This window comes from Glycine soja, chromosome 19 (assembly GCF_004193775.1).
Source record: "Glycine soja cultivar W05 chromosome 19, ASM419377v2, whole genome shotgun sequence".
NCBI classification, from domain to species: domain Eukaryota; kingdom Viridiplantae; phylum Streptophyta; class Magnoliopsida; order Fabales; family Fabaceae; genus Glycine; species Glycine soja.
Window position 1 is genome coordinate 11,391,817 of NC_041020.1, and position 115,852 is coordinate 11,507,668.

At 34.9% G+C, this 115,852-nt stretch overlaps 3 protein-coding genes and 8 long non-coding RNA genes across 13 annotated transcripts; 8 read left to right on the forward strand and 3 right to left on the reverse strand.

Moving 5' to 3' along the window:
* The first annotated feature begins 12,700 nt into the window (after positions 1 to 12,700).
* LOC114398465 lies at positions 12,701 to 14,478 on the forward strand. Its single transcript, XR_003663603.1, has 5 exons — positions 12,701 to 12,911; positions 13,267 to 13,402; positions 13,580 to 13,715; positions 13,935 to 13,975; positions 14,065 to 14,478. It is a non-coding gene; the product is annotated as an uncharacterized LOC114398465 (long non-coding RNA).
* A 14,004-nt stretch (positions 14,479 to 28,482) lies between these two features.
* Positions 28,483 to 49,031, forward strand: LOC114399757. Of its 2 annotated transcripts, XR_003663815.1 has the most exons (5): positions 28,483 to 28,550; positions 28,671 to 28,710; positions 29,021 to 29,157; positions 48,555 to 48,642; positions 48,867 to 49,031. It is a non-coding gene; the product is annotated as an uncharacterized LOC114399757 (long non-coding RNA). The 2 variants fall into 2 exon arrangements; XR_003663816.1 differs by lacking the exons at positions 28,483 to 28,550; positions 28,671 to 28,710; positions 29,021 to 29,157 and adding an exon at positions 48,305 to 48,405 and having other exon boundaries at positions 48,867 to 49,019.
* LOC114399758 lies at positions 35,595 to 37,959 on the forward strand. Its single transcript, XR_003663817.1, has 5 exons — positions 35,595 to 36,260; positions 36,615 to 36,750; positions 36,928 to 37,063; positions 37,283 to 37,323; positions 37,413 to 37,959. It is a non-coding gene; the product is annotated as an uncharacterized LOC114399758 (long non-coding RNA).
* Positions 41,246 to 43,294, reverse strand: LOC114399756 (BTB/POZ and MATH domain-containing protein 4-like). Its single transcript, XM_028361974.1, has 4 exons — positions 42,821 to 43,294; positions 42,090 to 42,435; positions 41,662 to 41,941; positions 41,246 to 41,501 (listed from the first exon to the last, which is right to left on the reverse strand). The coding sequence occupies exons 1-4, from the start codon at positions 43,225 to 43,227 to the stop codon at positions 41,398 to 41,400; spliced, it is 1,137 nt and encodes a 378-aa protein (XP_028217775.1). The 5' UTR covers positions 43,228 to 43,294; the 3' UTR covers positions 41,246 to 41,397.
* Positions 46,038 to 47,276, forward strand: LOC114399759. Its single transcript, XR_003663818.1, has 2 exons — positions 46,038 to 46,266; positions 46,420 to 47,276. It is a non-coding gene; the product is annotated as an uncharacterized LOC114399759 (long non-coding RNA).
* Positions 49,032 to 58,010: 8,979 nt separating the features above from the next.
* On the forward strand, positions 58,011 to 60,175 carry LOC114398949. Its single transcript, XR_003663617.1, has 3 exons — positions 58,011 to 58,385; positions 59,115 to 59,674; positions 59,852 to 60,175. It is a non-coding gene; the product is annotated as an uncharacterized LOC114398949 (long non-coding RNA).
* A 2,521-nt stretch (positions 60,176 to 62,696) lies between these two features.
* LOC114398203 (BTB/POZ and MATH domain-containing protein 4-like) lies at positions 62,697 to 64,676 on the reverse strand. Its single transcript, XM_028360370.1, has 4 exons — positions 64,203 to 64,676; positions 63,472 to 63,817; positions 63,044 to 63,323; positions 62,697 to 62,883 (listed from the first exon to the last, which is right to left on the reverse strand). The coding sequence occupies exons 1-4, from the start codon at positions 64,607 to 64,609 to the stop codon at positions 62,780 to 62,782; spliced, it is 1,137 nt and encodes a 378-aa protein (XP_028216171.1). The 5' UTR covers positions 64,610 to 64,676; the 3' UTR covers positions 62,697 to 62,779.
* A 5,887-nt stretch (positions 64,677 to 70,563) lies between these two features.
* Positions 70,564 to 71,257, forward strand: LOC114399906. Its single transcript, XR_003663860.1, has 3 exons — positions 70,564 to 70,649; positions 70,770 to 70,809; positions 71,120 to 71,257. It is a non-coding gene; the product is annotated as an uncharacterized LOC114399906 (long non-coding RNA).
* Positions 71,258 to 71,411: 154 nt separating this feature from the next.
* On the forward strand, positions 71,412 to 71,897 carry LOC114399855. The gene is made up of 2 exons (XR_003663848.1): positions 71,412 to 71,500; positions 71,725 to 71,897. It is a non-coding gene; the product is annotated as an uncharacterized LOC114399855 (long non-coding RNA).
* Positions 71,898 to 94,487: 22,590 nt separating this feature from the next.
* Positions 94,488 to 96,137, reverse strand: LOC114398299 (BTB/POZ and MATH domain-containing protein 4-like). Its single transcript, XM_028360481.1, has 3 exons — positions 95,664 to 96,137; positions 94,934 to 95,279; positions 94,488 to 94,785 (listed from the first exon to the last, which is right to left on the reverse strand). Exons 1-2 carry the CDS (start codon positions 96,068 to 96,070, stop codon positions 94,973 to 94,975), a joined length of 714 nt encoding a protein of 237 aa, XP_028216282.1. The 5' UTR covers positions 96,071 to 96,137; the 3' UTR covers positions 94,488 to 94,785; positions 94,934 to 94,972.
* Positions 96,138 to 99,470: 3,333 nt separating this feature from the next.
* Positions 99,471 to 102,436, forward strand: LOC114398279. Of its 2 annotated transcripts, XR_003663566.1 has the most exons (3): positions 99,471 to 99,567; positions 100,012 to 100,313; positions 101,941 to 102,436. It is a non-coding gene; the product is annotated as an uncharacterized LOC114398279 (long non-coding RNA). The 2 variants fall into 2 exon arrangements; XR_003663565.1 differs by lacking the exon at positions 101,941 to 102,436 and having other exon boundaries at positions 99,473 to 99,567; positions 100,012 to 100,400.
* The last annotated feature ends 13,416 nt before the right edge of the window (positions 102,437 to 115,852 follow it).

Sequence of the window (115,852 nt, forward strand, 5' to 3'; positions counted from 1 at the left end):
CCGTTGGGATTTGCGAGATAATATACGTGGAGGGAGAAAAAGGAATCGCATGAAGACAGTATAAGTGGAGGTTTCAATCTCTTCTCCGTCTCTCTGACGTTTGGGAATTCTATCGGAGCAGTCGGAGGAATAACTGAAAGAATTTCAGGGAACCGCTAGAGATGTTGCTATCCCTGGCTGAAGACACGTGAGTCTGCTCAGAGGTAAGGGATGAGTTATTCACAGTTGGGGATTAGTGAGAACATGTGTAGGGATCCTTAGAGGATTAAATTGGGGTTTTATTTTGAGATGTTTATTAAATTGCAATTTTTCCTTTATGATTATAAATAAAATATTGATGTCCTAATGAAAATTGCTTGATAAATTGTGCTCTTGATATTTGTATATTTCGACCTATGATTTTGATATAATTGTGTAATATTAGTTAAGGGGTTTTAGTCCTAATGTTGTGATAGTGTTTTATATAAATTGTTATATTGAGGATATGAAATGATGATTCAAATTGTGAGTATGTGATGAATTGTAGAAGAATATGTTGCTTTGAGATTATAATATTGTTATTGAGATTGAGTATAAGTGTAAAGTTGAACATGTGTTAATTTGTGAGATACGTGTAAACATGTGATGGTGGATTGTCACACTATGAGAAGTGAAATTGTGAATGAGTTCTAGTTGTGGATAAGTGTGTAGTTAACACTTGATGTGAAATTACTTGTGTTGTAAGCTATGAATTATACAATAACCCGACCAGTGTTATCTTGAGAAAAGCGTTGATGCGCAGTGTTGAAGAGAAAATGTAGGTTTCCTATTTAGGAGCCAGTGTTAAATCATAGTGCGATTGTGTTGAACGTGTTTAAAACACGAGTGTAAGGTCGTGGGTATTGTATAATTCATGAGCAGTGTCTGCATGCAAAAATTATTTTAGGGGTTGGACCTGAATCAGGAGGGAGAGGCCCTGACGGACTCTTCGGAGTGTAGGCCTTGGGGGTCACCGGGTTTGAGTGCTCCTTTAATCCTATGCTGATCTCATATGGTTGGAGCATTCTCGCAAAACATCGTGACCCTGACTGGTCTCCCTATGATCTTACTTAGTGAGAGTGACCTGACAAACTCATTGTGTGGTGTCTTGTTATGTACTCCTAAGCGCCCCAGGGTGGTTTTTCACTGACATGGTACCACATTGCATATAGGATTGAGTCTTAGCATAACTGTTGCATATGCTTGCTAATTGATGTGTTATTATATCTTGATCAGAGTGTGGAATTCTTGTGTAATGTGATTGATGATTGAAAAGTGAATTTTGAATGACGAAGTGGTGAAGTTACGTGAGCTATGTTTAAACAAGTGGTATCTCATTTATATAACATGTATATTTAATTGTCTTGTTTCTCTATTAGCTAGGAATGTGATAACTCACTCCCTGTGTGTGGTTGTATTTGGATCCTGTGATGATCTTGAACTTGTGTTCGGGGGAGCAGAAAATAGGTGGATGACTATGAAGAATCTCATGCTAGAGGACACGGGAACACAACGCTCTGATAGAATGTGACATTAGGATATAGGTTCTATATTAATTGTATGAAGCTTAGACGACCTTGTTGAGTCGAGAATACTTTATTATTTATTTGAACAAGTTTGAATATGATGTAAAAGAAAAATGAATGTGAACCTTTTTCCCCTTGAAAGACTTGTAAAAAAAAATGTTTTAAAATACTTTTAATTAATATTTGAATTTTTTTTTATTCCTTATTAGTATATATGTGAGGGGTAGAGGGTGTCACAATTTGAACCAACGACTTATAAGGAAGCAATTTCCTATTCTAAAACCAAGGAGTTGATAGTGGCTATGAATAAAGAGATGGAATCCTTCCAGAAGAACCAAACTTGGAGATTTAGTTGAGCTACCTTGAGTAGCGGGTGCAAGTGGATCTTCAAGAAGAAATTTGGATCATCCACTGAAGAAGTCGTCTGTTATAACGTACGTCTGGTAGCTAAAGGTTCCAGTTAGAAGGAAGGAGTAGACTACAACAAGATATTCTCTCCAATAATTTGATACACCTCCAAACATGTTTTGTTGGCCCTTGTGGAAGCTCTGGACATGGAGTTAGAGCAACTTTATGTCAAAAATTTATTTCTCCATGGAAAACTGGAGGAAGACATTCTAATGCAACAACCTGAAGGTTTTGAGGTGGAAGGAAAGAAAAATTTTGTTTGTAGATAGAAGAGGTCTCTTTATTGGTTAAAGCAATCACCAAGTTAGTGGTATAAGAGATACGATGAGTTTATTGTCTCTCAAGAATGCATCCAAAGTACTTATGGGAATTTGAGATGAAGGACATGGGAGTTGCTGAAAAAATTATGAGCATGGAGATCAAGAACTATCGAGTCGAGAAGAAGCTATTTATGTGTCAAAAGGAATACATTCAGAAAGTAGTGAATCATTTTGGGATGACATCCACAAAAATAATATATACTCCTTTTATAACGTCCATTCGTCTATGTGAATTCTATATTACTTAGTCAGAGTCAAAGAAGAAATACATGTCCTATGTTACTTATGCAAGTGTTGTAGGAAGTCTCATGTACTCTATGGTGTGCACTAGACTGGACCTAGCCCAAACAGTCAATATTGTTGTGAGTAGTTATATGGGTAATCCTGAGATGGAACATTGGCAAGCTGTGAAAAATATATTGAGGTACCTTAAGGGTACAACTAATATTGGAATCATCTTCCATGGAGACATGTCTTGTGCTTTCCCGTTGGTTACTCAAATTCTAACTAAGTTGCAGATTTAGTTGCAAGTAGATCTATGATTGGGTGTGCATTCACCATTGGCATCTCTCTTGTTAGATGGAAGACCATACTTCAGGACACAATGGATTTATCCACTACAAAGGAAGAGTACATGGCTAAGGTAGAAGTAGTAAAGGAAGGCATTTGATTCAAGGGTCTAATTAGCAATCTTGGGGGTCCACAACAAAAGGTTATAATTTCTGTAACAGTGTGAGTGCAATTGATTTAGCCAAGAAAAGGTTATAATTTCTTGTGCGATATCTTTCTTCTCCTTCTATCGTTTACGCTTCCCTATCTGAATAGAATTTCTCAAATCATCCCAACATTGTGCAATATAATATTACAATTCTTATTTGTTGTGTTTTGATATTCAATAAAAGCATATCAACAAATAATAAATTCTTTCTAGGGAGGCCTATTTTGGCTTATTTATTTGGAACTATTTAACTCTTGGAGTATGTGATGTTTCATTGTTGTTCCATAATGACCTCTTTGTATAACCTTTTATTAATTGGAATTATTTTTTCTCTTAAAAATCAAATATTATTTTGAAATGTTGCATTTGCCTATTGCAATGAAAATTTGTTTATTGAATATTTTATAGAAACATATTGCTATCATGACTATAACTAACTCATAATCAACAATGCATTCTCCTAGCCCAGGCACAATCCCACATCTATCACAGGTTGGGAATGGAGGTGTAGTGACGGGGACTTGAGCTTGAGCTCCCATGAGTGTTTCAATCTTCAGTGTTAGAGCTTGCATGTGCTTTCCCAATTCAATTTGGGGATCATTTTTCTCCACCTAGTTGATGCCTCTCTTTATAATCCTCTTATCCCTTGAGTTGTTATATGTGCAAAGAGCACTAATCTTTGGTCCAAATTTCAAGCAAAACAAATGATATATTGATCACAAACCATAAGATTTTTCTTTAAATAGTTTACAGGTTTGCTATTTGATAATTGTATAAGCCATGAATTCCACATAGATCAGTTTGCATTTACAGGCACCAAACATAAACTAGTTAACTAACCAAATCAATTATATATCACAAATAATTAAATATAAACATGCTTAAACATAAGAGAAAAAAGTCAAGCAAAATCAAGGGAAAGGGCTGCTCAAAGTGTGCGAGAATAACAAGTGAAAAAGGGAAATCTGCAAAAAGACAGCCAAAAGGCATGCAGTATATAAAAAGGACAAAAGCAATCTCTCAAAAATAATAAACAGCATTGAGGAAAATCCTAATAATCCAGAAGGGTATAATGTTCAGATAATAGATAAAATTGTCAAAAAACAAGCACCAAGGGGAAAGCAATTACACACTCAGTCAAATTTTCTAGTATGTGTATGACCAGGTTGAAAAAGAAAAGGCTTTAGCCGGAAAAAAAAAAAACTTAACCTTTTCTGGAGTAATTTCAATGGCTAGAAACCCCTTTCAACTATAGATTAGAATATTCCTTACTGTGTTAAGGGACATCCAAGACTGACAAATTCCAGCATTTGAATCAATTCAAAACATCATTTTAACTACAAAACCAGAATAAAACCCAAGCAATCAAGAAACACCCATTTGAATAAACATAAAAAAGACTCCAAATTCATGGTCCTAGAAACAAGAAACTGAAAAACAAAAAAACCCATTTGTTGTTTTACCCAAAGTTCCTGAAATTGCTTAAAAAGGTGAAAAGCACATATTGTTGAGGTGTCGAGAAGAGAAGTTAGCTGTCACTGTTGAGTGTCGAGAAGTTAGGTTTTCTCTTCTACTATGGGACTTGCGATTTCCACGCGCGTGCAGAAAGAGCTTGGTGAGAACAGGGGTTGATGCACCGTTCTTTGCCACAATGGTGAGGTTCTACGCAGTGGCAGCATTGTCCTTCGCTGCCTGATGGGATTCTCCACAGTGGTGGTATTGTTCTTCGTCGTCGTGATGGGGTTCTCTGCGGTGGTAGCGTTGTTCTTTGCCTCTGTGATGGGGTTTTCCGTGGTGGTGGTGCTGTTCTTTGTTGCCGTGATGGGGCTCTCCTCAGTGGTTTTTGCATTAGTGTAGCAGAAGTGCAGAACAGCAAAAGCCAAGATCCAATAGAGGTAAACGAAAATGACAAATGAGTGAAGTAGGTTATTTTAAAATGCCAGTCTTTAAAATAAGTTAACTTTACAACTATTTTTATGTAAAAATCAAGTTATTGAAAATACCTATAACTACAAAACTAGTTATATTTATATAACTACTTTTAAATAACCAGATATTATATACCTGGTTATTAGTAACTATGGGAATTTTTTCAAAACCCCGGTTAATTTTTAGAATCTATAGTTATTAAATACAAAGACAATCTTTTTTATTCAAATTATAATAAAGTATTTCTTGTTTTTTATCATGTGTGAGAACTAAGAGAAAATTAAATGTGTTAACAGTAGTGTAAATATGTTTTATAGAATCATCAAATCACAAATATATATATATATATATATATATATATGATAAGTTTGTTTGTTTTGATGATAACTACCTTGAAAGTCATGCAAAAGAATATTTTTAATTGATCATTGACAATGTAAAAACTTTTAAACTGGCAGTCTATGCTATCCACATATTAAATTTGTTAGTAAGATGTAATATTTTATCTCAAATCAATAACTAATAATTTAAATATATTAAATAAAAGTAATGCATTAAATGACTTAGCTTAGTTGTTCTTATCCACATCTGGACCGAATTTAAAATTAAAAGAATGTACACCAAATAAAAAGTGGGTAATGTACTAAATGTATAATGATGTCCCCATTGGCTGCTTTGGAAAGACACGGATTACAAAACACACAATCCTGCTAGTCTCGCTGATAACATCAAATAGAAAAACTTATTTCCACCATAATAGCTTTCAAAGCTTTATAATGAGTAATTGTGCCAATGCACCCTGAATATACATCTTACCATCCCTCTCACACTTCTAATTATTTCCACCGCACGAAATCTGCACTATAAAGTCCATCACCACCTCTTGTATTCACCAAATAGACTATTAGACCCAGAGGTCCAAGACTGACCCTAATCACACTTTATAATTATTTTTTTTTTCGTGTTGGCATATTTCCTTTTTCTAAACTTTTTGTGCTCTTTTTGTTTGTGGTAGATCCATGAGCCAGAAAACAAAATCCCATTTGTGGGCCTTCGTTGCAGATCTACTTGGTTGGAATTCATTGACATGTCTTATATTTCTTTGCCCTCTCTTTTATGCTTTGTCTTACCCTTTGCGGTAACCATGGCCAATAAACATCTTCAACGATCATGATTTCATTGATTAATTAAATAAGGTAAAAGTTCTAATTCTTTCGTTATTCTAAATTGAGTTATTTAATTGTCACAATTACATGATTAATTTGTATTCTCCTTAAAAGTCATGGTCGATACCCACACGAATTGATTTATTGCATATCTACACCAATGTCTTTGTTAGTTCAAGGAAGAACCCACACAAATAAGATCTTTTTAGGAACATTTTGAGAGAGAAGTAGATTAGTTAGGCAATTCATGTTTGGTAAACAAGGTACAAAATGTATCACCAATTTTTCCAAATCATTTAATACTTTACAAAGCAACCACAGTTGTTAGAGTACTCATAATTTCTTTCAAGCCACTCACCATAATTATTGTTGGTACCAACAAATGGTTTATCCAAGTGGTACTAGACAGAGATTCCTTAAGCATGTGGTCAAAGATTTGAGTCTTCACGGATGCGTGTGGAGAAAATCTTGTTGAGAGGGGCATCCCACGTATGTTTTCCAACAGGTCCCTTGGACGAGATTAAAATCCTCTTGGTTGGCTGATATCCTTCTTTGTTATCATATACAACAAAAAATAATTGTCTAGAAAACTTATTTCCCATCCCCTGTTAGTAGTAGTAAAAGTAGGTAGTGTTTCTGGTACAGGAATAAACATGCAATATACTTTATCTTTATTCCAACTGCTCTTCTCATAATTGGTGTGGCTATACTAATAATATCTCGTATGTAATCTAAAAGGCTAAACTATCATATTTGTTTAAAATATATGCTAGTAGCAGATTTTATTAACATCCAAATTAAGTTGTGAATTTATTGGCATTATTTTGAGATTGTGTGGAACAATTAGAAACTCGAATTGAAATACTTAATCTTTCTAGCTAGACCAAACTCATGATTTTTGTTAGATGGGTCTAGCTTCTGGTTCTACATCCATACCAGAAAGTATTCGCACAGAGAGTCTTGAGGTGTATTTCGGCAATTACACAATGATAAAGATGGAAAAAAGTTCAGGGTTTCCGGTGTTATTTGGTGGTGAAAATTCAAACCCTCCTGATGATGGTGGCAAAGACAAGATTCTGGGGCTGCAACTTAGTGCAAGACTTCAAAACAATGGTCTCAAAGATAAGATATTTCTAGGGTTGGAACTTATTGCAAGACTTCAACACCGCACCAGAGGTTTAAGACATTTAACTAGGATACATGGTGTGTTTAATTTTTCAAAACTATTTTGTAGAATAATTTTCAAAACTAATTTTTTGTAGGGAGTGAATAAAAGAGTAAGTGGGAAAAGATGGGGCAGCACAATCAAGAACATATCAGAGTAATAAAAAACTGAAAGTAAAAAAATCAAAACAGTCTAGAAATGTTTTTTTTTTTATTTTATAAACTGAAAAGATGTATTACTTTTTAAAATAGTTTTCAAATACTACTCTTATCAAACATCTTCTTGGTTTTCAAAAACAGAAAATAGTTTTCAAAAACAACAAATAAAAGATGTCAATTTATTTAAATATAAACAACTTCTAATTCTCTTTAAGTAATGTCAATTTATTTAAATAAAAATTATATGTTTAAATGTAAATTATCTTTTATTTATGAAAAATATTTCATATTGTGATATAAATTATTTTAATTATTAATAACTTATTTAAAAATATATTTAAATGTAATTTAGAAATAAAATGCTAATAACATATTAAAGAAGATAAGAAGTTGAGAAAATCTCTAAAAACACGTAAAAGAAAAATAGTTAAAAACACTCTTGCACCAGATAAAATATTTTTTAAAAATTATTTTTTATATTTTTATTTTTAAAAAAAATTTCCTGTTCTGACACCAAGGAGTTGATAGTGGCTATGAATAAAGAGATGGAATCCTTCCAGAAGAACCAGACTTGGAGATTTAGTTGAGCTACCTGAAGGCAAATGAGTAGTGGGGTGCAAATGGATCTTCAAGAAAAAATCTGGATCATTCACTGAAGAAGTCGTCTGTTATAACGTACGTTTGGTAGCTAAAGGTTCCGGTTAGAAGGAAAGAGTATACTACAACAAGATATTCTCTCCAATAGTTCGATACACCTCCACACATATTTTGTTGGCCTTTTTGGAAGCTCTGGACATGGAGTTAGAGCAACTTTATGTCAAAAATTTATTTCTCCATGGAAGACTGGAGGAAGACATTTTAATGCAACAACCTGAAGGTTTTGAGCTGAAAGGAAAGGAAAATTTTGTTTGTAGATAGAAGAGGTCTCTTTATTGGTTAAAGCAATCACCAAGTTAGTGGTATAAGAGATACGATGAGTTCATTGTCTCTCAAGAATGCATCCAAAGTACTAATGGGAATTTGAGATGAAGGACATGGGAGTTGCTGAAAAGATTATGAGCATGAAGATCAAGAACTATCGAGTCTAGAAGAAGCTATTTATGTGTCAAAAGGAATACATTCAGAAAGTAGTGAATCATTTTGGAATGACATCCACAAAAATAGTATATACTCCTCTTATAACGTCCATTCATCTATCTGAATTCTATATTACTTAGTCAGAGTCAAAGAAGAAATACATGTCCTATGTTACTGATGCAAGTGTTGTAGGAAGTCTCATGTACTCTATGGTGTGCACTAGACCAGACCTAGCACAAACAGTCAATATTGTTGTGAGTAGTTATATGGATAATCCTGAGATGGAACATTGGTAAGCTGTGAAACATATATTCAGGTACCTTAAGGGTACAACTAATATTGGAATCATCTTCCATGGAGACATGTCTTGTGCTTTCCCGTTGGTTACTCAAATTCTAACTAAGTAGCAGATTTAGTTGCAAGTAGATCTATAACTGGTTGTGCATTCACCATTGGCATCTCTCTTGTTAGATGGAAGACCATACTTCCGGACACCATTGGCATCTCTCTGATTGACTCGAATTGAAATACTTAATCTTTCTAGCTAGACCAAACTCATGATTTTTGTTAGATGGGTCTAGCTTCTGGTTCTAAATCCATACCAGAAAGTATTCGCACAGAGAGTCTTGAGGTGTATTTCGGCAATTGCACTATGATAAAGATGGAAGAAAGTTCAGGGTTTCCTGTGTTATTTGGTGGTGAAAATTCAAACCCTCCTGATGATGGTGGCAAAGACAAGATTCTGGGGCTGCAACTTAGTGCAAGACTTCAAAACAATGGTCTCAAAGATAAGATATTTCAAGGGTTGGAACCTATTGCAAGACTTCAACACCGCACCAGAGGTTTAAGACATTTAACTAGGATACATGGTGTGGATTTGACGAACGAAACTCAGGATACATGCCCCAAGAGATCTATAAAGAAAGAAATATATGAAGAGGTGCTGGGAATTTCTTATTCCACGGTGAGTCAATCAGAGAAGGTTGTGGCCCATGATCTGAAAAAGAGCCACATTCTGGTGCAATAAAGACCATGTCAGCTAGCAGGAAGCTGAACACAGGAAAAAAAACTGTGCTTTCGTGGATGATTGAAACTGGAACAATACTACAACATGAGAAGGTTCATGCGAAAATGACACAACAGTATTAACGAATGATGGTTATCTGTTATAGATTGCATATATAAAATGGAGAATATTGACGAGTACTGCTATGCTCCTTGTTTCGTTTGCATCAGTCGTGGCTATTGTCCTTGCTTTCATATCAGTTTATCATTTGAATAACGATTCTTCATTTGTGGGAAAGGAAATGAGATGTGTGTGTAGAAGAGAGGGATAGAAAAGAAAATAATATTTCCATATTATAATAATTGAAATTATGACAATATATATATATATATATATATATATATATATATATATATATATATATATATATATAACTTCTTTTTCATAAAATTTGTTTTCATCTGTAGGAGGATTATGAAGATGGAGATGAATTGTGAAGCTGGATTTATGTGCGCACAAGTCTCACGTACAGTGCATCAAACGGGTGGTTCATGCACAGGAACCAATACCCAGGCTGCAAACAAAAAACAAATTATGCTGACTATGAAAATTTTGAAAATGAAGATTATCTTATTTGTAATTTCAGTCTTTAGGCTTCCATTATTTCAGTTCAGTTCAATATACATACCTATATTTGTTTCATTCCCCTCTATGTCAGTTTCCTTCCCACACCAACACACCTACTCTCAATTCACTATCCTTTATCTATCACAATCTCAAAAACTCACTCTATATCTCTTTAACATTTAGCACCAAAAATTCATTCTGTTTCATATAATATTTTTAAGGTTTTCTTTTAAATAAATATTGCTCAACTCGAACATATGTGAAGAATTATGAACATAATTTCGAGTTGATAAACATAAAAGACACTATGATGTTTCGAAAGTGTCAAGAATAAAGGAATTTGGTAGGGAACTTTGCTGAATCATTTTAGAATTTTATAAGGCCCAATGAAACACATAGTAAGTTTGCAAGACTTGAGGGTCCTACCAACTTCAGTCCATGCCCAGAAACACATAATAGCCCATTTGAATATTATGCAAAATGTACCAATATCAAGATTATCAATCCTAGGAATCATGTTGTCAACACATCAAAATAAATGGATTTAGTATGTTTTTAATACATTAATTAATCAATTTAATTTGAAATTTGTGATATATGTACATTTATATGGTATTCAAACACAGAAAATATTTTTAATTCAAATTATAATAAAATATTTCTTTTTTTTTGTTATACATAACAGTGAATGCTAAATACACTCAAGAATTAATTCATATCAATTTTGGATATTATTTAATGTCTTAAATATATTTTATATCCCTAATAAATTTTTTCTTTGCATTGATTTCCTAATAAAATCATAATTTTATTTTTGGTCCTTGATAATTTGTTTTACCACTTTTAAATTAGCAAATTTTTTGTTTGCTCCCTGCTAAATTACTGAATTTTTTAGTCTTAACTAAGAAAACAGAAAAAAATACAAGAAAATAAACACAAAATTTGTTAATTTATCAGGGACTATAAAAAGTTCTAAGGACAAAATTAAAATTTTTGTTTAATTAAGGACTCAACGAAAAAGAAAATTTTATTAAAGAACAAACACAAAAATTAGATATTTATTAGGAATCAAAAATAAATTTATACCTTTTTATTTAATTGAAAAATACAATATACTTTTAGAAACTCATTAAATAGAATACTATATCTCAAATTAAGAACTGATAATTTAAACACATTAAATAAATGGAGTGCATTACATGGGTGAGTTTAGTTGTTGGTTTTCTCTAGATCTCAACCCAATTTCAAATTGAAAGAGCATACATCGAATAAAAAGTGGGTCATGTACCTATAATGACATTCCATTGGCTAGTTCGAAAAGACGAGGATTGCCAAAAAAAATTATTCTGAGTTGTTGATAACATCAAATCAAACGATTTATATTTCTTTGTGCTAGTCCCGTTGGATCGCCGTGTAGGTTTCTAAAGCTTTATAATACACACCTTCCATCTACATCTTAGTATCACTCTAACACCTGCAATATTCCTACCACATGAAATCTACACTATAAAGTACATCATCTCCTCTTGTTCTCACCAAATAGGTTATTAGACCCAGAGGTCTAAGACTGACTTTGTCCACACTTTATAATTATTTTTTATCGTGTTTGTATCTTTTTGTGTATGCTAGATCCATGAGCCAAGAAACAAAACCCCATTCATGGACCTCCATTGCAGATCTACTCAGATGGAATTTGTTGACCATGTCTCATATTTCTTTGCCCTCTCTTTTATGCTTTGCCGTATCGTTTGTTCTAACCATGACCAATAAACATCTTCAACGACCATGATTTCTTTGATTAACTATATAAGGTAAAATTTCTACCTCTTTTGTTATTGTAAATTAACTCATTTATTAATAACAATTACATGATTAATTTGTATCGTCACTAAAAGACATGGTGAATACCCACACTAATCGATTTGATGTAGATCTAGTCATCTCTTTGCTAAATAGTTGGGGGAAGAATCCATACGTATTAGATATTTTGAGAAACTTATCAAGATAGAATTATATTTAGGTAGACAATAAATTGTTGGTAAATGAGAATCAATTTTTTATCAAGGTACAAAATGTGTCACCAAATTTCCAAATCATCTAATACTTTACAAAGTAACCATCATTTTTATAGTACCCACGATTTCTTTCAAGCTGCTCACCATAATTATTGTTGGTACCAAGAAATGGTTTATCCAAGTGGTACTAGACACGAATCCCTTAAGCATGTAGTAAAGGGTTTGAATCCTGACGAATGCATATATGGAGAAAATCTTGTTGAGAGGGAGATCCCACTTATGAGTGCCAACAGGTCCCTTGGAGGATATTAAAATCCCCTTGGCCAGAAGCAGATATACTTATTTGCAATCGTATGCAACAACAACAATTATTGTTGAGAAGTCTTACAGTCATTGCGAATAGCCAATTAGCCGCCAACAAAATGATGTTATTTTAAGAGTTTATTCTTCTGTGAAATCATTTTAAGATTTGTCATATATGCTATTGTTTTGCCATTATTTTCATTTCATTTTTACCTTCTGCAGACAAGATTTTGCAAGAAATTGATGTTGTATCCTATAGAGTGCTTGGCTAACTTCTTTTTGGCACTATCAGAATATTCTATAAAAAGGTTGAATATGTGCTTGAAGATTGTAACGAGGTTCTCGTCAAAATCAACAAATTTTTCGTCAACAAAGAAGGCTTAGTATGTGTGGAAACGTTGTGTATGCCTGTTACTAAACCAGAAAGATTTGAGTTGGATGCTTTTGTGTTAGATGAACCTGAAGATGCTGGCAGGTATGCTTTTATTAGGTTAGACTTCAGAAGCTTAATGATTATGTAATTTTCTTCATACTGCTTCTCTGGAAGAAATTATGCTTAGAGACAAAGATATTAGAATTGTTTCACTATTTTACTTTTATAGTAAATGTAATCTTATTCTATTGTTTGAGTAATACACTTTTAAGTGAAACAAAATTTGTGTGTAAAACTGAGGGATTTGGGCTGTTTTCTAAGGAGAAGGTATGCATTCCATAATAATTATAAGTGGTACAAGAATAATGTTTCTTCCATTTTATCTATGCAAGTATTTTTTTTTTATTGTTTATCTTCAGCTCTTTACTAATACTAGTATATGCTGTTTAATTTCAAGGTATATAGTTAGAAAGAGCATAAAGAGTGCAAAAGACATAGTTCGTTTCCCTTTCCAACAGAATGCCACCATACTTTACTTATTGCACACTGTGTACAGAGGCAGAGAGAATCTCCCATTACTTACTGTGCACTATGTAAGTTTGATTTGATCACCTTTCTTTTTCTTTTTGTTTATAAGCTCTTCTATCTTTACTAACATTGTTTTTCTCCATGTTCTTCCTCTGACCTTCAACTCCTATTCTCAAAATAAAATGAAAATGCGTAATTCCCTTAAGCTGTTGGCACTCCCCTAATCCCTTCTCAATCCTCAGGTTGCCTTGAAATTGTGGAAACTCCAAGGATGTTTGATGTACCTGAATCTCAGGATTTTGACATTCCAATTTTTATTGAGATAAAATCCTTTTGGAATCTCCCGAAACAAATGAAGTGCCTCATTTGATGGATGAGGTAAAGAATAACTAAATGATGAAAATACTCTTTGACATTCTAACAGGCACACTATGAGTGGTTAGCAATACATTCATAATTGTCTCCACGCAAACTCGCATAAAGAAAAACCATATTGTTGTTTGATCTAGGAACTTTGAATTGGTATGAAAATTTAGATTCTAAGATAGAGGAAACTTATCCTAGTACTAACCCTTTGTTTCATTATGTCTGTCTCAGGAAACAAATTCATGTGGAACTATATAACCAATCAGAATTATGTAAGAACCCTTGCAAATCTCCAGTTAAGTTTTATTAAATTCTATGTTTTGCTTAATAGTGCATGATTTCTTTATTTTTTTCTCTTTAGTAGCTGGCTTTGGAAAGTTGTCAGTTTGATTATTGCTTACAAGATTGGCTTATGATGGTCTTCTTTAATGATGTACCGGAAAGTTGCAAGTTGCCTACTTCAGAGTTTTCTGTGTGCAAGAAAACAAAGAGAGGAGGACATTGTAAACTTTTCACAAGTTTTTGTAGGCCAGGCACGGAAAGAATCTGCACTGCTATTTAAAGAAAAGTTTGGTGACTAATTTTCTTATGGCAGTGATGCAGAAACTTGAGTTATGTTTTCTTGTCTTACTACTCTGCTTTTTCTGTAGATGACATACTTTGTTAAAGGATGAAAAATTGTTCTTCGTAACTATCAATTCTACTTTTATCTGAGTGATGATAACAGCAAAATGTGGAATTGTAATTGTCCAGTCGGTTTGTTTGTCAAACAATAATGATGTACTTCTATAACATTTTTTAGGGTGATCGATGCCCTTTCAGTTAATGGATCAACTTTGTCTGATTGGAATATAAGTATATCAATCTCCAATGCAACGTGGAACTTATGTTAGTCCTTTTGCTCTTTCTTAGCAATCATATTTTGTAGCAGCAGAATAATTCAAGCATGCTTAATTATGAACTTCTTATGTGATAGCCTACCAAAAAGTATATTCATCTTAATGCTATAATTTGTATCAATTAATTCCTTTTAAGTTATCCTTAACTGTATATTCTCATACCTGTACAGCCTCAGGATTTTTCTTGTTCCGGTGTGATTCACTTGAGGTATTACAGACATCAAGAAAATAAGAAAATAAGCAGGGAATGAAGGAAGACAAAAAGAAAGAGTGTATAATGGAAAAAGACAGGGACATCATGATAAAAAAAAAAAGTAGTCATTGATATTTAAATGAAATTAATTTATCTGACAGACACAATATCCTTTCCCATGATGGGAGACATATTACACTCTTCCACGATAGCCTTGATGTACCCATGGACCAAACTCATTAAATCTGTGAGTTAGCCAGATTAGGCTAGGAAAAAAACCACATTGAATGCTCTACTTGTTTTAAGGCTTGTGGCACATCCTGATTATTGGTTAAACCAATGGTGCACAAGCTATGACCCTTACGTACATACCTATGGTTATTATATTTGGTATCTAGACATTTAAAAATATCATGATATCGGTCCTTTAATTTCTTTCCCCTCTTTAGTCACTCAATAATTTAATTTTCTAGTAAATTATTTTGTCAATATTTTAAAAAGGAATTCTTGTTCATATTTATCCTATTTGACTCAAATACGATTGTTTTAGGTGAGAGATACAAGGGATATTGAAAAAGAAAGTTAAAAAGTAAAAGAAGACTAATAACAAAAAAGTAAGAGGCTTATTTAGTAACAAATTAAAATTTTGAAAACTTCTTTAAAAGATAAATAGTTTAAAACATCTTTCTAGAAATAGTTTAAACTTCTTTGAATAGATTCTCAAGTCTACTTTAGGCCTAAATATGCTTTTGGTCCCTGTAAATTAATTTTTTTTTGGTTCCTGTAAGTTCATTTTTCTAATTTTAGTCCTTGTTCGCTCTTTTTCAATTTTTGTTTCTGTAAGATATTGTGCTCATTTTTTGTTCCTACTGTAATATATTTTGTTCATTTTGGAAAAACATAAACTTACAAGGATTAAAAATGAGCAAAAAACTTATAGGAACAAAAATTGGAAAAGCATAAACTTATTATAAGGACTAAAATTAGAAAAATGAACACAATGACCAAATATCAAAAAACACAAACTTAAAAGGACCAAGAACATATTTAGGCCTCTACTTATTATATGAATTTTCCATAAGGAACAAATTTTGAGCCAAAACAACAAGCACACTTCCATTCTCGCTTCTTTTTATTTTTCCTGTCAACTTGTATGATTTTTCTTATTTTTTTATTTTATCCAAATCACTTGGTTCTTTTTATATAATTTTTGTCTAGATGCCAAGAAAATTCAGTAAAAAGTTTAGCTCAAAATTCAAAGTGACAAATTCCCTGTAATTTTTATAAGTTTGTATGTTCAAGCTGCCAGCACCAGCGATTTCAGACTTTGAATTTTTTAAGCATGATATATTGATTTCCTTTGGTTTACTTTCAACTTTCCTATGTATGTTAAATTCACTAAGCCTATTTACGACAGCTTTAGGAGTTCAACATTCACTTAGGATCAAAATTTCAGCCAGCAATTCAATCACCAAAACTCAAATTCACAATAGACACAATCATAAGGAAACCTAAAAGTTCAAGAAAAGGTTCACAATCAAAGACTCTCTAAGAATTATGCATGAACATGTTAAGGACTAATTAACATGCAAGATTTGACTCAAATCAAATTATAGGCTAAAAAAATTTCATACACTCATGAACAAATGAGTTAGACAAAGAAACAAGAAAAATAAAATTCAACACAGCATAAGGAATCTTATGTGACAAGTTTCATGACTAGACATGACTTTTATGACAAAACTACAATAGGTGAATATGTCATTCTAGATTTTTGAGGTTTTCTTCTACTTTAATGTTTTTGTAAGAATTTTATGGTTTAGGTTTTAGCCAAAAAAATTGACAATATAAAACTCAAAGGAACCTAAACTCAACACAATTTATGGTTCAAGAATAAGAACAAGGAATTTGAACCATAGAAAATCTAATCTAGCTTCTATAGCAAGCTTAATCGGTGGAACTTCTAAAAAATTATGTTAACAACATTCAGCACAAGACACGTGAGGAGATACATGGAGAGAAACGAAGAAACAACAATGGAGGAGAAATTAATGCTGAAAATTAGTGGAGGTTTAAGGAGCACCTACTTGAAGCTCTTGTGCTCTAATACCACTTGTTGGAAGCTTGCTTATGAAGCTTCTAAGGAGGCTGGATCTTTGAGCTTCAATAAGGTCCTTCAATGGTGATTTTTAGCCATGGAATTGCAGCGAAAGATAAAGCAGAAGAGGTTAGAGGAGACGTCATCCCCTAGAGAATAAGTCATGGAAGGAGAAGCTTCACCACCAAAGTTACGACAAATGTTACTTTGAAGATGTTATATAGGTTTTTTCAATGCCACCTGGTTAATAGGAACAAATAAAGATTCAAAACAACAAAGAAGGTTGAAAAGGAAAAAAGAAAACAAGATGGAAATTACGAAAACATAGGAAGAGGATATGATGTAAGTTAACAAGATTCAATGATGGTGGGAATAGATGTGATTCGGGAACCTACCAGCCAAGGAGAGATTTTGTTTAGAATTTGTAAAACGGATGGTACAGAAGAAGGGCTTAGATTCCTCAACATTTTGAGGCCATGTAGGGTGTAAAACATATGTTCCCTTCACAATGCAAACATATCAGGATATACTCGTGAAGATGCTGATGAGTTCATTTTTTGTAGCTACAATGGACACAACTGGGTATCTTCCAAGGTAGAATGGTTTCATCAGTAAAGAACACTCCAAAGTGAATCTGAAGTTATTCCTTTCTTGAAAGCATCAATAAGTGACAGTTTTTTAAATCTTGAAATCAGATTTTACCTTTTATTTTAATTTTGTATTTTTTAAACTTTTAGATAACAAATAATTATGAAAACAATCTTAGTATTGTACACCAAAATATTTAGGACAAAAAATCTATTTTTTTAAATGTAAATTAATTATTTCAGGGTATTAAAGAAATTTTATACATTTAATTAAAATAAAATCTCAATTTTCTCTCCTCCATAATTCATGTATCCTATTTCTCTCTCCTTAGTGATCACGTTCTCGGTTCCCGTATATCCTTTCTCTCTTCTCTGTATCTCACGTTGTCGTACATATCCCATTTCTCCCACCTTGCCACCATGGACGTGCCACTGGCGGCAGCATCATCAACTTAAAGTCCACTATGTGGTCTGCCTGCATCAGTATCATCTCCGTCATGTCCTTGAACATTAATTCTCTGTTGCTGCTCATCAGCTGACAGATTGATGCCGCACTGGGCATTGTGAGTCACAACGATGACTTTCAATGCGGTGTTGGACTCAATGAAAAGAACTTTTTGCCCCCTCCTTTTGGTATCTTTCGCATTCCTGATCTAAACATTGAACAATCCTTCATTTTATGCGGTAGCTGGTGTCGAACAACACAGTTTGGCTAGCGAGAATCAATGAATGACAGTCCCCTGACGAAATTAGGATATAACACTTCAGATGAACATTTCTCTCCTATTTATGAGAGTTATGGGCAAAAGGCTTAAGATGGGTTCTATTTGGCTGACGGGTATTTGTTCAAAGAGGGAAAGCTTTGCATACCCCAAGGATCCATCAGGAAATTATTTGTGAAACAGAGCCATGAGGGTGGCCTCATGGGCCATTTTGGGATAGACAAGACCCTTGTCTTACTCAAAGAAAAGTTTAAATTGGCCCCATATGAAGAAAGATGTCCATAAGCACCACTACAAGAAAAATGACCTAAGCCTACGAACGCCTTTTTCCTACAGACATTAATTAGTGTAGGTAAATCTCAAAAATACTTCTACCTACAAGTGACTAATGTAGGTAAAACTCAACCATTTGTACCAACCATTATTTGGTGTAAGTAAATTCATTAAAACTGAAAAAAGACTTCTACCTACAATTACATTGTGTAGGTAAAACTCTAAAAAACTTGTGCCTATGGTTGATTAGTGTAGGTAAAACTCAAAAGGATTACTACCTACAAAAGCACAGTGTAGGCAAAATTCTAAAAAACTTATACCTACAACTACGTGATGTAGATAAAACTTCATAAAACATGTGCCTATAATTGGTTGATGTAGGTATAACGTCAAAAGTCTTATACCTACGATTGTTGGCGTAGGTAAAACTCTTTAAGACTGTTTAAATTTGAATATTAATCTCTTGTTTTTTTAGTAAATACTCAATCTCAAAAAATAACCATTCAATTTAAATTAATTTTTAGTTAATAATTGTTCAAAATTTTAAAGATAAAATATATTAATTAGTAATATTAAATTTTAATTTAGATTAACATTATTTTTATGGATTAATTTAGATTAACATTATTTTTATGGATTAATTTAGATTAACATTATTTTTTATGGCAATTTCTTGTTAGTTTCAACAATGATATTCATTTTATCTTGAAATCAAACTCCAAAATGGCCACAAGCCTTTGGATTATGGACCGGGCCTTTGAATTGATGCAGAGAAGGTACTAGTTTAGTTTCACCAAAATAACCCGCAGACGCAAATGTTGGAAACACATCCGTCTGCCCCAACATTACAAGGTAGATCCCTTCTCTCTTTTCTTCCTTTCCCCGTTTGTTTCCCTTCTTCTCTCAGGCAATTCCTCAATCACACTTTTCCTTTTTTTTTTTTCTTTTTTGCAATTCCTTCACAATTTCCCTTTTCTTTTTCATTTTCCCCTCTTTTTTTCTTCTTCTTACGTGTTTTACACAGCGAAGAATAATTTGATTGATTGATTAACGCATCAGGAGAAATTTCAGTTACATTGCAAACTTATCTGAACTTGATTCAGTTTTCTATATGCTTCAGCTTTTGTATATTATTATATTATTATTTGTTTTTATTTATACTTTGCCTGACTTGTTGCATATATAATGTAATAGTTCGATTTCCATGCCCTTGGTTTGCGTGTTTATCTGTTCGTGTTTGGGTAAAGAGAGTGTGTAGCCATATGATACATCATCATCTTCTTCTTCTTCGTTCTGGACACGCGACAATTAACATAGGGTTTGGGATTGATGCGCAGGTTACATGGCATGTTGCCGTTACTTGCTGAGTTTTATTTTGAAATTTGAATTGAAATAAGAATGTTGATTGTGAATGGTTTAACTGAACCCCTACTTTCTAGTTCATTCTCTTTTATTTTTTTCCTTTTTGTTTTGTTTTGAGTAGTGGTGATTGCTACACAACTAGATACAATTAGCTATGAGTTTTAAAATGAGTCAGTTAGATTCAAAAGGAGTTGTAGGGACCACTCATTTATTGAAAGGTCAATTAATATTTGTATTGTGTGTGTGTGGAATGGGTGTGTTTGTGATTTGGAGACAAATTTTAGAGAGAGAAATGCTGATTGAAAGAGTTAGGGTTAGGATGTATGTGTTTTTTGTCAAAACTAAACAAGGTTGATTAGACAGTTGGTGGATTAATCTTTATTCACAGTATTTTCTTTTATTCTTATTGTCCCCTATCTCTGCAGTGACATTATAATTCAAGGGCTGACCATCCTTCCTCCAGTTGACTCTCCAAACACTGATGGAATAGATCCAGGTAAATTATTATTATTATTTCCACTGGCTTTCAGAGGAAAACATTAGATAAAAAGAAAAAAGGGAAAAAGCTATGTGGGATTAACAATATACTGGTACTTAGTTGTTTATTAGATGCTATATGTGAGCTAAATCTCTGTTCAAATATTAGGCGACTCATGTTTAAGAAAGAATTTGACACAAGCTATGTGGGATTCAATTCTGGATCAGAGCTTCTCTCTCGTCAGAATTTATGTAATGCGTACCTTGACTTCAAAATACATGTCATCTTGCTACCCTCTATATGGCTGCTCTGTGCCACTATATGGAATTGACTCCTATGCTTTTGACATTAGTTTGTAAATATTGCAATTCAACTTGTTTATTTATGGAAGAATTCATTCAGCCTTATTTTGGTTGCTAAAGAAAAAAATAATTCTTATATTTTTTGTTTGAGTGCAGCCAAATTGCTATTCCAGAGTTATAAGTGTTAATGGCGATGAACATATTATAATATTTGCGAAGAGGGACATTAAACAGTGGGAAGAGCTTACATATGATTACAGGTTTACCTCTTCTCCAAATGAGGCAGAGGGAGCAATTACTGTTATTATTATTAGGAGTGTTTGGAAAGCATCCTTGAATATCTTGCTGATCAGAAGGACCCTACTACTTTATGCCAGAAATTTATTGATGAGTTTGATCGATGCATCCTCAGTTATTTCGCATTTAATTGGAACCAAGCTTCTTATATGATTAGTCAGGTCCAGTATATATAATTTAGAACAAAACTTTGCATGCAGTATACTTCAAGCAGATTTTGGTACTAGTAAGTGTCCTAACATTTGTTACTTTTGGGGATGATAATGTTAGATATTAATTAGAAAAATAATAATAATAAGTTTTATGAGCCTTAAATTGTGGAAGATGAAAGTTGTAAGGTTGTAAGTTTCAAAGTCTTGAATAAGCAATTATGTGATCATTTAGTATTCTTGAATAAGCAAATTATGTGAGTGGTCTCTCTGTTTTAGCATAAATAGGGGATCATACTCTTGTATTTGGTGTGCCAAATGAAATAAAATCTTCTTCTTCTTCCAACAAAGTGGCATCAGAGCTTGAGTTCTAGAGTGTTGAGAGAGAAACACTTTGTGAGTTGAGAGAGAAACACTTTGTGAGTTGAGAGATGACAAGCAATGGCTTGAGTATGTTTCAATTCCTTCGTCTTACCAAAGAGAATTATGATAATTGGTGTCGTCGCATGAAAGCCTTGTTAGGTTCTCAAGATGCATGGGAGATTGTAGAGAAAGGTTATACCCAACCTCAAAATGAGGCTATTTTGTCACCAAATGAGAAGGAGACTTTGTTGAAGTCGAAGAAGAAGGATCAACAAGCACTTACATTCATTCATCAAGGTTTGGATGAAGCTATGTTCGAGTTGGAGTCAAATGCAACCACATCCAAAGAAGCATGGGAGATTTTGAAAACCTCCCTTGAAGGTGTTGATAAGGTAAAAAAGGTGCGCCTACAAACTCTACGTAGAGAGTTTGAATCATTGCATATGAAGGAATTTGAATCTATCTCAGATTTTGGCAACAAGGTGTTGGCTATTGTGAACCAAATGAAGCGTTATGGAGAAAATATGGAAGATGTTCGTGTGGTGGAAAAGATCCTTCGCTCCTTAATCGTTAAATTTGATTATGTGGTTTGTGCTATTGAAGAGTCTAAGGATTTAGACTCAATGACCGTAGACCAATTGATGGGTTCTCTTCAAGCCTATGAAGAAAGGTTCAATAGAAGACATGATGAGCCATTGGAGCAAGTCCTCAAAGCCAAAGCTTCTTTGAAAGAAAATGGAGGAGAAAGTAGTCAAAAAACATGTGGACGTGGAAGAGGACATGGTCGTGGACGTGGTCATGGCCAAGGAAGAGGAGGAAGAGGAGATCGTGATAATTTTGACAATAATGAATGGAGGAGCCATCAATCCACTAGAAGTCGTGGAAGAGGAAGAGGAAGAGGTAGAAACAATTATGAAAAAGCATATGAAAGGAGGTATGATAAACCTAATGTTGAATGTTTTAATTGTCATAAATATGGCCATTACTCTTGGGAGTGTAGAACAAATGTTGAAGAGAAGGTCAATCTTGTTGATGATAAAGAAGATAAAGAAGTTGAAGAGTCAACACTACTACTATCACTTAATAATGGTGAGAAGGAAGACAAATGCTTATGGTATCTTGACAATGGAGCAAGCAATCACATGTGTGGATGCAAAGAGAAATTTGTGGAACTTGATGAGAAGGTGAAAGGAAATGTTTCTTTTGGAGATTCTTCCAAGGTGAAAATCCAAGGAAAAGGTACCATTTTAATTTCTTTAAAAGATGGTGCTCACAAATTAATCACGGATGTTTACTATGTTCCTAAACTAAAAAGCAATATTTTGAGTTTGGGACAACTTGTTGAAAAGGGGTATGAAATTCATATGAAAGATTGTTGTTTATGGCTTCGAGATCAAAATTCTAATTTGATTGCCAAGGTGTTTATGTCAAGAAATAGAATGTTCACTTTGAACATTAAAACCAATGAAGCAAAATGTTTGACGGCTAGCATAAAAGATGAATCATGGTGTTAGCATATGAGATTTGGGCACTTGAATTTTGGAACACTAAAATCCTTAGGAGAGGAGAAGATGGTGAAAGGGATGCCTCAAATCAACCATCCTAATCAATTGTGTGAAGCATGTCTCCTTGGAAAACATGCAAGAAGGAGTTTTCCAAAAGAAGCTAATTCAAGAGCAAATGAGCCTCTCCAACTTGTTTACACCGATGTGTGTGGCCCAATCAATCCTCCTTCATGTGGTAACAATAAATATTTCTTGCTTTTTATTGATGATTATAGTAGAAAGACTTGGGTTTATTTTCTAAAGCAAAAATCTGAGGCATTTGTAGCTTTTAAAATTTTTAAAGCTCTTGTGGAAAAGAAGAGTGGTTATGTAATCAAAGCTCTAAGATCCGATAGAGGTGGCGAATTCACATCAAAAGAATTTAATGAATTTTGTGAAAAATATGGGATTCGTCACCCTCTAACGGTTCCTAGATCTCCACAACAAAATGCGGTAGCGGAGAGAAAAAATAGAAATATTCTTAATATGACTAGATGTATGTTGAAGGCTAAAAATATGCCAAAGGAATTTTGGGCCAAAGCTGTTGCATGTGCCGTTTATTTGTCCAATCGTTCCCCAACAAAGAATGTCAAAGATCAAACACCATAAGAAGCATGGAGTGGAGTGAAGCCAAGAGTTGATCACTTGAGAGTATTTGGGAGCATTGCAGATGCTCATGTACCCGACCAAGGAAGATTCAAGCTTGATGATCGGAGTGAGAAACATGTGTTCATTGGCTATGATGCAAGCTCAAAAGGCTACAAATTGTACAATCCAAACAATGGAAAGACAATTGTGAGCCGAGATGTCGAGTTCTATGAAGAAGGCACATGGAATTGGGAGGAGAAAGAAGACACTTATGATTTTTTCCCGTACTTTGAAGAAATAGATGAAAAAGCCTTGACTCCAAATGATTCAACTCCAGCACTTTCACCAACTCCTTCAACCAATGAAGCCTCATCATCTTCCGAAGGGAGTTCAAGTGAAAGGCCAAGAAGAATGAGAAATATTCAAGAATTATATGATGAAACTGAAGTTATAAATGATTTGTTTTGTCTTTTTGTTGACAGTGAATCCTTAAACTTTGATGAAGCAATGAAAGACAAAAGGTGGAGACAAGCCATGGAAGAAGAAATCAAAGCCATTGAGAAGAGAAACACTTGGGAGTTATCAAGCCTTCCCAAAGGTCATGAAGCAATTGGAGTCAAATGGGTGTTCAAAATCAAGAAAAATGCAAAAGGAGAGGTTGAGAGACACAAAGCAAGACTTCTAGCTAAAGGTTATAAGCAACAATATGGAGTTGATTATAATGAAGTGTTTGCACCAGTTGCCCACATGGAAACCATTCGTCTTCTTATTTCCTTGGCAGCTCAAATGAAGTGGAGAATTTTTCAGCTTTATGTAAAATCGGCATTTCTAAATGGCTATCTTGAAGAAGATGTCTATGTTGAACAACCAATGGGTTTTGTTATCGAAGGTCAAGAAGGAAAAGTCTTGAAATTGAACAAGGCGTTGTATGGTCTAAAGCAAGCATCGAGGGCATGGAATACTCGCATTGACAAGTACTTCCAAGACAATGGGTTTGTTCGTTGTCAAAATGAGTATGCTCTTTATGTTAAAACTTTTAATAATGGTGATGTCTTATTTATTTGTCTTTATGTGGATGACCTTATCTTTACCGGCAATAACCCAAATTTGTTTGAAGACTTCAAGGAGTCCATGTCTCGTGAATTTCATATGACAGATATGGGACTCATGTCATATTACTTGGGAATGGAAGTGAAGCAAACGGAGAATGCTATCTTTGTCTCACAAGAAAGCTACACAAAAGAAGTGTTGAAGAAATTTAATTTGCTTGATTGCAATCCCGTGAACACACCTATGGAAGGTGGCTTGAAGTTATCAAAGTTTGATGAAGGAGAGAAGGTAGACTCCACGGTCTTCAAGAGTCTTGTGGGGAGTTTAAGGTATCTAACCAATACAAGGCCCGATATTCTATATGCGGTGGGAGTTGTGTGTCGCTTTACGGAGGCTCCTACCTCTCCTCATCTAAAAGCCGCAAAAAGAATTCTTCGTTACTTGAAAGGTACAATTGATTTTGGATTGTTTTATTCTCCCTCCAATAACTATAAGCTTGTGGGATTTTGTGATAGTGATTTTGCCAGAGATGTTGATGATAGAAAAAGTACTACCGGATTTGTATTTTTTATGGGTGATTGTGTTTTTACATGGAGTTCTAAGAAGCAAGGCATTGTGACACTTTCTACTTGTGAAGCCGAGTATGTAGCTGCAACTTCTTGCACATGTCATGCCATTTGGCTAAGAAGATTGTTGGAGGAACTTCAGTTGTTGCAAAAGGAAAGCACAAAGATCTATGTTGATAATAGATCTGCACAAGAGCTTGCCAAGAATCCGGTGTTCCATGAACGAAGTAAGCATATAGATACAAGGTATCATTTCATTAGAGAGTGTATTACCAAGAAAGAAGTAGAATTGACTCATGTGAAAACTCAAGATCAAGTTGCGGATATTTTCACCAAGCCTCTCAAATTTGAAGATTTTCGAAGATTGCGAGCAAGACTTGGTGTGCAGAAGAATTTTCCAATTAAGGGAGGATGTTAGATATTAATTAGAAAAATAATAATAACAAGTTTTATGAGCCTTAAATTATGGAAGATGAAAGTTGTAAGGTTGTAAGTTACAAAGTCTTGAATAAGCAATTATCTGAGCATTTATTATTCTTGAATAAGCAAATTGTGTGAGTGGTCACTCTATTTTAGTATAAATAGGGGATCATACTCTTGTATTTGGTGTGCCAAATGAAATAAAATCTTCTTCTTCTTCCAACATATAATAATAGGCAATGTATAAGTAGAGTATTAGAGTATTTGTATCATCCTCGTATTTATTGAACAGATTTGGCTATATTATTTGGGGATGTTTTAAAAAAATGTATATATGAGATGCTTGTAATACTTCTTACAAAGTAATAAAATTAAAAAATATATATTTAATATTTTTTCATTTAATAATAAGATTATTAGTATTATATTACAGGAGATTTATTCAAACATAAATATGCAAGGTTATTATTAGGAATTGGAATTTGTGTCCCCCGAGAATGTCTCCTAGTGTATCCAATTGATTGATGAGGTCCGGCTGCTTCCTGAAGACCATAAAGCAAAAGTAGAAAAGCTGGAGGTAGACTTCATACTAATAATAATTAAAAATTGTTCAAAAAGAAATAAGAGAAAATCACGTGAGATTGAAAAATAGAGTAGGAAATTAATTTAAATTAGAAAAGAGATGAGGAAATCAAGAAAGACATATAAGAAAGAAGAAGAGAAATCTGATAAAAAGAAAATTTTCAAAACGAAAAGGTGTAATTCACCTTTTATACATAAAACTATCAATTAAAATATCATATTTCACACAAAATTACAAATTTATTTTAAAAAAATTATCGATCTATGAAACTTTAATCTCACTTGCCATAAAATCTTTCACATTTGCAGATTTGCTTGCTACCTTTGAACCTTTAAAATCATTTTGCATTCCGAATTTGTCACAAGCCTCTAATTATTTAAATAAAAAAATCTAAGAAATTTTCATAAAAAAAGAAGAAGAAGAATTGAACAAGAGAGTTAATGAAGAACGAGAAACGCTCCATGAAAGCTAAGGAAAAGGAGAGACATAAAATTTAAGTGGAACTGAAAATACGAAATTTAAAAAGCAAGAAAATTTTCTTGTTTGTGCGGTGACACAAAGCAAGTAAAGAACGTAACCATGCTTTAGCATAGTAATAGTAATCAATCACACTTTGGACATGAGGAAGTAAGAGTAGAAGGTGACGACATGACCCTTAACGCCTACGGCAGGGTTAGTATCGTTGGTCCAACAATTGCGGTCGTTAAGTGATATATCATATGTTTCATGTTACATAATACTCCATATAATTAAGACATGCAGCATCTGATTACCTTTGGATTCGACAACGAAGCAACTCCGGCGTCCTCCACCTCTGGCTCTGGGGAAACATGGTTCCTCACCTCAATCGCTGCGTCATCATCTTCCATCATTCCCAGGCTTATTTTCCCTCTGCTGCGTCACCCTTCAGATTTATATATATACATGCACTTCAGGTTTTATAACAGGTACGAATACTTAATTATTGGAGTATTATCTAATGATTATTGATTTTTAATAATTATTTTAAAACTTGTATATGATTTTTTATTTTTCATTTATGAAAAATTAAAATGAAACACTTAATTAGAAGTTAAAACTTTTAGTATACTTACAACATACTCAATTGTTTTACTTATGTTGAATAATATTCAGTTCATGTTAGTATAATATATTTGTATTGATAATATAAAATAATTTTACCCATTCATTTAATATTTAATTAAAAAGGTTATATTGAATGAAAACTCATTTACAACTATAAATGTAAATCGTTTCCTCAAATTTAAATATTGCCATTTAAATGTCCATAGTTTCATTAGTTTGACTTAAGAGTTGAGACTTATTACCCGGTACATGATAAAGGGATGGGGTTGGAATGCAGTGGAAGTAGTTTAACCGGAGGAGGACTAGTTAAATGAGACATATGACATATTTTAAACAATTCTGTTTCAATAGGATAGGAGGCAGATAGCTATTTCGTTCAAAATAGAACCATGGTAATGTGAGACATATGACCATATGTTCTTGGTAATGTGGCTATCTGCATGTGCATGAATAGCTCAAGAGTGAATCAGAACCATGGTCATGTGAGTTCAAGTGCTTGGTTCTTTGACATGGATATCCTTATTTTATATGATTTTGATATTTCATATTTGCATATGATTATATTTATAGTTTCTAGCAATTTGTTCATTTCAGCTTAATTCAGATATTGCTGATTTGCAGGGTGTAAAATGTGGTATTTATGGTGCCAATTCTGCAGAATGGATTATGAGCATGCAGGTACATTTTATTTTTGAATTTGCTTCCCTTGTTTTCTGGTGAGTTTTTTCCATCTTGATTTTTCTGCTCACTCTATATGTTGGAGGTTTCTATTGTATTATTTAGATGTTGATATGTTGATTTTTGTTTCTTTTTTGTGCTGAGTATCTATTGTTATTTCTATTTCTACTGTATTGTTTCTTTGGTAGTTGGATTTTTGTAGTCCTTATTGAGCTTAATGGAGAATAAGGTATTTCTAGATTGAAGCTTTGTTTCTTATATTGAATATCTACTCTTTGCAGAGAGTTCCACTTATTTACGAACAAAGTCCTTTTAAAATAATGCAAGTAAAGAACTTACACTGAAACTTGTCCGGTACCTAAAATTGTGATATATAACTTTTCTAATAATGATATGTTTTTTGAAGTTTACTGCATGCAGTAAATTCAAATGGTGCATGGTACTGGGAGAATATCTCATTGTACAAATATTCATTTTTCAAATTAAACTTATAATTTTCAGTTGCTTTGACACTCTCATTCATATGACACAGGTGTTGGGACTATAGAGTTTATTATATGCCATTCAGAGGTCTCAATTGCACTTGCAGAAGAGAAGAAGATACCTGAGGTTCTCCTATCTAAACCCTCTGTTTTATAGCAGTTTAATTGTTAGGAAGGATTTGAGAGTTGTGTACAATCTTTTGTAAACAGTTAGTCTCACCCAAATATTTGTTTTGAAACTTTTCAGCTATTCAAGACATTTCCAAATGCAACAAAGTATCTCAAGAGTAAGTTTTGTTGATTCTCTCCTTTCTTTCCTAAAATGCTTGTGCTTTAGAAAGAAGCATTCATTTTTATGTCTTTGTTACAGCAATTAATGAATATAACTTTTTTGTGCAATGGAAATGAAAATATAAGGATATCTTGTAAATGGAAACTTGGGGATTGTTTGGTTTGACCAATTTATACAGAATCATATACATTGGAATTTATTTTTCTGAGGTTAATTTCAGTCATGACCTCAAGGAATTAATTATGTCTTTTGCTTTGAATATTTTGTGTTTCCCATTCCTAATTCAATTTTTAATACTGCCACAGGATCAAACTCAGAGCTTTGAACTTCCTATTAAGAAAAGGATGTATACATATCATACCTTCCACTCGCACATACTTTTTTTAGGACCATTGAGGAGATATTCATATGGCATGGTGCTTCAATTGGTTTCTGGCGTGGGGTAAGTATATGTAGTATATGTATATATGTGCACCCCCTTTCTGTTTTTACTAAATACATTCCTTTTGTGTTGTTTTTGCTGATTCCTTTTCGAAACTTTATGGATTTCGTAATGATACACATTTTCTTTTCGGAATGTTGAGAAACTTGACGGATTACCTAACGACGGGTGTTAAGTACCTCGAGGTGGTCAAGCGAAGGTTGCATGCCACCAAACAATGGTCCCCGGATGAAATTAGGGTATGACAGTTGCCCCTCTTTACTTATCTTTTATTGGAGATAAAAGCGAAGTAAAGATAAGACACTAATTTCGTTCGAGCGGAACATCATTCGACCGGTCAATATCCCAACCAACGGAACCTGTCATTTAGAAAGAAAGAAAAGGCATCAGAAGCGTCAACAAAACTTTAGTGTCTTGAAAGCGATAAAATGGGATAACCACGACGTTTCCACGCGCTATCAAACTTGATCGTCACCGCCCAGCAGAGAAGAATCTCGTGCGTCGTTGGGCTTGAATATCTTCGGATGACTAAAGTAAACCTGCAAAATTTTTGAAAATAATCAGAATCGAACGACCAACATCATCCTGATACCGTCGAATTCGTTTGCCTCGGTTGACGAAAGGTGCAGATAACCATACGGTACCCCTGCATGTCACCTGACTTCATGGGTCAGGATGACAGAAGGTGCAGAAGACGACGTTAGTCTCTGCGCGTCAACGGGCTCGTTTGCCCCTGGTTGATGAAAGGTGCGGATGACCATATGGTACTCGCGCTTGTCAGCTGACTTCATGGGTCAGGATGAGAGAAACCGTTTGTACGGATAACCTCTTGGGTATCTCCGCATGTCACCTGACTTCACGGGTCAGGATGACAGAAACCGTTTGTACAAATAATCGCTTGGGTATCTCCGTATGTCACCTGACTTCACGGGTCAGGATGATAGAAACCGTTTGTACGGAAAGCCGCTTGGGTATCTCTGTACGTCACCTGACTTCACGGGTCAGGATGACAGAAAGTGCGGAAGACGATGTAAGTCTCCGCGTGTTAACGAGTTCATTGGCCCCTGATTGACAAACGGTGCAGAAGATGACGTTAGTCTCTACATGGTACTGGACTCTGAGTCTGACAGACAGCGAAAGAGTGTTTATACGGATAACCAATTGGGTATCTCCGCCTGCCACCTAACTTCACGGGTTAGGATTAACGGAAATCGTTTGTGCGGATAACCACTTGGGTATCTCCGCATGTCATCGGACTTCACGGGTCACGATAGCAAAAAGTGGGGTGGTCGACAAAAGCAAGGCTTTTGCTCCTACGTATCCTCAATTTGCGATGAGGAACTCAGACCTACGTAGTTCTTCATTTTGTGATGTGCGAGACTAAAATAGTCTCTATCGGGAGATGCTGACATCTTCGAAAAGGGTGCAAATGACCACATTGGCCTCTGCTTGTCAATCGAACTTGGGGTCTCCGAATGACGAGGTGCAGATAACCGAAAGGTGTCTCCGCATGCTACCAGACTCTTGGGTCATGATAGCAAAAGGTGGGGTGGTCGACAAAAGCGAGGCTTTTGCTCCTACGTATCCTCCATTTGTGATGAAGAACTCAGACCTACGTAGTTCTTTCTTTTGTGAGACTAAATAGTCTCAGTGTTCTTTCACTAAAATGCGAACATGCTTTAGTAAACAAACAAAACCTCCAATTGATCAGAGCAACATATATGATTTTTTTGATGAAAAACAATGTGCCTATTGGGGAAGGAGAGTATGCTGATGAAATTTTCTCATAACCATAAATGAGATTTCGGATGTTAGCGTTCATTCCTAAACGACCATTTAGAGGAAACACTGGGCCCGACAGAATAGAAGAATATCACTCGAAGTGTACCAATCTCACACAGGTAAGTGTTTTATCCTAATTCCTCCGATCTTTGATCAGGAACTCTCTTCTATTTTTTTTGTTTTCTTCCGAGGGCAGGGTTTGTGGTAAGTTGGGATTTTGGCTCAAGGCTTGTAGAACGGCTGGACATGATATATGTCAGGATGTTGGTTTGGCCAGCGGCTCAGGGAAAAAGGAGAAGTCCCACATTATTTCCATGATACACATGCAACACTGATGATTAGGAAATTTTATGCAAAACTGGTAATACATGCACCCATGTGGACACTCAAGCATTAAGTTTTTTATGGTCACGTGACATTAGGGCTCAGGATTTATTTCCTATTTTAGTCAACCCAGTGCTCCCAAAACATGTTCTTTTATCAATTCACGCATTCATCCGAGTCCATTAGGGGCGTTCGGGAAAATTTTCACAGCATTCACCCTTCAGGTGTATACACATTTTCCAACAAAAAACCCTTCGTTTTGATCGGTGAATTTTTGTTCAAAGAAAAGCTGGAAGTTATTTTCTCATCAAAAGCATGTTGGCTTTTTAGCTAACCAAATTTATTTTTATTTATTTTTCATCTATTAAGTTATTATTACTTATTTAATTTCTCTTTCTGAAAAGGTCATGCGGATGAGGGCACACACGGCCTACCTATGTCAAATAACAAAGCAAACAGAGAAGAATGCAATGGTAAGTCACAACAAAAAATAGTGACAAAATAACTGAGAGCCGTAATGCCAGATCATAGCGGAAACAGAAACAATAATTGAAAGCAGTAATGTTAGATGACAACAAAAACAATAACTGAAAGCAGTAATGTTAATCACAAAAAAAGTGCAGCGACCTTGGTCATGTGGCTCCGCTCCCTCGCAAGAAACCGAGCAGGTCATTCATATCCTCATCCATACGGGATTCATCCGCCTCACCCGGGGATCCAGTAGGGTCCTCCCCTGCCTGGGCATCGGGCTAGTCACCAGGCCATGCGACCTCAGCCCCAAACTGCTCTGGGGTACGACATACAAAAGGGGCGGAACCCTGGCCCTACTGACTGAGGCTGAACCGGTAGAGACACTCATGTATCTGCACCTGTCCATGGTGTTTGGCCGCCTGCTGGCGAACCAAATGATATATATACCGCTCCACGTGCAGTGGCCCAACCGAATCGGCTTGCCGAGGTGGCGGCGGTGCGCCCGCGTCCTGATGTGCGTTGCCCTGCGCCTACCAAGGTGTGCAGTACTTCTCGATGAAGGCTCGAGTGATCAGTGGTCGGATTACCTTGCTGGGGGTGATAGGAACTCCGTAGGACTGGCAGAGGCCCGTGATCAGAGTCGGAAACCCCAAGGCCCTGTTGGACTTCTCTGGGTCCAGAGGGTGCCTAGTAGGCGCCATTCCAGCAAACAAATAAATGGCATCAGCAATCACATGGACTTCTCTGTGTCAGGATGGCATGCACCAACTGACACTTAGGCAGAGGGAGGTCAGAGTTGTGGTCGCTAGGCAAGACATTGCTATGCAGCAGTGTCATCCATATCTGGGTCAAGGTAGTCATGTTGGTGCGCATGATCCGTACCTGCCTCCCTGCAACGGTCCGGGCGAAATCCTGTCCTGGTATGCACAGTAGTTGGGCGATGGCTTCCTCATCGAAATCGTCTGCCTGGCTCCTCCTCTGGCTGAATTCGCATGTGGTCAAAGATTTGAGTCTTCACCGATGCGTGTTGAGAAAATCTTGTTGAGAGGGGCATTCCACGTATGTTTTCCAACAGGTCCCTTGGACGAGATTAAAATCCTCTTGGTTGGCTGATATCCTTCTTTGTTATCATATACAACAAAAAATAATTGTCTAGAAACCTTATTTCCCATCCCCTGTTAGTAGTAGTAAAAGTAGGTAGTGTTTCTGGTACAGGAATAAACATGCAATATACTTTATCTTTATTCCAACTGCTCTTCTCATAATTGGTGTGGCTATATTAATAATATCTCGTATGTAATCTAAAAGGCTAAACTATCATATTTGTTTAAAATATATGCTAGTAGCAGATTTTATTAACATCCAAATTAAGTTGTGAATTTATTGACATTATTTTGAGATTGTGTGGAACAATTAGAAACTCGAATTGAAATACTTAATCTTTCTAGCTAGACCAAACTCATGATTTTTGTTAGATGGGTCTAGCTTCTGGTTCTACATCCATACCTGAAAGTATTCGCACAGAGAGTCTTGAGGTGGAATTCGGCAATTACACAATGATAAAGATGGAAGAAAGTTCAGGGTTTCCTGTGTTATTTGGTGGTGAAAATTCAAACCCTCCTGATGATGGTGGCAAAGACAAGATTCTGGGGCTGCAACTTAGTGCAAGACTTCAAAACAATGGTCTCAAAGATAAGATATTTCTAGGGTTGGAACTTATTGCAAGACTTCAACACCGCACCAGAGGTTTAAGACATTTAACTAGGATACATGGTGTGGATTTGACGAACGAAACTCAGGATACATACCTATATTTGTTTCATTCCCCTCTATGTCAGTTTCCCTCCCACACCAACACACCTACTTTCAATTCACTATCCTTTATCTATCACAATCTCAAAAACTCACTCTATATCTCTTTAACATTTAGCACTGAATTCATTCTGTTTCATATAATTTTTTTAAGGTTTTCTTTTAAATGAATATTGCTCAACTCGAACATATGTGAAAAATTATGAACATATTTTCGAGTTGATAGACATAAAAGACACTATGAAGTTTCGAAAGTGTCAAGAATAAAGCAATTTGGTAGGGAACTTTGCTGAATCATTTTAGAATTTTATAAGGCCCAATGAAACACATAGTAAGTTTGCAAGACTTGAGGGCCCTACCAACTTCAGTCCATGCCCAAAAACACATAATAGCCCATTTGAATATTATGCAAAATGTATCAATATCAAGATTATCAATTCTAGGAATCATGTTGTCAACAGGTCAAAATAAATGGATTTAGTATGTTTTTAATACATTAATTAATCAATTTAATTTGAAATTTTTGATATATGTACATTTATATCGTATTCAAACACAGAAAATATTTTTAATTCAAATTTTAATAACGTATTTCTTTTTTTTTTTGTTATACATAACAGTGAATGCTAAATACACTCAAGAATTAATTCATATCAATTTTGGATATTATTTAATGTCTTAAATATATTTTTTATCCCTAATAAATTTTTTCTTTGCATTGATTTCCTAATAAAATAATAATTTTATTTTTGGTCCTTGATAATTTGTTTTACCATTTTTAAATTAGCAAATTTTTTGTTTGCTCCCTGCTAAATTACTGAATTTTTTAGTCTTAACTAAGAAAACTGAAAAAAAATTACAAGGAAATAAACACAAAATTTGCTAATTTTTCAGGGACTATAAAAAGTTCTAAGGACAAAATTAAAATTTTTGTTTAATTAAGGACTCAACGAAAAAGAAAAGTTTATTAAAGAGCAAACACAAAAATTAGATATTTATTAGGAATCAAAAATAAATTTATAGCTTTTTATTTAATTGAAAAATACAATATACTTTTAGAAAATCATTAAATAGAATACTATATCTCAAATTAAGAACTGATAATTTAAACACATTAAATAAATGGAGTGCATTACATGGGTGAGTTTAGTTTCTCAACCCAATTTCAAATTGAAAGAACATACATCGAATAAAAAGTGGGTCATGTACCTATAATGACATTCCATTGGCTAGTTCGAAAAGACGAGGATTGCCAAAAAAAATTATTCTGAGTTGTTGATAACATCAAATCAAACGATTTATATTTCTTTGTGCTAGTCCTGTTGGATCGCCGTGTAGGTTTCTAAAGCTTTATAATGCACACCTTCCATCTACATCTTAGTATCACTCTATCACCTGCAATATTCCTACCACATGAAATCTACACTATAAAGTGCATCATCTCCTCTTGTTCTCACCAAATAGGTTATTAGACCCAGAGGTCTAAGACTGACTTTGTCCACACTTTATAATTATTTTTTATCATGTTTGTATCTTTTTGTGTATGCTAGATCCATGAGCCAAGGAACAAAGCCCCATTCATGGACCTCCATTGCAGATCTACTCAGATGGAATTCGTTGACCATGTCTCATATTTCTTTGCCCTCTCTTTTATGCTTTGCCGTATCGTTTGTTCTAACCATGGCCAATAAACATCTTCAACGACCATGATTTCTTTGATTAACTATATAAGGTAAAATTTCTACCTCTTTTGTTATTGTAAATTAACTCATTTATCAATAACAATTACATGATTAATTTGTATCCTCACTAAAAGACATGGTGAATACCCACACTAATCGATTTGATGTAGATCTAGTCATCTCTTTGCTAAATAGTTGGGGGAAGAATCCATACGTATTAGATATTTTGAGAAACTTATCAAGATAGAATTAGATTTAGGTAGACAATATATTGTTGGTAAATGAGAATAAATTTTTTAGCAAGGTACAAAATGTGTCACAAAATTTCCAAATCATCTAATACTTTACAAAGTAACCATCATTGTTATAGTACCCATGATTTCTTTCAAGCTGCTCACCATAATTATTGTTGGTACCAAGAAATGGTTTATCCAAGTGGTACTAGACACGAATCCCTTAAGCATGTAGTAAAGGGTTTGAATCCTGACGAATGCATATATGGAGAAAATCTTGTTGAGAGGGAGATCCCACTTATGAGTGCCAACAGGTCCCTTGGAGGATATTAAAATCCCCTTGGCCGGAAGCAGATATACTTATTTGCAATCGTATGCAACAACAACAATTATTGTTGAGAAGTCTTACAGTCATTGCGAATAGCCAATTAGCCGCCAACAAAATGATGTTATTTTAAGAGTTTATTCTTCTGTGAAATCATTTTAAGATTTGTGATATATGCTATTGTTTTGCCATTATTTTCATTTCATTTTTACCTTCTGCAGACAAGATTTTGCAAGAAATTGATGCTGTATCCTACAGATTGCTTGGCTAACTTCTTTTTGGCACTATCAGAATATTCTATAAAAAGGTTGAATATGTGCTTGAAGATTGTAATGAGGTTCTCGTCAAAATCAACAAATTTGTGGTCAACAAAGAAGGCTTAGTATGTGTGGAAACGTTGTGTATGCCTGTTACTAAACCAGAAAGATTTGAGTTGGATGCTTTTGAGTTAGATGAACCTGAAGATGCTGGCAGGTATGCTTTTATTAGGTTAGACTTTAGAAGCTTAATGATTATGTAATTTTCTTCATACTGCTTCTCTGGAAGAAATTATGCTTAGAGACAAAGATATTAGAATTGTTTCACTATTTTACTTTTATAGTAAATGTAATCTTATTCTATTGTTTGAGTAATACACTTTTAAGTGAAACAAAATTTGTGTGTAAAACTGAGGGATTTGGGCTGTTTTCTAAGGAGAAGGTATGCATTCCATAATAATTATAAGTGGTACAAGAATAATGTTTCTTCCATTTTATCTATGCAAGTATTTTTTGTTTATTGTTTATCTTCAGCTCTTTACTAATACTAGTATATGCTGTTTATTTCAAGGTATATAGTTAGAAAGAGCATAAAGAGTGCAAAAGACATAGTTCGTTTCCCTTTCCAACAGGATGCCACCATACTTTACTTATTGCACACTGTGTACAGAGGCAGAGAGAATCTCCCATTACTTACTGTGCACTATGTAAGTTTGATTTGATCACCTTTCTTTTTCTTTTTGTTTATAAGCTCTTCTATCTTTACTAACATTGTTTTTCTCCATGTTCTTCCTCTGACCTTCAACTCCTATTCTCAAAATAAAATGAAAATGCGTAATTCCCTTAAGCTGTTGGCACTCCCCTAATCCCTTCTCAATCCTCAGGTTGCCTTGAAATTGTGGAAACTCCAAGGATGTTTGATGTACCTGAATCTCAGGATTTTGACATTCCAATTTTTATTGAGATAAAATCCTTTTGGAATCTCCCGAAACAAATGAAGTGCCTCATTTGATGGATGAGGTAAAGAATAACTAAATGATGAAAATACTCTTTGACATTCTAACAGGCACACTATGAGTGGTTAGCAATACATTCATAATTGTCTCCACGCAAACTCGCATAAAGAAAAACCATATTGTTGTTTGATCTAGGAACTTTGAATTGGTATGAAACTTTAGATTCTAAGATAGAGGAAACTTATCCTAGTACTAACCCTTTGTTTCATTATGTCTGTCTCAGGAAACAAATTCATGTGGAACTATATAACCAATCAGAATTATGTAAGAACCCTTGCAAATCTCCAGTTAAGTTTTATTAAATTCTATGTTTTGCTTAATAGTGCATGATTTCTTTATTTTTTTCTCTTTAGTAGCTGGCTTTGGAAAGTTGTCAGTTTGATTATTGCTTACAAGATTGGCTTATGATGGTCTTCTTTAATGATGTACCGGAAAGTTGCAAGTTGCCTACTTCAGAGTTTTCTGTGTGCAAGAAAACAAAGAGAGGAGGACATTGTAAACTTTTCACAAGTTTTTGTAGGCCAGGCACGGAAAGAATCTGCACTGCTATTTAATGAAAAGATTGGTGACTTCTGTAAAAAAAAAAAAGTTTGGTGACTAATTTTCTTATGGCAGTGATGCAGAAACTTGAGTTATGTTTTCTTGTCTTACTACTCTGCTTTTTCTGTAGATGACATACTTTGTTAAAGGATGAAAATTTGTTCTTCGTAACTATCAATTCTACTTTTATCTGAGTGATGATAACAGGAAAATGTGGAATTGTCGTTGTCCAGTCGGTTTGTTTGTCAAACAATAGTGATGTACTTCTATAACTTTTTTTAGGGTGATCGATGCCCTTTCAGTTAATGGATCAACTTTGTCTGATTGGAATATAAGTATATCAATCTCCAATGCAACGTGGAACTTATGTTAGTCCTTTTGCTCTTTCTTAGCAATCATATTTTGTAGCAGCAGAATAATTCAAGCATGCTTAATTATGAACTTCTTATGCGATAGCCTACCAAAAAGTATATTCATCTTGATGCTATAATTTGTATCAATTAATTTCTTTTAAGTTATCCTTAACTGTATATTCTCATACCTGTACAGCCTCAGGATTTTTCTCGTTCCGGTGTGATTCACATGAGGTATTATAGACATCAAGAAAATAAGAAAATAAGCAGGGAATGAAGGAAGACAAAAAGAAAGAGTGTATAATGGAAAAAGACAGGGACATCATGATAAAACAAAAAAAAAGTAGTTGTTGATATTTAAATGAAGTTAATTTATCTGACAGACACAATATCCTTTCCCATGATGGGAGACATATTACACTCTTCCACGATAGCCTTGATGTACCCATGGACCAAACTCATTAAATCTGTGAGTTAGCCAGATTAGGCTTGGAAAAAAACCACATTGAATGCTCTACTTGTTTTAAGGCTTGTGGCACATCCTGATTATTGGTTAAACCAATGGTGTACAAGCTATGACCCTTACGTACATACCTATGGTTATTATATTTGGTATCTAGACATTTAAAAATATCATGATATCGGTCCCTTAATTTCTTTCCCCTCGTTAGTCACTCAATAATTTAATTTTCTAGTAAATTATTTTGTCAATATTTTAAAAAGGAATTCTTGTTCATATTTATCCTATTTGACTCAAATACGATTGTTTTAGGTGAGAGATACAAGGGATATTGAAAAAGAAAGTTAAAAAGTAAAAGAAGACTAATATTTATCCTATTTGACTCAAATACGATTGTTTTAAGGACTAACTAACATGCAAGATTTGACTCAAATCAAATTATAGGCTAAAAAAATTTCATACACTCATGAACAAATGAGTTAGACAAAGAAACAAGAAAAATAAAATTCAACACAACATAAGGAATCTTACGTGACAAGTTTCATGACTAGACATGACTTTTATGACAAAACTACAATAGGTGAATATGTCATTCTAGATTTTTGAGGTTTTCTTCTACTTTAATGTTTTTGTAAGAATTTTATGGTTTAGGTTTCAGCCAAAAAAATTGACAATATAAAACTCAAAGGAACCTAAACTCAACACAATTCATGGGTCAAGAACAAGAACAAGGAATTTGAACCATAGAAAATCAAATCTAGCTTCTATAGCAAGCTTAATCGGTGGAACTTCTAAAAAATTATGTTAACAACATTCAGCATAAGACACGTGAGGAGATACATGGAGAGAAACGAAGAAACAACAATGGAGGAGAAAGTAAAGCTGAAAATTAGTGGAGGTTTAAGGAGCACCTACTTGAAGCTCTTGTGCTCTGATACCACTTGTTGGAAGCTTGCTTATGAAGCTTCTATGGAGGCTGGATCTTTGAGCTTCAATAAGGTCCTTCAATGGTGATTTTTAGCCATGGAATTGCAGCGAAAGATAAAGGAGAAGAGGTTAGAGGAGACATCATCCACTAGAGAATAAATCATGGAAGGAGAAGCTTCACCACCAAGAGAGTGGCTTGGATAAGAAGCTTAAAGAGAAAGCTTCAATGGAGGAAGAGAATACCAGAGAGAGAGGGGGAGGAGGGGGGGGGGCGAGGTGTGGGAATTGAAGGAGATTAGAGAGAGAAGTTGAACTTTGAAGTGTTTCTCACAAGTTTATCATTCATCAAAGTTACGACAAGTGTTACTTTGAAGATGTTATATAGGTTTTTTCAATGCCACCTGGTTAATAGGAACAAATATAGATTCAAAACAACAAAGAAGGTTGACAAGGAAAAAAGAAAACAAGATGGAAATTACGAAAACATAGGAAGAGGATATGATGTAAGTTAACAAGATTCAATGATGGTGGGAATAGATGTGATTCGGGAACCTACCAGCCAAGGTGAGATTTTGTTTAGAATTTGTAAAACAGACGGTACAAAAGAAGGGCTTAGATTCCTCAACATTTTGAGGCCATGTAGGGTGTAAAACATATGTTCCCTTCACAATGCAAACATATCAGGATATACTCGTGAAGATGCTGATGAGTTCATTTTTTGTAGCTACAATGGACACAACTGGGTATCTTCCAAGGTAGAATGGTTTCATGAGTAAAGAACACTCCAAAGTGAATCTGAAGTTATTCCTTTCTTGAAAGCATCAATAAGTGACAGTTTTTTCAATCTTGAAATCAGATTTTACCTTTTATTTTAATTTTGAATTTTTTAAACTTTTAGATAACAAATAATTACGAAAACAATCTTAGTATTGTACACCAAAATATTTAGGACAAAAAATCTATTTTTTTAAATGTAAATTAATTATTTCAGGGTATTAAAGAAATTTTATACATTTAATTAAAATAAAATCTCAATTTTCTCTCCTCCATAATTCATGTATCCTATTTCTCTCTCCTTAGTGATCACATTCTCGGTTCCCGTATATCCTTTCTCTCTTCTCTGTATCTCATCAGCTCACAGATTGATGCCGCACTGGGCATTGTGAGTCACAACGATGACTTTCAATGCGGTGTTGGACCCAAATTCAGAGTCTCTCTGGTGGAGCACGCTGTTGCAGCGTGAAAATTTGGTGAAGAGAGGATGGAGGGCATATCCAATGTGCAGTGGGAAAGGATATGAAAAAAAAAAACTAAGAGGGGGTAGAAGTTTCTGACTGTTCAGAGTTGGAAACTGCACAAACTGAGCAATGCCGGTGTGACGAAAAATGGTTATGACCAGCGATTGTACCCGCTGGTTGCGGTGGTAAAACCTGTGGGTGAGAGTAGAGAGAGAGTGCAAGTAAAGCAGAGTAGAAAAATAGATAGATGAAAGAAGCAAGAATACTCATGGTGAGTGCAAAATTTTGCTGCTGAATTGCAAAGATAGTCACGAACTGATGGTGGATGGAGCTTGAATAGTTTACTAGGTGAGGGAGACAAAGAAATTTGGAAATTTTGGATGAAACTTGAAGATGTGGTAACATACGAGAGAGAAAGATACCTTTGGCCTAATTATAGAGAAAGTGTGTGAAATGTATTTCCAAAAGAAAGGACAAAGGGTTGAGAATCTCTATCACATGCATGCTGATTTGTAATAGTGAGCCACAAATTCATTAACATGAATTTTAAATGTAACACAGGGAAAAAAAAACTAAGAAAATACTCTTTATAATCACATACCACATTTTAATTTAGACATATAAAATAGAGACATTATAGAAGAATGTAATTTCAATTCATTTATAAAGTAACATAATATAATATATAAAAAGATTACTGCAAAACTATATATATAATCTTCTTTTATATTTTTCTGGTCTCTTCCAACCTTGGATCTTAGGTCGTCACTCCTCTAAACTAGACCTTGGATTAAGAACATACAATTTAGTATTTTCCCTCTCAACTAAATTCTTTCTCGCATCCTACTCCAGTCTTTAGCAGTTCTGATTGCAGTAATGGGCAATTTTTCTTAAGATACTCAAAACCATCAGAATGCATCACGGCTGCAATAGACATAATAATGAAAGAAATGATATGAGAATCAACTGTCAACTAACAAATAATGTAGACACCAAAATGATGAAAATATATTACAAGCTAAGAAGTAATTGGCTATGAACTCAAATGTAGAGTTGGGTTTGAAAGTTAAGCATGGAAACTCACCATCAAAGTTTTCAGCAGAAAATTTTTGACAGATGGACTTCAAGTGGGTAGCACAATAACGATCAGCAAGAGCAAAAATATAGGCAACAGAATCTACAGATATGTCTTTACAAAGTATAGATTCACACATCAACATTAGTCTTGGCAAACCATACTTTTCTCCAGCAGCTAACAACTTTGCTATAAATGATTCAGACAACGAAGGAAAGAATGACGAATCCAACATAAAGAGCTCTTCATCTTCCAAAAGAGTGTCTCTATAAACAAAATGAAGTAAAGCCTGCTCAACATAGAACACGATTAAAATTAGATAACCAACCAAACGATAGGCCCGATTTTAACTGAATTAAATAGCATATATCTTGTGTGGAACAAAAAACAGCTACAAAGGTATAGAGAAAAAGAGGAACTTTTAATGAATGTGACACCTTGAAAACCTTAGGTTCCATGTCAATAACAACTATCTCCTGATCATCCTTCTTCATAGCATTAAAAAATTGAGTTTCAAACATGGTTGATCGAGCTGCCAAAACAAGCTTATGAGCATGAAACCTTTCTCCACCAACCGAGAAAGTAACATCAAATGATTCCTCATCCTCTAACAACATCCCAAAATGTTCACCAATATCAGATTCAGGAACCTGTATTGTGTTTAACTGAGAAGAATCTATGGACGACACTAAAACCGCAATAGTGCAATTTATCTTCAAGCAATCATCCTTGAGAAAATTTGACGTCTCAAGGTGTCTCCGTTTGAAAAACCGCGTATAGCCCCTATTACACAACAAGTGCATCATTGATCACTACGTAATGTACACCACAAAAAATGGATACAAGAGCTAATAAATCATGATGATATCCAAATCATATCACCAAAATCACAAGGTTCTCTAGTTCCTTTGAAAATTTAATTTTTATGTCTTATATTCTAATAAAAGAGCTATCTCTTTAACCCCTGACAATAGTGAAAAAAGATTAAAAGAAAAATCAATAACACTTTGCTTTATTTTAAAGACTATATTGTTTACATAAATGTTGGACATACGAATATAATAAGTTTGTATAGAGACTAAAACTAAATTTTAAAATATTAAAAAGCTAAGATACATTTCAATATTTATTTTCTAAAAATAAAAATAAAGAAAACACTAACACTAACCACATGCTGCCATGGTTTATGAGAGTGTAAGGCCCAATCGTGAGGGAGTGACTGAAGTGGCTATGAACCTTGTGCTCTCCTTTCTTGCATAGGTCGAGCAAAGTGAGATCGAACAACGCACGAACGTTGGTGGTCTTGGAATGGAGTGCAACAAAGACAGAGACATAAGCGGCATTATCTTTGGGGTCCCTACCATCAGGGAAAAAGTATATGGCCCATTGGAACCCTCCCACTATGAAAGTCTCACTCACGATGTATTTCCCAATGCCCATTCCTTTCGTTAGTGAGTAACCCTTGATCACAAACTCGTGGGAACCACTCATTGTCTCTGTCACCGATTTTGAACTCGTTTGGGACCCTAGAACACTCCTACTCACCATTGCTGGGTTGCACATCGCACGCGACATTTTCTAAGGAAGTAAATTTTTCTCGAAAAGTAAAGGAACACGGATTTGCACTGAATCAGATCTTATGTTTTTGGCTTCAATCCAAATAAGTTATGGATTTCATTAAATTTTACATTAAATAAATAATAAATGGCAAGTGAATAAAAGAACGATGGCATTTAATGATTTAAAGATTTTTCTTTTATACTTTAATCTGATCTTTATTCTTGAAGCTTTTGTGCGCATGAGACAACCAGGTTTTCATCTCAAATATCATCAATGACTTACACATTATAAAAAAAATTTGTGGTTTACTGTCTTTTTAGTCTCTAAACTTTTTAGGATTTCTATTTGTAATACCTGTACTTTTTCTTACTAGTCAATGTTCCTTAATTTTTTATTAGGGACTAGAATAAAAAATCCTAAAAATTTTAGTGATTAAAAATATAATATGTGCCCATTTTGTCCTATTCGATGAAAACGTTAGAAAAACCAAAAAGGGCGTCTGTGAATTTTGAAAAGAAGGGTTCGGGAGTTGTTTTTGCACGGGGAAGGTATACACGCCCGTCACAATGAACGACAGCCTTTAATCGAGTGTACATAATGTAACTTCAAAATTATGTTGTTTTCTTTTTTATGTTTCTTTATTTTTTTTTGAGTTAACAAGGGTGTTGCCCTTGCTCCTACGTATCCTCAGGTGCGATGAGGAATTCAGACCTGTTCTTTAAGTCCGAATGTTTTGTGTGTTAAGTTGGTTTTATGTTTTTTGAAAGATTCATTTTAATTGTGAACAAAAAGGTCGTTTAAAGTGTTGGACCTTGAAATGATGTTTTAACTTTTGAAAAGAGGAGAGAACCGTTAAGGAGTTGGACCTTGAAATGATCTCAAGTGATATTTGATAAAAAGTAGTTAGTTATGAGTTGATTTTATCTTGGTTTCGTTCGTTAACTTCCAACCTCTTTAAAGATAACTTTACAACATTAGTGATCAGTTAAGATTGAACTTTACAAAGAAAATGAGATCACCGATGATAGATGGAGGAAATGAATATGCACAAAACACAAGGGGGACCCATAAGGGTGCATAGATCACATTCAAATATCAAAAACAAAACTAATCGACGGCCACACGAAGAACACTGAACAAGGAACAATGTAGGGGTCGATCACGGTCGTGATTCAGTAGCACCTCGGCTTCATTTTCTCTTCTTTCTTCTTCTTCTCTCTCAATTCTCTCAATGTCCTTCAATGCTGAACCTTGGAACCCTTTACTCAGCCCCCTTCACGCCTATTTATATCCAAAAATGGCATTTGGTGGACCTGCAGCTCACCCAGGCAAGCTGAGACTTAGCCATGAAGCAATTGGCTCACCTAGGCGAGCCAGAGACTGGTGTCGAAAAACACAGTTTGGCTAGCGAGAATCAATGAATGACAGTCCCCTGACGAAATTAGGGTATAACACTTCAGATGAACATTTCTCTCCTATTTATGAGAGTTATGGGCAAAAGGCTTAAGATGGGTTCTATTTGGCTGACGGGTATTTGTTCAAAAAGGGAAAGCTTTGCATATCCCAAGGATCCATCAGGAAATTATTTGTGAAACAGAGCCATGAGGGTGGCCTCATGAGCCATTTTGGGATAGACAAGACCCTTGTCTTACTGAAAGAAAACTTTTATTGGCCCCATATGAAGAAAGATGTCCATAAGCATTCACTACAAGAAAAATGACCTAAGCCTACGGACGCCTTTTTCCTACAGACATTAATTAGTGTAGGTAAATCTCAAAAATACTTCTACCTACAAGTGACTAATGTAGGTAAAACTCAACCATTTGTACCAACCATTATTTGGTGTAAGTAAATTCATTAAAACTGAAAAAAGACTTCTACCTACAATTACATTGTGTAGGTAAAACTTCAAAAAACTTGTGCCTATGGTTGATTAGTGTAGGTAAAACTCAAAAGGATTACTACCTACAAAAGCACAGTGTAGGCAAAATTCTAAAAAACTTATACCTACAACTACGTAATGTAGATAAAACTTCATAAAACATGTGCCTATAATTGGTTGATGTAGGTATACCCTCAAAAGTCTTATACCTACAATTGTTGGCGTAGGTAAAACTCTTTAAGACTGTTTAAATTTGAATATTAATCTCTTGTTTTTTTTAGTAAATACTCAATCTCAAAAAATAACCATTCAATTTAAATCAATTTTTAGTTAATAATTGTTCAAAATTTTAAAGATAAAATATATTAATTAGTAATATTAAATTTTAATTTAGATTATTATTTTTATGGATTAATTTAGATTAACATTATTTTTTATGGCAATTTCTTGTTAGTTTCAATAATGATATTCATTTTATCTTGAAATCAAACTCCAAAATGGTCACAAGCCTTTGGATTATGGACCGGGCCTTTGAATTGATGCAGAGAAGGTACTAGTTTAGTTTCACCAAAATAACCCGCAGACGCAAACGTTGAAAACACATCCGTCTGCCCCAACATTACAAGCTAGATCCCTTCTCTCTTTTCTTCCTTTCCCCGTTTGTTTCCCTTCTTCTCTCAGGCAATTCCTCAATCACGCTTTTCCTTTTTTTTTCTTTTTTGCAATTCCTTCACAATTTCCCTTTTCTTTTTCATTTTCCCATCTTTTTTTCTTCTTCTTACGTGTTTTACACCGCGAAGAATAATTTGATTGATTGATTAACGCATCAGGAGAAATTTCTGTTACATTGCAAACTTATCTGAACTTGATTCAATTTTCTATATGCTTCAGCTTTTGTATATTATTATATTATTAGTTGTTTTTATTTATACTTTGCCTGACTTGTTGCATATATAATGTAATAGTTCGATTTCCATGCCCTTGGTTTGCGTGTTTATCTGTTCGTGTTTGGGTAAAGAGAGTGTGTAGCCATATGATACATCATCATCTTCTTCTTCTTCGTTCTGGACACGCGACAATTAACATAGGGTTTGGGATTGATGCGCAGGTTACATGGCATGTTGCCGTTACTTGCTGAGTTGACTCTCCAAACACTGATGGAATAGATCCAGGTAAATTATTATTATTATTATTTCCACTGGCTTTCAGAGGAAAACATTAGATAAAAAGAAAAAAGGGAAAAAGCTATGTGGGATTAACAATATACTGGTACTTAGTTGTTTATTAGATGCTATATGTGAGCTAAATCTCTGTTCAAATATTAGGCGACTCATGTTTAAGAAAGAATTTGACACAAGCTATGTGGGATTCAATTCTGGATCAGAGCTTCTCTCTCGTCAGAATTTATGTAATGCGTACCTTGACTTCTAAATACATGTCATCTTGCTACCTTCTATATGGCTGCTCTGTGCCACTATATGGAATTGACTCCTATGCTTTTGACATTAGTTTGTAAATATTGCAATTCAACTTGTTTATTTATGGAAGAATTCATTCAGCCTTATTTTGGTTGCTAAAGAAAAAAAATAATTGCTTATAATTTTTGTTTGAGTGCAGCCAAATTGCTATTCCAGAGTTATAAGTGTTAATGGCGATGAACATATTATAATATTTGCGCAGAGGGACATTAAACAGTGGGAAGAGCTTACATATGATTACAGGTTTACCTCTTCTCCAAATGAGGCAGAGGGAGCAATTGCTGTTATTATTATTAGGAGTGTTTGGAAAGCATCCTTGAATATCTTGCTGATCAGAAGGACCCTACTACTTTATGCCAGAAATTTATTGATGAGTTTGATCGATGCATCCTCAGTTATTTCGCATTTAATTGGAACCAAGCTTCTTATATGATTAGTCAGGTACAGTATATATAATTTAGAACAAAACTTTGCATGCAGTATACTTCAAGCAGATTTTGGTACTAATAAGTGTCCTAACATTTGTTACTTTTGGGGATGATAATAATAGGCAATTTATAAGTAGAGTATTAGAGTATTTGTATCATCCTCGTATTTATTGAACAGATTTGGCTATATTATTTGGGGATGTTTTAAAAAAATGTATATATGAGATGCTTGTAATACTTCTTACAAAGTAATAAAATTAAAAAATATATATTTAATATTTTTTCATTTAATAATAAGATTATTAGTAATATATTACAGGAGATTTATTCAAACATAAATATGCAAGGTTATTATTAGGAATTGGAATTTGTGTCCACTGAGAATGTCTCCTAGTGTATCCAATTGATTGATGAGGTCCGGCTGCTTCCTGAAGAACATAAAGCAAAAGTAGAAAAGCTGGAGGTAGACTTCATACTAATAATAATTAAAAAATGTTTAAAAAGAAATAAGAGAAAATCACGTGAGATTGAAAAATAGAGTAGGAAATTAATTTAAATTAGAAAAAAGATGAGGAAATCAAGAAAGACATATAAGAAAGAAGAAGAGAAATCTGATAAAAAGAAAATTTTCAAAACGAAAAGGTGTAATTCACCTTTTATACATAAAACTATCAATTAAAATATCATATTTCACACAAAATTACAAATTTATTTTAAAAAAATTATCGATCTATGAAACTTTAATCTCACTTGCCATAAAATCTTTCACATTTACTCACATTTTCAGATTTGCTTGCTACCTTTGAACCTTTAAAATCATTTTGCATTCCGAATTTGTCACAAGCCTCTAATTATTTAAATAAAAAAATCTAAGAAATTTTCATAAAAAAAGAAGAAGAAGAATTGAACAAGAGAGTTAATGAAGAACTAGAAACGCTCCATGAAAGCTAAGGAAAAGGAGAGACATACAATTTAAGTGGAACTGAAAATACGAAATTTAAAAAGCAAGAAAATTTTCTTGTTTGTGCGGTGACACAAAGCAAGTAAAGAACGTAACCATGCTTTAGCATAGTAATAGTAATCAGTCACACTTTGGACATGAGGAAGTAAGAGTAGAAGGTGACGACATGACCCTTAACGCCTACGGCAGGGTTAGTATCGTTGGTCCAACAATTGCGGTCGTTAAGTGATATATCATATGTTTCATGTTACATAATACTCCATATAATTAAGACATGCAGCATCTGATTACCTTTGGATTCGCCAACGAAGCAACTCAGAGCTTTCAACTTCCTATTAAGAAAAGGATGTATACATATCTTACCTTCCACTCGCACATACTTTTTTTAGGACCATTGAGGAGATATTCATATGGCATGGTGCTTCAAATGGTTTCTGGCGTGGGGTAAGTATATGTAGTATATGTATATCTGTCATTATGAAATGAACATTTGATGTAATAATTAAACTTTGGATTTGTTTGATCCCCCCCCCCCCACACAAAAGTTGAACTTCGGATTTGGAATATGACCATCATTTACTCAATGGCTGTAGGATGTCAAATTGTTAATTGATGATGTTGGGGAACTAAAACCAACTATTTTCTGTGTTGTTCCCCGTGTGCTTGATAGAGTGTACTCAGGTAAACTCTAGAAAATTCTCATGATTGTTGACAGTTTGATGATCTTTCCATAATCATATAATCTTGATGGTAAAATTATTATTTCAATAGGACAAAACTACTCTGCAAATTATTTCTTGATCATTGGAGTAGCATTTTTCTTACTTTTCTTTTTCATTTTTCTTCCTTCCCCTTCCCAATTGGGAAAAAAATGCATTGACTCTCAACCCCTATCTGATACACAGGTTTGACACAGAAGATTTCTTCTGGGGGCTTCTTGAGGAAGACATTAAAGAAAGACAACAGAATCTCCTTTTATGTTTATTATTATTTTCAAAACTCAAAAAGAAAGACAGATTTGAACTATAATTATGTTTATGTATGAACATGCGCACACAGTAGAATCTCCTTTTATGTTTATGTAGTCTAATTTTGGATTTTGAATGCTAATTATATGGGTCTAAAATTGTTCTTGATTAATTTGATTAGGGAAATGACGATTAGCTAATACTTCTAGATTTAAATTTATTTCTTATAAATATAAATCAATAAAATTAAGAGCACAACTATAAAATTATGTCTAACTGAAATATATGTGGAAGTTATTCTGATGTCTTGTCACTCTAACTTTGTGTATATATGCAAAAGATATTGTAGACATCTTTATGGTCCTTGTACTAGATTAGGGTCTTGATGTCTTGTCACTCTAATAGTGGAGGGTCAGCTCTAGCCAAGGCCTAGGTAATTATGAACTTGGCAAAGCTAGTTGGAGTTGGAGCTGGAAGGATCGTTGGATTGCTGCACTGCCCACATTCAATTATGTATGTTATAAGCTCTCTCTAAGATCCAAACATTTACCTACAGTTGAAGATGATAGGTACATGTTAAAGACTTTTACCTACAGTTAAGAGATGTAAGTAGAAGTTAATGACTTTTACCTACACATTATACATAGTAGGTAAAACCTATAGTGACAGACAATTAGCTGTCATTATATGCCCCCTCAAAGTTGACAGAAGAAATGTCTGTAGGACAAAGTTTATTATACATTTACCTACGGATTTTTTACTTATAGTGACAGTTTTTGTCTGTAGGTATAGGTCATTTTTATTGTAGTGATTGCACTAGGTGTGTGGCTTGTTTACAAGCCTAGTCTAGGGTGATACCTCATAGGCTATACACACCCTTACTCATCCCATTTGCACCCTCGGTAGACATTAGTATGGACTTTGTTCTTGGGCTTCCTTGAACCCAAAGACGTGTAGACTCTATCTTTGTGGTGGTGGATAGGTTTAGCAAGATGGCACACTTTATACCATGGCATAAGGTAGATGATGTTTCTCACATCTCAAAACTCTTCTTTGGGGAAATTATGAGACTCCATGGTTTGCGTAGGATTATTGTGTTAGATAGAGATGCTAAGTTCCTTAGCGTTTTCTAGAAAACCTTATGGGCTAAGCAAGGAACTAAGCTTCTTTTCTCTACCACTTGTCATCCATAAATTGATGGGCAAACAAAGGTAGTGAATGGGTCTCTATCCACCCTTTTAAGGGCTTTTCTGAAAGGAACCCATAAGTCTTAGGATTAGTATCTTCCTCATGTAGAATTTTCCTACAACATGGGGATTCATAGAACCACCAAGAAATCCCCTTTTGAGGTTATCTATGGGTTCAATCCTCTAACACCCTAAGACCTAATTCCCCTCCCACTTGACACTTCTTTTATACATAAAGAAGGGGAATCAAGGTTAGATTTTGTAAAGAAGTTGCATGAGAGGGTTAGGAACCAACCAAAGGTGTATGCTACTAAAGGAAGTAGAGGAAGAAATGAGCTAGTTCTTAATGAAGGGGACTGGGTTTGGCTCCATCTTAGGAAGGATAAATTCCCTACTAAGAGGAAATCCAAGCTTAGTCCTAGAGGATGGACCTTTTCAGGTCTTGGAGAGGATCAATAAAATGCCTATAGGTTGGACCTCCCAGAAGAGTATGGAGTCAGCACCACTTTTAACATTTCTGATTTAATTCCTTTTGCAGGTGGAGCCAATAATGAGTAGGAGGAACCAACAGATTTGAGGTCAAATCCCCTTCAAGGGGGAGGGGATGATACAATCCTCCCTAGGAAAGGATCAGTCACCAGAGCCATGAGCAAAAGACTCCAAGAGGATTGGGCTAGAGCTGCTAAAGAAGGTCCTAGGGTTCTCATGAACCTTAGGATAAATTTCTGAGCCCATGGGCCAAGGTTGGGTCCACTTTTCTTTGTAAATATTAGAATAGGTTTTCCCACTTTTAGGCCTTGTATTTTGGCCATTTTAGGTTTGTAGGGAACCCTACAAATTAAGGGTACAAGTTAAGGGTACCCTAGTAGTATAAGGTTTTAGCCTTGTATTTCAGGGCATTTTGAGTAGTCTTTGTAGTAGGGACTTTAATTTTTGTATTTTCATGTATTTTGGCATGGGGTGAGCTTAGCTATTGAAGAGGTGTGAGTAGCCCCCCTCTAGCTTCTCAAGGAAGGTTTCTTCCTTACTTCCCAAGGAAGCAACCTTCCTCGCTTCTCAAGGTAGCTTCCCATGTGCTAGGCTATAAATAGAAACATGTGTAACACTTGTCATAACTTTGATGATTGAGAAACTTGTGAGACACACCTCAAAGTTCAACTTCTCTCCCTAATCTCCTTCAACTCCCATGCCCCCCTCCCCCCACCCTCTATGATGCAATCCTACCCCCTAAGAGCATTGAATAGAAGACTCAAAGATGATTGGGCCAGAGATGCAAGAGAAGGCCCTAGGATTCTCATGAGCCTTAGGGTAGATTTCGGGCCCATGTCATGGGCTAAGTATGAGCCCACTAATCTTTGTACATATTAGATTAAGGTTTCATTATTTTTGGCCTTGTATTTAGGGCTCCATATTATAGGTATGGTACCCTAGAAATATAGGATTTTTCAGCCCTTGTATTTTAGGGCATCTGGACTAGTTTTTGTATTAGGAATAGTTTTGTAATTTTCACATGCATTAGTCTCACTTTGTAATTTGCTTGCTACTCCCCATTGCCACATCATATAGTCTCACTTTGTGCATGTCCTTCATGCTTTACATGCCTCATAACACCTAAGCATACTTAGTGGAGAATCCTAAACTTGATCTTGGATTAGTGGACTGAACCATAGCTGAAATTCACTAATCATAATTAGTGAAATTTTGGCTCCAAAATTTGGTTCCACAAATTCAATTTCAAATTCAAATTGAAATTTGAGTAGCAAGTAAATGCTCACCCCCCCCCTCTGAAATTTACAAAACTACCCCTAATACAAAAACTAGTCTAGGTGCCCTAAAATACAAGGACTGAAAAATCTTACATTTCCAGGGTACCCTACCTATATTATGGAGCCCTAAATACAAGGGCCAAAAATAATGAAACCTTAATCTAATATACAAAGATAAGTGAGTTCATACTTAGCCCATGTCATGGGCCTGAAATCTACCTTAAGGCTCATAAGAACCGTAGGGCCTTCTCTTGCATCTCTGCCCCAATCTTCTTGGAGTCTTCTATCCAATGCCCTTAGGGGGTAGGATTGCATCACTCTATCTCTCTCATTCTCTTCCTTCATTGAAGCTTCCTCTGTAAGCTTCTTATCCAAGGCACTCTTTTGGTGGTGAAGCTTCTCCTTCCATGGCTTATCCTCTAGTAGATGGCGCGTCCTCTCACCTCTTATCCTTTATCTTTCGCTGCAACTCCATGGCCGAAAATCACCATTGAATGACCTTATTGAAGCTCAAAGACCCAACCTCCATAGAAGCTTCACAAGAAAGCTTCCATCAATATTATACTTAGACTATCCTAAAAAATGATAGCTTTTTCAATTGGAAACCCAAGATTGCTAACCAGACCTTTAAGTCAGATCCCATCCTTTATTGCTTCTATTAGAGCATGCACTCTACCTTTGTAGTGGATAAAACCACAATGGGCTAAAGAGTTTCCTTCCAACTATCAAGAGAGTTGCCAATCATGAATGCGTACCTTGTCATAGTTCTCCTTGCATCCAAATCTACAACATAGTCAAAATCTAAATAACCAGCAAGAGCACTAGACGTGTCTCCATGGTAGACAAGTCCAATATCAGTTGTACCCATTAGTACCCAAATATACATATCACAACTTACCAATTGTCACAACCTACCCTTCGGTGGGAAGGCGACACGGGGCTCACGGGTGTGTCATCCAAGAAAGGAAAATGCGCGGAGTCGCCACCAACGTTTATTCGAGGAAAACGTTGGAAAACCTGAAAAGGTGTGGTCTACGAACTTTAAGCGTGAAAGGTTCAGGAGATATCCCCCGAAAAGGTGTGGTCTCCGGGTCAAATTTAGCCATAGGGGTCACTAGTCGTGCCCAATGTCTGCAAGAGATATCTCCCTGGAAGTCAGGATACTTGTCTCTCCCTGTGGAAAGACCATCCCATGATGGCCTCGAAGCACTATTGGTGCTCGACACACCGAAAACGGTGACTATCAAACTCCAAGGCGGCACTGGAGCCTTATGCATAAATTCTGAAATAAGAATAAAATAAAATTACTATAACCGTTGAAGAAATAGTAAACCATACAAGATTTATTAGAGGAAAGTTACCCATTTTAGTAAGACAAAATGACTCAAGTATAGCAAAGGAGCACAAAAGAATTTGTCAAAGGGGGTACCAGTTAGTACAACTTGGTGGGTAACATTTATCCCCACTGCAAGTACATCTACCCCACTTGTAAATACAACGTCTGCAGCCTCTGAATAACCAAATATCTGGAACAAATCCAACCAAAGAGTTAGACAGATTGAATTGTGAATGATATAATATTTATATGGAAGATTAGGAATTTGAATACATGATGGAAATACTCACGTTGACTTCAACAGTTGGATTCACATTGCCATTTACTACAAAAGCACCACCAAGAATCACTCTCTAAGTTCTTTTTATGAAATTATTTTATTTATATTCATTCGGGTGATGCACGAATGTTTATTATAGGTACAAATTTTTAGAACTTTCTATAATGTTTGGGTAATAAGTATGTAACATGATAACTCTAGATTACATATACCAGAATAATCTAATGTTTCTGGAAGCAATAATTTTAGATTGAACTAAATATTAAATATTTGTAAATTGTCTTACTATAGTCGGTGCAGCAACTCTATACATATCCAAAGAACACCATATTTTATTAAGCTAGTAAAAGTTGGAAGATATTGTCTTAATAACATGTCAAAATATTGTCTTAATGTCAACATAGTTGGAAGATATTGTCTTAACTCTGGAGGTAATATAGCTGCATCTTCTAAGATATTGTCTCCACGGTGGTGGTATTGTTCTTCGTCGTCGTGATGGGGTTCTCTGCGGTGGTAGTGTTGTTCTTTGCCTCTATGATGGGGATTTACGTGGTGGTGGTGCTGTTCTTCGTTGCCGTGATGGGGCTCTCCTCAGTGGTTTTTGCGTTAGTGTAGCAGAAGTGCAGAACAGCAAAAGCCAAGATCGAATAAAGGTAAACGAAAATGACAAATGAGTGAAGTAGGTTATTTTAAAATGCCAGTCTTTAAAATAAGTTAACTTTACAACTTTTTTTATGTAAAAATCAAGTTATTGAAAATACCTATAACTACAAAACTAGTTATATTTATATAACTACTTTTAAATAACCAGATATTATATACCTGGTTATTAGTAACTATGGGAATTTTTTCAAAAGCCCGGTTATTTTTTAGAATCTATAGTTATTAAATACAAAGATAATCTTTTTTATTCAAATTATAATAAAGTATTTCTTATTTTTTATCATGTGTAAGAACTAAGAGAAAATTAAATATGTATTAACAGTAGTGTAAATATGTTTTATAGAGTCATCAAATCACAAATATATATATATATATATATATATATATATATATATATATATATATATATATATATATATATATATATATATATGATAAGTTTGTTTGTTTTGATGATAACTACCTTGAAAGTCATGCAAAAGAATATTTTTAATTGATCATTGACAATGTAAAAACTTTTAAACTGGCAGTCTATGCTATCCACATATTAAATTTGTTAGTAAGATATAATATTTTTTCTCAAATCAATAACTAATAATTTAAATACATTAAATAAAAGCAATACATTAAATGACTTAGTTTAGTTGTTCTTATCCACATCTGGACCCAATTTAAAATTAAAAGAATGTACACCAAATAAAAAGTGGGTAATGTACTAAATGTATAATGATGTCCCCATTGGCTACTTTGGAAAGACACGGATTACAAAACACACAATCCTGCTAGTCTCGCTGATAACATCAAATAGAAAAACTTATTTCCACCGTAATAGCTTTCAAAGCTTTATAATGAGTAATTGTGCCAAAGCACCCTGAATATACATCTTACCATCCCTCTCACACCTCTAATTATTTCCACCGCACAAAATCTGCACTATAAAGTCCATCACCTCCTCTTGTATTCACCAAATAGACTATTAGCCCCAGAGGTCCAAGACTGACCCTAATCACACTTTATAATTATTTTTTTTTCGTGTTGGCATATTTCCTTTTTCTAAACATTTTGTGCTCTTTTTGTTTGTGGTAGATCCATGAGCCAGAAAACAAAATCCCATTCATGGGCCTTCGTTGCAGATCTACTTGGTTGGAATTCATTGACCGTGTCTTATATTTCTTTGCCCTCTCTTTTATGCTTTGTCTTACCCTTTGCGGTAACCATGGCCAATAAACATCTTCAACGACCATGATTTCATTGATTAATTAAATATGGTAAAAGTTCTAATTTTTTCGTTATTCTAAATTGAGTTATTTAATAGTCACAATTACATGATTAATTTGTATTCTCCTTAAAAGTCATGGTCGATACCCACACGAATTGATTTGTTGCATATCTACACCAATGTCTTTGTTAGTTCAAGGAGGAACCCACACAAATAAGATCTTTTTAGGAACATTTTGAAAGAGAAGTAGATTAGTTAGGCAATTCATGTTTGGTAAACAAGGTACAAAAAGTATCACCAATTTTTCCAAATCATTTAATACTTTACAAAGCAACCACAGTTGTTAGAGTACTCATAATTTCTTTCAAGCCACTCACCATAATTATTGTTGGTACCAACAAATGGTTTATCCAAGTGGTACTAGACAGAGATTCCTTAAGCATGTGGTCAAAGATTTGAGTCTTCACCGATGCGTGTGGAGAAAATCTTGTTGAGAGGGGCATCCCACGTATGTTTTCCAACAGGTCCCTTGGACGAGATTAAAATCCTCTTGGTTGGCTGATATCCTTCTTTGTTATCATATACAACAAAAAATAATTGCCTAGAAACCTTATTTCCCATCCCCTGTTAGTAGTAGTAAAAGTAGGTAGTGTTTCTGGTACAGGAATAAACATGCAATATACTTTATCTTTATTCCAACTGCTCTTCTCATAATTGGTGTGGCTATATTAATAATATCTCGTATGTAATCTAAAAGGCTAAACTATCATATTTGTTTAAAATATATGCTAGTAGCAGATTTTATTAACATCCAAATTAAGTTGTGAATTTATTGGCATTATTTTGAGATTGTGTGGAACAATTAGAAACTCGAATTGAAATACTTAATCTTTCTAGCTAGACCAAACTCATGATTTTTGTTAGATGGGTCTAGCTTCTGGTTCTACATCCATACCAGAAAGTATTCGCACAGAGAGTCTTGAGGTGTAATTCGGCAATTACACAATGATAAAGATGGAAGAAAGTTCAGGGTTTCCTGTGTTATTTGGTGGTGAAAATTCAAACCCTCCTGATGATGGTGGCAAAGGCAAGATTCTGGGGCTGCAACTTAGTGCAAGACTTCAAAACAATGGTCTCAAAGATAAGATATTTCTAGGGTTGGAACTTATTGCAAGACTTCAACACCGCACCAGAGGTTTAAGACATTTAACTAGGATACATGGTGTGGATTTGACGAACGAAACTCAGGATACATACCTATATTTGTTTCATTCCCCTCTATGTCAGTTTCCCTCCCACACCAACACACCTACTTTCAATTCACTATCCTTTATCTATCACAATCTCAAAAACTCACTCTATATCTCTTTAACATTTAGCACTGAATTCATTCTGTTTCATATAATTTTTTTAAGGTTTTCTTTTAAATGAATATTGCTCAACTCGAACATATGTGAAAAATTATGAACATATTTTCGAGTTGATAGACATAAAAGACACTATGAAGTTTCGAAAGTGTCAAGAATAAAGCAATTTGGTAGGGAACTTTGCTGAATCATTTTAGAATTTTATAAGGCCCAATGAAACACATAGTAAGTTTGCAAGACTTGAGAGCCCTACCAACTTCAGTCCATGCCCAAAAATACATAATAGCCCATTTGAATATTATGCAAAATGTACCAATATCAAGATTATCAATTCTAGGAATCATGTTGTCAACAGGTCAAAATAAATGGATTTAGTATGTTTTTAATACATTAATTAATCAATTTAATTTGAAATTTGTGATATATGTACATTTATATCGTATTCAAACACAGAAAATATTTTTAATTCAAATTTTAATAACATATTTCTTTTTTTTTGTTATACATAACAGTGAATGCTAAATACACTCAAGAATTAATTCATATCAATTTTGGATATTATTTAATGTCTTAAATATATTTTTTATCCCTAATAAATTTTTTCTTTGCATTGATTTCCTAATAAAATAATAATTTTATTTTTGGGCCTTGATAATTTGTTTTACCATTTTTAAATTAGCAAATTTTTTGTTTGCTCCCTGCTAAATTACTGAATTTTTTAGTCTTAACTAAGAAAACTGAAAAAAAATTACAAGGAAATAAACACAAAATTTGCTAATTTTTCAGGGACTATAAAAAGTTCTAAGGACAAAATTAAAATTTTTGTTTAATTAAGGACTCAACGAAAAAGAAAAGTTTATTAAAGAGCAAACACAAAAATTAGATATTGATTAGGAATCAAAAATAAATTTATAGCTTTTTATTTAATTGAAAAATACAATATACTTTTAGAAAATCATTAAATAGAATACTATATCTCAAATTAAGAACTGATAATTTAAACACATTAAATAAATGGAGTACATTACATGGGTGAGTTTAGTTGTTGGTTTTCTCTAGATCTCAACCAAATTTCAAATTGAAAGAACATACATCGAATAAAAAGTGGGTCATGTACCTATAATGACATTCCATTGGCTAGTTCGAAAAGACGAGGATTGCCAAAAAAAATTATTCTGAGTTGTTGATAACATCAAATCAAACGATTTATATTTCTTTGTGCTAGTTCTGTTGGATCGCCGTGTAGGTTTCTAAAGCTTTATAATGCACACCTTCCATCTACATCTTAGTATCACTCTATCACCTGCAATATTCCTACCACATGAAATCTACACTATAAAGTGCATCATCTCCTCTTGTTCTCACCAAATAGGTTATTAGACCCAGAGGTCTAAGACTGACTTTGTCCACACTTTATAATTATTTTTTATCATGTTTGTATCTTTTTGTGTATGCTAGATCCATGAGCCAAGGAACAAAGCCCCATTCATGGACCTCCATTGCAGATCTACTCAGATGGAATTCGTTGACCATGTCTCATTTCTTTGCCCTCTCTTTTATGCTTTGCCGTATCGTTTGTTCTAACCATGGCCCATAAACATCTTCAATGACCATGATTTCTTTGATTAACTATATAAGGTAAAATTTCTACCTCTTTTGTTATTGTAAATTAACTCATTCATTAATAACAATTACATGATTAATTTGTATCCTCACTAAAAGACATGGTGAATACCCACACTAATCGATTTGATGTAGATCTAGTCATCTCTTTGCTAAAGAGTTGGGGGAAGAATCCATACGTATTAGATATTTTGAGAAACTTATCAAGATAGAATTAGATTTAGGTAGACAATATATTGTTGGTAAATGAGAATAAATTTTTTACCAAGGTACAAAATGTGTCACAAAATTTCCAAATCATCTAATACTTTACAAAGTAACCATCATTGTTATAGTACCCATGATTTCTTTCAAGCTGCTCACCATAATTATTGTTGGTACCAAGAAATGGTTTATCCAAGTGGTACTAGACACGAATCCCTTAAGCATGTAGTAAAGGGTTTGAATCCTGACGAATGCATATATGGAGAAAATCTTGTTGAGAGGGAGATCCCACTTATGAGTGCCAACAGGTCCCTTGGAGGATATTAAAATCCCCTTGGCCGGAAGCAGATATACTTATTTGCAATCGTATGCAACAACAACAATTATTGTTGAGAAGTCTTACAGTCATTGCGAATAGCCAATTAGCCGCCAACAAAATGATGTTATTTTAAGAGTTTATTCTTCTGTGAAATCATTTTAAGATTTGTGATATATGCTATTGTTTTGCCATTATTTTCATTTCATTTTTACCTTCTGCAGACAAGATTTTGCAAGAAATTGATGCTGTATCCTACAGATTGCTTGGCTAACTTCTTTTTGGCACTATCAGAATATTCTATAGAAAGGTTGAATATGTGCTTGAAGATTGTAATGAGGTTCTCGTCAAAATCAACAAATTTGTCGTCAACAAACAAGGCTTAGTATGTGTGGAAACGTTGTGTATGCCTGTTACTAAACCAGAAAGATTTGAGTTGGATGCTTTTGAGTTAGATGAACCTGAAGATGCTGGCAGGTATGCTTTTATTAGGTTAGACTTTAGAAGCTTAATGATTATGTAATTTTCTTCATACTGCTTCTCTGGAAGAAATTATGCTTAGAGACAAAGATATTAGAATTGTTTCACTATTTTACTTTTATAGTAAATGTAATCTTATTCTATTGTTTGAGTAATACACTATTTTACTTTTATAGTAAATGTAATCTTATTCTATGCAAAAGACATAGTTCGTTTCCCTTTCCAACAGAATGCCACCATACTTTACTTATTGCACACTGTGTACAGAGGCAGAGAGAATCTCCCATTACTTACTGTGCACTATGTAAGTTTGATTTGATCACCTTTCTTTTTCTTTTTGTTTATAAGCTCTTCTATCTTTATTAACATTGTTTTTCTCCATGTTCTTCCTCTGACCTTCAACTCCTATTCTCAAAATAAAATGAAAATGCGTAATTCCCTTAAGCTGTTGGCACTCCCCTAATCCCTTCTCAATCCTCAGGTTGCCTTGAAATTGTGGAAACTCCAAGGATGTTAGATGTACCTGAATCTCAGGATTTTGACATTCCAATTTTTATTGAGATAAAATCCTTTTGGAATCTCCCGAAACAAATGAAGTGCCTCATTTGATGGATGAGGTAAAGAATAACTAAATGATGAAAATACTCTTTGACATTCTAACAGGCACACTATGAGTGGTTTGCAATACATTCATAATTGTCTCCACGCAAACTCGCATAAAGAAAAACCATATTGTTGTTTGATCTAGGAACTTTGAATTGGTATGAAACTTTAGATTCTAAGATAGAGGAAACTTATCCTAGTACTAACCCTTTGTTTCCTTAACTGGATATTCTCATACCTGTACAGTCTCAGGATTTTTCTCGTTCCGGTGTGATTCACATGAGGTATTATAGACATCAAGAAAATAAGAAAATAAGCAGGGAATGAAGGAAGACAAAAAGAAAGAGTGTATAATGGAAAAAGACAGGGACATCATGATAAAACAAAAAAAAAGTAGTTGTTGATATTTAAATGAAGTTAATTTATCTGACAGGCACAATATCCTTTCCCATGATGGGAGACATATTACACTCTTCCACGATAGCCTTGATGTACCCATGGACCAAACTCATTAAATCTGTGAGTTAGCCAGATTAGGCTTGGAAAAAAACCACATTGAATGCTCTACTTGTTTTAAGGCTTGTGGCACATCCTGATTATTGGTTAAACCAATGGTGTACAAGCTATGACCCTTACGTACATACCTATGGTTATTATATTTGGTATCTAGACATTTAAAAATATCATGATATCGGTCCTTTAATTTCTTTCCCCTCGTTAGTCACTCAATAATTTAATTTTCTAGTAAATTATTTTGTCAATATTTTAAAAAGGAATTCTTGTTCATATTTATCCTATTTGACTCAAATACGATTGTTTTAGGTGAGAGATACAAGGGATATTGAAAAAGAAAGTTAAAAAGTAAAAGAAGACTAATAACAAAAAAGTAAGAGGCTTATTTAGTAAAAAATTAAAATTTTGAAAACTTCTTTAAAAGATAAATAGTTTAAAACATCTTTCTAGAAATAGTTTAAACTTCTTTGAATAGATTCTCAAGTCTACTTTAGGCCTAAATATGCTTTTGTTCCCTGTAAATTAATGTTTTTCTGGTTCCTGTAAGTTCATTTTTCTAATTTTAGTCCTTGTTCGCTCTTTTTCAATTTTTGTTTCTGTAAGATATTGTGCTCATTTTTTGTTCCTACTGTAAGATATTTTGTTCATTTTTGAAAAACATAAACTTACAAGGATTAAAAATGAGCAAAAAACTTATAGGAACCAAAATTTGAAAAGCATAAACTTATTATAAGGACTAAAATTAGAAAAATGAACACAATGACCAAATATCAAAAAACACAAACTTAAAAGGACCAAGAACATATTTAGGCCTCTACTTATTATATGAATTTTCCATAAGGAACAAATTTTGAGCCAAAACAACAAGCACACTTCCATTCTCACTTCTTTTTATTTTTCCTGTCAACTTGTATGATTTTTCTTATTTTTCTATTTTATCCAAATCACTTGGTTCTTTTTATATAATTTTTGTCTATATGCCAAGGAAATTCAGTAAAAAGTTCAGCTTAAAATTCACAGTGACAAATTCCCAATAATTTTTAAAAGTTCGTATGTTCAAGCTGCCAGCACCAACGATTTCAGACTTTGAATTTTTTTAAGCATGGTATATTGATTTCCTTTGGTTTACTTTCAACTTTCCTATGTATGTTAAATTCACTAGGACTATTTACCCCAACTTTAGGAGTTCAACATTCACTTAGGATCAAAATTTCAGCCAGCAATTCAATCACCAAAACTCAAATTCACAATAGACACAATCATAAGGAAACCTAAAAGTTCAAGAAAAGGTTCACAATCAAAGACTCTCTAAGAATTATGCATGAACATGTTAAGGACTAATTAACATGCAAGATTTGACTCAAATCAAATTATAGGCTAAAAAAATTTCATACACTCATGAACAAATGAGTTAGACAAAGAAACAAGAAAAATAAAATTCAACACAACATAAGGAATCTTACGTTACAAGTTTCATGACTAGACATGACTTTTATGACAAAACTACAATAGGTGAATATGTCATTCTAGATTTTTGAGGTTTTCTTCTACTTTAATGTTTTTGTAAGAATTTTATGGTTTAGGTTTCAGCCAAAAAAATTGACAATATAAAACTCAAAGGAACCTAAACTCAACACAATTCATGGGTCAAGAACAAGAACAAGGAATTTGAACCATAGAAAATCAAATCTAGCTTCTATAGCAAGCTTAATCGGTGGAACTTCTAAAAAATTATGTTAACAACATTCAGCACAAGACACGTGAGGAGATACATGGAGAGAAACGAAGAAACAACAATGGAGGAGAAAGTAAAGCAGAAAATTAGTGGAGGTTTAAGGAGCACCTACTTGAAGCTCTTGTGCTCTGATACCACTTGTTGGAAGCTTGCTTATGAAGCTTCTATGGAGGCTGGATCTTTGAGCTTCAATAAGGTCCTTCAATGGTGATTTTTAGCCATGGAATTGCAGCGAAAGATAAAGGAGAAGAGGTTAGAGGAGACATCATCCACTAGAGAATAAGTCATGGAAGGAGAAGCTTCACCACCAAGAGAGTGGCTTGGATAAGAAGCTTAAAGAGGAAGCTTCAATGGAGGAAGAGAATACCAGAGAGAGAGGGGGAGGAGGGGGGGGGGGGGGCGAGGTGTGGGAATTGAAGGAGATTAGAGGGGGAGAAGTTGAACTATATATATAATCTTCTTCTATATTTTTCTGGTCTCTTCCAACCTTGGATCTTAGGTCGTCACTCCTCTAAACTAGACCTTGGATTAAGAACATACAATTTAGTATTTTCCCTCTCAACTAAATTCTTTCTCGCATCCTACTCCAGTCTTTAGCAGTTCTGATTGCAGTAATGGGCAATTTTTCTTAAGATACTCAAAACCATCAGAATGCATCACGGCTGCAATAGACATAATAATGAAAGAAATGATATGAGAATCAACTGTCAACTAACAAATAATGTAGACACCAAAATGATGAAAATATATTACAAGCTAAGAAGTAATTGGCTATGAACTCAAATGTAGAGTTGGGTTTGAAAGTTAAGCATGGAAACTCACCATCAAAGTTTTCAGCAGAAAATTTTTGACAGATGGACTTCAAGTGGGTAGCACAATAACGATCAGCAAGAGCAAAAATATAGGCAACAGAATCTACAGATATGTCTTTACAAAGTATAGATTCACACATCAACATTAGTCTTGGCAAACCATACTTTTCTCCAGCAGCTAACAACTTTGCTATAAATGATTCAGACAACGAAGGAAAGAATGACGAATCCAACATAAAGAGCTCTTCATCTTCCAAAAGAGTGTCTCTATAAACAAAATGAAGTAAAGCCTGCTCAACATAGAACACGATTAAAATTAGATAACCAACCAAACGATAGGCCCGATTTAAACTGAATTAAATAGCATATATCTTGTGTAGAACAAAAAACAGCTACAAAGGTATAGAGAAAAAGAGGAACTTTTAATGAATGTGACACCTTGAAAACCTTAGGTTCCATGTCAATAACAACTATCTCCTGATCATCCTTCTTCATAGCATTAAAAAATTGAGTTTCAAACATGGTTGATCGAGCTGCCAAAACAAGCTTATGAGCATGAAACCTTTCTCCACCAACCGAGAAAGTAACATCAAATGATTCCTCATCCTCTAACAACATCCCAAAATGTTCACCAATATCAGATTCAGGAACCTGTATTGTGTTTAACTGAGAAGAATCTATGGACGACACTAAAACCGCAATAGTGCAATTTATCTTCAAGCAATCATCCTTGAGAAAATTTGACGTCTCAAGGTGTCTCCGTTTGAAAAACCGCGTATAGCCCCTATTACACAACAAGTGCATCATTGATCACTACGTAATGTACACCACAAAAAATGGATACAAGAGCTAATAAATCATGATGATATCCAAATCATATCACCAAAATCACAAGGTTCTCTAGTTCCTTTGAAAATTTAATTTTTATGTCTTATATTCTAATAAAAGAGCTATCTCTTTAACCCCTGACAATAGTGAAAAAAGATTAAAAGAAAAATCAATAACACTTTGCTTTATTTTAAAGACTATATTGTTTACATAAATGTTGGACATACGAATATAATAAGTTTGTATAGAGACTAAAACTAAATTTTAAAATATTAAAAAGCTAAGATACATTTCAATATTTATTTTCTAAAAATAAAAATAAAGAAAACACTAACACTAACCACATGCTGCCATGGTTTATGAGAGTGTAAGACCCAATCGTGAGGGAGTGACTGAAGTGGCTATGAACCTTGTGCTCTCCTTTCTTGCATAGGTCGAGCAACGTGAGATCGAACAACGCACGAACGTTGGTGCTCTTGGAATGGAGTGCAACAAAGACAGAGACATAAGCGGCATTATCTTTGGGGTCCCTACCATCAGGGAAAAAGTATATGGCCCATTGGAACCCTCCCACTATGAAAGTCTCACTCACGATGTATTTCCCAATGCCCATTCCTTTCGTTAGTGAGTAACCCTTGATCACAAACTCGTGGGAACCACTCATTGTCTCTGTCACCGATTTTGAACTCGTTTGGGACCCTAGAACACTCCTACTCACCATTGCTGGGTTGCACATCGCACGCGACATTTTCTAAGGAAGTAAATTTTTCTCGAAAAGTAAAGGAACACGGATTTGCACTGAATCAGATCTTATGTTTTTGGCTTCAATCCAAATAAGTTATGGATTTCATTAAATTTTACATTAAATAAATAATAAATGGCAAGTGAATAAAAGAACGATGGCATTTAATGATTTAAAGATTTTTCTTTTATACTTTAATCTGATCTTTATTCTTGAAGCTTTTGTGCGCATGAGACAACCAGGTTTTCATCTCAAATATCATCAATGACTTACACATTATAAATAAAATTTGTGGTTTGCTGTCTTTTTAGTCTCTAAACTTATTAGGATTTCTATTTGTAATACCTGTACTTTTTCTTACTAGTCAATGTTCCTTAATTTTTTATTAGGGACTAGAATAAAAAATCCTAAAAATTTTAGTGATTAAAAATATAATATGTGCCCATTTTGTCCTATTCGACGAAAACGTTAGAAAAACCAAAAAGGGGGTCTGTGAATTTTGAAAAGAAGGGTTCGGGAGTTGTTTTTGCACGGGGAAGGTATACACGCCCGTCACAATGGACGACAGTCTTTAATCGAGTGTACATAATGTAACTTCAAAATTATGTTGTTTTCTTTTTTATGTTTCTTTATTTTTTTTTTGGGTTAACAAGGGTGTTGCCCTTGCTCCTACGTATCCTCAGGTGCGATGAGGAATTCAGACCTGTTCTTTAAGTCCGAATGTTTTGTGTGTTAAGTTGGTTTTATGTTTTTTGAAAGATTCATTTTAATTGTGAACAAAAAGGTCGTTTAAAGCGTTGGACCTTGAAATGATGTTTTAACATTTGAAAAGAGGAGAGAACCGTTAAGGAGTTGGACCTTGAAATGATCTCAAGTGATATTTGATAAAAAGTAGTTAGTTATGAGTTGATTTTATCTTGGTTTCGTTTGTTAACTTCCAACCTCTTTAAAGATAACTTTACAACATTAGTGATCAGTTAAGATTGAACTTTACAAAGAAAATGAGATCACCGATGATAGATGGAGGAAATGAATATGCACAAAACACAAGGGGGACCCATAAGGGTGCATAGATCACATTCAAATATCAAAAACAAAACTAATCGACGGCCACACGAAGAACACTGAACAAGGAACAATGTAGGGGTCGATCACGGTCGTGATTCAGTAGCGCCTCGGCTTCATTTTCTCTTCTTTCTTCTTCTTCTCTCTCAATTCTCTCAATATCCTTCAATGCTGAACCTTGGAACCCTTTACTCAGCCCCCTTCACGCCTATTTATATCCAAAAATGGCATTTGGTGGACCTGCAGTTCACCCAGGCAAGCTGAGACTTAGCCATGAAGCAATTGGCTCACCTAGGCGAGCCAGAGACTGGTGTCGAACAACACAGTTTGGCTAGCGAGAATCAATGAATGACAGTCCCCTGACGAAATTAGGGTATAACACTTCAGATGAACATTTCTCTCCTATTTATGAGAGTTATGGGCAAAAGGCTTAAGATGGGTTCTATTTGGTTAACGGGTATTTGTTCAAAAAGGGAAAGCTTTGCATATCCCAAGGATCCATCAGGAAATTATTTGTGAAACAGAGCCATGAGGGTGGCCTCATGGGCCATTTTGGGATAGACAAGACCCTTGTCTTACTGAAAGAAAACTTTTATTGGCCCCATATGAAGAAAGATGTCCATAAGCATTCACTACAAGAAAAATGACCTAAGCCTACGGACGCCTTTTTCCTACAGACATTAATTAGTGTAGGTAAATCTCAAAAATACTTCTACCTACAAGTGACTAATGTAGGTAAAACTCAACCATTTGTACCAACCATTATTTGGTGTAAGTAAATTCATTAAAACTGAAAAAAGACTTCTACCTACAATTACATTGTGTAGGTAAAACTTCAAAAAACTTGTGTCTATGGTTGATTAGTGTAGGTAAAACTCAAAAGGATGACTACCTACAAAAGCACAGTGTAGGCAAAATTCTAAAAAACTTATACCTACAACTACGTAATGTAGATAAAACTTCATAAAACATGTGCCTATAATTGGTTGATGTAGGTATACCCTCAAAAGTCTTATACCTACAATTGTTGGCGTAGGTAAAACTCTTTAAGACTGTTTAAATTTGAATATTAATCTCTTGTTTTTTTTAGTAAATACTCAATCTCAAAAAATAACCATTTAATTTAAATTAATTTTTAGTTAATAATTGTTCAAAATTTTAAAGATAAAATATATTAATTAGTAATATTAAATTTTAATTTAGATTATTATTTTTATGGATTAATTTAGATTAACATTATTTTTTATGGCAATTTCTTGTTAGTTTCAACAATGATATTCATTTTATCTTGAAATCAAACTCCAAAATGGCCACAAGCCTTTGGATTATGGACCGGGCCTTTGAATTGATGCAGATAAGGTACTAGTTTAGTTTCACCAAAATAACCCGCAGACGCAAACGTTGAAAACACATCCGTCTGCCCCAACATTACAAGCTAGATCCCTTCTCTCTTTTCTTCCTTTCCCCGTTTGTTTCCCTTCTTCTCTCAGGCAATTCCTTCACAATTTCCCTTTTCTTTTTCATTTTCCCATCTTTTTTTCTTCTTCTTACGTGTTTTACACCGCGAAGAATAATTTGATTGATTGATTAACGCATCAGGAGAAATTTCAGTTACATTGCAAACTTATCTGAACTTGATTCAATTTTCTATATGCTTCAGCTTTTGTATATTATTATATTATTATTTGTTTTTATTTATACTTTGCCTGACTTGTTGCATATATAATGTAATAGTTCGATTTCCATGCCCTTGGTTTGCGTGTTTATCTGTTCGTGTTTGGGTAAAGAGAGTGTGTAGCCATATGATACATCATCATCTTCTTCTTCTTCGTTCTGGACACGCGACAATTAACATAGGGTTTGGGATTGATGCGCAGGTTACATGGCATGTTGCCGCTACTTGCTGAGTTGACTCTCCAAACACTGATGGAATAGATCCAGGTAAATTATTATTATTATTATTTCCACTGGCTTTCAGAGGAAAACATTAGATAAAAAGAAAAAAGGGAAAAAGCTATGTGGGATTAACAATATACTGGTACTTAGTTGTTTATTAGATGCTATATGTGAGCTAAATCTCTGTTCAAATATTAGGCGACTCATGTTTAAGAAAGAATTTGACACAAGCTATGTGGGATTCAATTCTGGATGAGAGCTTCTCTCTCGTCAGAATTTATGTAATGCGTACCTTGACTTCTAAATACATGTCATCTTGCTACCTTCTATATGGCTGCTCTGTGCCACTATATGGAATTGACTCCTATGCTTTTGACATTAGTTTGTAAATATTGCAATTCAACTTGTTTATTTATGGAAGAATTCATTCAGCCTTATTTTGGTTGCTAAAGAAAAAAAATAATTGCTTATAATTTTTGTTTGAGTGCAGCCAAATTGCTATTCCAGAGTTATAAGTGTTAATGGCGATGAACATATTATAATATTTGCGCAGAGGGACATTAAACAGTGGGAAGAGCTTACATATGATTACAGGTTTACCTCTTCTCCAAATGAGGCAGAGGGAGCAATTGCTGTTATTATTATTAGGAGTGTTTGGAAAGCATCCTTGAATATCTTGCTGATCAGAAGGACCCTACTACTTTATGCCAGAAATTTATTGATGAGTTTGATCGATGCATCCTCAGTTATTTCGCATTTAATTGGAACCAAGCTTCTTATATGATTAGTCAGGTACAGTATATATAATTTAGAACAAAACTTTGCATGCAGTATACTTCAAGCAGATTTTGGTACTAATAAGTGTCCTAACATTTGTTACTTTTGGGGATGATAATAATAGGCAATGTATAAGTAGAGTATTAGAGTATTTGTATCATCCTCGTATTTATTGAACAGATTTGGCTATATTATTTGGGGATGTTTTAAAAAAATGTATATATGAGATGCTTGTAATACTTCTTACAAAGTAATAAAATTAAAAAATATATATTTAATATTTTTTCATTTAATAATAAGATTATTAGTAATATATTACAGGAGATTTATTCAAACATAAATATGCAAGGTTATTATTAGGAATTGGAATTTGTGTCCCCTGAGAATGTCTCCTAGTGTATCCAATTGATTGATGAGGTCCGGCTGCTTCCTGAAGAACATAAAGCAAAAGTAGAAAAGCTGGAGGTAGACTTCATACTAATAATAATTAAAAAATGTTTAAAAAGAAATAAGAGAAAATCACGTGAGATTGAAAAATAGAGTAGGAAATTAATTTAAATTAGAAAAAAGATGAGGAAATCAAGAAAGACATATAAGAAAGAAGAAGAGAAATCTGATAAAAAGAAAATTTTCAAAACGAAAAGGTGTAATTCACCTTTTATACATAAAACTATCAATTAAAATATCATATTTCACACAAAATTACAAATTTATTTTAAAAAAATTATCGATCTATGAAACTTTAATCTCACTTGCCATAAAATCTTTCACATTTACTCACATTTTCAGATTTGCTTGCTACCTTTGAACCTTTAAAATCATTTTGCATTCCGAATTTGTCACAAGCCTCTAATTATTTAAATAAAAAAATCTAAGAAATTTTCATAAAAAGAGAAGAAGAAGAATTGAACAAGAGAGTTAATGAAGAACTAGAAACGCTCCATGAAAGCTAAGGAAAAGGAGAGACATACAATTTAAGTGGAACTGAAAATACGAAATTTAAAAAGCAAGAAAATTTTCTTGTTTGTGCGGTGACACAAAGCAAGTAAAGAACGTAACCATGCTTTAGCATAGTAATAGTAATCAGTCACACTTTGGACATGAGGAAGTAAGAGTAGAAGGTGACGACATGACCCTTAACGCCTACGGCAGGGTTAGTATCGTTGGTCCAACAATTGCGGTCGTTAAGTGATATATCATATGTTTCATGTTACATAATACTCCATATAATTAAGACATGCAGCATCTGATTACCTTTGGATTCGCCAACGAAGCAACTCCGGCGTCCTCCACCTCTGGCTCTGGGGAAACATGGTTCCTCACCTCAATCGCTGCGTCATATGACATATTTTAAACAATTCTGTTTCAATAGGATAGGAGGCGGATAGCTATTTCGTTCAAAATAGAACCATGGTAATGTGAGACATATGACCATATGTTCTTGGTAATGTGGCTATCTGCATGTGCATGAATAGCTCAAGAGTGAATCAGAACCATGGTCATGTGAGTTCAAGTGCTTGGTTCTTTGACATGGATATCCTTATTTTATATGATTTTGATATTTCATATTTGCATATGATTATATTTATAGTTTCTAGCAATTTGTTCATTTCAGCTTAATTCATATATTGCTGATTTGCAGGGTGTAAAATGTGGTATTTATGGTGCCAATTCTGCAGAATGGATTATGAGCACGCAGGTACATTTTATTTTTGAATTTGCTTCCCTTGTTTTCTGGTGAGTTTTTTCCATCTTGATTTTTCTGCTCACTCTATATGTTGGAGGTTTCTATTGTATTATTTAGATGTTGATATGTTGATTTTTGTTTCTTTTTTGCGCTGAGTATCTATTGTTATTTCTATTTCTACTATATTGTTTCTTTGGTAGTTGGATTTTTGTAGTCCTTATTGAGCTCAATGGAGAATAAGGTATTTCTAGATTGAAGCTTTGTTTCTTATATTGAATATCTACTCTTTGCAGAGAGTTCCACTTATTTACGAACAAAGTCCTTTTAAAATAATGCAAGTAAAGAACTTACACTGAAACTTGTCCGGTACCTAAAATTGTGATATATAACTTTTCTAACAATGATATGTTTTTTGAAGTTTACTGCATGCAGTAAATTCAAATGGTGCATGGTACTGGGAGAATATGTCATTGTACAAATATTCATTTTTCAAATTAAACTTATAATTTTCAGTTGCTTTGACACTCTCATTCATATGACACAGGTGTTGGGGCTATAGAGTTTATTATATGCCATTTAGAGGTCTCAGTTGCACTTGCAGAAGAGAAGAAGATACCTGAGGTTCTCCTATCTAAGCCCTCTGTTTTATAGCAGTTTAATTGTTAGGAAGGATTTGAGAGTTGTGTACAATCTTTTGTAAACAGTTAGTCTCACCCAAATATTTGTTTTGAAACTTTTCAGCTATTCAAGACATTTCCAAATGCAACAAAGTATCTCAAGAGTAAGTTTTGTTGATTCTCTCCTTTCTTTCCTAAAATGCTTGTGCTTTAGAAAGAAGCATTCATTTTTATGTCTTTGTTACAGCAATTAATGAATATAACTTTTTTGTGCAATGGAAATGAAAATATAAGGATATCTTGTAAATGGAAACTTGGGGATTGTTTGGTTTGACCAATTTATACAGAATCATATACATTGGAATTTATTTTTCTGAGGTTAATTTCAGTCATGACCTCAAGGAATTAATTATGTCTTTTGCTTTGAATATTTTGTGTTTCCCATTCCTAATTGAATTTTTAATACTGCCACAGGATCAAACTCAGAGCTTTGAACTTCCTATTAAGAAAAGGATGTATACATATCTTACCTTCCACTCGCACATACTTTTTTTAGGACCATTGAGGAGATATTCATAAGGCATGGTGCTTCAATTGGTTTCTGGCGTGGGGTAAGTATATGTAGTATATGTATATCTGTCATTATGAAATGAACATTTGATGTAATAATTAAACTTTGGATTTGTTTGATCCCCCCCCCCCCCCCCCCCACACAAAAGTTGAACTTTGGATTTGGAATATGACCATCATTTACTCAACGGCTGTAGGATGTAAAATTGTTAATTGATGATGTTGGGGAACTAAAACCAACTATTTTCTGTGTTGTTCCCCGTGTGCTTGATAGAGTGTACTCAGGTAAACTCTTGAAAATTCTCATGATTGTTGACAGTTTGATGATCTTTCCATAATCATATAATCTTGATGGTAAAATTATTATTTCAATAGGACAAAGCTACTCTGCAAATTATTTCTTGATCGTTGGAGTAGCATTTTTCTTACTTTTCTTTTTCATTTTTCTTCCTTCCCCTTCCCAATTGGGAAAAAAATGCATTGACTCTCAACCCCTATCTGATACACAGGTTTGACACAGAAGATTTCTTTTGGGGGCTTCTTGAGGAAGACATTAAAGAAAGACAGTAGAATCTCCTTTTATGTTTATTATTATTTTCAAAACTCAAAAAGAAAGACAGATTTGAACTGTAATTATGTTTATGTATGAACATGCGCACACAGTAGAATCTCCTTTTATGTTTATGTAATCTAATTTTGGATTTTGAATGCTAATTATATGGGTCTAAAATTTTTCTTGATTAATTTGATTAGGGAAATGACGATTAGCTAATACTTCTAGATTTAAATTTATTTCTTATAAATATAAATCAATAAAATTAAGAGCACAACTATAAAATTATGTCTAACTGAAATATATGTGGAAGTTATTCTGATGTCTTGTCACTCTAACTTTGTGTATATATGCAAAAGATATTGTAGACATCTTTATGGTCCTTGTACTAGATTAGGGTCTTGATGTCTTGTCACTCTAATAGTGGAGGGTCAGCTCTAGCCAAGGCCTAGGTAATTATGAACTTGGCAAAGCTAGTTGGAGTTGGAGCTGGAAGGATCATTGGGTTGCTGCACTGCCCACATTCAATTATGTATGTTATAAGCTCTCTCTAAGATCTAAACATTTACCTACAGTTGAAGATGATAGGTACATGTTAAAGACTATTACCTACAGTTAGGAGATGTAAGTAGAAGTTAATGACTTTTACCTACACATTATACATAGTAGGTAAAACCTATAGTGACAGACAATTAGCTGTCATTATACGCCCCCTCAAAGTTGACAGAAGAAATATCTATAGGACAAAGTTTATTATACATTTACCTACGGATTTTTTACTTATAGTGACAGTTTTTGTCTGTAGGTATAGGTCATTTTTATTGTAGTGATTGCACTAGGTGTGTGGCTTGTTTACAAGCCTAGTCTAGGGTGATACCTCATAGGCTATACACACCCTTACTCATCCCATTTGCACCCTCGGTAGACATTAGTATGGACTTTGTTCTTGGGCTTCCTTAAACCTAAAGACGTGTAGACTCTATCTTTGTGGTGGTGGATAGGTTTAGCAAGATGGCACACTTTATACCATGGCATAAGGTAGATGATGTTTCTCACATCTCAAAACTCTTCTTTGGGGAAATTATGAGACTCTATGGTTTGCGTAGGATTATTGTGTCAGATAGAGATGCTAAGTTCCTTAGCCTTTTCTGGAAAACCTTATGGGCTAAGCAAGGAACTAAGCTTCTTTTCTCTACCACTTGTCATCCATAAATTGATGGGCAAACAAAGGTAGTGAATGGGTCTCTATCCACCCTTTTAAGGGCTTTTCTGAAAGGAACCCATAAGTCTTAGGATTAGTATCTTCCTTATGTAGAATTTTCCTACAACAGGGGGATTCATAGAACAACCAAGCAATCCCCTTTTGAGGTTATCTATGGGTTCAATCCTCTAACACCCTAAGACCTAATTCCCCTCCCACTTGACACTTCTTTTATACATAAAGAAGGGGAATCAAGGTTAGAGTTTGTAAAGAAGTTGCATGAGAGGGTTAGGAACCAACCAAAGGTGTATGCTACTAAAGGAAATAGAGGAAGAAATGAGCTAGTTCTTAATGAAGGGGACTGGGTTTGGCTCCATCTTAGGAAAGATAAATTCCCTACTAAGAGGAAATCCAAGCTTAGTCCTAGAGGATGGACCTTTTGTAGACAAAGGATCAAGCTGAAAGTTTTGATGATGCCAAAGGATTACATGAATCATATGCTTCTCAAAGATTTACTCAAGACAAAGCAATTAGAGTTAATCAAGATGGATGATCAAGACAGTCTATAGAGTCTTAGAAAGGATATTAAAATGGAAGGGAATTCCAATTGGATTAGCAAAAGGTTTGGCCAAGAATTTTAAGCTAAAAAGTGTTTTTCAACAAATTTACTCTCTGGTAATCGATTACCAGAGGATGTAATCGATTACCAGTGGCCAAAACTGATTTACAACAGCTATTAAAATTTGAATTCAAAATTTTGCACTGTGTAATCGATTACACATATATGGTAATCGATTACCAGCAGTTTCTGAACTTTTTAATTCAAATTTTAAAGAGTGTAATCGATTACACACTTATTGTAATCGATTACCAGAAGAGTTTTTCAGAAAACATTCTCATCAGTCACATCCTTTCATGTGGTTATTGAATGGCTTTCATAAGGCCTATATATGTGTGACTTGAGACACGATTTTGACAGAGTTTTTTTAGAAAAAAAAGTGTTTATCCTCTCAGAGAGCAAATTCATTTTATCCTCTTAAGAATTCCTTGGCCAATTCAATTGCAATTCATTAAGGAATTATTTGAGCGCTCAATCTGTAAAAATCTATCTCTTTCTAGAGAGATTTATTCTTCTTCTTCTTCTCATTCTCTAAGGGATTAAGAGACCGTGAGTCTCTTGTTGTAAAGGAATTCTAAACACAAAGGAAGGGTTGTCCTTGTGTGTTTAGAACTTGTAAAAGGAATTTACAAGATAGTGGAACTCTCAAGCGGGTTGCTTGGGGACTGGACGTAGGCACAAGGGTGTGGCCGAACCAGTATAAAACTGAGTTTGCATTCTCTCTTCCCTTAATCTCCTTTATTCATTATTGCTTTATATTCATATTCAAATTGTTTTATTTGAATTAATATTTAAGAAGATTGTCATTAAGGGAATTCATAACTTGAATAAAAAGTGAAATAGAATTTTAAATTAGGGGAAGTAGTTTGGAATATCTTAATTCAACCCCCCCCCTTCTTAAGATATCTGAGGCCACTTGTCTAACAAGTGGTATCAGAGCTTCATTCTTGTATAAATTTTAGAAGCTTCAAGAAAAAGATGGCCTCAGCAAATTCCTTATTTCCAGAAGGGAATTCTATCAATAGACCTCCAATCTTTAATGGAGAGGGTTACCACTACTGGAAAACCCGAATGCAAATTTTTATCGAGGCAATAGATCTAAATATCTGGGAAGCCATAGAAATAGGGCCTTATATACCCACCACAGTAGAAAGAGTTTCAATAGATGGTAGTTCATCAAGTGAAAGCATAACCATAGAAAAACCTAGAGACAGATGGTCTGAAGAGGATAGAAAACGAGTACAATACAACTTAAAAGCCAAAAACATAATAACATCTGCCCTAGGAATGGATGAATATTTCAGGGTTTCAAATTGTAAGAGTGCTAAGGAAATGTGGGACACTCTTCGATTAACACATGAAGGAACTACAGATGTTAAAAGATCTAGGATAAATGCACTAACTCATGAGTATGAATTATTTAGAATGAATGCAAATGAAAATATTCAAAGTATGCAAAAGAGATTTACACATATAGTGAATCATCTAGCAGCCTTAGGCAAAGAATTTCAAAATGAGGATCTTATAAACAAGGTGTTAAGATGTTTAAGTAGAGAATGGCAACCCAAAGTAACGGCCATTTCTGAATCAAGAGATTTGTCTAACATGTCTCTTGCCACTTTATTTGGAAAGTTGCAGGAACACGAGATGGAACTATTGAGATTGCACCAAAATGAAGAAAATGACAAGAAAAAGAAAGGAATTGCTCTTAAAGCATCATCCTCAATTCAAGAAGAAAGTGATCAGGATAATGATCCAGATGATGATGATGATCTAAGTCTTTTTGTAAGAAGATTCAACAAGTTTCTTAAAGTAAGAGGAAATCAGAGGCGACCAAATTTTAAATCAAAGAGAAGGACAGAAAATTCATCCTCTACTCTAAAATGCTTTGAATGCAATCAACCTGGACATCTGAGGGTTGATTGTCCCATCTTCAAGAAAAAGATGGAAAAATCTGAAAAGAAAAATCATAGTGAAAAGAAACTGAAGAAAGCATACATTACATGGGATGAAAATGATATGGAATCCTCTGAAGATTTTGAAAATGAAGAGATAAATCTCTGCCTTATGGCTAAAAGTTACGAAAGTGATGAAGAGGTAACATCTTCGAATAACTTATCTATATCTTTTGATGAATTGCAAGATGCATTTGCTGATCTGCATAAAGAGTCAATTAAACTTGCAAAATTAGTTTCATCTTCAAAGAAAACAATTTCAAATTTAGAAAATGAGATTTCGAAATTAAACAAAGAATTAGATCTTCTTAGAAATGAAGTCTCAATTTCTAAAACAAATGAAAAAGTTAATATCTCCACTATTTCTGACAAGAAAATATCAGATTCTTGTAGTTGTTGTGATAAATATGTAAAAGAAATTAAAGAGTTGAAGAATTCACTTTAAAAATTTTCATACAGTAAAAATAATTTAGATGTTATATTAAGTAAACAAAGATATGTGTCTAATAAAAATGGACTAGGGTATAAATCTGATAAACAACAAAAGTTTCATAAAAAAATTTTCACTTCCACACAAAAATGTAATTCTAATTCTATCACTTGTTTTTACTATGGAAGAAGAGGACATGGCATATCAACTTGCTACTTCAAGAAAAATTATAGTAACATTAAAATGATATGGGTCCCAAAAGGATCCTCTGTTTATACTAACATGCAAGGACCCAATAAAATTTGGGTACCTAAGTCAAAAACTTGATCATGCAGGTATCTTTGAGAAAGAAGTGGTACATAGATAGCGGATGCTCAAAACATATGACTGGAGATGCATCAAATTTTACACATATCTCTCCAAAGAAAAGCGGGCATGTAACGTATGTTGACAACAACAAAGGTAGAATCCTTGGAGTGGGTAAAATAGGTACAAATTCTTCAAACTCCATTGAAAATGTTCTACTTGTTGAAGGACTTAAGCATAGCCTGCTTAGCGTTAGTCAACTATGTGACAAAGGCTATCTAGTATCATTTGATTCTCAGAAATGTCTTATAGAACATAAGCGTAACATTAATATAAAGCATGTAGGACATAGAGTCAATAATGTTTACATGATAGACTTAAGCATAAAACAAGAAAATAATCATTGCTTTCTTAGTAAAGATGATGATCCATGGTTATGGCATAAAAGAATTGCTCACATAAACATGGATCACTTAAATAAATTAATTTCAAAAGATTTAGTAATTGGTTTGCCTAAATTGAAATTTGAAAAAGATAAACTATGCGATGCATGTCAAAAGGGCAAACAAACAAGAGTCTCATTCAAACCTAAAAATGTTGTTTCAACCACTCAACCTTTACAGTTGTTGCATATGGATTTATTTGGTCCATCTAGAACCATGAGTTTTGGAGGAAATTACTATGCTTTAGTTATAGTTGATGATTTCTCTAGATATACTTGGACATTATTTATTACACATAAAAGTGATTCATTCCAAGCATTTAGAAAACTTGCTAAAGTCATACAAAACAAGAAAAATCTCAAGATTGCATCCATTAGAAGTGATCATGGGGGTGAATTTGAAAATAAAGATTTTGAATTATTCTGTGATGAACATGGTATTGAACACAATTTTTCTGCACCTAGAACCCCTCAACAAAATGGAGTTGTTGAGAGGAAAAATAGATCATTGGAAGAAATTGCAAGAACTTTATTAAATGATACTTCTCTTCCAAAGTATTTTTGGGCTGAAGCTGTCAATACTGCATGTTACATCATGAATAGGGCCTTGATAAGACCCATTTTAAAGAAAACCCCATATGAGTTGTATAATGGTAGAAAACCTAATATTTCTCATCTACATGTTTTTGGTTGCAAGTGCTTTGTACTTAATAATGGTAAAGATAATCTAGGAAAATTTGATGCAAAATCTGATGAAGGTATTTTTCTTGGATATTCATTACAAAGCTAAGCATATAGGATATATAATAAAAGAACTATGAATATAGAGGAATCCATTCATGTTACCTTTGATGAATCTAATGCTATATTGTCAAGAAAGAATATGCTAGATGACATTGCAGATTCTTTAGAACATATGAACATTCATGAACAAGATTCCAAAGGAAATGACAAAGGAAACAATGAAGATCCTCCAGAAGAAGTCAAATCCAATGATGAACTCCCAAGAGAATGGAAAGCTTCAAGAGATCATCCCCTCGACAACATTATTGGTGATATCTCAAAAGGGGTAACAACTAGACATTCTCTTAAAGATTTATGCAATAATATGGCTTTTGTATCTATGATTGAACCTAAAAATATAAAAGAAGCCATAGTAGATGATAACTGGATCATTGCCATGCAAGAAGAACTAAACCAATTTGAAAGAAATAATGTGTGGAAATTAGTAGAAAAACCTGAAAATTATCCTATCATAGGAACAAAATGGGTTTTTAGAAATAAATTAGATGAACATGGTATAATTATTAGAAATAAAGCTAGGTTAGTAGCAAAAGGATATAATCAAGAAGAAGGAATAGACTATGAAGAAACATATGCTCCTGTTGCAAGATTAGAAGCCATTAGAATGCTATTGGCATATGCATCCATAATGAATTTTAAACTTTATCAAATGGATGTTAAGAGTGTCTTTCTAAATGGCTTAATTCAAGAAGAGATATATGTTGAATAACCCCCTGGTTTTGAAATTCCCGATAAACCAAACCATGTTTATAAATTACAAAAGGCTCTTTATGGTTTGAAACAAGCCCCTAGGGCGTGGTATGAACGCTTAAGCAATTTTCTTCTAGAAAAAGATTTCTCCAGAGGTAAAGTGGATACCACATTGTTCATAAAGAGAAAGCATAATGATATTTTGTTGGTTCAAATATATGTTGATGATATAATTTTTTGATCCACTAATGATTCATTGTGCAAGGAGTTTTCCCTTGATATGCAAAGTGAATTTGAAATGTCAATGATGGGAGAACTAAAGTACTTTCTGGGATTACAAATCAAGCAAACTCAAGAAGGTATATTCATCAATCAATCCAAGTACTGCAAGGAATTGATCAAAAGATTTGGGATGGATAGTGCAAAACACATGTCTACACCGATGAGCACTAATTGTTACTTAGATAAAGATGAATCTGGTCAGTCTATAGACATAAAACAATATCGAGGTATGATCGGATCTCTTCTTTATTTATCTGCTAGTAGACCTGATATTATGTTTAGTGTATGTATGTGTGCTAGGTTTCAATCCAACCCCAAACAATCACATTTAAGTGCAGTAAAGAGAATCATGAGATATCTATTAGGGACAATAAATTTAGGATTATGGTATCCTAAGAATTCAACATGTAACTTAATAGGATATTCTGATTCCGATTTTGCCGGATCTAAAACTGATAGAAAAAGTACAAGTGGAACTTGTCAATTCATTGGATCGGCTCTTGTCTCATGGCATAGTAAGAAACAAAACAGTGTTGCTTTATCTACCGCTGAAGCGGAGTATATCTCTGCCGGTAGTTGTTGTGCACAGATTTTATGGATGAAGCAACAATTATCTGACTATGGTATCATTCTTGATCGTATACCTATTAAGTGTGATAATACTAGTGCCATAAATCTATCCAAAAACCCAGTTCAACACTCTAGAACTAAACATATAGAGATTAGACACCACTTTCTTAGAGATCATGTCCTAAAGGGAGATTGTGTATTAGAGTTTGTTGATACTAAGAATCAACTTGCTGATATTTTCACAAAACCTCTCCCCAAGGAAGTGTTCTTCTCTATTAGAAGAGAGTTAGGTCTCTTAGGCGTAAGAGATTTAGAAAAATAGGAATTGATTGGATGATTGATTGATTGATTGGTTGATTTACTCTTATTTATTGTGTATAGATTATTTTGTTTGTTTGATCTTGTTTGAATTCTTGTTTTTATGAATGATTGATTGTGTTTTGATTGAGTATAACACTTGTGTTGTTTAATTTAATTTACTTTTTGTTAGTATAATTAATTATTAAGATAGTATAAGTTTTTAGACTTAGGAATAAGTTTTTCTTTTAGAAAAAGGCTATTCTTTGTTCTGGTAATCGATTACATGAATACTGTAATCGATTACACTAGAACAGATAGCCTGTAATCGATTACAGTATTCATGTAATCGATTACCAGTAGGCTGCCTCCTCCTGTAATCGATTACCATTACTTGTAATTGATTACCACGCGTCCTACTCTATAAATATCACATTTTCCAGAAATCCCTGCGCAACCCCTTTTCTCTCACGATGTTCCTCCATTCCCAAACCTCCAAATCTTCGTATCTCACTCATTTCTCCATCAAATCAACTCCCGTAAATTGCAATCTTCTTCTTTTTCATTTCTCTTTTGATTTCACCGATTAAAATCTGCAAAAACTCCTTCAAATGGCAGAATCGTCAAAGAAACGAAAGGGTTCTTCCGCCTCCGCTTCGGCTTCAAGAGCTCATCGTTCCGGAGCCACTAGCGCATCCACAGCACCAATTCCACCATCATTGTCCTCTTCCCCAGTGTTTTCTTCCGACGAACAGCATAAACAGTACTCCAATCTTTTCTCATCTCGTTCCATTATCGACCCTAAGTTTATTGATATGGAATTCTTTTCTGCTGAAACCTTTGATTGCATTCAAGCCTTTCAGAACTTAGGTCTTCTACCTTTTATGTCATTACAATTGCCTATTTATCCTGAATTGGTTAAAGCTTTTTATTGTAATCTTGAAATTCAGGACAGCACTCTGATTTCTGAAATTTTTGGGATAAAAATGGTCATTGACCAGTCCCTTTTCCATGACTTAACCAAATTACCCAGTGACGGTGTACCATTTGAAGGTACACTGAATGACGACTGGAAATTTGATTTCTCTGCCCATGATGCCCGCCAGTTGGTTTGCACCAACAATGCGGATATGACCGGACGTCTTCTTGCCGGGTCATTGGCTTTTGAAAGCCGCATCCTTCACTATTTAATTGTGCGTATTTTGCTTCCACGGTCTTCCAACCTTGCCCAGGTTTCTGAGGAAGATCTAATTATCATGTGGGCCTTTCATACAGGGCGTCAACTTGACTGGGCACACTTAGTCAGATATCGCATGCATAAGGCATTGCGATTAAATGCTCCACTACCATATCCACAGCTTGTCACTCTTTTTTCCCGCCATTTTCAAATTCCTCTTGATTCTGAACCTTACGTTATAATCAAGAGATCCTTTTTAATTGGTGCTGTTGTGATTGCTTCTTTTGGTTACCGCAAAGAGCATGATGGCTCTTGGGTCAAAAAGGGTGCTCCACCCGCTGATGATGAAGGCAACCAACCAGTTGAAGATAATTCCTCTCTTCTTCGAAAGCTTTTGGAAAAGTTCGATGGTCTTCAAACTTTTGTTGGTGACAAGTTTGATAATATGGAATTGCAAGTCGACATGCGGTTTGATGCCATGGAATCAAGGATCACCAAAGTTGAAGAAGATGTCTCCTTCATCCGTACTTGCTTTGATCCACCACCACCGCCTCCATCATCCTCTTAGCTTATATGTTATTATTATTAAGACTAAGTATTATTAGTGGTTAAGTATTATTAGTACTCTGTTTTAACGCCGTGTATTTGGCTTTTTATTGCTCTAGTTATCGTAGTCTTGCACTATAATTATATTTCTAGACATTGCTTTTGTTGATTCTGCAAATGTATGTTTTTATTTTGGTTTAATGGTTGGCTTTGTTTGGATATTTATTGTGTTAATGTTTGGCTATTGATTGCCTTGCTCTAGTTCTTTTTGATGTTGCCAAAGGGGGAGAGAACTTGGGAGAGAACATGGGTTAGAAATCAATTAGAAATTTAGAAATTTATCGTTAAGAAAAGTTAGGCATACATGCCAAAAGATAGGGGGAGTAAGGGTTGTGTGAACGTGCTATCATCTTGTATATAGCTTGTCTTGATTTCAGGTATTGTCATCATCAAAAAGGGGGAGATTGTAGACAAAGGATCAAGCTGAAAGTTTTGATGATGCCAAAGGATTACATGAATCATATGCTTCTCAAAGATTTACTCAAGACAAAGCAATTAGAGTTAATCAAGATGGATGATCAAGACAGTCTATAGAGTCTTAGAAAGGATATTAAAATGGAAGGGAATTCCAATTGGATTAGCAAAAGGTTTGGCCAAGAATTTTAAGCTAAAAAGTGTTTTTCAACAAATTTACTCTCTGGTAATCGATTACCAGAGGATGTAATCGATTACCAGTGGCCAAAACTGATTTACAACAGCTATTAAAATTTGAATTCAAAATTTTGCACTGTGTAATCGATTACACATATATGGTAATCGATTACCAACAGTTTCTGAACGTTTTAATTCAAATTTTAAAGAGTGTAATCGATTACACACTTATTGTAATCGATTACCAGAAGAGTTTTTCAGAAAACATTCTCATCAGTCACATCCTTTCATGTGGTTATTGAATGGCTTTCATAAGGCCTATATATTTGTGACTTGAGACACGATTTTGACAGAGTTTTTTTAGAACAAAAAGTGTTTATTCTCTCAGAGAGCAAATTCATTTTATCCTCTTAAGAATTCCTTGGCCAATTCAATTGCAATTCATTAAGGAATTATTTGAGCGCTCAATCTGTAAAAATCTATCTCTTTCTAGAGAGATTTATTCTTCTTCTTCTTCTCATTCTCTAAGGGATTAAGAGACCGTGAGTCTCTTGTTGTAAAGGAATTCTAAACACAAAGGAAGGGTTGTCCTTGTGTGTTTAGAACTTGTAAAAGGAATTTACAAGATAGTGGAACTCTCAAGCGGGTTGCTTGGGGACTGGACGTAGGCACAAGGGTGTGGCCGAATCAGTATAAAACTGAGTTTGCATTCTCTCTTCCCTTAATCTCCTTTATTCATTATTGCTTTATATTCATATTCAAATTGTTTTATTTGAATTAATATTTAAGAAGATTGTCATTAAGGGAATTCATAACTTGAATAAAAAGTGAAATAGAATTTTAAATTAGGGGAAGTAGTTTGGAATATCTTAATTCAACCCCCCCTTCTTAAGATATCTGAGGCCACTTGTCTAACACCTTTTCAGGTCTTGGAGAGGATCAATAAAATGCCTATAGGTTGGACCTCCCAGAAGAGTATGGAGTCAGCACCACTTTTAACATTTCTGATTTAATTCCTTTTGCAGGTGGAGCCGATACAGAGTAGGAGGAACCAACAGATTTGAGGTCAAATCCCCTTCAAGGGGGAGGGGATGATACAATCCTCCCTAGGAAGGGATCAGTCACCAGAGCCATGAGCAAAAGACTCCAAGAGGATTGGGTTAGAGCTGCTAAAGAAGGTCCTAGGGTTCTCATGAACCTTAGGATAGATTTCTGAGCCCATGGGCCAAGGTTGGGTCCACTTTTCTTTGTAAATATTAGAATAGGTTTTCCTACTTTTAGGCCTTGTATTTTGGCCATTTTAGGTTTGTAGGGAACCCTACAAATTAAGGGTACAAGTTAAGGGTACCCTAATAGTATAAGGTTTAAGCCTTGTATTTCAGGGCATTTTGAGTAGTCTTTGTAGTAGGGACTTTAATTTTTGTATTTTCATGTATTTTGGCATGGGGTGAGCTTAGCTATTGGAGAGGTGTGAGTAGCCCCCCTCTAGCTTCTCAAGGAAGCTTTCTTCCTTACTTCCCAAGGAAGCAACCTTCCTCGCTTCTCAAGGAAGCTTCCCATGTGCTAGGCTATAAATAGAAACATGTGTAACACTTGTCATAACTTTGAGGATTGAGAAACTTGTGAGACACACCTCAAAGTTCAACTTCTCTCCCTAATCTCCTTCAATTCCCATGCCCCCCCCCCCACCCTCTATGATGCAATCCTACCCCCTAAGGGCATTGAATAGAAGACTCAAAGATGATTGGGCCAGAGATGCAAGAGAAGGCCCAAGGGTTCTCAGGAGCCTTAGGGTAGATTTCGGGCCCATGTCATGGGCTAAGTATGAGCCCACTAATCTTTGTACATATTATATTAAGGTTTCATTATTTTTGGCCTTGTATTTAGGGCTCCATATTATAGGTACGGTACCCTAGAAATATAGGATTTTTCAGCCCTAGTATTTTAGGGCATCTAGACTAGTTTTTGTATTAGGAGTATTTTTGTAATTTTCACATGCATTAAGTGAATATTTGATGTGTGTGTTGGGAAATAAATTTAATTGAATTGGGAGAAGCTCAATCCTATTAAATTTTAGAGGGGGAGGTGAGCATTTGCTTGCTACTCCCCATTGCCACATCATATAGTCTCACTTTGTGCATGTCCTTCATGCTTTACATGCCTCATAACACCTAAGCACACTTAGTGGAGAATCCTAAACTTGATCTTGGATTAGTGGACTAACCATAGCTGAAATTCACTAATCATAATTAGTGAAATTTTGGCTCCAAAATTTGGCTCCACAAATTCAATTTCAAATTCAAATTGAAATTTGAGTAGCAAGTAAATGCTCACCCCCCCCCCCTCTGAAATTTACAAAACTACCCCTAATACAAAAACTAGTCTAAGTGCCCTAAAATACAAGGACTGAAAAATCCTACATTTCCAGGGTACCCTACCTATATTATGGAGCCCTAAATACAAGGGCCAAAAATAATGAAACCTTAATCTAATATACAAAGATAAGTGAGTTCATACTTAGCCCATGTCATGGGCCTGAAATCGACCTTAAGGCTCATGAGAACTGTAGGGCCTTCTCTTGCATCTCTGGCCCAATCTTCTTGGAGTCTTCTATCCAATGCCCTTCGGGGGTAGGATTGCATCACTCTATCTCTCTCATTCTCTTCCTTCATTGAAGCTTCCTCTGTAAGCTTCTTATCCAAGGCACTCTTTTGGTGGTGAAGCTTCTCCTTCCATGGCTTATCCTCTAGTAGATGGCGCCTCATCTCACCTCTTATCCTTTATCTTTCGCTGCAACTCCATGGCCGAAAATCACCATTGAAGGACCTTATTGAAGCTCAAAGACCCAAACTCCATAGAAGCTTCACAAGAAAACTTCCATCAATATTATACTTAGACTATCCTAAAAAATGATAGCTTTTTCAATTGGAAACCCAAGATTGCTAACCAGACCTTTAAGTCAGATCCCATCCTTTATTGCTTCTATTAGAGCATGCATTCTACCTCTGTAGTGGATAAAACCACAATGGGCTAAAGAGTTTCCTTCAAACTATCAAGAGAGTTGCCAATCATGAATGCGTACCTTGTCATAGTTCTCCTTGCATCCAAATCTACAGCATAGTCAAAATCTAAATAACCAGCAAGAGCACAAGACGTGTCTCCATGGTAGACAAGTCCAATATCAGTTGTACCCATTAGTACCCAAATATACATATCACAACTTACCAATTGTCGCAACCTACCCTTCGGCGGGAAGGCGACGCGGGGCTCACGGGTGTGTCATCCAAGAAACGAAAATGCGCGGAGTCGCCACCAACGTTTATTCGAGGAAAATGTTGGAAAACCCGAAAAGGTGTGGTCTACGAACTTTAATCAAGTGTGCAAATATGATTTCAAAATGTTTTATTTTCCCTTTTTTATGTCTTTTTTGTATTTTTATGCTTTTTATGTTTTTTGTATTTTTTTATCTTTTTGTGGTCGAGAAGGGTGTTTCCCTCGCTCTTATGTATCCTCAATTGCGAGAAGGAAACATCCAAAGAAAAACGTCCGATTGATTTTTTTGATTACTTTATTCAAAGATATTTTGATTATTTTATTATTATTTTGCCCTTTTTTTGGTTTTAACCGAGATTAGTGCATGAACGATCGGTTGGATTTTATTTTAGCAGTGATTAAACAAGATAACAACACAAATGATCGGTTGAAAATCATTTTATTATTTATTAGGTGGGAAAACAGCTTAAATAAATGGTTAAAGCACGTTAAAAGGGGGTACGGAAAACAAACAAAATGAAAATAAAAGTATGCGAAACAAGTGGGGACCACTAAGGGTGCATAGAATGAATTGAAAGATTCGATTTTGGGAACTTACCGGTTGAAGACCGAAGAACGACGAAGAACGGTGAAGAATCTTCACGAAATCGCTCACGGAAAATTATCGAAAGCGTTACGGAAGCACCTCGGCTTGGATTTTTTCCACAGAAAAAATTTTCCTCACTAATTTTGAGAGAATCCTAAACTACCAGAAGGGTTGAACAATTTACTCTACCCTCTTTCCCCTATTTATAGGACAAAAGATGGAGGTGGTTGCTGTCCAGGCGAGCTAGGTTGCTTCCACTAGAAGGCACCGCCTTCTGTTGGAACATCCTGGAAGGCCCTAGTGGGCCTGGTTGCTATTTGCACCCCCTTTATGTTTTTACTAAATACATCCCTTTTGTGTTTTTTTTTGCTGATTCCTTTCCGAAACTTTACGGATTTCGTAATGATACACATTTTCTTTTCAGAATGTTGAGAAACTTGACAGATTACCTAACGACGGGTGTTAAGTACCTCAAGGTGGTCAAGCGAAGGTTGCATGCCACCAAACAATGGTCCCCGGATGAAATTAGGGTATGACAGTTGCCCCTCTTTACTTATTTTTTATTGGAGATAAAAACGAAGTAAAGATAAGACACTAATTTCGTTCGAGCGGAACATCATTCGACCGGTCAATATCCCAACCAACGGAACCTGTCATTCAGAAAGAAAGAAAAGGCATCAGAAGCGTCAACAAAACTTTAGTGTCTTGAAAGCGATAAAATGGGATAACCACGACGTTTCCACGCGCTATCGAACTTGATCGTCCCCGCCCAGCAGAGAAGAATCTCGTGCGTCGTTGGGCTTGAATATCTTCGGACGACTAAAGTAAACCTGCAAAAATTTTGAAAATAATCAGAATTGAACGACCAACATCATCCTGATACCGTCGAATTCGTTCGCCTCGGTTGACGAAAGGTGCGGATAACCATACGGTACCCCCGCATGTCACCTGACTTCATGGGTCAGGATGACAGAAGGTGCAGAAGACGATATTAGTCTCTGCGCGTCAACGGACTCGTTTGCCCCTGGTTGATGAAAGGTTCGGATGACAATATGGTACTCACGCTTGTCAGCTGACTTCATGGGTCAGGATGAGAGAAACCGTTTGTACGGATAACCGCTTGGGTATCTCCGCATGTCACCTGACTTCACGGGTCAGGATGACAGAAACCGTTTGTACAGATAATCGCTTGGGTATCTCCGTATGTCACCTGACTTCACGGGTCAGGATGACAGAAACCGTTTGTACGGAAAACCGCTTGGGTATCTCTGTACGTCACCTGACTTCACGGGTCAGGATGACAGAAAGTGCGGAAGACGATGTAAGTCTCCGCGTGTTAACGAGTTCATTGGCCCCTGATTGACAATGGGTGCAGAAGACAATGTTAGTCTCTGAATGCTACCATACTCTGAGTCTGATGGATAGCGAAAGAGTGTTTATACGGATAATCACTTAGGCATCTCCGCCTGCCACCTAACTTCACGGGTTAGGATCAACAGAAATCGTTTGTGCGGATAATCACTTGGGTATCTCCGCACGTCACCTGACTTCACGGGTCAGGATGACAGAAACTGTTTGTACGGATAACCGCTTGGGTATCTTCGTACGTCACCTGACTTGACGGGTTAGGATGACAGAAAACGCGGAAGACGACATAAGTCTCTGCGTGTCAATGGGTTTGCTTGCCCCTGATTGACAAAGGGTGCAGAAGGCGATGTTAGTCTCTACATGCTACCGGACTCTGAGTCTGACGGATAGCGAAAGAGTTTTTATATGGATAACCAATTGAGTATCTCCGCCTGCCACCTAACTTCACGGGTTAGGATTAACAGAAATCATTTGTGCGGATAACCACTTGGGTATCTCCGCATGTCATCGGACTTCACGGGTTACGATAGCAAAAAGTGGGGTGGTCGACAAAAGCAAGGCTTTTGCTCCTACGTATCCTCAATTTGTGATGAGGAACTTGGACCTACGTAGTTCTTGCTTTTGTGATGTGTGAGACTAAAATAGTCTCTATCGGGAGATGCTGACATCTTCGAAAAGGGTGCAGATGACCACATTGGCCTCTGCTTGTCAATTGGACTTGGGGTCTCCGAATGACAAGGTGCGGATAACCGAAAGGTGTCTCCGCATGCTACCAGACTCTTGGGTCATGAGAGCAAAAGGTGGGGTGGTCGACAAAAGTGAGGCTTTTGCTCCTACGTATCCTCCATTTGTGATTAAGAACTCAGACTAACGTAGTTCTTTCTTTTGTGAGACTAAATAGTCTCAGTGTTCTTTCACTAAAATGAGAACATGCTTTAGTAAACAAACAAAACCTCCAATTGATCAGAGCAACATATATGATTTTTTTGATGAAAAACAATGTGCCTATTGGGGAAGGAGAGTTTGCTGATGAAACACTGGGCCCGATAGAATAGAAGAGTATCACTCGAAGTGTATTATCCTAATTTTTTTTGTCGAAGAATATCAATCTCACATAGGTAAGTGTTTTATCCTAATTTCTCCGATCTTTGATCGGGAACTCTCTTTTATTTTTTTTGTTTTCTTCCGAGGGCAGGGTTTGTGGTAAGTTGGGATTTTGGCTCAAGGCTTGTAGAACGGCTGGACATGATATATGTCAGGATGTTGGTTTGGCCAGCGGCTCAGGGAAAAAGGAGAAGTCCCACATTATTTCCATGATACACATGCAACACTGATGATTAGAAAATTTTATGCAAATCTGGTCATACATGCACCCATGTGGACACTCAAGCATTAAGTTTTTTATGGTCATGTGACATTAGGGCTCAGGATTTATTTCCTATTTTAGTCAACCCAGTGCTCCCAAAACATGTTCTTTTATCAATTCACGCATTCATCCGAGTCCATTAGGGGCGTTCGGGAAAATTTTCACAGCATTCACCCTTCAGGTGTATACACATTTTCCAACAAAAAACCCTTCGTTTTGATCGGTGAATTTTTGTTCAAAGAAAAGCTGGAAGTTATTTTCTCATCAAAAGCATGTTGGCTTTTTAGCTAACCAAATTTATTTTTATTTATTTCTCATCTATTAAGTTATTATTACTTATTTATTTTCTCTTTCTGAAAAGGTCATGCGGATGAGGGCACACACGGCCTACCTACGTCAAATCCCAAAGCAAACAGAGAAGAATGCAATGGTAAGTCACAACAAAAAACAGTGACAAAATAACTGAGAGCCGTAATGCCAGGTCATAGCGGAAACAAAAACAATAATTGAAAGCAGTAATGTTAGATGACAACAAAAACAATAACTGAAAGCAGTAGTGTTAATCACAAAAAAAGTGCAGCGACCTTGGTCATGTGGCTCCGCTCCCTCGCAAGAAACCGAGCAGGTCATTCATATCCTCATCCATACGGGATTAATCCGCCTCACCCGGGGATCCAGTAGGGTCCTCCCCTGCCTGGGCATCGGGCTAGTCACCAGGCCATGCGACCTTAGCCCCAAACTGCTCTGGGGTACGACATACAAAAGGGGCGGAACCCTGGCCCTGCTGACTGAGGCTGAACCGATAGAGACACTCATGTATCTTTACCTGTCCATGGTGTTAGGCCGCCTGCTGGCGAACCAAATGATATATATATCGCTCCACGCGCAGTGGCCCAACCGAATCGGCTTGCCGAGGTGGTGGCGGTGCACCCGCGTCCTGATGTGCGTTGCCCTGCGCCTGCCTAGGCGTGCAGTACTTCTCGATGAAGACTCGGGTGATCAGTGGTCGGATTACCTTGCTGGGGGTGATAGGAACTCCGTAGGACTGGCAGAGGCCCGTGATCAGAGCCGGAAACCCCAAGGCCCTGTTGGACTTCTCTGGGTCCAGAGGGTGCCTAGTAGGCGCTATTCCTGCAAACAAATAAATGACATCAGCAATCACTTGGGCCATGTGAACGCTCATCTGCGTCAGGATGGCATACACCAACTGACACTTAGGCAGAGGGAGGTCAAAGTTGTGGTCGCTCGGCAAGACATTGCTATGCAGCAGTGTCATCCATATCTGGGTCAAGGTAGTCATGCTGGTGCGCATAATCCGTACCTGCCTCCCTGCAGCGGTCCGGGCGAAATCCTGCCCTGGTATGCACAGTAGTTGGGCGATGGCTTTCTCATCGAAACCGTCTGCCTAGCTCCTCCTCTGGCTGAATTCACACTGCTGATCTTCCTTCAAAATCAGTGGGTCGCCCAAGAACTGGCTACTGACATTTGCATCAAAGGGGACCCAGTGACCCCTCACCCGTGAGCGCATGTCCTGAACCCCCTCCTCAGTTGGCCAGGCATTAGCATAAAATTCTATGACTATCTCCGGGTCAAATTTAGCCAAAGGGGTCACTAGTCGTGCCCAATGTCTGCGAGAGATATCTCCCTGGAAGTCAGGATAGTTGTCTTCCCTGAGCTGGACACGCCTCTCCCTGTGGAAAGACCATCCCTTGATGGCCTCGAAGCGCTGCTGGTGCTCAACACACCGAAAACAGTGACTATCAAACTCTGAGGCGGCACTGGAGCCTTATGCATAAATTCTGAAATAAGAATAAAATAAAATTACTATAACCGTTGAAGAAATAGTAAACCATACAAGATTTATTAGAGGAAAGTTACCCATTTTAGAACTTTCTATAATGTTTGTGTAATAAGTATGTAACATGATAACTCTAGATTACATATACCAGAATAATCTAATGTTTCTGGAAGCAATAATTTTAGATTGAACTAAATATTAAATATTTGTAAATTGTCTTACTATAGTCGGTGCAGCAACTCTTAACATATCCAAAGAACACCATATTTTATTAAGCTAGTAAAAGTTGGAAGATATTGTCTTAATAACATGTCAAAATATTGTCTTAATGTCAACATAGTTGGAAGATATTGTCTTAACTCTGGAGGTAATATAGCTGCATCTTCTAAGATATTGTCTCCGCGGTGGTGGTATTGTTCTTCGTCGTCGTGATGGGGTTCTCTGCGGTGGTAGCGTTGTTCTTTGCCTCTGTGATTCCGTGGTGGTGGTGCTGTTATTCGTTGCCGTGATGGGGCTCTCCTCAGTGGTTTTTGCGTTAGTGTAGCAGAAGTGCAGAACAGCAAAAGCCAAGATCGAATAGAGGTAAACGAAAATGACAAATGAGTGAAGTAGGTTATTTTAAAATGCCAGTCTTTAAAATAAGTTAACTTTACAACTATTTTTATGTAAAAATCAAGTTATTGAAAATACCTATACCTAAATATGCTTTTGGTCCCTGTAAATTAATGTTTTTCTGGTTCCTGTAAGTTCATTTTTCTAATTTTAGTCCTTGTTCGCTCTTTTTCAATTTTTTTTTCTGTAAGATATTGTGCTCATTTTTTGTTCCTACTGTAAGATATTTTGTTCATTTTTGAAAAACATAAACTTACAAGGATTAAAAATGAGCAAAAAACTTATAGGAACCAAAATTTGAAAAGCATAAACTTATTATAAGGACTAAAATTAGAAAAATGAACACAATGACCAAATATCAAAAAACACAAACTTAAAAGGACCAAGAACATATTTAGGCCTCTACTTATTATATGAATTTTCCATAAGGAACAAATTTTGAGCCAAAACAATAAGCACACTTCCATTCTCACTTCTTTTTATTTTTCCTGTCAACTTGTATGATATTTCTTATTTTTTTATTTTATCCAAATCACTTGGTTCTTTTTATATAATTTTTTTCTATATGCCAAGGAAATTCAGTAAAAAGTTCAGCTTAAAATTCAAAGTGACAAATTCCCAGTAATTTTTATAAGTTCGTATGTTCAAGCTGCCAGCACCAGCGATTTCAGACTTTGAATTTTTTTAAGCATGGTATATTGATTTCCATTGGTTTACTTTCAACTTTCCTATGTATGTTAAATTCACTAGGCCTATTTACCACAACTTTAGGAGTTCAACATTCACTTAGGATCAAAATTTCAGCCAGTAATTCAATCACCAAAACTCAAATTCACAATAGACACAATCATAAGGAAACCTAAAAGTTCAAGAAAAGGTTCACAATCAAAGACTCTCTAAGAATTATGCATGAACATGTTAAGGACTAATTAACATGAAAGATTTGACTCAAATAAAATTATAGGCTAAAAAAATTTCATACACTCATGAACAAATGAGTTAGACAAAGAAACAAGAAAAATAAAATTCAACACAACATAAGAAATCTTACGTGACAAGTTTCATGACTAGACATGACTTTTATGACAAAACTACAATAGGTGAATATGTCATTCTAGATTTTTGAGGTTTTCTTCTACTTTAATGTTTTTGTAAGAATTTTATGGTTTAGGTTTCAGCCAAAAAAATTGACAATATAAAACTCAAAGGAACCTAAACTCAACACAATTCATGGTTCAAGAACAAGAACAAGGAATTTGAGCCATAGAAAATCAAATCTAGCTTCTATAGCAAGCTTAATTGGTGGAACTTCTAAAAAATTATGTTAACAACATTCAGCACAAGACACGTGAGGAGATACATGGAAAGAAACGAAGAAACAACAATGGAGGAGAAAGTAAAGCTGAAAATTAGTGGAGGTTTAAGGAGCACCTACTTGAAGCTCTTGTGCTCTGATACCACTTGTTGGAAGCTTGCTTATGAAGCTTCTATGGAGGCTGGATCTTTGAGCTTCAATAAGGTCCTTCAATGGTGATTTTTAGTCATGGAATTGCAGCGAAAGATAAAGGAGAAGAGGTTAGAGGAGACGTCATCCACTAGAGAATAAGTCATGGAAGGAGAAGCTTCACCACCAAGAGAGTGGCTTGGATAAGAAGCTTAAAGAGGAAGCTTCAATGGAGGAAGAGAATACCAGAGAGAGGGGGAGGGGGGGGGGCGAGGTGTGGGAATTGAAGGAGATTAGAGAGAGAAGTTGAACTTTGAAGTGTTTCTCACAAGTTTTTCATTCATCAAAGTTACGACAAGTGTTACTTTGAAGATGTTATATAGGTTTTTTCAATGCCACCTGGTTAATAGGAACAAATAAAGATTCAAAACAACAAAGAAGGTTGACAAGGAAAAAAGAAAACAAGATGGAAATTACGAAAACATAGGAAGAGGATATGATGTAAGTTAACAAGATTCAATGATGGTGAGAATAGATGTGATTCGGGAACCTACCAGCCAAGGTGAGATTTTGTTTAGAATTTGTAAAACAGACGATACAGAAGAAGGGCTTAGATTCCTCAACATTTTGAGGCCATGTAGGGTGTAAAACATATGTTCCCTTCACAATGCAAACATATCAGGATATACTCGTGAAGATGCTGATGAGTTTATTTTTTGTAGCTACAATGGACACAACTGGGTATCTTCCAAGGTAGAATGGTTTCATGAGTAAAGAACACTCCAAAGTGAATCTGAAGTTATTCCTTTCTTGAAAGCATCAATAAGTGACAGTTTTTTCAATCTTGAAATCAGATTTTACCTTTTATTTTAATTTTGTATTTTTTAAACTTTTAGATAACAAGTAATTACGAAAACAATCTTAGTATTGTACACCAAAATATTTAGGACAAAAAATCTATTTTTTTTAAATGTAAATTAATTATTTCAGGGTATTAAAGAAATTTTATACATTTAATTAAAATAAAATCTCAATTTTCTCTCCTCCATAATTCATGTATCCTATTTCTCTCTCCTTAGTGATCACATTCTCGGTTCCCGTATATCCTTTCTCTCTTCTCTGTATCTCATCAGCTCACAGATTGATGCCGCACTGGGCATTGTGAGTCACAACGATGACTTTCAATGCGGTGTTGGACCCAAATTCAGAGTCTCTCTGGTGGAGCACGCTGTTGCAGCGTGAAAGTTTGGTGAAGAGAGGATGGAGGGCATATCCAATGTGCAGGGGGAAAGGATATGAAAAAAAAAAAACTAAGAGGGGGTAGAAGTTTCTGACTGTTCAGAGTTGGAAACTGCACAAACTGAGCAATGCCGGTGTGACGAAAAATGGTTATGACCAGCGATTGTACCCGCTGGTTGCGGTGGTAAAACCTGTGGGTGAGAGTAGAGAGAGAGTGCAAGTAAAGCAGAGTAGAAAAATAGATAGATGAAAGAAGCAAGAATACTCATGGTGAGTGCAAAATTTTGCTGCTGAATTGCAAAGATAGTCACGAACTGATGGTGGATGGAGCTTGAATAGTTTACTAGGTGAGGGAGACAAAGAAATTTGGAAATTTTGGATGAAACTTGAAGATGTGGTAACATACGAGAGAGAAAGATACCTTTGGCCTAATTATAGAGAAAGTGTGTGAAATGTATTTCCAAAAGAAAGGACAAAGGGTTGAGAATCTCTATCACATGCATGCTGATTTGTAATAGTGAGCCACAAATTCATTAACATGAATTTTAAATGTAACACAGGGAAAAAAAAACAAAGAAAATACTCTTTATAATCACATACCGCATTTTAATTTAGACATATAAAATAGAGACATTATAGAAGAATGTAATTTCAATTCATTTATAAAGTAACATAATATAATATATAAAAAGATTACTGCAAAACTATATATATAATCTTCTTTTATATTTTTCTGGTCTCTTCCAACCTTGGATCTTAGGTCGTCACTCCTCTAAACTAGACCTTGGATTAAGCACATACAATTTAGTATTTTCCCTCTCAACTAAATTCTTTCTCGCATCCTACTCCAGTCTTTAGCAGTTCTGATTGCAGTAATGGGCAATTTTTCTTAAGATACTCAACCATCAGAATGCATCACCGCTGCAATAGACATAATAATGAAAGAAATGATATGAGAATCAACTGTCAACTAACAAATAATGTAGACACCAAAATGATGAAAATATATTACAAGCTAAGAAGTAATTGGCTATGAACTCAAATGTAGAGTTGGGTTTGAAAGTTAAGCATGGAAACTCACCATCAAAGTTTTCAGCAGAAAATTTTTGACACATGGACTTCAAGTGGGTAGCACAATAACGGTCCGCAAGAGCAAAAATATAGGCAACAGAATCTACAGATATGTCTTTACAAAGTATAGATTCACACATCAACATTAGTCTTGGCAAACCATACTTTTCTCCGGCAGCTAACAACTTTGCTATAAATGATTCAGACAACGAAGGAAAGAATGACGAATCCAACATAAAGAGCTCTTCATCTTCCAAAAGAGTGTCTCTATAAACAAAATGAAGTAAAGCCTGCTCAACATAGAACACGATTAAAATTAGATAGCCAACCAAACGATAGGCCAGAGTTTAACTGAATTAAATAGCATATATCTTGTGTGGAACAAAAAACAGCTACAAAGGTATAGAGAAAAAGAGGAACTTTTAATGAATGTGACACCTTGAAAACCTTAGGTTCCATGTCAATAACAACTATCTCCTAATCATCCTTCTTCAACGCATTAAAAAATTGAGTTTCAAACATGGTTGATCGAGCTGCCAAAACAAGATTATGAGCATAAAACCTTTCTCCACCAACCGAGAAAGTAACATCAAATGATTCCTCATCCTCTAACAACATCCCAAAATGTTCACCAATATCAGATTCAGGAACCTGTATTGTGTTTAACTGAGAAGAATCTATGGACGACACTAAAACCGCAATAGTGCAATTTATCTTCAAGCAGTCATCCTTGAGAAAAATTGACGTCTCAAGGTGTCTCCGTTTGAAAAACCGCGTATAGCCCCTATTACACAACAAGTGCATCATTGATCACTACTTAATGTACACCACAAAAATGGATACAAGAGCTAATAAATCATGATGATATCCAAATCATATCACCAAAATCACAAGGTTCTCTAGTTCCTTTGAAAATTTAATTTTTATGGCTTATATTCTAATAAAAGAGCTATCTCTTTAACCCCTGACAATAGTGAAAAAAGATTAAAAGAAAAATCAATAACACTTTGCTTTATTTTAAAGACTATATTGTTTACATAAATGTTGGACATACGAATATAATAAGTTTGTATAGAGACTAAAACTAAATTTTAAAATATTAAAAAACTAAGATACATTTCAATATTTATTTTCTAAAAATAAAAATAAAGAAAACACTAACACTAACCACATGCTGCCATGGTTTATGAGAGTGTAAGGCCCAATCGTGAGGGAGTGACTGAAGTGGCTATGAACCTTGTGCTCTCCTTTCTTGCATAGGTCGAGCAACGTGAGATCGAACAACGCACGAACGTTGGTGCTCTTGGATTGGAGTGCAACGAAGACAGAGACATAAGCCGCATTATCTTTGGGGTCCCTACCATCAGGGAAAAAGTATATGGCCCATTGGAACCCTCCCACTATGAAAGTCTCACTCACGATGTATTTCCCAATGCCCATTCCTTTCGTTAGTGAGTAACCCTTGATCACAAACTCGTGGGAACCACTCATTGTCTCTGTCACCGATTTTGAACTCGTTTGGGACCCTAGAACACTCCTACTCACCATTGCTGGGTTGCACATCGCATGCGACATTTTCTAAGGAAGTAAATTTTTCTCGAAAAGTAAAGGAACACGGATTTGCACTGAATCAGATCTTATGTTTTTGGCTTCAATCCAAATAAGTTATGGATTTCATTAAATTTTACATTAAATAAATAATAAATGGCAAGTGAATAAAAGAACGATGGCATTTAATGATTTAAAGATTTTTCTTTTATACTTTAATCTGATCTTTATTCTTGAAGCTTTTGTGCGCATGAGACAACCAGATTTTCATCTCAAATATCATCAATGACTTACACATTATAAAAAAAGTTTGTGGTTTACTGTCTTTTTAGTCTCTAAACTTTTTAGGATTTCTATTTGTAATACCTGTACTTTTTCTTACTAGTCAATGTTCCTTAATTTTTTATTAGGGACTAGAATAAAAAATCCTAAAAATTTTAGTGATTAAAAATATAATATGTGCCCATTTTGTCCTATTCGACGAAAACGTTAGAAAAACCAAAAAGGGGGTCTGTAAATTTTGAAAAGAAGGGTTCGGGAGTTGTTTTTGCACGGGGAAGGTATACACGCCCGTCACAATGGACGACAACCTTTAATCGAGTGTACATAATGTAACTTCAAAATTATGTTGTTTTCTTTTTTATGTTTCTTTATTTTTTTTGGGTTAACAAGGGTGTTGCCCTTGCTCCTACATATCCTCAGGTGCGATGAGGAATTCAGACCTGTTCTTTAAGTCTGAATGTTTTGTGTGTTAAGTTGGTTTTATGCTTTTTGAAAGATTCATTTTAATTGTGAACAAAAAGGTCGTTTAAAGCGTTGGACCTTGAAATGATGTTTTAACTTTTGAAAAGAGGAGAGAACCGTTAAGGAGTTGGACCTTGAAATGATCTCAAGTGATATTTGATAAAAAGTAGTTAGTTATGAGTTGATTTTATCTTGGTTTCGTTCGTTAACTTCCAACCTCTTTAAAGATAACTTTACAACAATTGTGATCAGTTAAGATTGAACTTTACAAAGAAAATGAGATCACCGATGATAGATGGAGGAAATGAATATGCACAAAACACAAGGGGGACCCATAAGGGTGCATAGATCACATTCAAATATCAAAAACAAAACTAATCGACGACCACACGAAGAACACTGAACAAGGAACAATGTAGGGGTCAATCACGGTCGTGATTCAGTAGCGCCTCGGCTTCATTTTCTCTTCTTTCTTCTTCTTCTCTCTCAATTCTCTCAATATCCTTCAATGCTGAACCTTGGAACCCTTTACTCAGCCCCCTTCATGCCTATTTATATCCAAAAATGGCATTTTGGTGGACCTGCAGCTCACCCAGGCAAGCTGAGACTTAGGCATGAAGCAATTGGCTCACCTAGGCGAGCCAGAGACTGGTGTCGAACAACACAGTTTGGCTAGCGAGAATCAATGAATGACAGTCCCCTGACAAAATTAGGGTATAACACTTCAGATGAACATTTCTCTCCTATTTATGAGAGTTATGGGCAAAAGGCTTAAGATGGGTTCTATTTGGCTGACGGGTATTTGTTCAAAAAGGGAAAGCTTTGCATATCCCAAGGATCCATCAGGAAATTATTTGTGAAACAGAGCCATGAGGGTGGCCTCATGGGCCATTTTGGGATAGACAAGACCCTTGTCTTACTGAAAGAAAACTTTTATTGGCCCCATATGAAGAAAGATGTCCATAAGCATTCACTACAAGAAAAATGACCTAAGCCTACGGACGCCTTTTTCCTACAGACATTAATTAGTGTAGTTAAATCTCAAAAATACTTCTACCTACAAGTGACTAATGTAGGTAAAACTCAACCATTTGTGCCAACCATTATTTGGTGTAAGTAAATTCATTAAAACTGAAAAAAGACTTCTACCTACAATTACATTGTGTAGGTAAAACTTCAAAAAACTTGTGCCTATGGTTGATTAGTGTAGGTAAAACTCAAAAGGATTACTACCCACAAAAGCACAGTGTAGGCAAAATTCTAAAAAACTTATACCTACAACTACCTGATGTAGATAAAACTTCATAAAACATGTGCCTATAATTGGTTGATGTAGGTATACCCTCAAAAGTCTTATACCTACAATTGTTGGCGTAGGTAAAACTCTTTAAGACTGTTTAAATTTGAATATTAATCTCTTGTTTTTTTTTAGTAAATACTCAATCTCAAAAAATAACCATTTAATTTAAATTAATTTTTAGTTAATAATTGTTCAAAATTTTAAAGATAAAATATATTAATTAGTAATATTAAATTTTAATTTAGATTATTATTTTTATGGATTAATTTAGATTAACATTATTTTTTATGGCAATTTCTTGTTAGTTTCAACAATGATATTCATTTTATCTTGAAATCAAACTCCAAAATGGCCACAAGCCTTTGGATTATGGACCGGGCCTTTGAATTGATGCAGAGAAGGTACTAGTTTAGTTTCACCAAAATAACCCGCAGACGCAAACATTGAAAACACATCCGTCTGCCCCAACATTACAAGCTAGATCCCTTCTCTCTTTTCTTCCTTTCCCCGTTTGTTTCCCTTCTTCTCTCAGGCAATTCCTCAATCACGCTTTTCCTTTTTTTTTCTTTTTTGCAATTCCTTCACAATTTCCCTTTTCTTTTTCATTTTCCCATCTTTTTTTCTTCTTCTTACGTGTTTTACACCACGAAGAATAATTTGATTGATTGATTAACGCATCAGGAGAAATTTCAGTTACATTGCAAACTTATCTGAACTTGATTCAATTTTCTATATGCTTCAGCTTTTGTATATTATTATATTATTATTTGTTTTTATTTATACTTTGCCTGACTTGTTGCATATATAATGTAATAGTTCGATTTCCATGCCCTTGGTTTGCGTGTTTATCTGTTCGTGTTTGGGTAAAGAGAGTGTGTAGCCATATGATACATCATCATCTTCTTCTTCTTCGTTCTGGACACGCGACAATTAACATAGGGTTTGGGATTGATGCGCAGGTTACATGGCATGTTGCCGTTACTTGCTGAGTTTTATTTTGAAATTTGAATTGAAATAAGAATGTTGATTGTGAATGGTTTAACTGAACCCCTACTTTGTAGTTCATTCTTTTTTATTTTTTTCTTTTTTGTTTTGTTTTGAGTAGTGGTGATTGCTACACAACTAGATACAATTAGCTATGAGTTTTAAAATGAGTCAGTTAGATTCAAAAGGAGTTGTAGGGACCACTCATTTATTGAAAGGTCAATTAATATTTGTATTGTGTGTGTGTGGAATGGGTGTGTTTGTGATTTGGAGACAAATTTTAGAGAGAGAAATGCTGATTGAAAGAGTTAGGGTTAGGATGTATTTGTTTTTTGCCATAACTAAACAAGGTTGATTAGACAGTTGGTGGATTAATCTTAATTCACAGTATTTTCTTTTATTCTTATTATCCCCTATCTCTGCAGTGACATTATAATTCAAGGGCTGACCATTCTTGCTCCAGTTGACTCTCCAAACACTGATGGAATAGATCCAGGTAAATTATTATTATTATTATTTCCACTGGCTTTCAGAGGAAAACATTAGATAAAAAGAAAAAAGGGAAAAAGCTATGTGGGATTAACAATATACTGGTACTTAGTTGTTTATTAGATGCTATATGTGAGCTAAATCTCTGTTCAAATATTAGGCGACTCATGTTTAAGAAAGAATTTGACACAAGCTATGTGGGATTCAATTCTGGATCAGAGCTTCTCTCTCGTCAGAATTTATGTAATGCGTACCTTGACTTCTAAATACATGTCATCTTGCTACCTTCTATATGGCTGCTCTGTGCCACTATATGGAATTGACTCCTATGCTTTTGACATTAGTTTGTAAATATTGCAATTCAACTTGTTTATTTATGGAAGAATTCATTCAGCCTTATTTTGGTTGCTAAAGAAAAAAATAATTGCTTATAATTTTTGTTTGAGTGCAGCCAAATTGCTATTCCAGAGTTATAAGTGTTAATGGCGATGAACATATTATAATATTTGCGAAGAGGGACATTAAACAGTGGGAAGAGCTTACATATGATTACAGGTTTACCTCTTCTCCAAATGCGGCAGAGGGAGCAATTGCTGTTATTATTATTAGAAGTGTTTGGAAAGCATCCTTGAATATCTTGCTGATCAGAAGGACCCTACTACTTTATGCCAGAAATTTATTGATGAGTTTGATCGATGCATCCTCAGTTATTTCGCATTTAATTGGAACCAAGCTTCTTATATGATTAGTCAGGTACAGTATATATAATTTAGAACAAAACTTTGCATGCAGTATACTTCAAGCAGATTTTGGTACTAATAAGTGTCCTAACATTTGTTACTTTTGGGGATGATAATAATAGGCAATGTATAAGTAGAGTGGTAGAGTATTTGTATCATCCTCGTATTTATTGAACAGATTTGGCTATATTATTTGGGGATAATTTAAAAAAATGTATATATGAGATGCTTGTAATACTTCTTACAAAGTAATAAAATTAAAAAATATATATTTAATATTTTTTCATTTAATAATAAGATTATTAGTAATATATTACAGGAGATTTATTCAAACATAAATATGCAAGGTTATTATTAGGAATTGGAATTTGTGTCCCCTGAGAATGTCTCCTAGTGTATCCAATTGATTGATGAGGTCCGGCTGCTTCCTGAAGAACATAAAGCAAAAGTAGAAAAGCTGGAGGTAGACTTCATACTAATAATAATTAAAAAATGTTTAAAAAGAAATAAGAGAAAATCACGTGAGATTGAAAAATAGAGTAGGAAATTAATTTAAATTAGAAAAAAGATGAGGAAATCAAGAAAGACATATAAGAAAGAAGAAGAGAAATCTGATAAAAAGAAAATTTTCAAAACGAAAAGGTGTAATTCACCTTTTATACATAAAACTATCAATTAAAATATCATATTTCACACAAAATTACAAATTTATTTTAAAAAAATTATCGATCTATGAAACTTTAATCTCACTTGCCATAAAATCTTTCACATTTACTCACATTTTCAGATTTGCTTGCTACCTTTGAACCTTTAAAATCATTTTGCATTCCGAATTTGTCACAAGCCTCTAATTATTTAAATAAAAAAATCTAAGAAATTTTCATAAAAAAAGAAGAAGAAGAATTGAACAAGAGAGTTAATGAAGAACTAGAAACGCTCCATGAAAGCTAAGGAAAAGGAGAGACATACAATTTAAGTGGAACTGAAAATACGAAATTTAAAAAGCAAGAAAATTTTCTTGTTTGTGCGGTGACACAAAGCAAGTAAAGAACGTAACCATGCTTTAGCATAGTAATAGTAATCAGTCACACTTTGGACATGAGGAAGTAAGAGTAGAAGGTGACGACATGACCCTTAACGCCTACGGCAGGGTTAGTATCGTTGGTCCAACAATTGCGGTCGTTAAGTGATATATCATATGTTTCATGTTACATAATACTCCATATAATTAAGACATGCAGCATCTGATTACCTTTGGATTCGCCAACGAAGCAACTCCGGCGTCCTCCACCTCTGGCTCTGGGGAAACATGGTTCCTCACCTCAATCGCTGCGTCATATGACATATTTTAAACAATTCTGTTTCAATAGGATAGGAGGCGGATAGCTATTTCGTTCAAAATAGAACCATGGTAATGTGAGACATATGACCATATGTTCTTGGTAATGTGGCTATCTGCATGTGCATGAATAGCTCAAGAGTGAATCAGAACCATGGTCATGTGAGTTCAAGTGCTTGGTTCTTTGACATGGATATCCTTATTTTATATGATTTTGATATTTCATATTTGCATATGATTATATTTATAGTTTCTAGCAATTTGTTCATTTCAGCTTAATTCATATATTGCTGATTTGCAGGGTGTAAAATGTGGTATTTATGGTGCCAATTCTGCAGAATGGATTATGAGCACGCAGGTACATTTTATTTTTGAATTTGCTTCCCTTGTTTTCTGGTGAGTTTTTTCCATCTTGATTTTTCTGCTCACTCTATATGTTGGAGGTTTCTATTGTATTATTTAGATGTTGATATGTTGATTTTTGTTTCTTTTTTGCGCTGAGTATCTATTGTTATTTCTATTTCTACTATATTGTTTCTTTGGTAGTTGGATTTTTGTAGTCCTTATTGAGCTTAATGGAGAATAAGGTATTTCTAGATTGAAGCTTTGTTTCTTATATTGAATATCTACTCTTTGCAGAGAGTTCCACTTATTTACGAACAAAGTCCTTTTAAAATAATGCAAGTAAAGAACTTACACTGAAACTTGTCCGGTACCTAAAATTGTGATATATAACTTTTCTAACAATGATATGTTTTTTGAAGTTTACTGCATGCAGTAAATTCAAATGGTGCATGGTACTGGGAGAATATCTCATTGTACAAAAATTCATTTTTCAAATTAAACTTATAATTTTCAGTTGCTTTGACACTCTCATTCATATGACACAGGTGTTGGGGCTATAGAGTTTATTATATGCCATTCAGAGGTCTCAATTGCACTTGCAGAAGAGAAGAAGATACCTGAGGTTCTCCTATCTAAGCCCTCTGTTTTATAGCAGTTTAATTGTTAGGAAGGATTTGAGAGTTGTGTACAATCTTTTGTAAACAGTTAGTCTCACCCAAATATTTGTTTTGAAACTTTTCAGCTATTCAAGACATTCCAAATGCAACAAAGTATCTCAAGAGTAAGTTTTGTTGATTCTCTCCTTTCTTTCCTAAAATGCTTGTGCTTTAGAAAGAAGCATTCATTTTTATGTCTTTGTTACAGCAATTAATGAATATAACTTTTTTGTGCAATGGAAATGAAAATATAAGGATATCTTGTAAATGGAAACTTGGGGATTGTTTGGTTTGACCAATTTATACAGAATCATATACATTGGAATTTATTTTTCTGAGGTTAATTTCAGTCATGACCTCAAGGAATTAATTATGTCTTTGCTTTGAATATTTTGTGTTTCCCATTCCTAATTCAATTTTTAATACTGCCACAGGATCAAACTCAGAGCTTTGAACTTCCTATTAAGAAAAGGATGTATACATATCTTACCTTCCACTCGCACATACTTTTTTTAGGACCATTGAGGAGATATTCATAGGCATGGTGCTTCAATGGTTTCTGGCGTGGGGTAAGTATATGTAGTATATGTATATCTGTCATTATGAAATGAACATTTGATGTAATAATTAAACTTTGGATTTGTTTGATCCCCCCCCCCCCCCCCCCACACAAAAGTTGAACTTTGGATTTGGAATATGACCATCATTTACTCAATGGCTGTAGGATGTAAATTGTTAATTGATGAGTTGGGAACTAAAACCAACTATTTTCTGTGTTGTTCCCCGTGTGCTTGATAGAGTGTACTCAGGTAAACTCTTGAAAATTCTCATGATTGTTGACAGTTTGATGATCTTTCCATAATCATATAATCTTGATGGTAAAATTATTATTTCAATAGGACAAAGCTACTCTGCAAATTATTTCTTGATCGTTGGAGTAGCATTTTTCTTACTTTTCTTTTTCATTTTTCTTCCTTCCCCTTCCCAATTGGGAAAAAAATGCATTGACTCTCAACCCCTATCTGATACACAGGTTTGACACAGAAGATTTCTTTGGGGCTTCTTGAGGAAGACATTAAAGAAAGACAGTAGAATCTCCTTTTATGTTTATTATTATTTTCAAAACTCAAAAAGAAAGACAGATTTGAACTGTAATTATGTTTATGTATGAACATGCGCACACAGTAGAATCTCCTTTTATGTTTATGTATCTAATTTTGGATTTTGAATGCTAATTATATGGGTCTAAAATTGTTCTTGATTAATTTGATTAGGGAAATGACGATTAGCTAATACTTCTAGATTTAAATTTATTTCTTATAAATATAAATCAATAAAATTAAGAGCACAACTATAAAATTATGTCTAACTGAAATATATGTGGAAGTTATTCTGATGTCTTGTCACTCTAACTTTGTGTATATATGCAAAAGATATTGTAGACATCTTTATGGTCCTTGTACTAGATTAGGGTCTTGATGTCTTGTCACTCTAATAGTGGAGGGTCAGCTCTAGCCAAGGCCTAGGTAATTATGAACTTGGCAAAGCTAGTTGGAGTTGGAGCTGGAAGGATCGTTGGATTGCTGCACTGCCCACATTCAATTATGTATGTTATAAGCTCTCTCTAAGATCTAAACATTTACCTACAGTTGAAGATGATAGGTACATGTTAAAGACTTTTACCTACAGTTAGGAGATGTAAGTAGAAGTTAATGATTTTTACCTACACATTATACATAGTAGGTAAAACCTATAGTGACAGACAATTAGCTGTCATTATACGCCCCCTCAAAGTTGACAGAAGAAATGTCTGTAGGACAAAGTTTATTATTCATTTACCTACGGATTTTTTACTTATAGTGACAGTTTTTGTCTGTAGGTATAGGTCATTTTTATTGTAGTGATTGCACTAGGTGTGTGGCTTGTTTACAAGCCTAGTCTAGGGTGATACCTCATAGGCTATACACACCCTTACTCATCCCATTTGCACCCTCGGTAGACATTAGTATGGACTTTGTTCTTGGGCTTCCTTGAACCCAAAGACGTGTAGACTCTATCTTTGTGGTGGTGGATAGGTTTAGCAAGATGGCACACTTTATACCATGGCATAAGGTAGATGATGTTTCTCACATCTCAAAACTCTTCTTTGGGGAAATTATGAGACTCTATGGTTTGCGTAGGATTATTGTGTTAGATAGAGATGCTAAGTTCCTTAGCCTTTTCTGGAAAACCTTATGGGCTAAGCAAGGAACTAAGCTTCTTTTCTCTACCACTTGTCATCCATAAATTGATGGGCAAACAAAGGTAGTGAATGGGTCTCTATCCACCCTTTTAAGGGATTTTCTGAAAGGAACCCATAAGTCTTAGGATTAGTATCTTCCTTATGTAGAATTTTCCTACAACAGGGGGATTCATAGAACAACCAAGCAATCCCCTTTTGAGGTTATCTATGGGTTCAATCCTCTAACACCCTAAGACCTAATTCCCCTCCCACTTGACACTTCTTTTATACATAAAGAAGGGGAATCAAGGTTAGAGTTTGTAAAGAAGTTGCATGAGAGGGTTAGGAACCAACCAAAGGTGTATGCTACTAAAGGAAATAGAGGAAGAAATGAGCTAGTTCTTAATGAAGGGGACTGGGTTTGGCTCCATCTTAGGAAGGATAAATTCCCTACTAAGAGGAAATCCAAGCTTAGTCCTAGAGGATGGACCTTTTGTAGACAAAGGATCAAGCTGAAAGTTTTGATGATGCCAAAGGATTACATGAATCATATGCTTCTCAAAGATTTACTCAAGACAAAGCAATTAGAGTTAATCAAGATGGATGATCAAGACAGTCTATAGAGTCTTAGAAAGGATATTAAAATGGAAGGGAATTCCAATTGGATTAGCAAAAGGTTTGGCCAAGAATTTTAAGCTAAAAAGTGTTTTTCAACAAATTTACTCTCTGGTAATCGATTACCAGAGGATGTAATCGATTACCAGTGGCCAAAACTGATTTACAACAGCTATTAAAATTTGAATTCAAAATTTTGCACTGTGTAATCGATTACACATATATGGTAATCGATTACCAGCAGTTTCTGAACGTTTTAATTCAAATTTTAAAGAGTGTAATCGATTACACACTTATTGTAATCGATTACCAGAAGAGTTTTTCAGAAAACATTCTCATGAGTCACATCCTTTCATGTGGTTATTGAATGGCTTTCATAAGGCCTATATATGTGTGACTTGAGACACGATTTTGACAGAGTTTTTTTAGAACAAAAAGTGTTTATCCTCTCAGAGAGCAAATTCATTTTATCCTCTTAAGAATTCCTTGGCCAATTCAATTGCAATTCATTAAGGAATTATTTGAGCGCTCAATCTGTAAAAATCTATCTCTTTCTAGAGAGATTTATTCTTCTTCTTCTTCTCATTCTCTAAGGGATTAAGAGACCGTGAGTCTCTTGTTGTAAAGGAATTCTAAACACAAAGGAAGGGTTGTCCTTGTGTGTTTAGAACTTGTAAAAGGAATTTACAAGATAGTGGAACTCTCAAGCGGGTTGCTTGGGGACTGGACGTAGGCACAAGGGTGTGGCCAAACCAGTATAAAACTGAGTTTGCATTCTCTCTTCCCTTAATCTCCTTTATTCATTATTGCTTTATATTCATATTCAAATTGTTTTATTTGAATTAATATTTAAGAAGATTTTCATTAAGGGAATTCATAACTTGAATAAAAAGTGAAATAGAATTTTAAATTAGGGGAAGTAGTTTGGAATATCTTAATTCAACCCCCCCCCCCCTTCTTAAGATATCTGAGGCCACTTGTCTAACAAGTGGTATCAGAGCTTCATTCTTGTATAAAGTTTAGAAGCTTCAAGAAAAATATGGCCTCAGCAAATTCCTTATTTCCAGAAGGGAATTCTATCAATAGACCTCCAATCTTTAATGGAGAGGGTTACCACTACTGGAAAACCCGAATGCAAATTTTTATCGAGGCAATAGATCTAAATATCTGGGAAGCCATAGAAATAGGGCCTTATATACCCACCACAGTAGAAAGAGTTTCAATAGATGGTAGTTCATCAAGTGAAAGCATAACCATAGAAAAACCTAGAGATAGATGGTCTGAAGAGGATAGAAAATGAGTACAATACAACTTAAAAGCCAAAAACATAATAACATCTGCCCTAGGAATGGATGAATATTTTAGGGTTTCAAATTGTAAGAGTGCTAAGGAAATGTGGGACACTCTTCGATTAACACATGAAGGAACTACAGATGTTAAAAGATCTAGGATAAATGCACTAACTCATGAGTATGAATTATTTAGAATGAATGCAAATGAAAATATTCAAAGTATGCAAAAGAGATTTACACATATAGTGAATCATCTAGCAGCCTTAGGCAAAGAATTTCAAAATGAGGATCTTATAAACAAGGTGTTAAGATGTTTAAGTAGAGAATGGAAACCCAAAGTAACGGCCATTTCTGAATCAAGAGATTTGTCTAACATGTCTCTTGCCACTTTATTTGGAAAGTTGCAGGAACACGAGATGGAACTATTGAGATTGCACCAAAATGAAGAAAATGACAAGAAAAAGAAAGGAATTGCTCTTAAAGCATCATCCTCAATTCAAGAAGAAAGTGATCAGGATAATGATCCAGATGATGATGATGATCTAAGTCTTTTTGTAAGAAGATTCAACAAGTTTCTTAAAGTAAGAGGAAATCAGAGGCGACCAAATTTTAAATCAAAGAGAAGGACAGGAAATTCATCCTCTACTCTAAAATGCTTTGAATGCAATCAACCTGGACATCTGAGGGTTGATTGTCCCATCTTCAAGAAAAAGATGGAAAAATCTGAAAAGAAAAATCATAGTGAAAAGAAACTGAAGAAAGCATACATTACATGGGATGAAAATGATATGGAATCCTCTGAAGATTCTGAAAATGAAGAGATAAATCTCTGCCTTATGGCTAAAAGTTACGAAAGTGATGAAGAGGTAACATCTTCGAATAACTTATCTATATCTTTTGATGAATTGCAAGATGCATTTGCTGATTTGCATAAAGAGTCAATTAAACTTGCAAAATTAGTTTCATCTTCAAAGAAAACAATTTCAAATTTAGAAAATGAGATTTCGAAATTAAACAAAGAATTAGATCTTCTTAGAAATGAAGTCTCAATTTCTAAAACAAATGAAAAAGTTAATATCTCCACTATTTCTGACAAGAAAATATCAGATTCTTGTAGTTGTTGTGATAAATATGTAAAAGAAATTAAAGAGTTGAAGAATTCACTTTAAAAATTTTCATACAGTAAAAATAATTTAGATGTTATATTAAGTAAACAAAGATATGTGTCTAATAAAAATGGACTAGGGTATAAATCTGATAAACAACAAAAGTTTCATAAAAAAATTTTCACTTCCACACAAAAATGTAATTCTAATTCTATCACTTGTTTTTACTGTGGAAGAAGAGGACATGGCATATCAACTTGCTACTTCAAGAAAAATTATAGTAACATTAAAATGATATGGGTCCCAAAAGGATCCTCTGTTTATACTAACATGCAAGGACCCAATAAAATTTGGGTACCTAAGTCAAAAACTTGATCATGCAGGTATCTTTGAGAAAGAAGTGGTACATAGATAGCGGATGCTCAAAACATATGACTGGAGATGCATCAAATTTTACACATATCTCTCCCAAGAAAAGCGGGCATGTAACGTATGGTGACAACAACAAAGGTAGAATCCTTGGAGTGGGTAAAATAGGTACAAATTCTTCAAACTCCATTGAAAATGTTCTACTTGTTGAAGGACTTAAGCATAGCCTGCTTAGCGTTAGTCAACTATGTGACAAAGGCTATCTAGTATCATTTGATTCTCAGAAATGTCTTATAGAACATAAGCATAACATTAATATAAAGCATGTAGGACATAGAGTCAATAATGTTTACATGATAGACTTAAGCATAAAACAAGAAAATAATCATTGCTTTCTTAGTAAAGATGATGATCCATGGTTATGACATAAAAGAATTGCTCACATAAACATGGATCACTTAAATAAATTAATTTCAAAAGATTTAGTAATTGGTTTGCCTAAATTGAAATTTGAAAAAGATAAACTATGCGATGCATGTCAAAAGGGCAAACAAACAAGAGTCTCATTCAAACCTAAAAATGTTGTTTCAACCACTCAACCTTTACAGTTATTGCATATGGATTTATTTGGTCCATCTAGAACCATGAGTTTTGGAGGAAATTACTATGCTTTAGTTATAGTTGATGATTTCTCTAGATATACTTGGACATTATTTATTACACATAAAAGTGATTCATTCCAAGCATTTAGAAAACTTGCTAAAGTCATACAAAACAAGAAAAATCTCAAGATTGCATCCATTAGAAGTGATCATGGGGGTGAATTTGAAAATAAAGATTTTGAATTATTCTGTGATGAACATGGTATTGAATACAATTTTTCTGCACCTAGAACCCCTAAACAAAATGGAGTTGTTGAGAGGAAAAATAGATCATTGGAAGAAATTGCAAGAACTTTATTAAATGATACTTCTCTTCCAAAGTATTTTTGGGCTGAAGCTGTCAATACTACATGTTACATCATGAATAGGGCCTTGATAAGACCCATTTTAAAGAAAACCCCATATGAGTTGTATAATGGTAGAAAACCTAATATTTCTCATCTACATGTTTTTGGTTGCAAGTGCTTTGTACTTAATAATGGTAAAGATAATCTAGGAAAATTTGATGCAAAATCTGATGAAGGTATTTTTCTTGGATATTCATTACAAAGCTAAGCATATAGGATATATAATAAAAGAACTATGAATATAGAGGAATCCATTCATGTTACCTTTGATGAATCTAATGCTATATTGTCAAGAAAGAATATGCTAGATGACATTGCAGATTCTTTAGAACATATGAACATTCATGAACAAAATTCCAAAGGAAATGACAAAGGAAACAATGAAGATCCTCCAGAAGAAGTCAAATCCAATGATGAACTCCCAAGAGAATGGAAAGCTTCAAGAGATCATCCCCTCGACAACATTATTGGTGATATCTCAAAAGGGGTAACAACTAGACATTCTCTTAAAGATTTATGCAATAATATGGCTTTTGTATCTATGATTGAACCTAAAAATATAAAAGAAGCCATAGTAGATGATAACTGGATCATTGCCATGCAAGAAGAACTAAACCAATTTGAAAGAAATAATGTGTGGAAATTAGTAGAAAAACCTGAAAATTATCCTATCATAGGAACAAAATGGGTTTTTAGAAATAAATTAGATGAACATGGTATAATTATTAGAAATAAAGCCAGGTTAGTAGCAAAAGGATATAATCAAGAAGAAGGAATAGACTATGAAGAAACATATGCTCCTGTTGCAAGATTAGAAGCCATTAGAATGCTATTGGCATATGCATCCATAATGAATTTTAAACTTTATCAAATGGATGTTAAGAGTGCCTTTCTAAATGGCTTAATTCAAGAAGAGGTATATGTTGAACAACCCCCTGGTTTTGAAATTCCCGATAAACCAAACCATGTTTATAAATTACAAAAGGCTCTTTATGGTTTGAAACAAGCCCCTAGGGCGTGGTATGAACGCTTAAGCAATTTTCTTCTAGAAAAAGATTTCTCCAGAGGTAAAGTGGATACCACATTGTTCATAAAGAGAAAGCATAATGATATTTTGTTGGTTCAAATATATGTTGATGATATAATTTTTTGATCCACTAATGATTCATTGTGCAAGGAGTTTTCCCTTGATATGCAAAGTGAATTTGAAATGTCAATGATGGAAGAACTAAAGTACTTTCTGGGATTACAAATCAAGCAAACTCAAGAAGGTATATTCATCAATCAATCCAAGTACTGCAAGGAATTGATCAAAAGATTTGGGATGGATAGTGCAAAACACATGTCTACACCGATGAGCACTAATTGTTACTTAGATAAAGATGAATCTGGTCAGTCTATAGACATAAAACAATATCGAGGTATGATCGGATCTCTTCTTTATTTATCAGCTAGTAGACCTGATATTATGTTTAGTGTATGTATGTGTGCTAGGTTTCAATCCAACCCCAAACAATCACATTTAAGTGCAGTAAAGATAATCATGAGATATCTATTAGGGACAATAAATTTAGGATTATGGTATCCTAAGAATTCAACATGTAACTTAATAGGATATTCTGATTCTAATTTTGCCGGATCTAAAACTGATAGAAAAAGTACAAGTGGAACTTGTCAATTCATTGGATCGGCTCTTGTCTCATGGCATAGTAAGAAACAAAACAGTGTTGCTTTATCTACCGCTGAAGCGGAGTATATCTCTGCCGGTAGTTGTTGTGCACAGATTTTATGGATGAAGCAACAATTATCTGACTATGGTATCATTCTTGATCGTATACCTATTAAGTGTGATAATACTAGTGCCATAAATCTATCCAAAAACCCAGTTCAACACTCTAGAACTAAACATATAGAGATTAGACACCACTTTCTTAGAGATCATGTCCTAAAGGGAGATTGTGTATTAGAGTTTGTTGATACTAAGAATCAACTTGCTGATATTTTCACAAAACCTCTCCCCAAGGAAGTGTTCTTCTCTATTAGAAGAGAGTTAGGTCTCTTAGGCGTAAGAGATTTAGAAAAATAGGAATTGATTGGATGATTGATTGATTGATTGGTTGATTTACTCTTATTTATTGTGTATAGATTATTTTGTTTGTTTGATCTTGTTTGAATTCTTGTTTTTATGAATGATTGATTGTGTTTTGATTGAGTATAACGCTTGTGTTGTTAAATTTAATTTACTTTTTGTTAGTATAATTAATTATTAAGATAGTATAAGTTTTTAGACTTAGGAATAAGTTTTTCTTTTAGAAAAAGGCTATTCTTTGTTCTGGTAATCGATTACATGAATACTGTAATCGATTACACTAGAACAGCTAGCCTGTAATCGATTACAGTATTCATGTAATCGATTACCAGTAGGCTACCTCCTCCTGTAATCGATTACCATTACTTGTAATTGATTACCACGCGTCCTGTTCTATAAATATCACATTTTCCAGAAATCCCTGCGCAGCCCCTTTTCTCTCACGACGTTCCTCCATTCCCAAACCTCCAAATCTTCGTATCTCACTCATTTCTCCATCAAATCAACTCCCGTAAATTGCGATCTTCTTTTTCATTTCTCTTTTGATTTCACCGATTAAAATCTGCAAAAACTCCTTCAAATGGCAGAATCGTCAAAGAAACGAAAGGGTTCTTCCGCCTCCGCTTCGGCTTCAAGAGCTCATTGTTCCGGAGCCACTAGCGCATCCACAGCACCAATTCCACCATCATTGTCCTCTTCCCCAGTGTTTTCTTCCGACGAACAGCATAAACGGTACTCCAATCTTTTCTCATCTCGTTCCATTATCGACCCTAAGTTTATTGATATAGAATTCTTTTCTGCTGAAACCTTTGATTGCATTCAAGCCTTTCAGAACTTAGGTCTTCTACCTTTTCTGTCATTACAATTGCCTATTTATCCTGAATTGGTTAAAGCTTTTTATTGTAATCTTGAAATTCAGGACAGCACTCTGATTTCTGAAATTTTTGGGATAAAAATGGTCATTGACCAGTCCCTTTTCCATGACTTAACCAAATTACCCAGTGACGGTGTACCATTTGAAGGTACACTGAATGACGACTGAAAATTTGATTTCTCTGCCCATGATGCCCGCCAGTTGGTTTGCACCAACAATGCGGATATGACTGGACGTCTTCTTGCCAGGTCATTGGCTTTTGAAAGCCGCATCCTTCACTATTTAATTGTGCGTATTTTGCTTCCACGGTCTTCCAACCTTGCCCAGGTTTCTGAGGAAGATCTAATTATCATGTGGGCCTTTCATACAGGGCGTCAACTTGACTGGGCACACTTAGTCAGATATCGCATGCATAAGGCATTGCGATTAAATGCTCCATTACCATATCCACAGCTTGTCACTCTTTTTTCCCGCCATTTTCAAATTCCTCTTGATTCTGAACCTTACGTTATAATCAAGAGATCCTTTTTAATTGGTGCTGCTGTGATTGCTTCTTTTGGTTACCGCAAAGAGCATGATGGCTCTTGGGTCAAAAAGGGTGCTCCACCCGCTGATGATGAAGGCAACCAACCAGTTGAAGATAATTCCTCTCTTCTTCGAAAGCTTTTGGAAAAGTTCGATGGTCTTCAAACTTTTGTTGGTGACAAGTTTGATAATATGGAATTGCAAGTCGACATGCGGTTTGATGCCATGGAATCAAGGATCACCAAAGTTGAAGAAGATGTCTCCTTCATCCGTACTTGCTTCGATCCACCACCACCGCCTCCATCATCCTCTTAGCTTATATGTTATTATTATTAAGACTAAGTATTATTAGTGGTTAAGTATTATTAGTACTCTGTTTTAACGCCGTGTATTTGGCTTTTTATTGCTCTAGTTATCGTAGTCTTGCACTATAATTATATTTCTAGACATTGCTTTTGTTGATTCTGCAAATGTATGTTTTTATTTTGGTTTAATGGTTGGCTTTGTTTGGATATTTATTGTGTTAATGTTTGGCTATTGATTGCCTTGCTCTAGTTCTTTTTGATGTTGCCAAAGGGGGAGAGAACTTGGGAGAGAACATGGGTTAGAAATCAATCAGAAATTTAGAAATTTATCGTTAAGAAAAGTTAGGCATACATGCCAAAAGATAGGGGGAGTAAGGGTTGTGTGAACGTGCTATCATCTTGTATATAGCTTGTCTTGATTTCAGGTATTGTCATCATCAAAAAGGGGGAGATTGTAGACAAAGGATCAAGCTGAAAGTTTTGATGATGCCAAAGGATTACATGAATCATATGCTTCTCAAAGATTTACTCAAGACAAAGCAATTAGAGTTAATCAAGATGGATGATCAAGACAGTCTATAGAGTCTTAGAAAGGATATTAAAATGGAAGGGAATTCCAATTGGATTAGCAAAAGGTTTGGCCAAGAATTTTAAGCTAAAAAGTGTTTTTCAACAAATTTACTCTCTGGTAATCGATTACCAGAGGATGTAATCGATTACCAGTGGCCAAAACTGATTTACAACAGCTATTAAAATTTGAATTCAAAATTTTGCACTGTGTAATCGATTACACATATATGGTAATCGATTACCAGCAGTTTCTGAACGTTTTAATTCAAATTTTAAAGAGTGTAATCGATTACACACTTATTGTAATCGATTACCAGAAGAGTTTTTCAGAAAACATTCTCATCAGTCACATCCTTTCATGTGGTTATTGAATGGCTTTCATAAGGCCTATATATTTGTGACTTGAGACACGATTTTGACAGAGTTTTTTTAGAACAAAAAGTGTTTATTCTCTCAGAGAGCAAATTCATTTTATCCTCTTAAGAATTCCTTGGCCAATTCAATTGCAATTCATTAAGGAATTATTTGAGCGCTCAATCTGTAAAAATCTATCTCTTTCTAGAGAGATTTATTCTTCTTCTTCTTCTCATTCTCTAAGGGATTAAGAGACCGTGAGTCTCTTGTTGTAAAGGAATTCTAAACACAAAGGAAGGGTTGTCCTTGTGTGTTTAGAACTTGTAAAAGGAATTTACAAGATAGTGGAACTCTCAAGCGGGTTGCTTGGGGACTGGACGTAGGCACCGTGAGTCTCTTCCCTTAATCTCCTTTATTCATTATTTCTTTATATTCATATTCAAATTGTTTTATTTGAATTAATATTTAAGAAGATTGTCATTAAGGGAATTCATAACTTGAATAAAAAGTGAAATAGAATTTTAAATTAGGGGAAGTAGTTTGGAATATCTTAATTCAACCCCCCCTTCTTAAGATATCTGAGGCCACTTGTCTAACACCTTTTCAGGTCTTGGAGAGGATCAATAAAATGCCTATAGGTTGGACCTCCCAGAAGAGTATGGAGTCAGCACCACTTTTAACATTTCTGATTTAATTCCTTTTGCAGGTGGAGCCGATACAGAGTAGGAGGAACCAACAGATTTGAGGTCAAATCCCCTTCAAGGGGGAAGGGATGATACAATCCTCCCTAGGAAGGGATCAGTCACCAGAGCCATGAGCAAAAGACTCCAAGAGGATTGGGCTAGAGCTGCTAAAGAAGGTCCTAGGGTTCTCATGAACCTTAGGACAGATTTCTGAGCCCATGGGCCAAGGTTGGGTCCACTTTTCTTTGTAAATATTAGAATAGGTTTTCCTACTTTTAGGCCTTGTATTTTGGCCATTTTAGGTTTGTAGGGAACCCTACAAATTAAGGGTACAAGTTAAGGGTACCCTAATAGTATAAGGTTTAAGCCTTGTATTTCAGGGCATTTTGAGTAGTCTTTGTAGTAGGGACTTTAATTTTTGTATTTTCATGTATTTTGGCATGGGGTGAGCTTAGCTATTGGAGAGGTGTGAGTAGCCCCCCTCTAGCTTCTCGAGGAAGCTTTCTTCCTTACTTCCCAAGGAAGCAACCTTCCTCGCTTCTCAAGGAAGCTTCCCATGTGCTAGGCTATAAATAGAAACATGTGTAACACTTGACATAACTTTGAGGATTGAGAAACTTGTGAGACACACCTCAAAGTTCAACTTATCTCCCTAATCTCCTTCAATTCCCATGCCCCCCCCCCCCACCCTCTATGATGCAATCCTACCCCCTAAGGGCATTGAATAGAAGACTCAAAGATGATTGGGCCAGAGATGCAAGAGAAGGCCCTAGGGTTCTCAAGAGCCTTAGGGTAGATTTCGGGCCCATGTCATGGGCTAAGTATGAGCCCACTAATCTTTGTACATATTATATTAAGGTTTCATTTTTTTTTGCCTTGTATTTAGGGCTCCATATTATAGGTACGGTACCCTAGAAATATAGGATTTTTCAGCCCTAGTATTTTAGGGCATCTAGACTAGTTTTTGTATTAGGAGTATTTTTGTAATTTTCACATGCATTAAGTGAATATTTGATGTGTGTGTTGGGAAATAAATTTAATTGAATTGGGAGAAGCTCAATCCTATTAAATTTTAGAGGGGGAGGTGAGCATTTGCTTGCTACTCCCCATTGCCACATCATATAGTCTCACTTTGTGTATGTCCTTCATGCTTTACATGCCTCATAACACCTAAGCACACTTAGTGGAGAATCCTAAACT

Bases quoted from the DNA above. Each gene is read 5' to 3' on its own strand.
- LOC114399756 (XM_028361974.1), bottom strand. From the start codon at position 43,227: ATGTCGCGTGCGATGTGCAACCCAGCAATGGTGAGTAGGAGTGTTCTA. The intron at 41,942-42,089 runs GTGTCACATTCA...TATGTTGAGCAG, and splicing joins TGGAACCTAAGGTTTTCAAG to GCTTTACTTCATTTTGTTTA. The intron at 41,502-41,661 runs GTGAGTTTCCAT...TGTCTATTGCAG, and splicing joins TTCTGCTGAAAACTTTGATG to CCGTGATGCATTCTGATGGT.
- LOC114398203 (XM_028360370.1), bottom strand. From the start codon at position 64,609: ATGTCGCGTGCGATGTGCAACCCAGCAATGGTGAGTAGGAGTGTTCTA. The intron at 63,324-63,471 runs GTGTCACATTCA...TATGTTGAGCAG, and splicing joins TGGAACCTAAGGTTTTCAAG to GCTTTACTTCATTTTGTTTA. The intron at 62,884-63,043 runs GTGAGTTTCCAT...TGTCTATTGCAG, and splicing joins TTCTGCTGAAAACTTTGATG to CCGTGATGCATTCTGATGGT.
- LOC114398299 (XM_028360481.1), bottom strand. From the start codon at position 96,070: ATGTCGCATGCGATGTGCAACCCAGCAATGGTGAGTAGGAGTGTTCTA. The intron at 95,280-95,663 runs GTTAGTGTTAGT...GTTGTGTAATAG, and splicing joins ATAAACCATGGCAGCATGTG to GGGCTATACGCGGTTTTTCA.